The sequence below is a fragment of the Leptosomus discolor genome, chromosome 6, assembly GCF_034619465.1.
Source record: "Leptosomus discolor isolate bLepDis1 chromosome 6, bLepDis1.hap2, whole genome shotgun sequence".
In the NCBI taxonomy this organism is placed as follows: domain Eukaryota; kingdom Metazoa; phylum Chordata; class Aves; order Leptosomiformes; family Leptosomidae; genus Leptosomus; species Leptosomus discolor.
In genome coordinates, this window is record NC_141396.1 from 67,721,497 (window position 1) to 67,864,545 (window position 143,049).

The window sequence follows — 143,049 nt, forward strand, 5'->3', positions numbered from 1 at the left end:
TGCTGATCACAGAGAAGAATGTGCAGTATATATTATAAACATAGGAAGCTTTTGTCCCAGTTGCATTGTTAACGTCAAGAAACAGGTGAAAATAGACTCACCATCTTCTCACCTATGAGGGAGCTGCTACTCTGTCCCTAACTAAAAGATATACTTTTTAAAAAAAGACCAAACAAACAAACAGATGTTGTGAGCTCAGATACTGTGTCTGATTATGGTGTCCATCAGCCTTCTCCAAGACTGGAATATCAATGATGTGACTCTTCCAGGTGGAGGGACGGTGCAGCCTATCTCATCTGGCCGACCTGCACGGGGTGGTTCCCTCTCTCTTCCCTTGGCAGTGCCGAGCAGTTCAGTTGTGCCTGTGCAGTCCCTAGGGTGGCTGCACTTACCTTGGTCACAGCTGACAGGATGCTGAATTTTCTCACTCCGAAGAGGTTCACAGCCAGTTATTGGCCCTTTGGACAGTGCAAGCCAATCACTTGCAGACGGTCTAGGCTGTTCCACAGAGAAGTTTTGGAGTTGCTGTTGGTCAGACCAGATACAATCAGAACAACAGGTGCACATTTCCCCAGCAAGAGCAAGGCATTTTTTGCTCAGCAGATTCCTCCATTCTTAACTGCAGCATGAAGACTTCTTTTCTGAGAAACTTGCTCTCTCCAATTGGGCCTTAAGCATTACCTTGTCACACATCTGTCATGAAGCATGCTTCACAGTACTGCAAAACATGTGCAGGCTGCTATCTTACTCTCCTGCCAGGAGTCCTAGCCTGAACCACTACACAAGGTGCTTTCTTGCAACAGTACCTCAGGGCTTGTCCCTCATGAGTCATGTGCCTCAGCCAAGACAGTCACCCTCTCTTACATTCCTCCTTGCATTTCAGGCTGTCTTTCCTGGATGTACCTAGCACTTGCACTACCTTCTCAACATGCACACTAAACCATTTCTTCCAGGATGCTCAAAGGTGGCAGTTTCTGGATTACAGGTAACATAAAAACTCATTTTCCACTTACAACAGTGTTTTTTCTAGTGCAAATAGCTGTAGCAAAAAGCCTTAAAATGTGACACATAAAAAATGCGGACTAAAAAAGCTGAAGGCACATAAATATATAGCCCCCATCTAAAAATATCCAGTGAGACATAAATCCACGTCATAATCTTTACAATATTTTATTTCAGCTTTTACTTACACCCATTTTGAACACTTTGAGTTGTCAGAATTGCTTGGCTTCTAGTCATCTGAGTCCTTTTAAACTCAGTTGTTTCCTTTCACCCCTTTCTCACAGCTCCTTGGACCATCACTCAAAATTATTCACTTTCAGTGCTCATCCTATACAACCCCCCCTCCTCATCCCTCATTGTTTGCAGTGCTTCTTCAAATTAGGTCAGACTCTGCAGTGCTTTCCAAATTATTCTTTGAAACCGTACTTCATAAATAACTTTCACTGGATATTCACGAAATAGCTTTCATTTCCCGTTACAGTTGGCGCAGTACAGCAGACCCACGGTCCACCAAACCCAGTATCCTCGTCCTCCCAGCAGCTGCTAGCTCTGTAAGAGAAGAGTGTGCAAAAGAGTACGCAAATATAGGACAGCAACTCTTGGTACAGGCCAGTTTTGAGTTTGAAATATCACACATGCTTCAAAGACACCCCCCCCACCCCACCCCACCCCCCCCGTTCACTCCCGATGCACGGTTATTGTTCCCGTCACCACCGAAATTCTCACCGAGTCTCGGCCGATCCCTGTCCCGCAGCGCCCCGCGGCAGCCGGGGCCACCCTCGCTCGGCACCGGCCGAGAGCGCTCGCTGAATAGGCCCTCGAGTTCCGCTGCGAGCCGGGCGGCTCCCGGCGCTGCCCTCCGGCCCCTCCGGCCCGTGCCGACACCGGCCCCGCCGCCAGGTGGGTCCGCGGGGCGGGTGGGCGGGGCAGGCCCTGCCGGCACCGCCGCCGAACGCGCCGGGGCCGCGGGCGGTCGCTACGGCCCAACGGCGGCCTGGGCGTGGGCTCTGTGGCGGAGCCTGACCCGCCTGACGGCCAGGGCCGGACCGCGCGGGGCCGGGGCCGGTCCTGGCCCTGCCGCCTCCGGGCCGGATGGCGACGGGCGGAGGCGCCGTGGTGCGGGCGGGGGCTGTGGCGGCGGGCTGCGGGGGCTGCGACGGTAAAGGGGGCTCTGGCGGCGGGCGCTGTGGCGGCAGGGGGCGGTGGTGAGTGAGGGGCGCTCTGGCAGCGGGAGGGTGCGGTGATGATGAGTGAGGGCCGCTGTGGCGGCGGGGGACTTTGGCGGGTGAGCGGCACTCTGGAGGCGGCGGGCTGTGGCGGCGGCTTGGGGGAGCTGCGATAGCAAGGGACGCTGTGGCGGCGGGGACGGTGGTAAGTGAGGGGCGCTGTGGTAGTGAGGGGGCCGTGGCGGCGAGCGGGGCGCTCTGGCGGGTGACGGAGCTGCGGCGGGTGAAGGGTGCTGTGGCGCCGCGGCTCGGTGGTGGCAGGGGCTGGAGGCTGTGGTGGCGGGAACGGACTGTAGCGGTTACGCTGTGGTGGCGGAGTCGCAGCCTCTCCGCGCCTCTCCCCAGGCTGCCGTGCAAGCAGCCGGCGGGCGAGAGCGAGCTTCCAGGGGCGGCAGTGCCGGGGCCGCCCGAGGGGCTGGAAAGGTGCGGGCGCTGCCCCCGCCCGTCCACGGGAGGAGCTCCGCGCCGCGCCGCCCCCGCAGGGCTGGGAAGCGGGCGGAGGGACCGCGAGTATACCGTCCTCCCGGCGTCGAAGCGGCGCTAAAACGCGGGTGGTGGGAGCGCCGCTGGGCCCGAGGGGCGGCGGCTCTCGCGGCGGGACCCTCTTCCCCCGGCGGCCAGGGCGCTGGGGCATCCCATCCCGGCACCGCGCTGCCGCCCCTGCGCGGGCGGCGAGCAACGCGCACTTTGCAGACGGTCCCTGCGCCGCTCTCCGCAGCGCCGCGCAGGCGCCCCGCGCCGGGCGCTGGGACGGCGGCCCGGGTGCGAGTGGGAGAGCGGCGCGGCGGGGAGGAGCATGGACGGGACGGTGAGCCTTGCCCCGGGTCCCGCCGCCCACCGCCCCACGCTTCCTTCCGGCTCGGCCCCGCGGCCGCACTCGCCGTGGCTCTGCCCGGGGCACCTGCGGGAGCTCTGGCTGCGCGGCGCCTCCGCCTGGGCGCTGCCCCCCCCGCTAGCGGCACCCCCGCGCCGGGCACGGACCCCGGGCACTGGCGCTGCTCCCGCCCCGGCGCTGCCTGCAGGGCACGCCCGACCGGGAGAGTCCAGGCAGCAGACGCAGCGCCGTCGGTGTGCCGCCCGGCGGCTCTCCCTCCGGCGGTGCTCCCTCCCGCGGCGCTCCGCTGCCGCCGCATGGCTCCCCCGTGAAGCCGGGGGCTGGAACACCGTGACGGTGGGGGCGCCGCTCTCTCTGTTCTTCCATCCGCAGTTGGCTTGCGCCAGTGCAGACGCCTACCCGGCCCCCGCCGGCTGTCCCAGTGCGTGCCCCCGCGTCCCCGGCCGAGCTGTGGTAGCTTTGCTGCCTCGCCGGGACCCAGCTGGCTTGGAGAGTCAGGCAGAGAGGGGAAGCCCAATGCTCATTTATCAATCCCAAATGTGGACTGCAAGCCCGCTTGGGAGGTTTTCCCTCAGCAGGGACTGACTTTCCCGGGAGAGACACCAGCACAGTCTGGAATTGCCCAGCCTGCCCTGGCATGGTCCTCTGAAGAGGAGGGCCCTCTTCTTAACACCCTGTCTCTGGAGACACTGCACACCCCAGTGCTCTCCTGCGACTGACAGCTATCTCCAGCGCTCCGGGAACAACCAACCTTTGTGCAGGAGCTAGCACCTTTTGAGAGAGAGTAGTTTCTCTTGTTGCCCCTCAGCTGTTTCCAGAGGGAGATACATAGTCCCAGGTACTTTGTCAGGACAAGCTGATCTGCGTCTGTAGGAGACTGATGCTCTGCATGGCCTTCCAGATTTTGACTTCCCACACAGGCAAACCATCTTATTTTGGTGCCACAAGATTGCTGCTGGAGACTGCTTCTCCCTCCAGCCTGGCCTCTCCTCAGTTTTCTCTATCAGCGTGGCCTGTGGAAGGACCCTGTGTGCAGGTTGCTGAGGTAGAAATTAAATGGGGGACTAAGGAGAAGGCAAGGTCATTCACCAGTTAGCATGATCTAGGGGTGCGTTTGTGCAGTAGCCTTGCCTAGTGTTGTCAGCACTGCCCTTCTTGGAGAGACTGGCTTCGTACCACTGCCCATTCAGGGGAGTTCCACCACTTCTGAAAATAACCAGATCCTTGGTGCTGCCTCAGGAGCAATGAACAACCTGCTGTTTACCATTGGGACACCACCATGAGAAACCAGCCCATCTTCCCTGGCAGAATCCGCTGCCCTCTGTGAGGAAGAAGCTCCCTGCCTGGCCTTGCCCCTAAGGCAGGGTGAGATTCCCAGAGTTGTCAGCCTTTGGTTGCCCCCGTTTCTGCAGTGATGTTCCTTTCTGTGCCTCATGCGCTCTCCTGGCCCAGGCCTTCTCACTCGCACTGCCTCCGTTGTGGTGTTCTGCCTCAGCCACTGCTTTCCTGGACTCAATCCTTCCTTGACTTCAGCTCTATTTTAGCACAATTCACCATGATGAGATTCTGCCCTTTGTTCTTCCCTTGGTTTGATCCTGCTGGACCTAAAGCTTTGTTACTGTCCCTGATGGAGTTGTCTACGCTTGTGCTGACCGGCACTACCTAGGCTGGCACTGTGGTGCTCATATTTCCCTTTCTTGCCTATCCATTCTTTGAGTAGTTGCTTCTAACTGCATGACTAGGTACGAGCTTACACCCATGAATGCTGTGAGTGCTGGTGTTCACATCTGTTCTGCTGTAATGCTTCTTTTCTTCATCAGCTACAGTAGAGAGTTGTCAGAAGAAGCAGTGCTTTTTATACACAGGTGCAGCTGGTTCAGCTCTTCTTCAAGGAACAGCTCCCTTTTCCTTCTTACCCTGGCTCATCTCCTCTGGGACCTATCATGAATATGCAGACACTGAAGCTGCCTGACTATACCCTAAATCTGTGGGATCATTAGTTCTTCCCATCCTGCAACGCTCTCACCATCCTACCAGGGCAGCTAACAATGCCTGGTGAAATGCTAGAGTTTTGTGATATCCTTTAAGGACTTGATTTTTTTTAAGAACGAAAGCAAGCTGACTTGGTTAAAGTTCCTGAACGGCCTGCTTTACCAAGAGATATCTGATGTTACCAGAGATGTCTGATGGCAGAAACATAACTGAGAACATCTACATAAGAAGATACCCTTGCTTCTTGGTTAAGCCAGGCAAATTCCAGGGTTCCCTTCCAATCTTAACCAACCGATGGCTCTTAGTAGAGCATGCCTCAACATGTTGACAGGTTATAAGCAAGTGGTGTACTGTCTCCGTGTTTTTTCCAGTCTCCCCAAATACAAGCTGGCTCCTGTCCATAAGTTGAAGAGCCTGCAAGGATGGCGTAGTTCCTGGGCAAAAGTACTGTCTTGGCAATATGGACATGCCTCTGTGCAGTTGTCTGCAGAGAAGCCCCTAATCACTATGTCAGTTGCATCTTTTCTTTCTTGCTTTTTCCCCTACTTTTTTTTTAATCAGTTTTGCTGCTTAAAGTATCACATGGGTTGGTCCTGTTCTAGGAAATTTTATTTATATTGTATATTACTTGCCTCTCACTCAGTATGTACTTTCTGTTTTCAGAGCTGGATCCAAATGCATCCTTGGCCTGCTGTCTTAGAGCTGTTCCTGCTTCAGGTCAATGAGAATATCTGATGCTAATTCATCATGACGTAATACCTGGTCTCCTGCCCCATCCTGTTGGATTAGTTTCATGCTTCCTCTTGGTCTATACACATGTGACTCCAGGTGTTCATCAGCTACCTAGTCTGGTACAGGTAGGTTTTAGCCCTTTGAAAAATGACCTGTTCTAAGTGGGACAAATGTGTCTGTGCTTTGTATTGGGACTGGAAAATGTTTGCCTTTGGATATACGGGGAATGTTGTTTTGTGACATAAATCCTGAACTGCCTGCTTGTTGCTGTTGACCCAAGCTGGTACTTTTACTAGCCGACTGCTTCTGTGATAGTTTCTGCTAGTGCTGGCAGGAAGGCATGCTGATTAGGCAGAGTAGACTGGCTCAGAGCAAATAACGTTACAGAATGCGATTGCTAAGAGCAGGCCTAATAGAGGAAAGTGTGAAGAGTAGTAGTACTAGCATGCATTCTTTGTGGTAATTCTTTACTTCATTAGCTACAGGTAGATGTGATTAGTTCTCATCTTGATTTCTAGGGTTATCATGCTTCTCACAGCAGGTTTAAATCAGCATGGTTAGATCTTCCCAGCTGGTAGACTTCTCCAGTACCTGCTGTTGTTGGATATGCGTTGGTCATCTCTATGATAAGGTACTCAAATCTGCCACTCAGGTCTTTATTTTCTAGTTTTAGTTCTATTCTTCTTGTTGCCTCCACTGGTGAATATCCACCTGTATCCATGTATCTTTTTTCCCAGTCAGTACATGGTATGCCTGTAAGGGACTTTGTTTTTCCCACAACTGGATAAGTGTCTTCTCACCTTTTACAGCCTGCACGGGTCACTTCACTGGTAGAAAAAATTGTCTGGTTGAAAAATGCATTCTATTTTGCATTGGAGATAAATAGCCTAGATTATAACTCTTTTTTAATTTTAAGACACATCAGGCTTGCTATTGTCATCTGATTTGGCTCTTTAACAACCATATTGCTTAGCCTGCTGCAGCACAGTTACGAACTTTGCCCAGTGCCTGCTACCTCTGGCTTTTTGATTCTGTCTGAGCTAGGGAAAGTCTGTTACAGAGGGATACCAGTACTAGTTTACCATTCATAACTTACATGAATTTAAGACCTGTGTTGCGTTGAGTCAGACCAAAGTAATCAGAAAGTCCCGTCTCTGACTACTAATGGATACGTGCAAAAGGAATAGGAAAATGAGGCAAATGCTGAATAATTTTTTTTCCTTCCACATACCTTTTAAGTTCTTGGAGTCAGCAGTTTGGAGTAAACCATGTTAGAAAATCCCCCAGATTCTTAGGTCTGCTCTTTCAGTGTGAAGTTATCTTCACTGGAAGGAGTTCCAGTTTTCCGTTATTGACTTTTCTGTGATTATGTTTTCCATCACTATTATGTCCATTTCTGTTCAGTTGAATGTCTTCTTGGATACTGAGTCCAGAGAGGACTATAGGACCATTCACTTTGGCATGTTGCAAAGGTAGCAGGTACCTGTATCCAGGTCACGGCTGTTGCTGGGTAAGGGTATATCTTTTAGAAAGGCACTCATCGTTCAGGTTCCAAATGATAGAATGCTAGCAAGAGCTACTTGGAAGAGGGAGAGACCAGACAAAAAGGGGATGACTCCAGATGCTTGGCAAAAGAAATTGGAAGTAAAGACAATGAGAATAATAACCTGCTAAGCAGGAAACACTTTTGTGATTTTTTTTGTTTTGTTTTGGTTTGTTTTTTTTTTTAACTTGTGTTTGCACTTATGGATGATGTTGGGTTCAAGATGACCACTGAATGCCAGGCAGCAAATGTGGCAAAAGGCTTTTCCTAGTTGACATCTAGGAAAGTTCCTTTCCTTTTCAGTTCTGACACCCCGCTCTTTATTTCTGTTCCTGTAACTATCACCGTGTTCTTTATGTTAGGAACCCACTGATATTAAAGTTAATGCAGAATATACCTGGAAAGAGTCCACAACCCTTGCTGGAATCAGAAGAGCTTATGTATTAAAACTCCTTTAGCTTTTTGATGAAACATAAACTTTAACCTTCAGTATTCTTAATAATTTGTAACTCACTCATCTTCCAGTGTGGTATTGTCTCAGTGGTTTCCAAACAGAGTGCTTGGCTAACGCCTGGAATTTGCTGGTCTCCCTTTAAATGGAATAGCATTCCAGGAACTTAGATTTTCTGGAAAGGTACAGTTGGAGGTATTTAATGGTTCTTAATTTAAAATGTAAAGGATTAAGAATTCTGGTAGTATACCACAGGAGTTATCCAGGTTTTTAATTTATACAGAAGTGTCCCAAGTGCATAGAAACTTGCATGCTTTTTCTTCTAGCTCACAGAGTTATTGCTGTGTTCTCCATAATGCTTTCGTACTGTAGACAGTGACTAGTAGGTCTTGTTCAGGAAATGTTACTCAGAGGTCATCAAGTGAGGTATGTCTGATTTTTGTGAATTGACAGCCTGAGATGCCCTTGTCAAATGTTTCTGATATTCACCGAGTAAACACAAAAGTAACAGTGATACAGCCATTCTCGTGCCTGGATGTATTGATAGCACTGGCACCTCAATACTGGACAAGGGTCCCATGAATTTTATGGAAAGCCGTTTTGGTCTTCCCGCCATTTTTTTTTTAAAAACTCTCTTCATTGGTTCCAGTGTTTGAGAGACAAACTTCCTGTACTTTCCTTTATGGCCACTGATAGTCCAATAGCCTTTGCTATTCTGTACTCTTATCATAACAATGATGTCTGTGTTTGTCCATGGTGGTTGTCCAAAACTAGGGATAGAAGCATTTCTGTTTAACTATTTCTGTCAACATGGCTTAAATAAAGCTCGTAGCTAGACTGAAGCATTTGCCTGCTCCAAGATTGTCAGTTTCAGAGTTAATCAACATTGTATCTATTACTTTATACCGTGAAATTTGGCACGCATATTCTCTGCCTGTAAATGAATTTTAAAAATAATTTGTTTAAAGGCAGTTTATCACCTTTCAAGATCCTAAACTGCAGAGAAGAAAATACGATTTACCAATCATATCTTTTTAAATTTATAGGCATGGCTATTGCATTAAAGTGGGAAAAACTTAACTTTTGATAAGCATGTAGCCTTTGATTTGCAAATGTGCTTTTGATGATGTGAAAGAAATTGCACTTCATTTGTTGAAATTGCAAGGCCTAACATGCAAAATTTATAAATTTGTGATTTTTAAAGATTTAAACCAGTCGTTTTCCTCAGCAAAATAGAAATTATTTGTGGCAACTGCAGAATTTGCAGATAAAGATGGTGTCTAGACGGGGAGCAAGAGATGTGTTTGCAGCTGTTAGGTCAGTGAGGAATGATTTTTAAATGTTACTTGTAGGTACTTTTTTAAAGCTTTCCATTTCCATGGTAAAGAACATACTGCAAGGTTACTTAAGTTGTTGTTTTGGGGTTTTTTTTTTTATGCTTGTTTTTTCTTCTTTGAGATCTTAGGGATAACCGTGTAGTAACTGAGCTGTCTGGTATGCTGATGAGACTCTCTGGGCAGTGGTTAATATGAGTAGTTGCAGGAGAGAAAGTACAAAGCTCCTTCAGAGTGTGGTTCATAGAAGTCTAGTTCCTTCAGGCCCCTATAGGTTATTGCCAAATTTTCCCAACTTTCCAGGCACGAATAGAATGGATGGCGATTCTCCAGAAAAATTGGCAGCAGCTACTTGGTTGTGCTGACATAACTAGGCCTTGAGCAGCACACTTGAGGGACCATGCCTGGACTGTACTTGCATCTCTCACTTCTTTCTCCTGCTCAGCCAAACATCCTTAGTGGCTCCTTGTTTGAATGCTGAGCCTGCGTGGACAACACTCGTGTGGACGTGTCTTCCCTGAGTAGCTGTTGCTGCTCCACGGTTTCTCTATTGCATTCTGCCATTCAGCAGGGGAATAGCTCCTAGGAGGCTCTTGCATGGGACATGACAGAGGCCATATGAGGGTCTGACTGTATACCCTCTCACTCCATCACATAGCGTTGGTACGATCTGATGCAACTTACCTCTTAAGTCTCTGTCCTGCAACTGTTTTTTCTTCTCCTTAGTCACTGACAGTGCTGTCATAATTTATTTTTTTTTGTCTTGGCAGATCTGTGCTCCATCTTACCTTCCTTCTTGTCCAAATAACTTCCTTGCACCTTCTTTGTGGGCCTCCTACATCACTTTCTAGTAAATGCTTTCTATGCATCTTTAAATCCTTCCTTGATCCCTTTTCCTTATCTGGTCTTACTGAGCTTTTCTCCCTATCTTCGTGTTTTGAACTGACTCTATTTTTTCTAAAGTTTCTCCCTTCCTACTATTTTACCCATTGCACCCGTGTTTTGGCTTTGTTCTTCATGGCTGCTTCAGGGTACCAGATGACCTTGCTGCTGCAGTAGTATGCGTCAGCTACTTGTACCAGGTTGTCCCTGTCTCATGCACCTACTTTAGCTCTTGCTTTGCATGGACAGTTTATGTGCATTGTTTCTTCCATGTTTCTGAAGACCTTTTTAGGTTTTTTGCTTCCTAAGAATGTACATCCCATGCAACAAGTGGTCTGCCTGCTCCTTCAGGCTCTCTGAATGCGCATTTATTTATATGTAGGTTTTTTTGTCCCCAGTGCGCCAAATGACTTGAATAACAGTATGAATGACTTGTCCCGTCTCCTTGTGACTTATGCAAGCTTAATTAATATTAATTTCATATTTTATCCTGAATCACTGGCAAATACATTACATGACATTAAGCAGACAACAGGTCCTATCTGATGATGATGCTTCATTTAGCTGTTGTTTAGGATTTGCTGTCTTTTGACACAGATGAAGTATGTGCTGTATTGATTTTCGTGGAGGGTTGAGTATTTTATTCAAAATGTTTCAGGGTAGAGCATTTATGTCAACAGCGTACACCTGAGTCAGAATCTAGGTTTTCTCTTAACTTGACGAGGATTTAAACTGTTGAAATCCTGAGACTCTCCCCTGGGCTTTCTTGATCTCTTTTACTCCAAAACCCACTCTTCCTGAAGGGCCAGCACTGAGCACATGTGGCAATCTTGCTTTTATTCTTTTTCTGATTTCTGATTATACCATGTTAATCCAAATTAGTTTGTTTCAAATGCCTACAAACACAGCCGTTTACAGGTGAATTTTCTTCACCTTTCCTGCTTCCCATTTGTAAAAATGTTTCAAATCACTCTGCTGCTTTCTTATCTTTGAAAACATTTAAGTAATGATTTGATATAAACAGAACTTATCAGTAAAGCTGAGTTTAAGAAGTTCCCGCTCTGCCCTGGCTGCTTATTCCTGCTTCTTGTGGTGGCATCTTTCTCCCCTGCGCTGTTTTGCTGTAGCACTCTGTGGGTTGACACTGGTTCTCAACCTGAACAGTATGCCCCTGTCACTTCTCACTTGTGAAGAAATTCCTGAAACACGAGGAGGACAAGGACTGTGGCCCAGCTAAATTGGCAATGAGACAGTGTTCTTCAGCTGCTGCTGCTCTGGGCATAATCATTGTTCCTGGTGTTTGCTTAGCAGTGTTTTTAATCACAGCAACTAATTGAAGAGTAGCAGTTTACAGACACCAGTCACTTTGCAACTGTACATCTCAGTACTTGTGAAATAGTTATGTTATTCAAAATACTTTTGCTATACTATTCTGATTTCTTGGTTTAAATTCTGGCACCCTGCATTACAAGTGCATAAAAAAGATGTGGTTTATTTGATTAACTGTAGATGTCTACAACTGAACTAGTTGTCACAGGTTCCTTTTAGAGTGAGCAGGGGGTTTTGGCTCGCCACACTGTCATATAAAGACCTAAATAGATCATACTGTAATCTCCTGAAATGTCCCTAGAAGTGGCTGTTTCTCTCCGTTGACTGTCAAGGGTGGTCAGCTGATAAATGTTGCACACACCTGCACTGGGTTGAGATGAAGTCTACCAAATGTCTGTTGTTACCAACTGGCTGGGTTAGAGCCTCAGGTCTAACCTCAGTTAAACAAACATACCGAACATACTGACATGGTCAATGGTGTGTGAAAGGCTGTATGAACAAATTGGCAATTTTTTATAAATAGCCTTATGAAAATATACCAGCTTAGTTTGACAAGATATGTTTTCCATAAAATCATTTTGATTAGTGTTAACTATAAAACATTCTTTAGTGCTACTAGTATTTCCCGAGTGCTGTGGCAGCAATGCTGTTAGTCAGACTGTCAGACTTCCTGGTCTATAATCAGTCATTCTTAATTGTCTGATACAGCATTAACTTTCTTCCATTTTTCTTTAGTGTTTCAGGATTTCTTAAGTCAAGGATAATGGTCTAATGAATGTACAAGTTATTGTTTGTGAAGCTGTTGAATGGCAGTATCCAGCTAATAATATTAAATCATTTGGCACCCTTGTGTAGGAATGGTCGTAGTAATAAGCATTCTGTTATTTTGTTGCCAATATAAACTGTGAGCATCTCTGGCTCTTTCTAAATACTTAACAGAATGCTTATTGTAAGAATTTTGTAAATTCTCTTGGTAGTGCATCAAACACTAATTATTTCTAGGAGGACATTTTTGTTACTGAAATACTACTTAAAAAATTTTTGTATTGTTTTTGACCTTGTATCATCATGGATTTTGAGTCAATTAAATCAGGTTCTCTAATTGTATGTTATAGAAGGGACCACAGTGCAAAAGTTGTCAGTATCACTTGTACTATTTAGTTTATTGCCTCTTTTTTTAATTCTGTTGCTACTCTCCCGTCTAAAGGAGAATCTTTTTAACTATGTTGTTGTTTGGGATTATGGGGTTTTTTGAGTTTCCAATAATGTGCTCTTAAAAGAAGAGCTCCTCCATATTGCTCCTGTTTTCTTAAACATGAGTAACTGAAATTCAGAGTTCTAAATACTTGCTATTCGGTATTTTCTGTCTGGAGTAATTTGCTTTTTAAGAAAGTACTGCACATATTTTTGTGATGATTGTTCATATTTTTAAGATATATGTGTTCTTGAAAGGTTTGTTACTGCATGTCAGTGACAGAGCCTATGCACAAGTTGTACAATCTACATTCATATTAATTCTGTGGATAAGAAGGCTACTTGTTCCCTTTTGGTTAGGCCCTATTTCTGCAAAAACAAAGCAGTGCTTCTTAGCAGACAGCCCGTGGGTCAGGCTTATTCTTGTTCCTGCCACGATGCAATGCAAGGGTGTGTCCTGCTGTTGGGTGCATTCTTTTCTTTAAGGCTTTTCCCTGCCATCATCTCCTGACATCTGCTGGCCCAGAAAAAGTTCCTTCACTTTGAACTTCATAGGAAGGGCAGATAAATAATTAGACAGCTGTGCACGGTCTAGCTCACATGACACAGACTGTGTGTGAGCGAAGACACACACAGGGCCATGGATTCATTTTGATGAGCACAGTTCCATTGGCCAGGAGCAGAAGTTTATCCCTTCACCTTCCCTTTTCCTCTTTGCAGTGAAGGTAAATAATATTATCTTCAGTTTGAGAGCAGAGGCATTTGGGTGCCCAGGAATGCAGTGATAGTTAATGATTTTATGTTCCATGATTTTTAGCAGTAGAAACATTATTTAGAGGCAACCCAGGTCTGGCATTAGCTTTTGTCTTCCTAGTAAATTATTTGGATTTTTTTCAGGTAGAAATCAGATGAAATAGAGATAGTTAGGCCCAACATTTCATTACAGTGTTACATGTAAGTACCACCTAGTGACAGCACCTTTCACAGATTTACACTTCGTGTAGCTTTTACTACCCACTTCGGCATTATATATCTTTCTGTATAAAACCAGTGGCAATGGTAAGATTTCTTGGGTATCACAGACTCAGGTGCTTCTGGGCCTCAAAGTTCTCTTTGAGGAAAGCTGCTGTTTATGTAGAGTCGCCAAAGACCTCAAGAGGCCATGTAATGCAGAGGTGAACGGTATGTATTTCTTGACCAGTTCAGGTTCTTGTGACAGGTTACATTGCTTGGTCAACAGTGGAGCTGTGCTGTCACTGAGTTTTCAGAGCAATCTGAATCCTTGAATGCAGGAGGAAATATATGGAAGGAGATATCAGATGACAGAATTATTGCAGTGATGAATAATGGGGAAGGTCATATAATTTGAACTGTTTATGTAGTTGATTTATATGTTAGGTTCCTTTTAACACCCACAATTTTTTGGTGGACTAATATACAAGGATCATATATTGAGAAAGAAGCATAGATGAGTTTGTATAGAAAGAGTAGTAGAAAAAATAGGGTCCTAGAATGATGCCATTCTAGGGAATTACTGCATATTACTGTAATGCAGGTTCTATTTCAAGTATCTATACATCAAGAAGGCTGATGGAATATGAAAAGCTGTTCAGAAGAAATGTATAAAGATATTAAAGATGTAGTTGATACTGTTTTATAGTGAGAAACCACAAGGACTCATTGTATTTTGGTCACTCAGGAGAGGCTGACAGAGGGACAGATGTCAGGACACAGTAGATCCTAGATCATTTGGATTCTTTAAATCAGGATTACATGACTTTCCAGCATCTTTATAGCTTTTAGGTTAGAGTAAATTCTGTGAAGAATCTGTTGAGTTGAGGGATTGTTGGTCGGTGCTGGGAGGAGGAGCTGTCTTGGATCATGTCATGGGTGTAACACAATAGTTTTATACTGGCTGAAAATAACTTTAAGGAGTATGAAAACAGGGAAGGAATATGATGGTACTTGTCCCTGAATACTGTCCTAGAGTGAGCCGGAGGTATAGCATAGAAACGGTGCCATTGTATACAAGGTAAGGTCCAACTGCTGTAATAGGCCCTGTAGCCTTAGAGTCTATGTAAGCATTTCCTTCAGTTAATCAGCATCTCTGGGAATTACTGAAGTACACAAATTTAAATGTATGCTTGGAATAATTTATTTGACTTCATGTTTCCCACGCTGTGTATGTTTGTGTGCAGGCTCTTAAAGCGAGTCCCTTTTGATCCGTTTTATCCTTCCCAAGGGTGTTCTCGCTCCTGTTGCTCTGCACCATGTACTTCTCCTCCAGTCTCCATTCCCTTACTTACTTTCAAGCTGTTATCACCTCCCCTAACAACCTAGGTTGTTATTCTTCCTTACTAGGTTGGCAAGGCTGTGGCCAAAGATGCTCCTAGACCATGTTGTCAAATGAATCCTGTTTTACACTAGCAGTTCTCATTCCTCAAAGAGGGAACCGTGGTTACACAAGCCAAAGCCCTGTCTGTGACGTAGTCACACAGCTAGTTGTTAACTTGCAGGATGAACCTGCTCCTACCTGAGGCTTCCCCTGCACCTATAAATTCAGGAAGATTACCTGGGGTGCCATATCCTTCACCTTTGCCCCCGTTGCTCTGTCATCCCTCTTGATTTGCTCCAGGACTCCCCAGGCAGTGTTGTTATTCACCATGTGAATGAGCAGCAAGGAGTGATGGTTGAGGGCAATCAAGAGAGACTTCAGGGCCTTGGGGTGACTGGTTAAGGGATCAGGAGCACAAGTAGTCTTCTCCTCTATCCTTTCACAGTTGCAGGGAATGATGAGGGAAGAAAACAGGAAGAGCCAGCAGATCAATACCTGGCTCTGAGCCTGGTGTTACCGGCAGAATTTTGGGAGTTTTGATCATGGGTCAGTCTATATGACACCAGGCCTGCTGGTGACATGGGGTACAGCTGTCTCGAAGGGGGAAAAGGATCTTTGCACAGTAGTTAGCAGGGCTCGTTGAAAGGCTAGCGAGGTCCTTCAGTCTGCTGTCTCGGTGGAGGGATGGAGATCCATGCAGCAGCAAAGACACAAAGGTTGTTGGTGTGTAAGAAACCAGAACAGTCACATAGGAATTAGGGCTTCTCCCCCCCAAAAAAGTGGCAGCATCGATAGCCCAACTCAAGTGCATCTACACCAATGCATGCAGCATGGGCAACAAACAGGATCCAGACAAGGGGACTGAGTGCACCCTCAGTAAGTTTGCAGATGACACCAAGCTGGGTGGGAGGCTGATCTGCTTGAGGGTAGAAAGGGTCTTCAGAGGGATCTGGACAGACTGGATTGATGGGCCGAGGCCAACTGTCTGAGGTTCAACGAGGCCAAGTGCTGGGTCCTGCACTTGGGTCACAACAGCCCCACGCAGTACTGCAGACTTGGGGAAGAGTGGCTGGAAGGGTGCGCAGCAGAAAAGGACCTGGGGATGCTGGTTGACAGGTGACTGAATATGAGCTGTCAGTGTGCCCAGGTGGCCAAGAAGGCCAAGAGCATCCTGGCCTGTATCAGAAATACAAGCTGGCCGTGTGGCCAGCAGGACTAGGGAAGGGATCATCCCCCTGTACTTGGCACTAGTGAGGCTGCGCCTTGAATACTGTGTTCAGTTTTGGGTCCCTCACTGCAGGAAGGACATTTTGGTGCTGGAGCCTGTCCAGAGAAGGGCAATGAAGCTGGTGAAGGATCTGGAGCACAAGTCTTATGAGGAGCGGCTGAGGGAACTGGGGCTGTTCAGCCTGGAGGAGGCTGAGGGGAGACCTTATTGCTTTCTATAACTACCTGAAAGGAGGTTGTGGCCAGGTGGGGGTTGGTCTCTTCTCCCAAGGAACAAGCGATAGGACGAGAGGAAACGGCCTTGAGTTGCGCCAGGGGAGGTTTAGATTGACTATTAGGAAAAATGTCTTCACCAGAAGGGTTGTCAAGCCCTGGAACAAGCTGCCCAGGGAAGGGGCTGAGTCACCACCCCTGGAGGTGTTTAACAGACACGTAGAGGTGGGGCTGAGGGACAGGGTTCAGCGGTGGCCTTGGCAGTGCTGGGTTAGTGGTTGGACTCGATGGTCTTAAAGGTCTTTGCCAACCTCAATGATTCTGACTGGACGCTGGTTCTGTAAATTCAGGTGTAAGTGTGGAGAAGGGGCCCTTCTGCTGCCAGAAATGCCAAGCTCCCAGACTCCCCTGTGATGGGAGACTCCATCCGTTGCTCCTTTGAGCATAGTCTCTAGCTGTCCCTCCTTCCTCACATCAGACATGCGGCAGGAGTGGGCCCCTGTTTCAGTTGATACCCCTTCCCCAAATTGCAAATCTCAACTACTGGCGTGTGTTTTTCAGAAAGGAGGGGGAAGAGGCGGTGTGAGGGAGGAGAGGCTGCGAGCAGAGAACTGGGGGCACCAGCAGCCGGGCTGCGGCGCAGGCACCACCTCTGCTCCTCCTCAGCAGCCTCAGGAACGTTTCGCTGCGCTTGCGGGGCTGCTCCTGCGTGGGTGCGGTGAGCGCAGGGGCCCTGCGGCCCGGCCGGCTCCGCGACGCCGCGCCGTCACTTGGCGGCAGAGCTCGGAGGGGCGGGCGGCGCCGCCCAGCGCTGCGGCCGCCCGCGGGGCTCGGGTGGGCGGAGCCCCTTGGTGTCACGGGCGTGTCGGCTGCTGCAAGGTGGCGGAAGTGGCGGCAGACGGAGGCGGTGACGCTGCTGTGCCAAACGGCCCTTCTGCGAGGGCGGGTCAGCGCCGCGGGGAGGCCGCGGAGGGGCAGGGGTTGCTTTGCGGGGAGTTGGGGCAGTGAGCGCGGGCGGGAAGGTTTACAGATCAATGGCGGAAGAGGCTTCCAGGCACACGGGGGTGCTGAGGTTGACAATGTCGTTTTCAGTGTTGATATCAAACCCAGATATTAGCATATTTGAGATGACGTACTATATCAAAACGCTTAAAACGGGTTCTGAAAAAGAGGAGTGGGGAGAATGATTGACACATTTGACTGGAGGGGGGTGCGATTATGCCTGTTGAAAGCTCCTGGTGATCTTAAAGATGCTGAAATGCTTTGGGCACGACATTCACCAGTCTCCAAAAGCAGTGACTGTCTCCTTGGCAACAAGAAAGGCATGTGTCTGTTCCCATGGAAACGTGCTGGGAAGGCTTCACAGGGAAGAGGAGCTCAGCAGCGCAGGCTCCAGGCTCTTTGTTGCTTCTACCTGAAGCAGAGGCTGTCGGCACATTCGGACGCTCTGATCATAAAACAGATTAATTGTGCACTGTTGTTCTCATCCAAGGAGTTCCTTTCTCAATCGCTAATTGCCAGCATTGAAGACTTTGCAGCTCTTCATAAGGAAAGCGGTATTCTTGCTAGCCAGAGAGGCGTCAGAGAGTTCCTGATGCTAATTCTTTCAAAGGAGTGGACAGACAAATCTGAAAAACGGGAAGCAAAGTGTATGCAGTGAGTCTGCATCTCAGTAGTCCTTTCTGATGTCCGAAAGGTCAAAAGGGAACCTATGTAGAAACACTGATAGGTCTACCTGCACTAGAGCCACCAAATAAGAAACTGCTAATACAGTAAAAAAATTATATGTAATATGCACCACTTCTAAGCCCATTGTGATGCTCTTCTAAGGGAGCAAACTTGTATTTAGCAGGGATCAGAAGTAGGTTCCAAGCATGGTTTGATCTTTTTGGGTTTTTAATATGAAGCGTGGGATGCAGAAACACTAGCGGAACAGTGATCATTTCAAAGTGATGGACTGGGAAAATTATTTTAAAACCAGCGTTTTGTATGCATCTGTGTGTATTATGTGTATGTATTACTAAGCAGTGTGCTGCTTCTTCTGTTCCCCCTGATACCTATCTTCTAAGGTAAAAAACACTAGCATTTTCAATCCCTACTCCTGAACTGGCCTCTCTAGTCCCTGATTGTTCTCCCCATCTCTGCACTCTATAATTTTGCCGTGCTTGCAAAGAGACAGCAGCTAGGTCTGCATATATGTTTCCAGCTAAGGGCATTCCAGTGTTTTGCCTTTGCCTTGTTTCTGCTGTCAGTCTCCATTCCATGGTTCCTCATGTGAATCTACTGCATGTTAATTGGGCATGTATTTCAGTTACTTGTAATGCTTAAGTCTTTCTTGAGTAGAATTGTAAATCATAGAATGGCTGAGGTTGAAAGGGACCTCTGGAGGTCATGTGGTCCAACCTCCCTCCTTGAAGTTCGGTCAGCTAGAGCAACTTGCTGAGTACCACGTTCAGTGAAGTTTTGAGTATCTTCAGGGAAGGAATTAAGTTGTTCTCTAGACAACCTGCTCTAAGTAAAAAAAAAAAAAAAATGTTCACAGTAAAAAAGCTTTTCTTGTGTGTAAATGAAATTTCCTGTATTTCATTTTGTGCCATTTGCCTCTGGTCCTGTCACTGGGTGCCATTGGGAATAGTCTGGCTCTGTCTTCTTTACACCCTGCCATCAGGTATTTAGGCACATTGCTAAGATACCCCCTGAGCCTTCTCATATCCCTGCTAAAAAAAATCCCAGCTCTTTCAGCCTTGCCTCATTATGATAGATGCTCCAATCCCTTAACCATCATTGTGAGCACTTGCTCCAGTATGTCTATGTATTTCTTGTACTGGGAAGCCCAGAACTTGACACAGCGCTCCAGATGTGGTCTCACCGGTGGCAAGTAGAGGAGAAGGATCACTTGCCTTGACCTGCTGGTAATGTTCTTCCTAATGCAGCTCAGGATGTTGTTGGCCTTCTTTGCTGCAAGGGAACATTGCTGGCTGTTCTCCAATTTGTTGCTAACCAGGACCCCCTGGCCTTTTTCTGCAAAGCTGATTTCCAGCCAGTCATCCCTTGGCCTGTCCTGGTACATGAGTACAATTTCTTCTCCAGAAATTCATGCTGACTACTCTCAGTCACCTTCTTGTGCTTCATGTGTTGGAAATGGTTTCCAGGAGGATATGCTTAATTACTCTCCCTATGACTGATGTGAGCCTGAATGATCTGGGTTTTTTCCCAGTTTCTTCTTCCTTGTCTTGAAGATAGAAGTGACATTTGCTTTCCTCTAGTCCTCAAGAACTCTCCCAATATCCATGAGTTTTCAAAGGTATTTGAGAGATGTCTCACAATGACATTGGCTAGCTCCCATAGCATTTGTGGGTACATCCTGTCAGGTCGCATGGACTACAGCATGTCCAGTTTGTTTAAATGTTCCCTAACCTTGTCTTCCTCCACCGAGGGTAAGTCTTCCTTGCTCCAGACTTTCTTACTGGTCTCAGGAGTCTGGGATTCCTGACAGCCAATCTTTCCAGTAAAGATAGGAGTCAAAGGTGGCATTCAGTACTTCAGTCTTTTCTGTGTTCTTTCTCAGGAAGTCCCCTTCCCCAGTCATCAGTAAGCCCCAAATTTCCCATGTCTGTCTTTTGCTGCTGATGTACTTGTAAAAGCCTTTCTGTCTGCCCTTCGTGTTCCTTGACAGATTCAACTCCAGGTGGGCTTCTGTTACCCTAATCACATCCCTGCATGCTTGGACAGCATCTCTGTATTCCTCCTGGGTCACCTGCCCCACTTCCACCTCTTGTATGCTTCCTTGTAACGTTTGAACTCAGTCCAGGAGCAATTTGTTCATGCATGCAGGCCTCCTGCTGCTTTTGCTTGATTTCCTGCCTGTTGAGATGAACTAGTCTTGAATTTGGAGGAGGTGATCTTTGAAAATCAACCAGCTCCCCTGGAACCCTTTTCTTTCCAAGGCAATAACTCGTAGGATTCTTCCAAGTAGATCCCTGAACAGGCCAAAGTATGCTCTTCTGAAATCTAGGGTTGTGATCCTGTTTTCTGCCCTGCTCCATCAATTCATATTCCTGAAATCCTCCATCTCATGGTTCAGCCAAGGCTGCCCTGACCTTCACAATCCTGACTAGTTTTATAAGAATCAGGTCCAGCAGAGCACCTCTCCTTGTCTGCTCCTCAGTTGCCTCTGTTAGGAATTAATCTTCAGTGTGCCCCAGAAGCTTCCTGGATTTCTTGTGCCCTGCTCTATTATCCCTTGAGCAGATACTGGGGTGGTTAAAGTCTCCCGTGAGGACCTGAGCTTGTGAATGTGAGGACTTTGCCTGCTGTCTTGAGGTCTCATCTACTTCTTCTTCAGCAGGTGGTCTATAGCAGACATGCACCACAATGCTACCCGTGTTGGTCTTCCTGCTAATTCTGACACGTAAGCTCTCAGCAGATTCACCGTTCAGTCCAGTGTGGAGCTCCATGCACTCCAGCTGCATTATCATCTAAAGGGCAACTCCCCCTCCTTGCCTTCCCAGCCTGCCCTTCCTAAAGAGCCTGTATCCATCCATGGCAGCACTCCAGTCCTGCGAGTTGTCAGCTACCTTAGAATTCAGTGCATATTTAGGATGGGAAAGGAAACAGAGAGAGCGGCACTAACTGTGTAGATGATTGTGCAGCTTTCTGTGAGGAGAGAGAGGTGGCCTATCAGTCTAGGACCAGGTACTGCACCATTGGTATAGGAATCAAGAGAATATGTCCCATCTTTGTAAGTCTTACGAGAGCGTCTTCTGTCCCCTCGCCAAAAGCAGATGACTGAGATGGATGCTGCAGGACGGATCCTAACCATTTTTATTTTGGGAGACTGCAACAGGATCAGAAGCTGAAAGACTCTTGACTATTTTAGCTATATGTGGTCCATTCTTCACCAGCTGCCAGACAGAACAGTCCTTTTCTGAAGATATTCTTCAGGGCTTTGGCTTGTTTGAGATTTCAGAGACCTGTGTCCCATAAGCATGCAAGAGGGTTCACAGAATTGGTCCTTTGATAGATAAATGGAGTTAAGATACAAATATACAAAAGGGGTAAATAGGGAAGAACAATGTTGAGCCTTAAAATAAGGCCATAACAGGGAGAGGGGTGTAGCCCTGCAACTGATTCTTGATTAAATTATTGTTCATGAGGAGCTGTGATTGTTGACTTCTTGCAGCACTGTGTAAGAGGCAGGGCATCCTGGAGTTAAATGGCATGATAAATGCATGGCAAAGCTGCCGTTGGATGGAGTAAAATCCAACAAATGGGTAAGACAGAAGGATGCAGAAGAAGGGGGCACTTTCTTACTCCTGTATTTGGCATTTTAGACAGTTTCAGAGAAAATTTTTCCCAGCAGCATCCCAAGTAGATTTAATCAGAGTAAAAAAAGTATTTGCCAAGTTCAGAAAAGACAGAGTTGCAGTGGTGAGATATGCAATGGCAGGAGTTTGACTGGGGAGAGGAAGGATTGACTTGAATAGCAGAAGGAGGTAGAGAAACTGGGAGGGGGGAAGTGTAACTGTTAAGACAAAATCGGCTAAGTGGAAGAGTTGTTGTAGATCAGATGCAGTAGGAAAGGAATCGGTTATGATATAGACGAAAGAAGCCTTTCTCAAGAGCAGAAATATGACAAGCTTATTTTTATGGGTTCGCCCCCCCCAGTATTCTGTTCCCTGTATTTCTTCTGGTTGGAATATTAGTGATTGACCTTCCATTACATAAACTTTTCACTGATTTTTTTTTAAGTTTGTTTTACGCTTGTTTAGACTAGGTGATATCCTACTTCAAATTAATATCAAAGATTTTAACTAAAGAAATTTAAAGAAACAATTTTCCAGTTCTCTTGGTATCTCGGTCTTATAACTAACAATTTAGAAAGCCTTTCTCTCTATAACCTTTATGAGAGATTTATGTCTTGTTATTTGGCATCGTATTTATAATTAACATTCAGTGTTGTTGTATCATATATACATGTACTAGCTTGGTTGTAGCATCTGAGCACTAGGGAATCTCTTTGAAGAATGAAGCATACTTATTTCCCAAGAGAGAACAGGGTAGTCAAAATCACCCACAAGTACATTGTTCCTGTGGTCTCAAGTTGCAGGCAAGGTATAAATTGATCAGAAAACAGGTGCCAGGGATGAGGTGCACAGAGTAGGAATTTGGTGGCTATTCAAAATAAGCGTAGCTAGACAGCTGGTGTGCCAAGTCCACTGCCTGTCAGGACGACTAGTGCTCTTTCTGTTCCATTGTGCTCTTTCTATTTCCATCTGTTAACTTAATTTGAAAACTGTAAAGGCCAGAGACTATATAGTTTTTCTCTGTACCTCCCAGTACTCTCAGGCCCTAGAAACAACTGAGTACCAAGAATGGGAAGAATTGTGAAATGTGACAGATAGTATGACATAAGGTACAATATGTAACTCTTCTCCCTCTCACAGTTCACATCCACACATAAACACACCCCTCAGCTATTTGAGTTTTACCGCTGTAAATTCTGTTTATTTTGCAAAGTGCTGAATGCCACAATGATTCAACTTACGTTTCTTCTGCCTATGTTCCTTCTACATATGTTTTGAAGCCTATTTAACAAGTAACTCGTGCCACCATTTACATGCCTTGCCGTTTAGACATGCTTTTTTTCTGGGAGCCTATGCAGTGTGTTACTGTGCACTTTACGACTTCGTAACCCCATTGCCAAGTGCAGTTTGTTGCTCTAAGCTGTAATGTGCCAGCCTGCTGTGCCTATGCTCTGGTGAGAGAGATGAGAGACAAACCACTGTATTGTGCTGGAGCCAGACGTTTTCCACTTTTGCAACCCTCGGTTGCTCTAAAAGAGCCTCAGTTGAAAGCCTATTGTCCAGCTGAAAGCCTGAGTACTGTAATCATGTCGCTGTGCCGGGCAGTTCCGTATGCCTGTGATTCCATATATGTATTTATGTACTAGGTGAATGGAATTCTAATCTGAAAAGATTAGAAAACAGTTTTACCTGTTGGTACAGACATATCACAGGTCTTTCACCTCACGCTTTATCTGCCACCACCTGCTTGATTTTTTCCAGCCTAAATCTGTCTAATGTTTTTGGACCTTTTTTTTTTTTTTTTTTTAAAATATTCTGTCCTGACTGGCTGTGAAACTTCTCCAAAATCTTCTCATTTGAGGATTTAATCTACACATCTTTTACTTGCCTCTTTTAGATCTTTGAAGATGGTAAAACTATCTGGATATAACAACCAGCCTTGGAGTCCTTAGTAGCCGCTTCCCTTCTGCTTGTTTTTATCATTTGTTTGTAACTTTTCAGTAATTTTTATTTTTGCTGGCATTTACATAGAAATTATGCACGTTAAGAATTTCAGGCATATAATGATGTTTTACTGCATTGCATTTAAGTTACATTTGCCGTTTCCCACTGTCTGCCATTTTCCAAAGTCATTGATGTTTGCTGCAATTATGTACCATTTGAGATTAACTTTGACTTTTTTGGGGGGTAATCTGTTTGTAATTGTTGTAATTATTCTGACAAATAAAATAATTTGAAAAGACACTTGGGCTTGTCTGGCAATACAGTTTTTTATGATCACCAATATTACTTGTTGCTCTCCGTTGTGCTCTTAAGTCTGATGTGGTTGTATTCACCTATTAATTGTTCTACTAGTTTAGTTCAAATGGGACGTGGATTTATTAGACGGCCTATGCCAAGATTGCTGTTTTCCTTCTTTGGTTATATGCTTTCTCCAGTCTCCTAGTGCTTTCTAAGCCTGTTTCTCAGTTCTTATGTAGCCTTGCATATTAATACATCCTTCAGTCAGTATTTACTTATTATTGATTTGCTTAAACTGTAGATACTTTTAAAATTATTTTAAGTGAGAACAGGATATAATTCCTAGCATTATTAATATTAATCAAAATGGGCTTTAAAAAATATTTTTTTCCTGATAAATAAACAGGAAATCCTCTTGGTTTTTCTGTAATGCAGAAGGGCAACAATACTCTAGGCAGTTGCATTAGTCTGATCCTAAGTCCATGCAAGGCTCAAGAATGATTTTTGAAAGAGAAAATAACTGAGCAAGAGGAGGACATAAATGGTAGATGGGATGAAAAAGCAGTGTAAGTTTACTAACCTACTCTTTCTCAGATAGCTAATTTTCTGCGCAAAGGAAACAGTGTATGTCTTATTTATCTAGACTTCAGTGAAGCCTTTGATACAGTGCTATCTGAAAATTTATTTGGTACTCGGAAGACAGGTAACAGAATAATTGCAAGGTAGGTAAGTAGCTCAGTAAAGAAGACACAAAAGACATTGCAGTGTCTTCAGGATTTGCCTTGGGATTGATGTCATTTAATATTATCAGTAATGCCTATGGCATAAAAATAAGCAGCGTAGTAATCAAAGTTGTTGATGATGCAAAATAGACAGGTATTGTTGAAGCAGAAGAGAACAAGTTATATGGAAGGAACTGGATGATTCTGAAGACTACACAAACAGAAATCAGATGGTATCTGATGACAATATAGTGCATAGTCATGCACTTTGGGACTTGTAACAGGAATCAGCACTGTAAGCTGGAGGCTTATCTAATGGCAGTGATTAAGGAGAAACGGTCCAGTACATTAGTCCACTTGCAGCAGAATGTGGGGTTATCGCTGTCATAATATTGTGGAAGGCACTTGTGAACCTAGCAAAGTTTGGTAGAGATTTGTGCTGGTGAGAGTAGTATTAATGCCACATGAGTACATGGCCTTCTGGAGACTATAGGTACAGTTCTGTTTGCCCTTGTTCTAGACAGGTTAACTGGGACTGACATGGAAAAGGCTGATGGAATGATGAGAAATGGGCACTCAGCTTTAAGAGAAAGCGAGTAACAGTTTCACTTGTTTAGTCTGACAAAAGGATGAGTGAGTGCAGGTATGACTGCTATGTATAAATGCTTCAAAGCATAAACGTTAAGACACAAAGAAGAACCATTAAGGGCAATGTTGGTAAAAGAATAAATGGGAATAGCCCGATATACTAAAAGAACATACTCAGTCATTCAAAGGACTCATTTTTTTAGCAGCTGTCCCATAGAAATACCAAGGTTTCAAGTGCTGTGCAACAAATTTATGTCTGAAAGGGTTACATACAACATGGTGGCTATTGACTATACAATAGTGGACTTGCTGACCCAGTGGTTTCCCCATCTGCGATCTGTCAGTTGGTGATAGCAGGTGAATCCTTTGTGATGCTCTTACCAAACACACCCCAAAGCCATCGTTATAATCACCAAGTATCACTTTTTGGACTAGGGGGCAGTAGGTTTGTTGTTGGTAGGTCTTTTTCTCTGTTCCCCCAGCATTTCCCACCAAGAATTTCTCTATTTCTTTCACTTTTGAAAAACAGAAATCCATACTCCCAACACAATCTCCTGTCTTGTCTATTCTCCTTCCAGGACCAAAGTCTTCCTACTAGCTCCTTGTGCTTCACAGCTCTACTTTGGCCTTTGGCTAGGAAATGAGCGTTGTGGACTGCTGCCTGTAGCACTCTGCTGCTTTGCTAAGATGTGAGAAGCCATGCACAGATGTCACTGCACAAGCTGTGGAAACTAGGTTTGGTGAGGATGGAAAAGTGGAGGCAGAGGCATAGTAGGGCTAGACAGCTTACTATGAGGTCACACAGAATTGTGCAGAGTTGGGCAAAATACGAGTATGGTCAATGCCATGATAATACTGATGGTTTGTTATTTTGCATCCTATAGTATTACGTATCTTCTTCTCCATCTTTTGGCATCCCTGCTGTTGCCTTTTGATTACTTTTAAAATAATCAGGAGGTAGGTTTGCAATTATCTCTCTACCTCTGCAGAATAACGTTCGGAACCTCTGGAGACAAGATACAAATGCTTTTCTTTGCCTTCATTTATTCTTTTTTACCTTTATTTCAAGTTGTCTGTCTTTATGCATGCTACAAATTGCTTATGGTACTTCTTCATTGCCAGTAGAGTTTAAAAAGAGTTAGTGGAAAGGCCTAATACAAAAAGATAGGTCTATGAGAGTGATGCAAGATGGTAGTTGAAGATATGTGAGTCAAGGAGAGAGCAAAAAGCCACAGTATAAAAGCTTTACGAATCTTGGGAAGTCTCAAAGGATAACGCAGCATTCTGCATATGCAGATTTGTTATTCTTACATTGTTGTAGCAATCAGATGCGTATTTTTTCCAAAATAAAAAATGTAAGGGACCCTTTTTGATCGGCTTAAACTTGTCTGCATCAGATCTGTGGAATCTGTTAGGGGAGACCCCTCTGGATAGAAAAAACGCCTTATCTTTGTCCTATGAAATTCCATACAGTTTCCCTAGGGAAATAAGGCTAAAGGAACCTCTGGGAATCAGCTAGCCCCTTGTCCTGCCCCAAGTCAGAACCTACACAGCCTACATCACTCTGGACAGATGCTTTTCTAACCTGTTCTTCAAAGACCTTGGGTGCTGGAGATTCTCATCCTGGCTGGACAAACTCCCAGAATGTCTCTACTTTTACTGCTGTACTCTTCCTTAGCATCTAATGTAAATCTTCCTGAGATAAATTTCAATCCATTATTTCTTGTACTGAGTGTATAGGGAGCAGCTCTTCCCTGTATTTGCAGCAGCCTTTTGGATATCTGGACTGTTATTTTCTCTTTCTGGGCTTTGAAGTTCTTGTCCCACTTACTGTTCTTCCTTGAACCATCTTGATTTCTCCCACGTGTATTTTCTCTGATGTAGAGAGCCACAAACTGCAAAGGACGTCTGGTTGAGACATTAACAATTCATACCACAACAGAAGGATTACTTTGGAAGGGTTCCTCAGCAATACTGGCGAAATTTAATTTTGCAGCCTCAGGAAATGTTGAGCTGGGACTGCCTGTGCCCTGGAGGGGACAAGGGAGGGGAAGAAGCAGAGACAAAATGTGGAGGAGAAAAAGAAGAACCTAGAGTATTGTTGTCACTGCTTATGCTGCCACCAAGGGGATGAGAGAAGTGGGGCAGCATTCAGTTACTGCTCTTCTGGGGTTTTGTGTCAGTGTAGTACTGTTAACTCACATACAGTTTATGATCTATTATATCTCCAAAAGTTTTTTTTCTGGAAAAAAAAAAAAACAACCAACAAACCCAAACAAACTCTTCAGCCAGTTGCCATCTTCTATTTACATATTTGTTAGTTTCTATCTCGATGTGGAACCTTGCACTATTCTGATTGAATTATGTCCTGTTTTTTCAAACCACATCTCTAGCTTCTCAGGAGTTTAATTTTAATCATCTCTCGTAACCCCTCCAAACCATATGTTGTTGCTAGGAAATGCTAGAAGCATAATCTCTAGTTCGTTATCCATATTGTTAATGAGAACATTGAATAATTTTCAACTCAGGAACAAGTGGTCATTTCTTTAGAATAAACACCTCAGTCTTGGGGTGTTTTCTGTCTGGTTTTCAGTATGTTTTCTGTACCATATTGCATCAATTCCAAAACTGTTGAGAGTATTTTAAGTTTCAGTGAACAGCACTGCTGACTTCAGTGAAAATTGGATGAGAGAAACCACGGCTCTTTAAGGCAACCAGCACTTTCATGTACTTCAATTACTAGCAGATCAAAAAAACTGAAAGCAGCTGCAAATGTATCTCCCCAAAACAACTTGGCTCTTATTTTTCCTATCCTGGCCACCTTAGTTTAATGATCTTAAAAGCCTGAATAATAGCACAGAAGTAAAAACAAAACACATAAACTTGTGGGAGAAAAGGTGGCCTCTCAGAGTCCCAGGAGCTAAGGAGGAAGAATGTCAGCCTTTCCTTTAAATGGGCTAGGAATATAGCATAAAGTGAGCTTGAAGTGAGCAGTGGAGGCATGAAAGCAGGTCCCAGAACGTGCTCAGTCTCTAAGAACTTGTAAAGGAACACAAGCATTATAGTGTCCCAAGCCACTGACACCGAGACCAGAAATGCCTGGGAGCTGCCAGGATACTGGTAGCAGTTGGTGAAGACTTGGGCTGAACCAAGAACTTTTTTAAGAACAGAGACATTTATTTTCTAGACTTTTATGAAAAAAAAAAAAACCAAACACAAAACAACAGGGAAATAGAAACACTTAAAACATGATTTTTCTCTTAATTTGGGAGAAGTCGTTCTTGCACTGTGACCTTTACCCTTTTGTGCAAATGCATTGCGCAGTAGTTTTCCTTGACAGTATTTGTGGTGATTGGAAGAATCACAGGAAACAGGTTTTGTTCTCAAGTAGGTGATGTTGGGCAAGTCACTTCCATCCCTTTGTGCCTTATTTTCCATTTGCAAAACAAAAGAGCTGCTTCTACTCCTTTCTTTTCTAAAGTACTTCAGAGAACTACAATTTTACTAAGTAAGAGCTGAGTTGTATTATTACATGATTTTTCCTTTTTTGGACTTTCACTCACTCAGTCTGTGGCTACAGTGAGTCTGCCATTCCTTAATTTCCAAGTGGCTGACCTTGTAATTTGATGTTCTTTTCAGGAAATCTCGATAATGCCTGTTAAGAACATCCATAGAATACAATACAGATTGTATGCTATTAAAGTGAAATTCGGTAACGCTTCATAATATCCTCCTGCTCCAGAACGCAATAAAGAAGCCAGCTGTTGATGGCAGCAACTGTACCTTATTAACTTATAATGATTAGAAGACGAAAAAACCCTAAAACCTGCGACCGTAATACACGCTGACGGTACCGTGCTGGCCACGCCGACAAAGGGGCGGCCGCGCTCCCGCCGCTGCATGCGCGGGCTGCGGCCAGCGCAGGGCTCGGCGCCGCTCCGCCGGCTGCCGCCCGGAAGGGAACTCGCTGTCGCGGGAACCGCAGCGCGCCTGCTAGGGGCCCGGTCCCGCTTTGTCTTCCACCGCCAGCCCAGGACGCCCAGCGGCAGCGGCGCCTCGCCAGAACGTCTCCCGGCGGGGCGGCGGCGAGCCCCGCGGCCCGGCCCGGCCCGGCGCTGCCCGCGGCACCCAGCTGCGTCGCCGGCGGGGGCGCGGACAGGCAGAGCCGCTCCCCGGCCCGAGCAGCGCGGCCGCCTGCCCCCACCGCGACAGGGGCTCGCGCCCGGAGCCGCACCGCTCCCTGCACACCGGCCTCCGCCGGGCGGCTTCAGTCGAGGCCTCCGGGGCGGCGGCTCGGCCCCGGCCCGGGCGGGCTCGGCGCGGAAGGGGTTAAGGCCGCTCCCTCCCGCGCGTCCGGCCGTCACCGCCCGCGCGTCCCCCGCTAGGCCACGGCTGACCTTCACGGGAGCCGCGTCGGGCATGCGCGCCGCGGCGCTCGGGGCCCGCGGGGAGCTCCGGGCAACCCGCTCCGGTTTGGCGCAGCCGGGCCCGGCCCGGCCTGGGGCGTGTGGCACGGCCCTCCGCCCGCCCGCCAGCGGCGCGCCCGGGACCGCGGCTGGCGCACGCCCTGCCCGTGCCGGGCGCGCCGTTGCCATTCGGTGCCGATGGTGCTGGCGGCGGAGCGCAGGGGTACGCGAGGGGGGACCGCGCGCCGCGCCGCAGCCTAGAGCCGCGCCCTGCCGCCGCCACCCCCTTCCCGCGCCGCCTGCGCAGGAGGGCGGGCACCCCTCCCGTGCGCTGGCGCGCTAGGCTCGAGCCGGGGGGAGCTCCGCGGGCCGGGGCCGTAGCGGCCGCTCGCCTGGAGGCCTCTCCAGTTGCGCCATTGTACGCAGTGAGGGTGGCTGCAGGTTCCTCTTAAGGAGTGGGAACAGCAACACCTGCACAGGCCGGTGGCAGTGACCCCACTGCAGGGAAAGCTGGTGCTCCTCTGGCAAGTCGGGGAGCCCACAGTCAGTGCGATCTCTAAAGAAAACGCATATTTCTTGCTGGGAGCCGGGAAAGGGCTCACAAGATGGGAGCAAACATTTCTGTGTGCTTCTGGGATCTAGAAAAAATTGCAGATGCAGGCCCAATGCCACCTTGCCAGGCGTGCTGACGCATAGAATAGGTTGGAAAAGACACTTAAGATCAAGTCCAGTGGTTAACCTAACACTGTCAAGTCCACCAGACATGTAGCAGTTTGGTTCTGGATAACATGTGCCTTTAGTTCATGTCAGCTAGAACCTCAGGAATCATTTAGGCACTTGATTAAGGCCACACTGCATATTCCTTCTGCAGGACTGGGAGGGGGAGGGGAAACTGGTAACAATGCCCACCCTCCTGAAGTTTCTGTGATTCCTATGGCTATTGCCACACAGTAGTGCTTGGATTGGGGTCACCCTAAAACTCAGTGGAGTTGTTGCCTTCATCCCCGTATGCAAAAGGCCGTATGATCATAGCTTGTTCTTCACTGCTGGCTAATGCAGTATCTCCTCTGTGCTTGTTTTTATTACTGGTTGAGGGCAGAAATGTATTTATTTGTTTCAGATCTGATCCTCTTCTGTTTGCAGTCTGGCCAGAAAATTCACAGCCCCTAGACGAGAATTTCAAGCAGAGGAATAGAATAAACCCCTCTTGGAAACTGGCAACATCTCGGCTATTGCTGTGTTAGGCAGACTGGGAAACAGCCCCGTGCAAGCCGCAGACACAGAAGGAGCTGTCGGTAAGCGGATCAGTGCCCCAGGCCACTGCTGCCTGCTCTGCCATTACAGAGGAGCCAGCGCTGCTGCTCGCAGAATGGCCGCCGCGCTGCCAGCGCCTGGCCGTGCGCTGGCCGATGGCCGCCCGGGGCCGCGGCAGCAGCCAGCGCTGCGGAGGGGGCGGTCTGCCGCTTTCTGCCCCTTCCCCTGGGTGGCAGGTGGGCTCCGTCCCCAGCAGTGTCCTGTGATGACATGCGTTGTCGCACAGGGCTTTGTGTGGCGGACAGTGAGCTGCTGATGTCTCACGGCAGCTGCGGAGTTAATAATTTGCCTGCGTCCGTCAGTCACCTCGGCTCTATAATGGATCCGTCACAGCGGTACCAAAGCATCCCGAGGGCGGTCACCCCGCGAGAGAGGCTGCAGGCAGCTGGGAGCGGGGAAGCAAGTCAGGCGTTGTGCCGTCGCCATGCTGCCCCCCGCCCCCTCCTCCCGCTGTTCTCACACTCTTTCTTTCCCCTTGCTCTCACACGCTGTCCCTCCCTGTTCCCAGCTTTCTGCCTCCCGCTGTTTCTCTCCCATGTCCAAAGGGGTTAGTTCTCGGCCTCACATGCTGGAAATGCTGCCAGTGAATGTTTTCTGTGTGCTGCCTGCCAGGTCCCTGGGGAAAAGGCCTGGAAATGCAGTGCAGGAGGAGCAGCGGGAGCAAGGGAAAACCATTGTTTCTCACTGCTCGCCTGCTGCATTTTCTAATGGGAAAACACACTCTGTGAGGTACTGAGTTCTATGTCACTGCTGAAGTTGCCCCCTCCCCCTTCCCCCTTGCCCCAGAATTTACCATCCACTGGTGCAGAGGAGGAGAGGTTGCAGCACTGCTAGGAAAAAGCGGAGACGTGTTTTCAGTTTGCCTCCTGCTTATCTCTGCTGTTTGGACAGAGAGGTTTTAAAAGCTGGATTTTCTGTCCCTGCAGAGTAAACACAGAGAACCCGGCAGCACAAACTATTTCTGGCTTATCAGTGGAGGAATGCAGCAGCTGAGGCTTAGTGCGAGTGGGCCGTCAGGAAGGCCCTGAAGGGGCCCCCTCCCCACTCCGTGCTATTAGAAGTGTGAGAGCCCAGCAGGACTCAGAGGGGAGAGTTGGAGAAAAAGGCAGAAAAGGGAAAGAAAGAGGAAGAGAGAGAGTGAGAGAGGCTGAGCAGACCCTGATGGCTACAGACGAAGTTACAGGAGGGGCTCGCAAAGCTACGAAAAGCAAACTTTTTGAGTTTCTGGTCCATGGGGTGGTGAGTCGGGAAAGTTAGTGAGCTGGCTGGCTCTGAATAGAGGGATGAGTGGAAACTGGAGGCTCTGTGCTGGGCTGGATCGGCTCCTGCAGTGTGCTCCTGGGGCGCTGGTAACTGCCTCGCCAGGAGAGCACCGGGCTCTGTACAGCCCCCAGAATATGCACTGATTCATTGATAATATAGGCTTGTGTCTGGGGGGAATGTGTGCTGTGATTTTTGCTTTGATTCTCCATGAATGGTGAGTAGCGTGCTTTTGAGCTTGATCATGGTGCAGAATCTGCACTGGATCTGACCCAAATGGGCTTGTAGGACACTTTGTTCTGTAATCAAACTTGTGTTTTGAAAAACAATTCTGATGAAAGCCTGATGAAGCCTTGTAGTACTGCCTCTGGTTCTTGTCTCCAGTCTTGGCTCTTATGTATCCTGTGGCTACTTAACAGGTGACTTTCAGGGGCTTGAAGAGATTAGCTCTGCAGATCTGTAACAGTCTATGGGAACTCACCCATGAGAGAATTTCAGGGTGCCATGCTTAATTAAAGCAATCCTTCAGGTCTTAAAAAATTTTCCAGCTTTTGTTTAAGAATCAAGTCTTCAATCCCCATTTAAGGGGAAATGCTAACCCTGTTTTGGTGCCATTGGAAATTATATTCTTTAAAAGACTTGCTAGCGATTGAGAGCAGTCACTGTTTATAACATTAGGATTTCTCGTATTGATACACATTTAACAAAAATAAGACTGTTAAAGAGCCCCAAGGAATGCAGATATTGTTTGGATACTAATAGTCCTGAGTGTGTTCTCTCTTGAGGATTCGGGCACCTCCTGTGACACCTTTTTGAAGACTTCAGGTCGGGGCTCTTGTGCAAAGATCATAGACATCTGTGGAGCTCACAGCAGGCTCCTAAGTTGTCTCTGTAATTTAGGCTTACTCCAGATGTGTAGGGTCTAGCATGTGTCCTGCAGATCCTGGATATGGTGGGACTTGCAAGGCTGAGGACTTTGAGGTGGCATTCTGTATTTGTAAGAACGGTGAGCAGGTGATGTGGTGCCAGCATACAGGAGCAGTCTGTTGTGAGATTGGCGGTTGTACAGGGATGACTGAGGGGCAGGTGTGCAGGTCTGTAGCCGTGGTTTTGTTGTGGACATGTGGGTTCATGAAGGTAGTTTGGCTCAGGATGGCTATAGCTGGGCAGGATCATAGGGAAGTTGGGAGGGGTGAGCATATGTGATGCTTTTGCCTTTTCCAAGGTTTCTGTTGGCATTTGCACACCCGTGGTCTTCCTTTAGTATCAAGAAGAGTGGCAAAAATAAATAGTTATGTGAATTTGCTTCTTCCACATCTAGATAGACTTCATGTGAAAGCAGCATGCTATCCTCTTAAGCATGGGAATTTTTGATTTATACCAAAGTGAATGTAGCAGAACTCATTTCCATTACTTATTTGAATGCTAGAAAAATCTGCCTTTTCTGCCCTATGAGTTTTGTCACTAGTGACATCTTACTTGAATATCTGCGTTTGCCTGGAATATCTGCATTTGTTTTCATCTTCCTGCTACTTGTTAGTGAGGCTGGGGGTTCTTGCCTGTTATTTTGTTACCTGAACACTTCATGCATGACACTCTCCTTTCCTCCACTATGATTTCCTTTAGTTCTGCTTTTCCTTCCTTGTTTGTTCTTTCCTTGAGTTTCTTTCTTATCTCAGATTCATTTTGATCAAAACACAGGTTGGGGGAGTCTGTCTTCCATTTCTTAAAAAAAGAAGAAAAAAAAAGATTTAAAAAGTTATAACTTCATTTTATGTCTTCAGGCCTTGTATCCTACCAAATAAGGGAATGTGCCGTCACAGCCATTACCTTGAGTTTACATATCGCTGGCTATTGAGTTTTATGACCATCCACAGTGTATCAGCATCTGAATTAATTCCTTGAAAAATCAAGTTACAGAGCAAACTTTACTGGACTTCCTTGGAGTCAGATTCTGCTCTAATTTCAGGGGAAAATCTCCTCTTCAAATTACTTACTTTTTATTTTATTTGTGATAACATTATTTGATGTCGTTATTGCAGGCTGCTTTTTTTTTTTTTTCACCCCCCACCCCCCACCCAAAAATGAGGAGAGGTAAATAGAAGTAGAATGCTATGAGAAAATGTTTTGCTGTATGAACGCTTAAATGAACAGGATAATTTTACAGTATTTCCTAAGGGCAGTTAGCTTTTGGATTCACTTGAGCTTTCTGGAAACGTGTTCCTTTGCTAAGGTCACTTCGCCCTTTGCTCTTGTGCACCTGATCCTGCCTTTGTTCTTTTCCATATTGCCAGCTTAGAAGATGTCTTCTTCCTTGTTTGTTCCAGTCAAATAGGATACCTCTGAAAGGTGGAATCTCTTAACGGTTAAAAATCTCAAGTGCAATACTTCATTCTCATCCTGCTTGAGTTCTTGGTAGTTTGTTACAGCTCTGGTTAGCAGTTCTTCTTTTAAAAAGGTTACATTTCTGTCACTTATTTATTTTTACTACTCTTTTGCTCCTGTTCTGTTTCATCAGGGTCTTGTACATTGTTTATGTGGGAAGAGAGAATTCCCCCCCGCCAAAGGCTTCGTCCGTTGCTTTGTTGCTTTGTCCTTTTTTTTTTTTTTTTTTGGTTGGTTGGGTTTTTTTTTGTGTTGTTCCTCTCTGCTCTATTTCTAGCACTTCTATGGATAAATGTGGCTTTAATCACTGCATTTATGTTGACTTATGTCTTTATCAATGCATTTTCTACTGTCCAGTAGTACATTTCAGGCTATCTTTATGACATCTTCCTCTGGATGTCCAGCTGTTGTCTTAAATTTTGTTGACCCAGACCAAGTTATTAATATTCCTGCAGGCCATTCCTTGTCTCAGTTTCTTCTGTCCTCTAGACCCTATCATAGGCCTCCCTGCTGGCTGGATCCCTTCAGTAGGTGTTACCTTTGTCTCCTTTTTTTTTTTTCTTTTTCTCAAAACTCTTCCCATATAGCCTTGAGAAGGTCCATGGTGCAGATCTTGTGTAAAGCTTTTATCGAGACATCTGTCCTTTTGTGACACAATTGCAGCCATCTTCTCTTTGGTGGCTTGTACCGTTGACCTTGCCTGTGTCATCTTTACACAAGAAGCTGCTGAGAGGTTCGTTTTCTTGTCCTCTTGTTCTGACCTTTTTTTAATCTGCTTCTGTGTCCTTTTTCTGTTCTCACTTTATCTTCCTTCCAAAACCAATCTTCTTGCCTTTTATACACAAGTTACACCTATAAAGGTCTATGTCCCTTTCTTGACTATTAAGTCATGTCTGTATTTGCAATATACTTGCTGTCACTTCAGATCACCTTTGTTTTCCCATAATGCTCTTGTTCTTTGTCCTTTGTGCCGTGCTTAGGAAGCTCCTCCTGTTAATGTAAGTCCTTATCCATATTTATTTTCTGCTAATATGTGTTTTTTCATAGTTCCTGCTAATCTTTACAGTTTAATGTTACACATCAAGAATGCGAATTTATACAAACCTATGTATCGCTTATCCAACTCCTTTGCTTATTCTCAGTCTTCTTTTTGTCTGGTTATCTACCTCTAAAATGTGGTCATAGATTTTTATGGTAAGTACAGAAACTGTTATATGAAACAACATCTAGTACAGTGTAAGAAGGATCTCAAAGCATGCCATCATGTAAACAAATATTTAATATAGTGATAAATAACTCGTTGCCAATGTTAAAACAGAAAAAAAAAAAAAAGACAGTTCTGGTGCCCTGGAGATGTGTATGGAGTGTCTAATAGATTGATCAGTCATTTGGAAAAGGGGATGAGCAATGAATTTTATAAACAAGTTTTGCATTTCCTCATACATTGCTGGGTTTTAAATGAACTGCAACCATTTAGGAGGAAGGCTTGAATGTCACTGTGAGCTGCCTAGTGTGTAGCAGCAGCCACTGCTACTAAGAAAGCAAGTAAACTGTTAGTCTGGTTAAGAAATGGGGCAGAGAATGATACAAAGGCAGTTGTAAATCTGTGGGATATACTTACAAGAGTATTTTTCTGATTTTGGTCATCTACATGACTAACAAGTAAAAAGAGGCGTAACTCAGAGAGCAGTAGTAGTGAGAGGCCTGTGAAGACTTCATAAATAAGAGAATGGTGGGTTTTTTTTGTTTTGTGTTTTTTTTTAATAATATGTAAAGATGGAGACTGATTAGGAAAGTTGTAAAATCTCTGTCACTGGAGGCTTTTAGGCACTGGTTAAAGAAGTAAATATCAGAGATGATGGAGATACTGGTGGTACTTCTTTGAGATGAGGAAGGATTAGATGACCTCAAGGATTCGTATTTCAGTATATTATAAAAATTATATTTGTTTTATTAGAATGGGAAGAACTAAAGATACTCTTTCCAAATTGAATGATAATCTGTTTTAAGTGGATAAAAGTGACTGTTCCTTCCAGCCAGTCATCAGTCTGTAGAGATCGTTCCTAGAAGTAGCAAGGTGAGGAGAATATTAGGTTTGAAAAATATCCCACTAATTTTTGTATTATCATGGATATAAATACTATCTTGTCAGAACATAAATCAGCTAACACTAGCTAGAAAAGAGCCTCATGAATTGTCATTTTTGGACAGTTTGTTCCATTTCCCTAACACAGGGCTCTCTGCGTGGTTCTCTGTGCCAGGACATTGTCAGGGAATAGGTCCTGGAATGGAGTTGCTGGTTTGCTGTGTATGTATTCCCTGTTCCGTTAAACAAGGAGGTGTTTGGGGTGAGTGTAGGGCAGCCTGGAGAAGGTACTTGCAGAAAACTGGTAGCATGAAAACTTTGTACAGCATTCAGCTGTGTTAAGTAAGCGACCAGTAGAAACTGAAGGTTTGTTCTTTCCTAGCCCTGGACTACTTGCAGGCTAACAGATACAGAAAAGTTCACGCATAATTAAGAAAATAATATTAATTCTAGCTAAGCCTTTAATAGAGAGCAATGTGATTTTATACCATATGGGCTTGTGAAACAAATTTGAGTTGCTCATTGAGAAAACTTGGATTTGCTGATGAATATAAGTGTACAGATGTAATTGATCTGAGAAGTACGTGAATAGCTCTTCCGTTTTTTAATAAAGAGATACTGTAGGAATATGAAAACAGTCACACTGGGTCATTTAGCCCAGTGTCCTCTGTTGCAGGGAGTAGCAGAAGACTGCATGGAAGTACAGGAACAAGGCAAAAACCTCGTGATGCTTCATCCAGATACTCTGCACTTTGTAGTTCTGCAGCTTTTTGGCCCAAAGCTGCCCTCTATGTGTAGTAGCTCTATATGGATTTTATTTATGTAGGTTAGTCTGCTGGTGTCTTACTGAACCCATATAAACTTTTAGCATTTGCATTGTTTTGTGTCAGGAGGTTTTGCAGCTTATCTTGCATAAAGAAGGACCTGATCCTGCCAACTGCTAGCTGTTGTCTGATTCTTGTAGGGGAAGAGACAGAGAGCTCTTGATCAGCCTCTTCTCTCTCCATGCTAGTCATGATGTTGCAGAGCTCTGTTGTTACCTCTCCCATCCCAAAGCCACCCTTTTTACAGAGTCAAGAGGCACATTCTGGTAGTTCTTCACACAAAATCCATTCCGTACATTATATCACAGTAGGGGATGTGATCAGATCTATTAAAATGAACAAGGCTGTGGAATTCAAAGATGGTATATAGAGTTTGTTATTTTCAGTTCCAAAGTTGGTTGTGGGTTTTTTTTATTATTTTCTTGGTTGCATCCAGGTGCTTTGTTTGAGGTTTGGTGTCTGATTATCCTGAGCTGTGAATGGACATGCATGAAATAGAAAGGTGATCACTGAATTTTGTTTCAAGTTACAATTCACAGTTCTGTAGATGTGATGCTTTCGAAGTTAAAGAGTCTTGTATTGTTGTGAACATTATTTAAAAACGGGTGGAACCTGGAACGCTTGAACATTTGTTCTAGGAGAGGTTTTGAAGGAAGGTGAATATTGACCTAGGCAGGCTGGGGAGTTGGGCGGGGAGAAATTTAGTGAAATGCGAGGGCAAGTGTAGTGTCTTGCATCTGGGAAAGAACAGCCCCATGTACCAATATAGGTTGGGGACTGAGCTGTTAGAGAGTAGCGTAGGGGAAAGGTCCTGGTGGACAGCAGGATGACCATGAGCCAGCAATGTGACCTCATGGACAAGAAGGCTGATGACATCCTGGGGCATATTGGAAGGGCTGTGGTCAGTAGGTTGAGAGAGGTTCTCCTTCTCCTCTACTCTGCCCTGGTGAGACCCCATCTGGAATAGCGTGTCCAGTTCTGGGCCCCTCAGTTCAAGAAGGACAGGGAACTGCTTCAAAGAGTCCAGTGCAAAGCCGCAAAGGTGATGAAGGACACATCTCCCACGTTCCACATGAGTGGAACATCTCCCTCATGATGAAAGGCTGAGGGAGCTGGGGCTCTTTAGCTTGGAGAAGAGGAGACTGAGGGGTGAACTCATCAATGTTTATAAATACATAAAGGGTGAGTGTCATGGCCAGTGACAGGACAAGGGGCAGTGGGTGCAAGCTGGAGCACAGGAGGTTCCACATGAACATAAGGAAAAACTTTTTCACTGTGAGGGTGACAGAGCACTGGAACAGGCTGCCCAGAGAGGTTGTGGAGTCTCCTTCTCTGGAGACATTCAAAACCCGCCTGGACGCATTTCTCTGTGACCTGCTCCAGGTGGTCCTGCTCTGGCAGGGGGGGTTGGACTAGGTGATCTTTCGAGGTCCCTTCCGACCCCTGACATTCTGTGATTATGTAATATGGCAGACAGGCAAGAAGATTGCAATATTGATGTTTCGGCTTACTAAATCTCTAAAAGATTCATAGGCATTCAGAAAAAAGGAACTCTTATGAGGTAACATCTGTAGTTGTAGGAGAGGAGAAAAGGCGTCTACAACTTTTTTTTTCTTGTACTTCTAAGAGTCCGTTTTGAAATGGCACATTCAGTTGGGAAACCATTTGTGCAGTCAGAAACCTATTGCCATCAGACAGTATCAGTCTAGTCTAAATGTCTTAACTGTTCCAGATACTGCTAGTGACCCATTCTTACCTCCAGACAGCATCTGGCATCTCCTCTTGCTTATGTTTATGCCTTGACATGATATGTTGTCTAGCCAAGGTAGCTTCTGTTTTTATTTTTAAAAATACCATGTTTGTATACTTGGTAATTGTTGTTGTTGTTCTTAAAATCTGTCAGCTTCTCTGTTAACAAGAAGCCCATGGCTGTTCGCTGCATGCCATCAGAGTCCTGCTGTATGGTGCCGAGATGGATAGGGTCTCTGTCTTTCAGAACAGGAAATGGCTGTAGGTGGCAGCTCAATGATATAGTGCATTGCAGTGATTTCCCTCTCCCTGTTCAGACCCTTCCTAAGGCTCATGTAGGTGTGTTTGCTTTTCTTTTCTTGACGCTTTCTTTTACTTTTACCTATCAGTTCTCCAGGTTGTTTTCCTCTATCTGGTATGTCCAGACAGGAAGCTTCCTTTTTTCTGCTTCAGCATTTTGGCTGCTATGATGTTGATGTCCCTTGAGAAAAGACTCTGCAGTAGGAATACATAGAAAAGCAGCACTAATTTCTGCCATCAGACAGGAGGAGTTCACTTGAAGAATGACAAAGAGGAGGAGGAAAGAGGCAGTGCTCTGATTTGACTGGAGGTTCAGGCAGGGAAGAAAGCAGAAAAACCGCTTGGGAAACTGGGCAGTGGAAGGTAGTGATAGGGACTTGGCAGCAGTTGTTGGGAAGGTGATAAGCTGGGGAGTGCTTGCTGCACTGACTGTGTGCTCAGCTTTGGAAGGGTGTAGCCAGGGCAGCGATGGACTGTGTAGAGGAATGCAGGCAATTGGCAGAATTCTTAGGGACCAGTATGCATGCATGAAGTATTGGTTGTGTGCCTTGCTCTATGTGCCATACTGTTTGGCCTTGCCTAGCCGCTCTGCAGGCAACTCTGCTCTGCTCTTTGCGTCATCTCAGAGCTGTGAGAGTGGACCCTTCAGCTGGGGACATGCTGTAGTCTTCCTCATTTCCTATGGCCCACAGTGGTTTTGCCCTCTGTCAGTAAAGTGTTTGAAGTAGTGCAGAGCAATACATGGAAAAAAGGGGATAGATCTGTGGGTAAGAACAGACTTGGGTTGGGTAGAGGGGTCTAGGGTAGATGATTTCCCAGGAGGGAGGATGTGTCAGTGCTCTTCTGAACTGCGGCCTTCACCACGGGTGATACTTGTTCAGGACAGATTCCGTCCCTCTGAGGAAGAGGGAAGAGACAGATCCTAACCCGTAGACAGGTGCACCTCCAAGGTCTCTTTCAAAAGATGTAATAGTATTGTGATACTCTTTAGTATCAAGACTTTATGTCAGTATTGTGAAAAATTCCATCTGTTGTCTGGCACTGTCTTGTCTTGCATATGTGTTTTAGAGCAAAATAAGCTTTTAGATAAGGTAAGGTACTGCTTGTGTCTTCTCCTTTTGTAAAAGTTTGGATAGAGAAAGCATTTCTGTGTCTTGGGAGTCTGGTGGGCTTGCAGCAGGGAGATGGCAGTGGTGTAGTGAGTAATATTTTATCTACGGGTGATATTGGAGATACGAACATGAGAAGTGAGGGGAAGAAGTGAGGCAGGGCAAGGGGTGAGACTGAATATGCTTTTTGCTAGAGCTTTTTTTCAGTTTTATCCTTTCTCTATGTTTCTCGTGAGACTGAATATCCTTTTACTGAAGCTGTCTCCTTTTTCTAAGTTTTGTCCTTTCTCTATGTTTCTCTATTTTGATGCTTAACAAAGGGAACTGAAGGAAGTTCAAAGATCTCGGACTTAGATCGAGGGTGGATTTGTCTTGCTGACCTTGTTCTCCAGGCCTCAAGGTGTCCTTTATAGAAACAGAAAAGTGGGCCTGCATTCTCCAGGAGGGGTGAACGTGAGATGGCTGTGCTAAGGATCTTGTCTGTTCTGAACGACTATCAAATGTCCCCGGCTGATTGACAGGCAACAGCAGGCCCAATGGTCAGCTCTTTGCTGGAAGAAGGCCGCAATGTGTAGATTGACAGACAACAGAGATCTTAAATACAAGCTCAAGTGAGAAGCATTTGCTGGGCCATTTGTTTCTGCTGATTCTGCCTGGGTCAGAGGGTGGGGGTGAGTACGTGGGAATGGAGAGAGCCCTCTGTTCTAGCAGTTTTCACGCTCCCTGTTTATGGGAGAAGATGTTTCCAGCTCTGCACAAAGCCTCAGTTTTGCCTGTTTCTGCCTCCTGCTGCTGCTCTGCTCAGTGGCCATACCCATGATCGATTTCCTACGAATACTTGCTGAATTTACCTGCTTGGCTTCCTATGCCGGTCTCTCTCCTCCTTCTCTGTGTGTACCAATTATAGCTATTGGTTCTTTGCTGATCATTCATTCCCCTTCTTTCTTTCTTCAGTTTCCTTCATGCATACAAGCGCAAGGAATGTCTAAGACTTGTAATGATCAGGGAGGGCACTGAGCTGGGGCTTTGGGGACTACAGTGGATTTGGGTAGTGCAGGTCCAAATTGTATTTAGAATGATATATTGTTATAATACATATATAAAATATATATATATTTAGAAATTATAAAAGGATGAGGTAAAGATGGAATAAACCATTTAAAAAATGTTAATTTTATTTATTAATGGTTCAACCCCCATTTTCTTCCCACCTCACAATGGACTGTCTTGCGTACCCTCTGGGGTGCACACACCTCACTTTGGAGACCACTAGTGTACTTCTCCCAAGTACTTACTCGGTCTTTAACTGTTGATAACTCAAGAGAAGTTCCTGAGCCAAGTATGTTTTCCATGTCGTTAGCACCCCTTTGGAAAGGGGTTCCACAGGCTGACTACCCATTGTGTGAAAACTACGCCCTTTTGGTTGTCTGTGAGACTGACTCCTCCCTAGTCTCCTCTGACGGCCGTAGTTCGTTATTCTGGAAAGGGCGGTGAACAGCCAGATCCCAGCTGCCCTCTCCAGGCCACTCATGATGTTGCAGAGCTCTAGCAAACGCCCCCTTAAATTATCTTGGATCACCTCTTTCCAGATGGACATTTACTTGTACTGATGTGGATGCAGTTCCATATCTTAATAATTTCTGTGCCATTCTTTGTTATTTTTTCACATCTACTCTACCATTACTGAACTGCAGGAACCAGAACTGCACATAGCATTCAACATGTGGGCAAACCATGGACAGTGGCGTAGTGATCTCTGTTCCCTTCCTTGTCATTTCTTTTGTTTAATGGCTTCTTTTTGACCTCTAGTAAGCAGTAAACTGATTTTTTTTTTTTTTTTTTTTTTTTTTTTCTGGAAGTGTCTGTTTAAACTCTGAGATCTTGCTTCTGTTGGGCAACAGTCAGCCCAGAGCCCGTTGTTCCATATGTGATGATCGGACTGTTTTTTCTCATGTAATTAATTCACTTCAATATGTATTGAAATCCATTTTCGTCTTCCTTTTAAGTGTTCTTTCTGCCTCATAAAGTCCTTCTGCAGTTCTTTGAAGCTGGCCTTCATCCTTGCCGGCTTGAATAAGTTAGTGTTACCAGCGAAGTTTTTCACTTCCTTACTTTTTCTCTCTTTTTCTTTTTCTTTTTTTTTTTTTTTTTTTCTTTTCAGGTTGCTTATGAATATGCTGAAAAGCGTGAGTCCTAGAAAAACTCTGCATGTACCTTCCTTTTATTTTCAGAACCAATTACTTTGTCTCTTTTCTATCCTTTAAACAATTATTTATCGTGATGGATGTGATTGCCTCTTGGTTTCCTTAAAAGACTTTGTAGAGGGACTTGGCCTTCAAAAGACTTTTGTATACAATTATTCTTATTCACATACTAGTTCAAATGCCTGTAGAGTATGTATTTTTACATATATGTAGAAATATAACATCTTGATGATTCTTAGAATGAACCTAAGCTCTTCTTTCTAAAAGTGCATTTTACAGGTGGTAATTATTTTACTGGTGTTTTTCCTTGACGACTATAAACTTTTATGATTTAGAATCGACTTTACTGTGTGTCTAGTATAGCATTAAGCTTGCGATTTGACCCAAAGTGTCTCTCCAGAGCATGCTGAAGTCAACATAAATGCCAGGACTTTGTCAGCAGTCCCTGTAGGCATTTTAAACTACTACATTCTTTTAAAAAAAAAAAAAAAAAAAAATATTATTTATTTTAGAGGCCTGATCAGAGACATGGCATTTTCTTAAAGGATTCTTGTCACTTTTTGAACTTACACTATTCTCCAGTGTAGGTGAAGGGAGGGCTCTTTAACGGAAAATGTTTTATCATAGTGTTTTCACGGTTCATCTTTGCTTGTTACAGTCTCCCTACTGATCAAAGCAGACTGCTAGTCAGTGCAAAATCTGGAGCACTGTACATGTAAACTTGCTTGTACCTTGGATTAGCATGTGAGCTGCGCCAATTTGGACTGTGTGTAGCTGCCATGGAGCTTTTTCTTTGGTCTAAAGGTAGAGCTTTCTGCTGTAAGCTGGCCTGGATATGTTACTGACCATTGAGTGTTTTCCCGAGCCTAGTATTTTTCATCCCTGTTTCCTGTCTACTTTATCACTGAATGCCTCTTTAGGATGTCCAGGAAATACCAGTCCAGAGCTCATGTGCTCTGTGTTGCTGCTTAGTGCTTATCAGGATGATCAAAATGGGGAACTTGCTGGAGTTAGTGTCTGATTATGTACCAATGTCTTTGCAGCTGAAGAAACGGGGACCAAACTGGCTCTTCTTTCTGTTTTGCTTCTCTAGCGACCTGGGATGCCATCAGGAGCTCGAATGCCCCATCAGGGGGCTCCCATGGGTCCCCCAGGCCCCCCATACGTTGGAAGCCCCTCAGTGCGACCTGGGATACCCCAGACCGTGATGGAAACAACAAGAAAACGCACTGCACCACAGCAGGTCCAGCAACAGCAGGCGCAGCAGCAAGTGCAACAGCAGCAGCAAGCCGCTCAGAACCGAACTAGGAGGTGAGTTTTTGGAAAGAAAACATGAGAGGACAATTTGAGGAAGAAAAAAATATATCTTTTTAGCAATAAGTAAGACCTTTAAGATCAAATGATCAAAAGATTTATATATTGTCACTTTCTTAAAGCAGGAAAAACATTAGTAAATTTTAGTCTTTACTTTGTGAATTATTCTTGGAACAAACTGATGTTTGCTAATGTCTGTTTTTGCAGTTATCATGCTTCTACCTTGCAGATTTATTGGGCTATAAATCTGGCCATCATATTTAGCCTTTAAAGTTAATTAACAGTTCTCTTCTAATATAGTACAGTTATTTTATTAGTTGTTATCTGTTCTGTATAATTTCTCTGATTTCTGACTGGCTAACAAAATGGTTTGTAAACAAAACAGGTGGAAAAACTTTTTGGTCATGTGAATACTTGTGCTATGGTCACTCAGGAGGGTGGTCATAAAACTTGCAGTTGTCACAGACATTCCTACATGTAAAGTAGAGAGATATGCATAGGAAATAATTTCACAGAATTGGAGGGATTTTTTTTAAAGGAAATTTCTTTTTAAATTATGCCCACTTCGTACAGTGCTGAATGCATTCTCTCTTAAATAACAGCTTGATAATTTTTTTTTTCTGCAACTTACTAGACCTCAGCAGTCTGGAATTCCAAGTGTGAGCCACTTCCTGATGAATATGTAGGGTGTGGTCATCTAGGTGGTCTGCCTTTTGCAAAACCATTATAGATGTATATATAGATTCAGATGGTGTTCTGGTAGTGTCGTCATATCTAGTTGTAGGTAGAACGTGACTCTCTAAGCTCAGTGCTTCAGGAGCCCTGCTCTGTCCAGGTTATATGCCTTGGATCAGCAAGCCAGACTTGGGCATGCTTGTATCTGGGATGCATCTGGAAAGGAAACCAATCCCAAAAGTATTAATACATTATGACTGAATAAGACTAAATACAGAAGGAATGTGTGTGAGTGCAGCACGCAAGCACAGGAGATGCATGTGCGTCTTGGAGGCCTCGCTCAGCACTAGCCAAAATGCACATTCCGCAGGAGGTACTCCAGGCAACTGCACAAAATAATGCCTAGCCTTCAAATATACAGGGTAGATATAACCTGAAAACTTGCCACTGCTGGATAATTAAGGTAAACTTTAGTCACTAGCTAGTTTCCAGGGATCATTAAAGAGTATTTTCTAAAAGTTGATGGCCTAATTCACAGAAGGAAGCAGTTCCCCCCTCCCCAGTTCTTAATTTCAATGCTTCTAGTTTGGCACCCAGCAGTAATCTCTACTGTAGTGAGTCCAGCTCACACCAGCACTTGCTAGGTACTCAGGAAAGTTTCTTCTGCCATGTCTTCCCTCCAGATAATGTGCTGAATGTTTTCCCCTTGTTCATTTCCACCTCCCTGTCCTTTCCCATTGATTTTTTTTTTTTCTGTTTTTCCAGGCAAACCTTTCGGGCATCTTGGGTCCAGTTCTGGGAGTAATTGACTCCTATGTTTTATGGGACAAACAGGCCAAGAGGGTTTAGTTGTCCTTTCTTGGCAGGTTTGGTAGAGACAAAAATCTCATTTCTGTAATAGACTCTTAGAGAACTGGTTGAGACACAAGTTGTTGGGCATTTTTGGTTTGTTTGTTACTTGCTTTCTAATTGGAAGCCTTTGGGGTTGTTGCAGGTGGATGAATATCCCATTTCCCTTTGGGAGGGTAGAACTTGCTTAGGCATTACTTCCAGATTCTGTCAAGTGTTTCAGTGCAGATGTGATTTTGTGAGCTGTGGAAGGTGTTGGAGGTTCACACCATGTAACATTCCAGTCCCATTATTCCTATGCTTTTAAAAAGGGATATTGTTCACCTATGAAGTTGGATGTGACTGTGTGGATGAATTTTCTGGCCCTGAGGAGGGATGTAGTTTGCACCTCCAGGCATGAAGAGTTCCTCAGGCTTGGCTTATATGGGATGGGGAAGAATCTAAGAATCTGGTATTTCATGCCAGGCTTCTTATTAGCAAACGTAGGGAGGGAGTATGCCACATCTGTGCGTGTGGAAACAGCTTTTACATGGACGTGGCTGATGACAGACTTCCTGTATGAAAACAGTAAGGAGGGGCATCCTTGTGACACAGCAGAGCGGCAGCAGTCAGTTTGCTTTCTCCCATTTGTCTGTCACAGATAGTGATTCATCTCCTGCTTAAGATAAAGGCCTCACAAATTATAGATTTAGGCCTGAATTCCCTCTTGGCCCTGTTAGTGAAAGCTAGGTGACAGGTTTGGTGGGCACAAACGGTTCCTAGAGTCTGAAGAATTCAAAAGACAATGTATTTGGCAATCTTCCTGACAGTACCATTTCTTAGGCACATATACATTTGTGTGTATGTACACGAACACAAGTATGTTTTTAAAAGCATAGATATATAAATATGCTTATGTATGGGTACAGGCACATTACATGCACTGCAGGCACACATATATTTTCCCACATGTGCGTTCATAAAGATGAACAAATATGGAAATGTAAGCCCACTTACCTTTGTATATCACTCATGCAAATACGTTACAATAAAATAAGTACATATATGTAGGGAAGGGTGTGTATAGCTGTATGTTTTCATACATCATATGAAATACACAAATATATGTGTATTTTCATTAGCGCTCAATTTTGGGCATGAATGAACGAATGCATGTCATCTGTTTGAACAAGTTCACGTTCTGTTTATAGGCACTTAGCCACTTACATCTGCCTGTGCACAGGTATATCTATGCACACTTCCACACGTGCGCACTGTCCTCCTACATGCTTTTTCTGTATCTATAGACAGCATGTGCACATGCACTTGCATACATTGCCTCCCTGCACCATAGAAGATGCTGTGATCAAAGAACTTGCACACTTCTTTCCAAGATGCATAACAGACGGCCCCGATTTGTTCTTAGCTAACTGCCTCCCCAGGCTGCTGAGAGAAGGGGTCCTAGGTCCTGGGCATGGGTGAGACCCTTTTGCTGATGCATGCACAGCTGTGCACCAGCATGTGGAGATGTCAGGATAATTTAGCAGGTGGCCTCGTTACTCCTAGATCTGTCACCATGGTAACGTGTTTTTTTCTTTAAAAAATGTACAGTGCCAAGAGGAGGAAGATGGCTGACAAAATTCTCCCTCAGAGGGTGAGTCGCTTTCATTTCCTATTCCCTTCACAATCAGTTCAGCGTCTCAGTGTAATTAGAGGGATTTTAGAAAATACTTTCACTTTTTGTTTAAAAATCTAATTAAAAAGTAAGTAGGCAGTGGGTGAAAGTCTAGAGAGCAAGGCTGGGGCTGGGGGCTGGGAGCGTGGAGCGTAGCCCGGCCTGTGCCGTCCTGTGCGCTGGGTTAGCCAAGCCAGCACTGCCACTTGCTGGATGGACAGTGGTGCTGGGCTGCGCAGTACGCGACTTGACGCTGAGGCCTTCTGGGTCTTAAGGATGTGTTTGATCAATTTTTGAGGCTGCCCAAAAGCTGGTTCAGAGCGCAGCAGTGCCTGTAGGAGATGGGCTCGTTCTCAGTTCTCCCTGGCCCAGTAGAGCTGCCAGGTTCTAATTTTTGTGGTTATGTCCTAGTAGGACTGAAGTGAACCCGTGTAAACAGTGGAATTGAAGGGCCCTGCATTGTCCAGAGAGTTCTTAATTCTCCTATCCCTGGGCATATTTCTAGCTTTTAGATGTGCCTATGCTTGATCCTCAATGCTTAAATCTTCTACTTCCTTTTTAAACACTGTAATTTCTCTGTGCTCCCCTTCTCTTTCATTATACCCAGACCTTTCCTTTCCTGTGCCTTTCTCCGTACAGTTACCCCAAAACCTGCTGGGTTGCGGAAGGCAAGCTTCCTTCGTCTTCAAAACTCTCACCTTTGTCACATCCTAGTCCCAGTTTCTTTGGCTTCTGGTGCTTTTTTCTGGGCTCAGAATGCCTTTGACAGATGTGTAGATCTCCATGTCCTTTTCCAGTCTACCTCTCCACTGCTAGTGTAAACCCAAACTTGCTGTCAGCCTTCAGATTCTCTTCTGTGACATTCCACAAGTACCTAGTGCCAGCAACCTGAGGAGTTGAGCCCACTACTCCTGATGTCATATTATAACTTATTTTCTTGTAGTTCCTGCTGCCCTCTGAAAGCACAGCCGCTCATAGGTTAGCCATTAGTTCTCTCATGCTGCTGTCTTGAAAGGACTAAGCTACCATTAAATCCAGACCTTTAAACTACTTGCAGCCTCCATGGTGTTTGTGTTAAAACCTCATTGCTGTTCTGCTTGGAGTCTGTACTTGCTTAGAATGAAAGCTACGTTTCTTGTGCTGTCAGTTCTATCTGTCCCACACAAATTCTTTTCACAGACAATTATGCATCTTGTATGGTGAGACTATTGCTTTAAATATATGACCATTTCAAGGTGCTTTTTTTCTTTGTCTGCTGCCTTTATAAGATAAAAAAGACTCAGAACAGAGGTAACCAGACTTTTTTTGGCAACAGAAGACTTGTGCCTCTGATTATGAAGTGCATGCTAATTCCTAATAGGTAGGGCCTTGTTCAAGTATGTCAAAAACCTATACAGATGCTATCACCTTTCAGAACCATGCTGTCACCAAGTCTTCTTGCCCTTCAGTATCTTTGTTGCTGTCAGCCAATAATTTTAACTGATGGAGCGATAAGGCAACACAAATTGTCTGCAATGGAGTTTTTATCAGTGCAGCTGGAGTGCTGGTATCGATGATATGATGTTGTGTCTGGATTAAGGTTCTCCATTAGGCTGCAGTCAGTACTTACGCTCACCATTCATGGGATGGGAAAATGCTGTGTGCATCGATGTCCTGTTAAGGGGAAGGTTTGCACTGGTGGCTGTGGAATGCACGTGAAGCACAGGGTAGAATTTCCAGATTTCTGGAGCTACTTCTGGAGTATTTTCCAGCCTATCAGCATCTGTTACCCACAGACTTTTTGCAAACTTTTGCTTGTGTTTTCTGGGAACTGTGAAGGGGAGAGGGGAAGATATTAAATACATTTTATTCTCAAAAACATTCTTATGTAGTAGTGGAAAAGGGGGTGGGTTCTCAGTGTTACTTGTGATGATAGCGAGTCAGGCAGTTGGCACAGATAACCTGCTGTTGGACTTCTAGGCTCTCTGATCAAGCCTGTGGTATACTGCTGGAGTATATTGGGTAGAGTCACTCAGCTGCTACAGTTCAGCTATGTGAGAAGGATTTAATTTGGCATGGATATAATCATACGAGAAAGTTCAACGTAGCAAACTATTACAGGCAGGAAGATAGGATTATGGAACTGCATGGGACCTCCTGGCACATCCAGTCTGGCTCCCTCTGTCATGGAAGCCATGACACAATTGCTGCCTCAAGACTAGTTAGGTTTCTTACTTCTGAGACACTTTAGATTTGACAGCTTTTTTTTTTCTTTTTCTTTTTTGCTAGGCTCAGCAAGGCAAGTGCTTTTAGTTTGCCAAGTAAGAGGGGCTCCCCACAATTCTAATCCTCACAGTCCTTCGTTATATCTATTCCAAGTTAAATTCACCTCTCTCAAACCTCTTTAAATCTACCTCTCAGGAGACCAGAACTATACATAGTATTACGGATTACCAGTATCACCAGTGCTTGAATGCCACTAATGCATTTTTATCTCTACTGGAAATAGCTAGTGATGCAGATCGGGATCAAATTTTTTTTTTTTTATGGGCTTACCACATCGATATGGTGTATGATCATTCTGTGACTGACTAATACTCACAAGTACTTCTGCTTTCTGTTGTTTCCAGCTGATGAATTCTTGTATTAGAGCAGGAATTACGGGTATAGACTCTGAGGAACGTGATCCTGTACTTGGTAATGCTGTATTTCATCCTGTTTCTATTATAGTTCTCAGCTTCTTTACATTCTCTGTACTATCCTCTGCCTTTTATTGACAGTGCCACCCAAATTTGTCATTATTAAGTTTTGTTAACATACTTCTTTTTGTGCTGGAGCTGTTAACGAAAATATCTAAATAAAATAATTTTCAAAAATAGTCCATGAGGTACTTCCTGCTTAATATGTTTTTTTTTTTCTATGCCAGTTCTTTACCATATATTGTTCTAATCCCCATTTTTCAGTCTTAAGTAGTGGTTCCCTTTATGACTGTATGTCAAATGCTTTACTTAAATGCAAGTCGATTGGATCTACTGCATATCTTTTGCCTAAAATGCAATTTTTGTGAAAAGAAAGACTTGGTTAAGCCCGGGCTGACCTACTGTAATGTAACAAGGCTTAACATTTTTTTGTAGAGAATTCCACATTAACTCCAGTTCTGTGCAGCAGGCTATATGTACCCCACCCCATTTTCCTTACCCCTGTATGCTTTCCTTGGTCTTGGGTCACTGAAACCCTCATTCAATTTTGGAAAAGCTCATAGGCATCTTCATTCATAGCTGGGGACCTAGGTCTCTGGAGATGATGTGGCCTTTGTGACCCAAGTCTAGCAGTCTCAATTTTGACCTCAGGCCACAAACTGCCTGTGGAGAAACATGACTATATTTTGCACCTCTTCTTTCTCCAGGCCTTGTCTCCTCATTCCTTCTGGTCACTGTCTTTATTTTCTCTTGGTTCTGAGTCATACATTTTTTTTCCTAGGCACCAACTGTGATTCACTGTTCTGTTTCTTCAGCTTCCTTGCCTACCCATTCTGATGCAAGAATCTCAGCTGAAAATCATTCTGACTCCATAGCTGTGTGTGTCTCTGCTTTTCTTCACTTGACTTGCTGGGTGGAGTGCAACTTTGAAACAGCAAACTGCTGCTTCTTCAGTGACATGCTTGTCTCTTGGTATTGGCTACTGTTCTTCTCACTGGGCCCCAAATTCCCCTGAGGACTTTTTGTCTAGCTGTGCTGATAAGTTTTTGTACAGCTGTCCTCTCCTTTTCATCCTCTCTACTTCATTCTCCTTTACACAAATGTTCAGTCAACTCCTGCTGCTGTTCACTGACCACCATATGGGATTCTCTGCACAGATCCCATACCATAATAGCTGTCCTGTTGTTGTTTGATCACTGTATGGCTGTTAGACACCTCTTTCTCCATCTGAGCCAACCAGAGGCGAGGAACACCTGGATCTGCTGTTCACTCATAAGAAAGAAATGGTTACGACTGTGATAATCGGTGGCAACCTTGGATGTAGCAACTGTGAAATAATAAAGTTCAAGATCTTGAAGGGAATGAGGAAGGAGAATTGTGAAGTACAGACCCTGGACTTCAGACAAGCAGAGTGTGGCTTATTCAGGTGTGATCCCATGGGAAGCAGCTGTGAAGGGCAAAGTGGCTCAGGGAAGCTGGCAGGTCTTTAAGGACCCTCCAAGCACAAGAGCAGTCTGTCCCGATATGCAGGAAAATAAGCAGAGCTTAGTTAAGTGGAGGACCCAACATCAAAAGGCAGCGTACAAGAGCAAGCAGGGACAGGCTACAAAGGAGGAATTTAGAAATGTTGCCTGGGCACACAGGGAATGGCATCAGGAAAGTCAAAGCCCAGCTTGAGTTGAGATTTCCAAGGGATGTCAAGGGCAACAAGAAAAGCTTCTGCTGTTATTAAATGAGTGATAAAAGGCCAACGAACGAAAATGTGCGCCTGATGCTGAGTGGGCCGGGTGATTATAGTGGTGACAGACAGATGAGTCTGAAGTACTCAAAACCGTCTTCGTCTCAGTCTGCACTAGCGATGTCTCCCATACCTCTGTGATCAGTGAACATATTCAAAAGGAACAGCCAGCAATGAGCAGGGCTTGAGCGAGGGATTACTTGAGAAAACTTGACCCATACAACTCCATGGTACCAAACAGACTGCATCTGAGGGTGCTGAGGGAACTGGCCAATGTCCTTGCAAGGCCACTCTCTGTCACCTTTGAAATGTAGAAATTGGGGCTGCAAAAGGCCAAAAGAGCAATCCAGGGTACTGTAGCCAATCAACCTCACTTTGGACCCTGGGAAAATCGCAGAGCAAGTGCTCTTTGAAACACATTTCTGGACACGTGAAGAAGGTAATAGGGAACAGCGAGCATGGATTTACCAAGGGTAAATCATGCCTGATTGCCTTCTCTGCTAAAATGGCTGCATCAGTGAGCAAGAGATAGCAGTGGATATAATTTATCTTGGCTTTAGCAAAATTTTCGACACTGTCTCCCATAATAGTCTTGTATCCAAGTTCAGACGTTTTGGTCTAGATGAGTGGACAACCATCTGGTTGGATGATTGCACTTAGAGAGTAGTGGCTAATAGATTGCACTCTACTGGGAAGACAGTGACAAGAAGAGTACTGCAGGAATCTATCCTGGCACCTGTCCAGTTTAGCATCTTTATCAGTGACCTGGAGGAGGCAGTGGGGTGCCTGCCTATAAAATTTGCAGATAACACCAAATCACAGGACAGGCTGAGGGGGAACCAGTCGATATGCTTGTGGATAGGCTGCCATTTAGGGCAAGATGGACAGACTGGAAGAATGAGGCAATAGAAGCTTTAGGAAATTAAAGAAGGTCAAATGCAGAGTACTTCCTTGAGAAAGTGGGGGGCAGTAAGCTCTTGCTGGGGCTGCCTTGCTGGGGAACAGCACTGCTGGAAAGGCCCTGGTGGACAGTGAGCTGAGCATGAGCAAGAAGCTTGCCCTGGCAGCAAAGATGACTAACGGCATCCTGGGCTGTATGAACAGGAGCACAGACAAAAGATCGAGTGACTTGATTACCCCTCTTTGGTCAATACTTATTAGCTCACAGCTAGAGCTCTGTGTCCTGTTCTGGGACCCTCAGTTCAAGAAAAACATTGGCAAACTGGACTGAGTTCAGCAGAGGGTTGTCAGGTTGGTCAGAGGGCTGGGTCAGCACATGAGGAGAGACTGAGAGAACTGGCTTTGTTTAGCCTGGAGGAAGGATGTCTCTGAGGGGACCTAACAGCAGCTTGCCAGCTCCTAAGAGAAGATGGTCAAGAACATGGAGCCAGGCTTTCCAGGGGAGCATGAGAAGCCAGCAAGCGTGAGCTGAAACAGGAGAGGAGCTGGCTATGTGTAAGGAGAAGGTTTTTCACAACAGGACAGTCAAGAATTGGAACCCAGAGAGGTTGTGGGATCTCCACCCTTGGAAGTTTTCAAACCCCAACATAATCTCGTTGTTGACCCTGCTTTGAGCAGGAATTTGGATTAGAGACCTCCTAACATCCCTTCAAGCTGGTACCTGTGATCCAGCTGCTGTTCCATAGAGCATGTCTAGCAGAAGTCTCCAGGAGTGTTGCTTTCATATGCTATCTGACTCCCTGCTCTAGAGTTGGAGGCATTTCCATGATGATTGACTTTGTGGTCACCTTTCCAGTTGTTTCTTTGGACTGTATGCCTCAGAGGTTTGGCTGGGTCATAGATGCTGCCCAGTTGCAGAACGTAAAGAAGCTACTGAATTGCTTTTACTAGAACTCTGAGAGTAGCTCATAAGGACTCCTCATAATCCTAATTCATAGGTGTGACTTATAGCCACCTTTTATGTAATTAAACATTCGAATATAAACAGTGTAGACCTTAGGTGCTTATATATATTGCTTCTCTCTGCCCGCGTTTGTCTGTGCTCATAACTGATTGCCATGAGTGGCCGGTGAAAGACTTGCTTAACTGTTGCTTGTGTTGTTGTAAGATCTTTGTATTTTTGAACGGTATCTGCATGTGGCCATGAAATTCAGAATGTCACAGTCTTTAATTGCTTTTGCCATGTTACTGGACTGGCTCTGTGGTAGCCAGTCAGAAATCTTCCTTATCTCTTAGGGATCAAGACTTGCAAGGTGTCACAGAGTTACAATTTCTGAGGAATGTCAGTCCTTAGCTATCTTTTTTTGACCACCATAGAAGCCTCAATGGTAGTGACGCTTCTGTCAATAAGCTTTACGCTAAAGTTTCTTAGCAGGGAGAGTGTCCAGTAGCTGATAAGTCAGACTTCAGTCATTGTCTCTTGTAATGTAGAAATACTGGCTTCTCAACACTAATTTTCAAGTGTCTAAGTTGTGTGTCTCTGCTGTAGGTAGTAAAAAAATTGGCTCAGGATCTAACTCAGCTTGTCAGACTTAGGGGAGCAAGAGGTCTTGGCTTTTGTTGCCTCTCTCAAAGATGGAAATTATAGGCTAGCCTAATTCTAAGGAAGTTGCCAAATCTCTAGTTATTAGTGCCTGATCTTTTTTTTTTTTTTTTTTTAATGGTGTTTTTTTTGGTTGGTTGGTTGGTTTTGGGTTTGGTTTTTTTTTTTAAAAAAAAACGCCGAAATTGTTTTGTTCGTCCTGCTCAGGTAGTGAAGAATGCAGCTCCAGTTGTTATTTCCTACCTGAAATGGATCAAATTTTTTTTTTTTTTTTCCTGGGACCTTTAATGATAGGCAACTTTCACCTGGAAAGAAACATCAATCTGAAGGGCACGCTCTTCTGTGTGTGGGGTTTTTTTGTTGTTTTTTTTCACTAACTTTAGTTTAAACTAAAATTAAGTTATGCAGGTGACAGCATGGTGGCTGTCTGCTACAGACAATCTGCCTGATCAAGAAGGAGACAAAGCCTTTCTTAGACATCTGGAAGAAGCCCCATGATGGCATGCCCTCATACTCATGGGGGAACTTTAACGACCCTGGCATCCACTTTGTGGGCAGGAGCACTGGGCACAAGCACTACAGGAAGTTCCTGGATTGGATTGATGACAGTTTCTTGCTACAGGTGATCAACAAGGGGAGGTGCTCTGCTGGACCTGCTACTCACAAAGAAGGAAGAACTGGTTAGGGTTGTGAAGGTTAAGGGTAGCCCTGGCTTCAGCAACCGTGAGATGGCAGAGTTTGCAATCCTGAGAGAAGCAAGCAAGACCTGGACTTCAGGAGAGCAGGCTTTGGCTTGTTCCAGGATCTGCCCAGAAGGATCCTATGGGACAGTAGGGATCCCTAGAGGACAAAGGGGCTCAGGGAAGCTGGCTAAACTTCAAGGATAACCTCTTCAAAGCAAAGGGGAGTGATCAGACCAATGTGCATAAAGTCGAGCAGGCCTGGCAGGAGGCCAGCAGGGTTAAGCAGGGAATTCCTGATAGGCTTCAAATGCAAAGAGGGAGTGCACGGAGGTGTAAGCAGGGGTGGTCTACCCAGCAGGAAGAGCACAAGGGTGCCTGAGTATGCAAGCATGAAATTAGGAAAGTCAAAACTCAACTGGAATTGAACCTAGCAATGGGTATGATGGGCAACAAGAAAGCCTTCTGCAAGTGAATGAGCAGCAGTAGGAAGACTAAGGAAAACCCGGGTCTGGGTCTGGTTCTGGTTCTGCCACTCATGTCAAAAGCCACGGAGAAGGCCGAGGCACTCGGTGTTGTCTTTGACTCCATTTCTCCAGGCAAGTCCTCAGGCCTCCCAGGTCCCTGAGCCTGCATCAGAGTCAGCGGAGCGTGGCTGCCCAGAGGGACCTTGACAGGCTGCAGAAACATGACGGCAGTTCAACATTGTAAAGTTCAACAAAAGCAAATAGAAAGTTCTGCTCCTGGGACAGAACGACGCCATGCAGTGGTACAGGTGGGCATCAACTGGGTAGAAAGCAGTTCTGCAGGAGGGGACCTGGGCATCCTCACGGACAACAAGCAGAGAGAATGAGTCTGTGAGGTAAGCCAGCCACGACAAAGGTCAACTTTGCATTGGCATATGTGTTGCCATCAAGCCAAGGAAAGAGGCTATTCCTTGCTATGAAACACCTGTGCAACTGCATCTGGACTTCTGGGCACAGGACCACAAAGACGTGACATTCTGGAGTGAGGCCCGCAGAGGACCACCAGGATGTCTGGGGGCTGGAGCACATGCCTGCCAAGAGAAGCTGCAAGAGCCGGGTTTGTCCAGCCTTGAGAAGAGAAGGAGAAAAGGAGGTACTATATGTGAGTACAACTGCTGTATGGGGTGGTGAAGAAGAGACAGAGCCAGCCTCCTCCTCTTGGAGGTGCACAACAATAGATGAGAGGCAACAGAAAGTCACTGCGACATAGGCAATTGACTCGGCATAAGGAACTTTTTTTTTTTTTTTTTTTTTTCCCCCAAAAAAAACGTGGTGGTACCAAAACATTGGAACAGGCTGCCAAAAGATGCTGTGGGATGTCCATCCTTGGTTGGAGGTATTCAGTACCTGACTGGGCAAGGTTCTGAGCAGCCTGATGTAATTTGAACCTGTTTTGTGCAACAGACTATATGACTTTCCAAGGTCCTTCTGATCTAAATTATTTTGTAATTACTGAGGCTTAAACAGTTGTCTACCCAAATCATGGTTTTGCCCAATATTCAGCAAGTCCTATGTGTGTTTGACAACTGTTCATCAGCATAACCTCAGAAGTTCAAACGGATTGTTCCCAGGATGTGGGTGACTTTCGTGTTTGTCTTCTTTTGGAAGGAACTGTGGTAGGTGCTTCTGATAGACCTTGACTAGCGAAAAAGTACTGACCACTTCAATGCTGAAGGCTTGTGGAGATCAAGGAAGGCTGAGCTGCAAATAGACTTTGTTGTAGCCAGCAGTACTCCTATCAGGGCCCCACTTGAGACTCAAATTCTTTGAGAATTCAATATCCTGCAATGTTAAGTTTATGGCAAAATGGGTTATACTTTGTCAGCAGGAAAGATTTTATACATACCGTCATGCTGGGGGTCTATGAGGCTGACAGAGATATATTTCTTAGGTTTGGTGGTGTCCACGCTTCACCTACAGATGTTAATGAAAACTCAAACAATCCCCTTTAGAAAACTGTCTATGCCAAAACTGCACTTCCCAGATCCTATGTTTTCTGATGGCAGAAGTCGCAGAAATTACTATTTTTTTTTTCCCCCCAAAATGGAGCAATCAAGAGCTAACCTGTTTGAAATAGGAGAATATTGGAGACCTATATTTTGTAGTCTGTTTGTGTCGTGATAAGAGCGTGGGAGATAGCTTTGTTCTTTGCAGAAATGGGAATTCTCACATCTATTTCTCATGTCTCTGATCTCAGATATGTCACTGGCAATGAGTGCAACTCAAGGAAAACTCTTATCTCCAGCTTAAGCTCAGGTTTTCCATCACTGACGTTGATTTTTTTGTGTAATTTCCTGTCAGTATTCTGTCTGTTGTTTATGGTCTGCATACTTGTATATCAACTGCTAGTAGCTGTATTAAGAGGTGGCAAGCCTTCTTATGGAAGACTTTGAAAAGAAAGAGCACATATTTGATATTCTGGGAGAAGAAAAAAAAGTAATTTATTTTTAGTGTCATACAATTAGACAGTCTGAAGTCTGACCCTATCATGAGAACCTAGTGCTACTTTGCTTTGTTTTTGTTTAACTTCTACAAGACAGGCCTGAGGATTTACTTGCAAGTACTAGCATATGTGTTTAAAATCACTAGTGATGAAATATTCCCTGCAGTCATTGTTGATTTTCTTCAGTGCTTGCCTACACTCACTCCTAAGAATTTTCACCTTAATCTGAACTTAAAACAATTTCAAATTCATTGTGTTGACACTTTGATAGGCAGAGAAACTTTTTTTCTTTTTGTGTAGATAGATACATACTCATAAGCAAAGCTAGATTAATTGGCTTCATGGAACCCTGTATTATAGAGGATGTTTTCATGTCTGCTAATCATCTCAATAGCTTTTCTCAGAATTTTCTTGAGTTCATCAGTAGATTTCTTCATTTGTGACTCTGGTGTTCTTTTAGTGATTATGATATTGCCAAGCATGGCAGTAATTGTAAAATCCTTGGTCTTGCTCCATGTCTTCCTGCTCACATATTTAAGAACTGCATTGACCTATTAGGCTACAGTGGTGTTCTGGGCTATTGCTTCCTCCACTACCATTTTCTAAATCCTTTTAAGGTTTCCCTGGGAAGCAGTGAGAGTCCCTGTGCTGTGGCTAAGTCCTACATTCTTTGCTTCTAGGTTTTTTGATAGTACAAATACCTTTAATAATTAGTGTTGTTTTCTTTCTCCCAGTTCACCATGGTATGGAACCATAACCCTGTCCTTTATTTCCGATTTCCCCATCCTGTGTCACTTTAGGTTCTGTTCCTCATGTTCAGGTTAAATTATAGAAGCCCCAGAACTGTTCCTCCTCTTTATACCTTCATCTTTGTCTGTTGCTCCTTATGCGGATGACTTAATTAACTTATCCACAGTGAGTTTCAGGCACTTTCATTGGTAGCCATGGTCTCATTAGTACCTAGCAGTACAGATAAATTGCTTTCTTTATTGTGCCTTCCGTTGTGTTTGTTCAGTATTGCAACTCATCTGCCACCATGCAGCTCAGCCAGCAAACTCAGAAAAAGCCTTTTCTGAAGCATCTTACAGTCTTTTCTCATAATGATTAACTAAAAATTGTACAGCTTTTAATCAATTTATGTCTCTCATGTCCTCTTCTGGATCATTTTAATAAAAATGCCAAGTCAAGGGTGTTGAAAGATGTAAAGTTTCATATATCACTTGGCCGTGATGAAAACTGAATCCTTGTCTTGCTGCTTTTTTTTCAGCTTTCTTGGGCAATACATGGCCAGTATTTCACATATACTTTTTAGCTGTGTGTCACTGAATTCCTCAAAAAGTTCTTGTGAAGGATTGCATCCCTAAGGACCACGCGAAAGTCTAAAATACCTGTTTTCCTTTATTATTTCCATTATTTCTGACATCTTTAAGGAATGCATGGCACATGCATTTTCTTGCAGAAGTGATACAGCTAGGTCTCTTGATGTTTAGAAGACTTAATTTGGAATTCACATGATGCTTTTTCGTACTCTTCCAGCCACAGCAGTAATTAGCTTGGAAGGGACACATTAGATCAGTTTTGACATAATGTGTATTTTCTCTATAGCCTTGGAGACCGAAGCAGAGTGTCTTGGTGTACTTGTGAGAGTTTAGTCTAGGTTTAAATGTCCATGACTCTGTTTTATAACTGGGAAATGTTCATGACATCCTGCTTAAAACATTGTAGGGAAATCAGAGTAAATCTCTCTAAATCTTGCTTGTATCTTTTAGCTTATCTGTCTAGTTCCACGTTTCTTCTCTGCTTTAAATCAAAATACAACTTGACTCTTTGGCTTTCTTCCTATAAGTCTGTGACTATAAACAGATAAATATTTTCTCTCATGAAACTCTTTTTCCTTATTAATATTTATTTGATAATGAGATAGCCAGAATAAAAATAATATTGTAAATAAATTTACAAATGTACCATTCCCCAACACAATTGCATTGTTAAGGTGATGATGGGTATCATGGAGTTGGGGCTGAGTGAGGGATAGGACTGGGAGTTAATGGGATGTCAAAGTAAAAAGAGGGGGAAAAAGTTTTGAATTACAACACCATTTTTGGGGGGTTGGGAAGTGAAGACAGGGGATTCCATCTCTTGTGCTAAGGATTGCTGGATTAGATTACTCTCTGCAGCAGATGCAGAGAAGGAGGGGAGAATGCACTTCTGTTGTTTAAACAATATTTTTCTTATGTTCTCCTCTCTGCTTGACAGCCACCAAGTTCGGTTAGGATTCACTCACAGCCCTTCGTTTTCTTGGTGACAGGCAAACAGCAAAATATATTCGGAGCTAGGAGATCTCTCTTCTCCTTTGGAAGGTTTTCCTGCTCTTTAGATGAGGATCTTTCTGTTCCCTGCCTGGGCTTCTCTTGATCTCTCTGTTAAGTTTTACAGTTTTTGAGGAGATTCTTGTGCCTTTACCTGAGTGAAGACATCTGAGCACTTTGATGCTTTGTAGAGCCACGTGCAGCTTTGTAAGAATTAAATCTTGTTCAACAAGCCTGCCTTTTTCTGAGGAGATCACAGGATTCTATGATAACAGAGATTGTATGGATACTATTGGATTTCTTCGAGTCATTTGATCTGTTATCAATGACATCTCATCAAAAATCTTACAGTATAAGCAAGCTTACTGGTTACCTTAAATTAAAAAGTCCCTCACTGTAGATTTGGAGACATATCAGTGAGTGGGTCATTTCTAGTGGGGCCAGAAAGGTCAGTTCTTGGCCCAGTGCAGTGTAGCGTGCTTTCTGCCTCCCCCCCCCCCCCCCCATCCAGTGTCATGCATATGTGAAATGTGATGGTAAAATTTATGGGTGAGACTAATTGAACAGTAAATAAACACAGGGAGAAGGACAGTTATTGCTACGAAGTATTATCTGAGTTGCCCAATAAAGTGGTCATGACACAGCAAAATTAGGTTTTCTGCAAATAAGTGAAGTACATATCTAACCCAGGAATCTGGCACCATGAGAGCCTGTCTTGGAAAGCAGCAATCCAGACATGCTTGAAGCAGATGAAGTTGACAGAGCACAAGCAACAGTTTGTTCTTGGTTCTGCCTCTCTCACACTTTCTTATATAATAGTTGTTAAGAGCAGGAGGAGCTGGTGTGTGTGCTGTATGCTATAGGCCAGACAACTTCAGCCTGTTACTTTTGTATTGAATTCAGCAGAGGCACAGGCGTTACAGTAGTCCTGTTTCCATCTCCTACTAGCAGTGTTCCTCAAGGTTTCCTGTTTCATCAGAACAACCAGTCACCTCTTTCCTTAGCAATATTACTTCTGCTTCATAGACAGTGACTATCCGTTTCTCAAATCACCTAGTAGATAACCAAATTATCATACACTCAGAGCAGTTGTTTCCTGTATGTACTTGTTCTGAAGACTGGCACTTCTATTTCAGACCGTTGTTTAATGATAAGATAAACGTTGCTTTCAGCTGCAAATACAGAAGCAGAAATGTAATGGGCATGTATCTGATCTAGCATTAACTCCCTGTGACAATTCAAATATGTTACCAAGTTTTACTAGTTTGTACCAGTGGGCCTTACAAGTGGCTTAAAGTCCAAGTGGCTTAAAGTCGGCGTACATTCTACACCAGGTTCTCTAGCCATTTTGACAGACACCCGCAGCTGTGCATAATTTAATAAAAATCTATTCTTACTAATTTTAAAAATTTTGAAACATTTGAATTTTCACAACTGGAAAAAAAGAACCCCAGCCTCTAGAAAGACACTATCTTACTAATGTTAATAATAATCTATTCCAGTTATCCATATAATTCTAAAATAAGTTTTAATATACATATTTCAGAACCTCAGATGATGAGATGCTGCTGCTAGGTGCTTTTTGTAGTTCCTTGAAATAGATAAAGGCCAGAATGGAGAATTCAGCTCTTGGAATACTCTTTACACATTTATAGTTAGAACTTTTGTAGAAGAAGAGAGGAGACTTGCATGCAGCTATGAACTTTTCAGTTAGGACAAACCATGCAGGAAGAAGGAATTAGGCAGGTTGCACAGATCCTTATCACATAAACACCAAGATAACCGAGGCTCGGTTACCTATGAAGAAAACTGAACAAATAATTATGTACTACTGGCTGGAGTGTAGGAGTACCTTGAAGCGTAAGAGTACCTTTATGTTTTTGAGCAAAGATGTACCAGAAACAAAGAAAATTCTTCATTGTGATGTGATACTGCTGGGACTCCCCTTTAATTTTCCTCTCACTCTTGAGGAGAAATTGGGAAAGAGTATGAAATCAGAACATTATCATGCCTCCAAAAGATTATTCAGATAGTAGGGTGAGAAAGCAAAAGACTGTAAAAGCAGTCAAAACTGGTCTGAGTGGACCTTTGATCTAGCCCAGTACAATTCTTCTCCCAAATACTCTCCCAACCTGCAACCATTTGCAGTTCAAGGCATTATATGAAGTATTATCTTTGTTGGCTGACTTTAAAGTGTTTATGATTTCTTAACATCCTATAATGTATAACGTCCATTTTGGCTGTAAGAATGGAATAGGAAATACCCTTTCACTTTCATGTGGTAAGAGATGTAAAAATGTAGAATAGAAATATTTATTGAAAATTACTGCTGTTTCTACAAACAGTAGAAATTTCGTTAGATCCTGTGTCCAGTACCCTGTGAACCATCTGGAAAGGTTGTATCACAGCTGTAGTATATGCTTTATCTTGAGGGCTGTGTAGGCCAGCTCCATGCTTCATCATGTGCCTCAGAGTTCATGAGCTGACTGTGCTGGAATTTGGAGTTAAAAGACTAAAACTGTGTTCTGGGTCCAGAATTTTTAATTGACTGCGGTACAGCATGATTAATTTCCTCTGTGTAAGGAACTGAGGAATCTTTTCTTCTGCGTGGGACAGGATAAAAGCATTGGGGTATTTTGTTGGGTCCAAAGACTTGTATTCAGTGTGGGGAGGAAGTATTGCTGAGCTGTCTATTCTGCAAGCTGTCTGGCAACTCCTTGATGTTTCCAGGGCAGTGCTTGCTTTTCGTGCTTTGCTCTTAAAAATGTTCATGTTCTTCTATTATTCTGCTGATACTAAGACTTTGTGAAAGAATAAAAATACAGTGGTTCAGCTAAAGCGGAACGTTTTTTGGCTCCATGATTTCTGCTTCTCCACAGTGTCAGTCCTGCTGTAAATAGAGCAGGTGTTCTAGCATCTCAAAACAAAACACCAAATAAATAAGGTTGAAAGAGACATTTATTTGATAGTCTTGATCTGTCTAAATACAGAAGGGAGGAATTGTTCCTCTTCAGGCTGGAAAAGAAAAATACTAAGAAAGAGGTGACAAAAATCTGTAAAATGTATGAGCAGTATGGAGAAGGTGCATAGGGAATGCCTGCCCCCTGCTGCTTCAGCTATGCAATATGGCATCAAATGAAGCTAACAGGTGGCAGGTTCAAAATGAGCGAAAGGAGGTACTTCTTCACACACTGCCTTGATGAGATTCTGGAACGCCATGCCTCAGGCTGTTGTAGGTTCCAAAGGGCAACAACTTTCAAATGCTGTCAGTCACAATACTAGGATTGTGTGTGTGACAACTGTCAGGATGACCTCGTGCACTTATGTCCTTGCAGAACATAGTGAAGAGGTGTATGCCTGGTGTCTCTCACGTAGGTGTTTGTGTCTTACGGGAAATTAAAATTGTAGATTTCTGATTCTAAAGCAAAGCAGTAAAGCTTTTCATTCCTATACAACAGAAGTATTCTAACAGTTAAGTATTTTAGTTATGTAGATGAAAGCTAGAATTAATATTGTAGAAATAGACAAGGCAGTCCAGTAGATTTATTATAATTACTTACAGTTCCTTGCTTTTATTGTGTGCCTGCATGAGTTACTCCCAAATAGGAACTGACTTTTTCATATAAGGGTATACTTGCCCATTTCTAAGCTCGGATCGTTAAGTCTTCCTCCTAAGCTACTTCTTATCCCCTCCTCTGCTAACTTCCCTGGAAAAGGGAAAATAAAAAGGGGATTTGTTAATAGAACTAATGTAGTTTAGCTAACGTATTAAAATCCCAATAAAAGTTGTAAGTTGTTCATGTTGAAACTTTGATGTGAAGGTCAGTTTCACTTCAGCCAAGAAGATGTTTTGACAAGGGTTGACTTCATAAATGTCAGTTTTTACTTACTATGGGTAACACTTGTTTTTAAAAAATCAGCATGAACATGTGCCCTTTATTTTTAGTCTAGAGAGAGACAATGCTTTTTTAGATTAAACAGGACAGATTTACCGTATTTTGCATTGCTGAGAGCAGTGGCTCCTAGGCTGCTTGTAGCTAAGCCTCAGTTGAAAAAAAAGCAGCCATGATTTAGGCCTTGTGGGTGCAGCTGGGGTCTTCCAGAGTTCATTAGCTTTAGTTCTGTGCTCCAGCTTTTCAGTCATAAGCTCGTACCATGCCATTGAGACCTGCCCCAATAACTGGGAACTACTATCTTCGGGATAACTGCTTCTGAGCACATCTGTCTAAGGGCTGGGAAGGTGTCAGTATTACTGCCCTGGAACATAGTAGCTTCTTGCTTCCAGTGCTTGGATATTCCTTGCTTCCTTCTCAGATCCGGGAGCTGGTTCCTGAGTCCCAGGCCTACATGGATCTGTTGGCCTTTGAACGCAAACTAGACCAGACCATTATGCGGAAGCGTGTGGATATTCAGGAGGCGCTGAAGAGGCCAATGAAGGTATGTAATGAACAATTTGTAGATTGAGTTGGGGGGAGGGGGGCGGGGAATAATCCTTGTATTAAATGGTGGAATGATCTTTCCAGTAAAAGTCCTGTTAACAGAGATATTTTGAAACAGGTCAGACAAAGCTCTTAAGATAAGCAGCTGAAGAGCAGCATGCATGGAAAAGTGGTGGAGAAAATTCTGTGGATATTACCAGCTCTAGCTTCTGAAAGCCTTTAATAAGGGGAATGATAGCTTCTGCATAAACAGACACTGGTTTTGGAACTTTGTATTAGAATGGTTAAAAAGAAGGAAATAAGACATTAGAGGGGTGTGCTGAAGAGATGTATTAAATTTCATATTAGAAGTCGGTCAAAAGCTGAACTTGTAGAATAACAGAACATATAATGGGAAGAATTACTTACAGAAAAATTGTTAAAGATCCTGCGAAAGTGTACACATTTACATAGTCTGTAAAAGGATGATTCATGTTAGAAAAGAATGGATGACATTTTCTGCAATTTCTATTAGGTCGAGTCCAGCACTTCACTGTTCATAACATCCTACTGCAATGGTCTTTTCTTAAGTTTTCTGAGTCTATTCATGGAAGGGTTTAGGTTAGGTTTAGGTTAAGTTCTTGTGACTGTGTTGAATGCTTGTACTCATTCATATAGTAAAGCCTGTAGTCTGAAGTATTTTGTAGCTGTGAGTCTACTGTGAAGTAAAGCTGTCATTCTCATCTGTGCCACAGTAATGGGTATCAGCCCAACTATGATTAAGATTCTATTCTGTTTATCACTGCACAGGTATCTGATAAGATGTTGAAGGCTTTTTACCTGTGATGGTTTTCCAGTTGATATATATGAAATAGAAAAAAAAATGCAAAAAATTAAGTTCCGTTAACATACCTATGTTATAGATAGGAAACCAAAGTGTGGATGGTTTAAATCACAAGTTTGTATCAAAAAGTGTTTTATATAGTACATTGGACTCTCAGAAGGAATAATTTGTCTTAGCTTTTTAATGTGGGTAGAACACCATTATTTTAAACCAGATAGGAACTTGGCCGTGTTTAAAAGTAATTGAAGACTTAGACTCCCATTCATAAATCTGCAGGAAGATGTTTATTCTGTGGCAAACTCTTTAACTAGGGAACTGACCAGTACCTGAGGTTCCAGCTCTAAGCTGTACTATGGAGATATTCAGGGCCCGTAATAGGGAAGAGTATAGGAGGCACAACACTGTAGACAGAAAATTCTCTTTCTGTCTGGGGCTCAGCAAACACACTTTAAATGTCAATTACTTAGCTAGTTAACATTTAAAGAATGATCAAACAGATGTTTTTTAAGTTCATGTCCAGACTTAGCATGTAGCAGCTGTGAAATTCAAGACCTGTCGAAATAGAGCTAAGCCTAGATAAATTTGGGTTGTTCTGATATTAAGTATTTTCATTTTATTATAGCCGGAGCATTGGTAACAACAATAAAAGTTATCTCTGCCTTTCCATCTCCTATCAAAGCTGCTGTAATTTTGAAATATTTGCCTTAAAATAGTCGTTCCCAAACTGGGATTGTAATCCTGGGAAAAATTTGTCTGAGGTATGTGATAATATGTAGAGAATATGCAGGACTGCTCAGAATTATCAGTTGTAATTGCAGTTATCATACTGGTCACAGTGACTGAATTGTAGCTAGAAACACAGGTTTGTGGTCTAGTGTTGCTCAGGCTGTTTTCTGTCTGAAGAATAGTTATTCTGGAGAAATTTTAGAGGGAAATGTTTCAAACAGTTTTGATTGAGGACAGTGCATAAAATATGCTGGGCCTATTGATCCTACTTGGATCTTCTGTCAACAGTTGCACTGTTGAAACGGATGACAGCTGTGGGATTGCTCAGAAAGCAAGGAGACCTTGGGGTTGTGAGATTGGTTGAAGGGGGAGTAAATGGCCCTCACCACCTGCCAGCTCACTTTACCACTGTCAGCAACCCCCCTCAGCTGCCAGCTTTTCCAGTGTAGATCCTGCCTTGTCTTTTTTCTGCCTGTTGGGTACTAGCGTGTTCTCTCCTCTTCTTCTGTCAGTCTTATGTTCTTGGACTGCATCTATCACAAGAGTCTCAGAATTCCTCGTCCGCAGAGCAGCATTTGCTGCATGCCATTTCTCGCAAGAATAATTGCACTGACTTTGTGGAAGACTCACCCTCTCACATGCCCAGCATTCCAGAAAGGACTTTTTAGGAGGGAGTCAGGCAGACAGGGCTGTTTGACTGCAGTGTGGCTAGAGGTGTAGATGTAGCAAGCTCCATGGCCTGAAGGGAACAGAAACCGTATAGCTCAACTCCAGACAAGTAGATGTTACTAAAGAAGAATGCGTTACTGAAAATCTGGACAGCTAGGGCCATGGTAGACTTTGGGAGTGGGATTTATTTGATTAAGTATGGACATCTACATTGTATTTATTTAAATGCAAGCTAGTCACTCCGGGCTTCCTTTATATTTGAGAGATTTGGTCAGTGTAGGCAGTGGAGTTCAGTGCACAGTTCTCATACAGATGTAGATATTTAAAATTTTGCTTATAGATAAATCGTGCCCTAAAATGCGCCTATTTCTTTCCATTGTCTAAGCCTGAGATAACTAGTCAGTTGTGGACGTAAACATAATTCTAAGACTGAGGAGATTTTCATCCCAAGGCTTGAATCAGGGGTCACCTGGATGAAAGAAGGGCATCTAGTGACGCATCGCACAAGCAAGAGTCCTACTCCAAGCCCTGGTGCCACAGACGGTAGTTTAGTCTCACCCAAACCAGTTATCCAGGGACTGTCACTCTTCCACAGTGAACTGGTGTGGGATATTGAGTTTACCAGACCTATGTGTAGTTGCAGTTCCTGAAACTAAACAATCTACTCCCAGGCTCTCCATTTTTAGGTTAAAAAAGAGTATAGCATCTGAGTACAGTCGCAATGTCTTTCTCCCTGGTTTTGTAAATTGAGATTCTTTTGCCACTTTCAGGTTTTCAGATGACTGAGGAATTGCTATCGGATTGTTGGCAGAAGGGAATTTGCATTTTTTCTGAAACACTAGGGTTTCTGCCTCGTCCTCTGCCCTCTCAGGCGAGACTGGGTTTTTTTTTGCTCAGCATGCGTTGTGTCCGCAGCACCTCATACCTGAGGTCTGCAGTTCTGTCATTCTAAGAGAGTCTCATCTTTTCTGTGCATTGAGTTCTAAACCTCGAGCATCTGAGGGAAGTTCTTAGGGGCAGAAGAGCAAGTAATTTGTGGAGATTTTTTTGTCATAGTCTGAACCCTATGTCATTGAGCTTCTGGAATCAAACCTGCACTTGCTTTAATCAACAAATACAGTAGGTTTCATTTACCTCAACTTGAGCGAAGAATTTTATTCATTCTTTATGGGATTTTATGGAGAAAGAGGTGGTGATTACGAAAGAAAATTTAAGGTAACCGAGAGCAGTGCAGCTCTATCACTTTTTAGCTGTTGTAGATTCTCCTCTGCACTTTGACATCTGCAGCACATGGGCAGCATACTTCCTTTTCTGTAGTTGTCATGTTGGTCTTGGTGCTGGCTGGGATTAATTGGAGGAATTTCTGCTATAAAATATATGCCATTTGATTTGAAACATAATTAAAGGTGAGGTTTGTTATTTTGATAATAACAATCTTATACTTAATAAGATGTGACTGAGAGAAAAAAATCTTAGGATAGGTCAGTAACTAGAATTCCCTGTAGCAACAGAAAAGTTCTAGTGTTGCTGCAGAACACCCTAGTGACATCTTATCTGATTGTTCAATCTGGAATACAGTATCATCAATGCTCAAAATGAACAGTTCAAACTGAATGATCATGGGAAAAAAGAGCTTCTGGAACAACCTAGGGAAAGGAATATTGACCTTATGAATGTCACTTGGCTTTTGTATGTGAACACAAAAAAAATTTGGAGCGACTGGGAGTGTCTGCCTTTTTGGTAGAGGGGAAGAGAAGTATCGACATTTGGGCTGAAGGACAATGCTGGCACAAGAACAAATGGGGAAAAGGTGAATAAATGTTAGGCTTGAAATTAGAAAGAAGTTGTAATTGTCAGTGAAGCAAAATTCCTCCAACTCAAGGAGGGAAAAAAAAGATTTCATTTTTGAAATTGCACCTTCATGGGTTCTGAAAAGCATTACGTGATACAGACCTGTGACCTGGACTTACTGTTGCTGCCAGCTCAGTGACCCTGGGACCCACTAATGTACGCCATCAAGCACTACGGTGGTTTTGATAAGGTATTTTAAAGGTCTTCAGGGGAAATGTCTGCACGAGCCATTTAAAGTAGAAATATGTTGAAGGCAAAACAGAATGTATGGCAATTTCAATTTAAACAAAAACAATTTATTGAGGGATTTTTTAATTAGGAATTTTCTCATCTTTAATAATCAACCATAGAATTTATAAAATAATAAAAAAAAAAGCCAAATAGCAGCTTACACTTTCCCTAGTGAGAGGAGATCAGTCCAGCAGCAGATACATTCTCCGATTAGTGTGTGGTTATACATTGGGAGAGTTGGGTCATGGCTTGTGATTGTCTTACCATCCTTAGTCTTAACATGTATATTGATCTGCAGTCACCCACCCTTTGAGAGTCACCTCAGAGTCAGTGGGCTTTAGACAAGGCAATCTCCTTTTGCACACCCCTGGCCTTGGCCCTAGGAAGTCCCAGGTTGTCTTCTGGGGGTTCTTACGCGTATTGTTATTGAGAAGACTGAGTTGCCAGTGGGACCACACCAACATGTTACTGCATTACGGGTTGGCTCATTGCCTGGATAGTTACTCACTGTCAGAGACTGTGCCCGCAGCCTTACCATACTGCACTGCTTTTAACTAGTTAGGACTGAACCAAGCCACTGGGCAAAAGCTTCCTCAGCCTTTACCCAACAACCAAAGTGTATGTGCATTCTTAACCCATCACAAACTAGCTTAAGTATTTGATGAGAACATGATTAAATCTTGCATAATCACCTTCCCTCTCCCACATGCAGCAGCAACAGGAATTATGAGGCTGGTGTGGATCAGTGTCCATACTAATAGTGACCAGTAACAGGATCACAGATTGGTTGAGGTTGGAAGGGACTTCTGGAGGTCATCTTGTCCAACCTCCCTGCTTGAGCAGGGCCACCTAGAGCTGGTTGCCCATGACCATGTCCAGATGGTGTTTGAACATCCCCAAGGTAGGAGACTCCACAACCTCTCTGGGTAATGTGTTGCAGTGCTAAATACTTTATAGTAAGGTGCCAGAAACTCTTCCAACTGCAGGTGACAGTTCCACCTAAATTCCAGTAATCAAAGATCAGTTTATATGAAGACACAGAAAGGTCTGACATCTTTTAAAATTCTCATATATTGATATGACGGGATATTCCTGGGATACGTACGTAATATAGCCAATCCAGCCCCTTCCCTGTTTTATGTTTGTTTGTTTTAAACAGCTTTTGGCTTTGGTCCGACAGCTGGTAGTTCAGAAATAGACCAATGGAGACTAATTAATGTTCATGTTTATGACCACTAGAGCAAGATATCAGAGATATAATAGATTTTTCATTATTTCAAGTCTTTAAGTCAACACTGGATGTCCTGTAAAAAGAGCTGCTTTGTTTCATGAATGATTAGAGCCTGTATTGCACAGGAAATTGAACTGGACAATGCAGTCTCTTGTGGCCTAAAACCGTGGAAGTTCTACATCTGTGTTCCATGACAATGAATTCTACAGGTTAACTGGTTCATTATGCTTTGTATAGCATACATGACAAACTTCCATTGATCAGGTTTGAATTTATGATCTTGTGGCATCATTTTATGTGTTCTGCTTTTTGCATTGTGAGATATGGAAGACGCAAACACCTAATCTCCTTCTTTAGATCAGCCCATATTTTAAATATGTCGTTCAGGTTTGTTAATGTTCTCAGTCCTCCCAATCACTGTAGAGAGAATTTTTCAGTGCACCTGGCTATTCTTACCGCCTGTCAGTGTACACATACTATACACTCTTCCTGAGAGAGTATAGTATACAACTGCCAAATAAGCTGCTATAACTGATTTTATAGGCTATTGTGCATAGTAGTCTCCATTTTATTCCTCTATAACATTTGTTTGACTTTTTTTGACATTTGCTGTTGTTTTTGTTATTGAAGTCTTCATAGAACTGCCTACAAGTGTATTTCATGTGTTGGTGCATTTTTGAACTCAGTAAATATTGGGTAATTCCTTTTAGTATTCATCATACTTGCATAATCTACCAAGTCACTGATTTTCGTGCTTTAGATTGGCCATTTTTAAGTTCTTGTCTATCTTTTGTTGTCGTGAGTTGCCTAACTAATTTTGTTTCTTCTACAAATTTTGACATTTCTATTTGCTGCTACTCTGGGTGAGCGATACCTCTGTATTCAAATTCTGATATGGACACTCTCTTTCATTTGATTCTTCTATAATGGTCAGACTTGAACACTTGTTAACAGTGGTCATTGTTCTTTTTGTCTCCTGATTTCTACTTTCCATGCTGCTTTATCTTCCACTGTTCCTTTTGCTTCCTAAAAAGTTTTTGTGAGACCGTGAAATAGTTACTATATATGAAAAGACAGAAACACCGATTTTAATCTTTCCTGTGCTTTATGCATGAGGTTTTTATGCTGTGTGGAGGTACATAGAAATCCATCCTTAAGATTTACATAAAGAGCTCTTAACACGATAGTATTTATAGGATCAGCAGCCAGATTTACTTGATTCAGTCAGCAATAGGCAATCTGCTGATAACTTAGTTAATTTGTTCGAAAACCCAAACACAACTTCCCTGGACGTGTCCTGGAGGTATTGTGTCCTGTCTGAGAGTTCACTGAAGGAAACTTTTAACTTCAGCAGCTGATAGAGATTTGTCTTGGGGATGTTGCACAGACCATGACATCTTCAGATGCTTAGTTTCTGATTTGACTTTTTAGTGATTTAGTGCTAATAGAAACAAACAAAAAAAATGTTGCACTATAAATCAGAGGTAGTTTTCTGAAGGATTTGATGAATTTCCAGCATTTCACCCATTTACTTCAACTTAAAGCTGTATTGATTTGTGTGAAGATGACATTGAAGAACTGAGAGAAAAAGCTGTAGTTCTGCTGTTCCAGCATACCTGTCAGACTCCTGTTTAGATCCATTTCATTCCACATGAGCTCTCCCACCATTTGTGCTGCTGTCGTAGCTGAGACCTTTGCAGTAGTTCATCGCTGATGTGACTAGTCTTCTGTAACATATGCTTTTTCCCTTTTCTTAAGGAGAAGTTGTGAGTGAAATAGAGTGATTTTTGGGGAACGCTTTTCTTTTTAATGTGACTGCTATTTCAGGTTCATTTTGCTTGAAGACAAGTCAAAGATGCATGTTAAAGATGTGTATCTTACACTTAGAGAATAAGCAGATTAAGCGTTTATTGATTTTTGGACAAGAGATTATTTGATTTACAGCGCTGATCAAGTCTCCGTGAAGTTCCCCTCATTAAGCTTTGTCTTTGTGGGTGATAAAGTTTCAGTGTGTCTGAAGGGATGAAATGTGGTGCTTTCTTCTTGCCCTAGAGCTGTAAGTTTTCTCTTTAGTTTTTGCTCCAATCTACTGAGAATCCTACCACTAAAAAAGGCCACAGATTCTGGTTGGTTGCTTTTCTGTTCTCTGAGAAGCCACCATACAGAGAGAGAATAGATTTTAGATCTGTGCTATAATGAGCATTGCTAAGAAATATGCATAATTTGTTGAAGGGCAATGGCTTCTTGCTCAAGTACATTGCACTGCTGTATTTAAGCTGGACATCCTTGTGATAGCAGTATGGCTGTGAGTGTTGAAGTTGTTACTCACTGGGTGGATCCCTTTGGGAGGGATTCAGACAATACTCTTGGATCTCTGTCAGGATCTTGCTTCATCAGATGAGATGGTAGTGTCGCATAGCCAACAGGAGAAAAGTCGTGGTAGAGGAGGAGCCTGCTGGTCTGAAGAAAATATTCATTTGTAAGGCTATGGTTCTGATGTTTTGCCAGAGATTCCTGAGTGTATTTTTGTTAAATGCCACTGCTCCGAGTATGTATTACCACTGTTGGTGATAAGTATATGTAGGGCAAGTTCAAGCGCCATTGTCTAGTTCCTGGAACTGAAAGATAAGATAGTCAGCCTCCCAGAATGTCCTGAGCAGAGCTTTTCCCAGGTAGCTTTTATGAGGAGCCAGTGGTGCTGGCAACACTAGGCATGTGTGAGGAAGAGGTGGTAGTGGGAGTTCTGGGAAGGACAGAAAGAAGGAAAAAATGGACCAGCAACTCGTAAGTGAACAAACAGGAGGTGAACATGTTGATAGCAGCTTCAGAAAGGTAGTTGTGGAGGCTTGAATTTTCTGATTTAGTACAGTGCTGTACAGAGGAGGATATGTTTGGCTGTTCAAGGAGTGCTCATGGCCAAATGCCTTTTTCACAGTTTTTTTAGACTGCTTCCCAGAACATCTTTGGCAGATCTGGCTGCACTCTGTAGGTCAGATCTAGGGTTACTGGTTATGACAATCGTGATGGCTGACACCTGTTTGCAGTTGACCGTGTAGGTTCCTTTTAAAGAGTGGTGGCTCAGCTGTAGAAAGGAAGGCTAGTGTTTGACATGTCCTAAGGTGCACTTGGCCTGGTAGAGCCCTCAGAAGGAAGGGGAGATAGTGCCAGCTGGAGTGCAGGGTAGGGCCGTCAGTAAGGCAAGTAGGATGAGGGACTGCCTCATTGAGTAAGAAGCCAGAAGAAAAAGCAAGAATTTGGACTTCCTGAGAGAAGGCAATAGTACAAACACAGTTGGATCTTAAGGAATAAAAAGAGAGGATTCTCTGTGTCTCCCCAGAAATGACCCTACAGAGTTTTCTGCAACCCTGGAAATCACAGAATTGCTGGAATAAGAGCAAGCCTGAAGAAATGAACCATTTTCAAGGACATGTGAGCAGAGAAAATTTGGTTTACAAAACTTTTTTTTTTTAAATTATTTATTTCATTTTACTTGGCAAATGTGAGTTTTCCTTCTTTATGTTCCCTTATCCTGCTTTGTGTTCTAATGAAGATTTTTATTAGATTTGAAACCCATTTGATGTTGGGGTCCTCTTGTAGCTGTGCAGTTATGCTATTTGACTGATTTCCTGATGAGTCAGAAGCAAGGATCTTTCTGTGGTTGCATTTGGGAGATAATCACTGCCTTATTAGTGTTGCAAATTTGCAGTACCTTTTGGTGCAAAATCTGAAGACAACCCACAGGGTGCAGGTTGCACACTTTACTTGTTGGATAGAAGGTCTTTGCTTAGCAGAGAATAAAGGCTCAACATTCCACAGTACTTACAAGTTATCAGTAGTATCTGTAATATGTTGGAGTTGAAGGCTAAATGCATTTCGGTCTAAAATCAAGATAGATAGAAATAGGACAAAAGATAACTTTAGAGATAGCCATTGCTTAGGATTTTTGTTCATAATTATTCTAAGTTCCTTTCTGATGACAGTATGGAAGAAGAGGGCTAATTTAGAGGGGTTACAGTGAGGAAACGATTAAATTTGAGAAATCGAATTAATTGTGGAGAAGAAAATACTAAATTGAAAAGAGAGATGTGGGAGAAACAAATGATATGCAGACTCTGATTTTGGCAGAGGAGGGAGAGTATAGGGAACCCATCAGGAGACCGGTTCTGAAATATAAGCTGCATCTGGCTTGTGCATGACTTGAAAGAAAAGTGATAAGAGGTTAGCAAAGGGAAACACTGGGAATTATGAAAGAGACGTATTTTGTATTTCACAGTGGAGTTAGGCATTGTTACTAACTTGGTTCTAGGTGTACTGTACAAGGCAGCTAGAGCCTGGAAGCTAGAAGACAGGAAGACGTCTAAAATACCTAGATTTGAATAAGGCTGTTATTGCAGAGGATGATCTTAGTGATGAAATGTCAGACTTCAGAGGAAACAGACACAGTTCCTATCTGGATATGGGGAGATATGGGAGAGAAGGAGTTTCCAGGGTAAAAGGGAGAACAGAGATAATGTCCTTGGAAATCAAAAGAAGAGGAAATGGAATCGGTGATATAAACCTGAAATATCAGTGGAGTATCTAGGAGGAACTATTAAGAAAAAACCTGCTTATGTATATAGATAACAGTTTTGCAAATAATCCAGGTGGGGATAAGATTTAGAAACAGTGCATAAAATGTGCAAGTTAATTTGAGGAGTTGTGATTTAGAAATGTGAAGTCCTTCACAAGTCCTCCACACCAAATAAAGATTCTGGGGCATTAAAGAAAAAAATTATATAATGAAGGAGCGCTGTAGCACTTTCCTGTAGGAAAGGATGGAGAAAGAATATGGATTTCCAGGAATGTTTTTCTACCTATCTGCCTGTTCTTATGTGTGTCACCCTGTCATTTTGTGGCTTCTTGGCACTTTTGGAAATCCTGTTCCTGATAGAGCATACCATTGGCACTCCATTTCCATCAAACCATTCTGCCACTGTCTTCTCTAGATTTGGCAAAATGTAGTCATTGTCTTGTTCCTCAACAGCCATACACTTCTGCCTCCCACATTTCTCAATGCCATTTAGATTTTTGATTTCCTGACCTGATGTATGTAACTTCCTTCTCTCCTATATATGTGTGTGAGTGTGAAAGCTTTACAAGACTACTCCTTTCTTAAGTTGTATGAAGGTTGTTTTGACTTCATTGACCTGACAACCATAGCCTTTTTGTCATTATATTATAAAGAGATATTTGAGATTAGAGTCCCAAAGAAATTTTTTGTGATACATTTTCTGGAATCCATGCATCAGACTTAATGGCCAGGTTTTCCACACGGTGCACGGGAGAGATCACTGAGAAATAATATAGCCATAAGCCAGTACAGTGATTGGGAAACCTTACATAGCTTGTAAAAATGACAACAGGTAGGCATGACTGTATCTCTCACAGGCTTGAGCACCTGGATTAGGGATGAAGCACGGTGCTTTCATCCGCTCACATCTCATATCAAGTTGGAGCTGCAACATGTTTGATTAGGGTGAAAGGCAGTTAAGGAGGAAGGTTAGGCAGCAGGGATGTGTAGGTGTGTGTATATGTGTGTGTGTCTGTATGAAGACATGTATTACCAGGCTCTGCATGATGGTAGAATGAAGATGGGCAGAGATGTGCCTGGCATGTAATTTGCAGCATTGGCTGTATTTGTGACTGCCATTTACAAATCTGCAGTGATGGAACTATGGAAGACATTTATGTAGCAAGAGGTTTGCAGCTGAGTCTTAGCAATCTAGCTAGGATCTAAACAGGAAGGGCATCATATCATGCTTTTGTTCCTATGATTTCTCAAATGTCTAATCCAGAAGTACAGGATGTATAGCCTCATGGGCTTGGCCCTGCAACCTCCTGGCTTTCTCCACTCACAGTGAATCTTAGCATGTTTGTATAGCAAATAGTTTTTGAAGTTTCAGATTCAGCTCTTCAGTGTGTTTTCTTAGAACAGAATAATTTCATAGAATCATTTTGGTTGGAAAAGACCTTTAAGGTCATCAGGTCCAACCGTTATCCTAAGAATACCAAGTCCACTAAACCATGTCCCTAAGCACCACATCTATACGTCTTTTGAACACCTCCAGGGATGGTGACTCCACCACCTCCCTGGGCAGCCTGTTCCAATGTCTAACCACTCTTTCAGTAAAGAAATTTTTCCTAATATCCAATCTAAATCTCCCCTGGCTCAACTTGAGGCCATTACCTCTTGTCCTGTCATTAGTTACTTGGGAGAAGAGACCAACACCAGCCTGACTACATCTTCCTTTTAGGTAGTTGTAGTGAGCAATAAGGTCTCCTCTCAGCCTCCTCTTCACTAGGCTAAACGATCCCAGTTCCCTCAGGCGATCCTCAGAAGACATATACGTTACCAGATCTTAAATTCTAGTATAACCTGATACAACTGTACTAAACGTGCAGATTCTGTACTAAATGTATAACTATCACCTTTCCTGTGGCTTCCTCAGGTCTTGGACTTAAACTGGATGTGTACTTTTCTTTTCTCTATTCATATAACAGCAAAAGCGGAAACTGAGACTTTACATCTCCAACACATTTAATCCTGCAAAATCTGACGCTGATGACTCTGATGGCAGCATTGCTTCATGGGAGCTGCGAGTGGAGGGGAAGCTCCTGGATGACGTATGACTTACCTGTGCTTCACTGGGGCTGGCAAGGATCTAGAGATTGTCCTGTGGGGTGGTGGACTTTACTGGGGACATCAGCTCAGACAAGACATCTCTGAATGGCAGCATTGGCTTGTGGCTGCTGGGGAGGTGCCACGTCCAGCGGGCCTGAGGGATAAGGCCGTAATGGGAATTTTTTGGGAGGGGTGGGGATGGCAGCAGGAAATGGGGCAGACTTAAGGACAGGACAGGTGTAGGAGGAGGTGGAGAGAGCAGGGCTGAGATGATTCCCTTAAAAGATATGTCAGGGTTCAGGTCACGAGAGGTGTAGGCATTGCATCTTGTGAAGAGTAGGAGAACAAGGAAAAGCAAGGTTATATTCCTAGGGAGGACAAAAGGATGTATGGATGGTCAGAGCAAGGGTGGATGGAATGTTTTGTCATTCTGAAGCCCTCAGAAACCTCAATGATGGGTTTAGATTTCCTCAGGGAAGGCTGGACTTTTCTAATACAACTGGCACCTATTTGAATAGACTTCACAAGCTAAGTATTTGATAGGGTAGACAGATGGAGAACATGCATGTATGGAGAGAGCAAGGCTTTCAAGACACATCTATCTGTCTGGAGATAACTGTACATGAATCAGAATCATTATCTTGCTGGAAATTGAAGTTAGACAAATTCAGTTTTTAACAAAGAAAGATTCTTTATTGGAACAAAATAGCTTCTCAATTACTGGCAAATTCTAAATCAAAGGAGGATGTATTTCTAAAAGATAATCTGCATTAAATAAGAAGAAATTCATTGAAATACTATGGACTGTATTCTGTGGAAGGTCAGATTATGTGATTATAGACCTCTCAGTTTTTAATTTAGACAGTATGAACTGTGTAGTAAACAGCAAATAGTGATAATTAAGTGGAAAGGCAAAATGTAAAAGAAAATACTTTTACTTAGTGCATGATTAAGCTGTAGAATTTACTGTCATTTGATAAATCAGACCAATAAATTAGCATTCCTTAGAAAAACCAAGCTGTTAAAATAAAAGGTGTACAGTGGCCTTAGAATAGTTTGGATCGGAAGGGACCTTCAAGGATCATCCAGTCCAACCCCCCTGCCATGGGCAGGGACACCTTCCACTAGAGCAGGTTGCTCAAAGCCCCATCCAAGCTGGCCTTGAACGCTTCCAGGGATGGGGCATCCACAATGTCTCTGGACAACCTGTTCCAGTGCCTCACCACCCTCATTGTAAAAAAAGTCTTCCTTATATCTAATCTAAACCTACCCTCTTTCAGTTTAAAAGCATTGCCCCTTGTCCTGTCACTGCAGGCACTGGTAAAAAGTCTCTCTCCATCTTTCTTATAAGACTCCTTTAAGTACCAAAAGGCTGCTGGAGGGTCTCCCTGGAGCCATGCCTTCTCCAGGCAGAGCAACCCCAACTCTCTCAGCCTGTCCTCACAGTAGAGGTGTTCCAGCCCTCGGATCAATTTCATGGCTTCCTCTGGACCCTTTCTCGCAGGGGCTATGTTCACGTTACAAGCCAGTCCTTTCTAATTGCATTAAGACAGACAGGAAAATCTTCCCTGAAGTGTGCACTGTTCCACCGCTGTTGAGATTTTTTTGCATCTTACCCTGCATTGTCAGAGGGAAAACTCAATTAGATTGATCACGCTTGTGGTCTATATGGGAATTAAAGTTCAAGAGAAAGAGAAAGCCTGAGAAGGAAGCACAGTACACAATATGCAGCCTTAAACATTTCTGTTTCTCCTGAATGTACAGCTCAGCAAACAGAAACGGAAGTTTTCGTCTTTTTTTAAGAGTTTGGTTATTGAACTGGACAAAGATCTTTATGGACCTGACAACCATCTTGTGGAGGTAGGAAAGCTGTGCGCCCTTTGCGTACAAACCTGATACTAGCACGGATAAACAGCTATGTGCCCATTATCTACTTTGTTTGTTACCTCATTGAGGTATTTTTAAAGTTTTCAAAATTACATTCTTTTTAAGAATGTTTGCCAACAGAATCTATGTAGTCTACAGACATAGATGTGGTACTGATAAAGAGCACATCTTAGAACAGAATGTATGAAATGATGAAAGAAATTGCATGCATTTTTCCTAACAAGTTAAGCATGCTAACAGCAGAACAGATTGTGCACTAAAGCTGAATTGTAAGGGCAGAGCAAGAAATTGTTTGGGTGGGGTTGTTGTGTTTGTTGGTTTGGGTTTTTTTAAAAAAATTTTGAAATTGCAAGATCTTCAGAAGGCTTGCACTTGTCTTATTCTTGCATAGCATACTGTGCAAGGTGCACCTCCATGGACATCAGTGAAAAAAAGACCGACCATCTTACTTGTTTTTTCCTTTGGCAGTGGCACAGAACTCCCACAACCCAGGAAACAGATGGCTTCCAGGTGAAAAGACCTGGTGATGTCAGTGTGCGGTGCACATTACTCCTCATGTTGGACTACCAGGTCAGTGCACTGCTTTTGGCATGGAAAATGCAACGTTTGGACATTGGGACATAGTGCATCAGAGCAAATTCATCCTGTCATATACATCAAAAAACAATGTGCTTGGACTCAGAGTGTCACATAGTCTATAGAATGATACCAAACTGACAGGTCATTTAAAACTTCAAGGGGACACGTGAAGTAAGTTTCTGCTATAGTCTAGCAAAATACTCTTCTTGGCACTACAATAATTAGTATTTTTATTGCCCACCTGGAGAAAGAATATTCATTTCATCCTTAGGCTTCTTAGAGAATAATCAGATAAGTTGCACGTGAGTTATGTGTGTGGTACAGAAACAAGGGAGCGGTTTTGCTAGTGGTAGCTGAACTAGCTGTGGCAGCCTTTTTTTCAGAGCAGACTACACTGCTTTCCTGGTTTGTTAAGTTTTGGTTACATTGTCACTGTAACCTGGCATAAGACAACATTGCCCTGCAAGGGTTAGACTTGCCATTACTCTTAGGCCTTGTTAGGCATTCCTGCTTCCTTTCTTTTGTCAGTGTTTATTCTATTGTAGTAGTATTTGTGGGCCGAGCACAAAGAAGTCAGGGAACTGATCCATTTGAAAGCTAAAACTTACTTCCAAATCGGTTCCCTGATCTCAGTCACAGGAAACAAAAAAAAAATTAGGCAAAATTAGGTTATTCTGCCATGGGATAAAATATAAAAGGTTTCTGGGCATGGTTTCTAACTGTTTTAAGGCTAAGCTTTTTTAAGGCTAAGCTGTTCCAAAAAACCACTTTCATTTCAGTTGTTGGTGTGGACTGCTGCAGTCCCCATTCTCTCGTCACAAATGGTGGAGTTTATGGAGTTGAGGAGCCCACTGACTGAAACTGTCCCTGAAAGAAATGTTGCTGCCTTAAGGAAATTCATAGTAATACACTGCTGAGAGGAGAACCGATGTCCCTTTTCAATGGCAGTTCAGTCTCAGATCCATTTTGATTGTATAACTTTAAGAACTCATTCTGTGCCATTCTCTTTCCCCTCCATGCAAATAGCATCTATCCAAGATAAAGACACTCCATTTTATGTTTTTCTCCAGAGAGAAAAAATTGTTAATTTTAGGGAGTATATGAGCTAACTGAAATGCTGATATAGCAGTGAGAATCTTTATTGTTAAGACAATATAATGATGCTTCTTATGCTCACCATTATTATAAATTTATGCTTGAAAATAGGTTTTCTCTTATCCTTGAGTCTCTTGATTTTTTTATAAAGCTAGCTTTGGGTGACCTGGCGCCCAACAGAGTAATCTTTGCCTAATATCGTGGCAAATACTAAACTTGAGTACGGGTACGCACTTCAAGAGGCACCAAATTCCAAAGCATCCAGGGAACGTATATTGCTATTGATGCAGAACAAGGTAGTTGAAGAGTGTGGTGGTTTCGTGTCTGGCGGGGTTTTGGTAGCGGGGGGCGGGGCTACAGAGGCAGCTCCTGTAAAGAGGCTTCATGCTCCCCCGGCTCCAATTTCTGACCCGCCTCTGGCCAAGGCCAGGCCAATTGGCGCCTCTGCGAATAACTATTTAAGAGTGAAAGAACCTGTTCGGTGAGTTCTTTGTTCGTGGTTCTTTGTTGGTGAGTGGGGGAGAGGAGGGGGATGTGAGAGAAACAGCCCTGCGGACAGCCGGGTCAGTGAGGAAGGAGAGGGGAGCTGTGTCGGAGCAAAGATCCCCCTGTGGCCTGCGGTGGGGTGGTGGGCTGAGCCCCTGCGGCCCGTGGAGTCCAGCGGCGGCCCAGAGGTTGGCCTGCAGCCCGCGGAGGGCCCCTGGCTGGAGCAGGGACCGGGCCCGAAGCAGCCGTGGCTCCGAGGCAGCCCGCACTGGTGCAGCCCGTCGCTGGGAGGGCGGCAGCCCTGGGAGGGACCCGCGCTGGGGCGGTTCATGAGGAGCTGATGGAGGACTGTCTGCCGTGAGAGGGACCGCGCGGTGGGGCAGGGGAGGGCTGCGAGGGCTCCGTTCCCGGAGGAGGAAGGAGCAGCAGAGACACCTTGTGCCGGTCGGGCTGTGACCCCCATTTCCTGCCCCTGCGCTGCTGGGGGAAAGAGGGAGCAGAGCTGAGCGCGGGAAGACCGGAGGGGTGGGCGGGGGAAGGTGTGATGTATTTAAGATCCGGTTGTATTTCTCATTATCCTTGATGGTTGTTGTTGGTTGTTCATTAAATGTATGTTGTTCTGCCCAAGTTGAGTCTGTCATCTGCCCGTGACCATAACTGGTGAGTGAGCCTTCCCTGTGTCTTTTGTCTCGACCCTCGGGCCTTCTGGTTGTATTTTTATTTTCTCCTTCCCATCCCTCAGGAGACGGGTAGGCGTGAGCGAGCGGCTGCGGGGGTGGGGCTTTGTTGCCGGCTGGGTGGGCACAAATAATGACAAAGGGTTGTATCACAGAGGTCAGGAGAAGAAATATGTTCTGTTGACTAGTTGTGGTTTGGTGAATGTCCTGGTATGCAGCAGAATGGTGTGAACATGCCTGAAAAAACAGAGTTCCAAGGTACTTTGTTGATGTGAGGCAGCTGAGCAAGTTATTAGCAACAGTAGAAGCATCATCCTGACTTCCTTCTCTCTATCTGTGGCTAACCTTAGTAGTTCAGAGGAAAGACCATTCTTTTCCTTCTCCCACTCCCTGAAGTCAAATTACACATCAATATTGAAAAGGAAAATTCTTTCCTGAGTCTGCGTGCGAGTTCTTATTATCTGGAGCATGTTGGCATAGCACATGTAGTTTCCCTCTTTCTTTTCAAACCCTGGACATCGTTCTTCCAGAGCACTGACAGTGGTGCACATCTGAGCAACTTGTATTTTTGTAACCTCTGCCATTGAATGGGGTGCTTCTCTTGAGGAATGGAGTCCCCTGAGAATTAAATCTGAAACTTCATACCTGTGTATGTGACTGCTTTTCTCTCTATTGCCACCTCCATCTCTTTCTGTTACAGCCTCCACAGTTTAAACTGGACCCGCGATTAGCTCGTTTGCTGGGGATACACACACAGACCCGATCAGCCATCATCCAGGCTCTCTGGCAGTACATCAAAACAAATAAGCTGCAAGACTCCCATGATAAGGAATACATTAACTGCGACAAGTACTTTCAGCAGGTAACTCCTTTTTTGGACAGAGTAGCTCTTTAGGGGCAAACTACAATTTCCCTCCACAAATTTTGGATGGATGAAAATTACTAATTTTTATCTTCCCTTAATGATACGCAGTACCTTCAATACTGAATGGCTTTCAGCAGTCACTCAACTAATATAATAAGCACCCTCCGCCCATGCCAGTGTTGTAAAAAAGAAACATCTGGTGGTTCAACACTCCCACATAAGTTGTGGCCTTTCCAGGAAGGAGGACGTTCTGTAGTTGTTCCACTGTATTGATTTACTGGTGTTTTTTTTCCCCAATATTGTACATATTCTTTGAAATAATCTGCTGATTCTGATTGCCAAATCATATGTAGGCCTGTTTTCTTTCCTCCTTTCCCTTCTCTTCTCTTGTTTAAGAAGGGCAGAAGACATGGAAGATATGATTAGAAAATCTATTTTTTCCTAGGACTCCTTCAGATCGTAAAATACCCTCAATGATCTGCATGATGTTTTGAAAGTAGCACATTAAGACTTTTTGCCTTTCACAATGACCTCTAGAATAAACCAAGATGGCCACTTAAAAGCATCTTCACCTTTTCTGTAAATATGCTTATATTTATTTTGTAAAGGTAATGTTATCTGAGCTATCGGTATTTTAATTGGCTTTGTTTTTCTGTGGCTTCAGGCTTACCAAATTTATTTTGAAAGTAACTGAAGGGCAGGGTTTATGACATACTACTGTTTAGGGAAAGTACTGGCAGTTACAAGAAATGAATAATGTTTTAGTGAGCATTAAAAGTAAACGTTGCAATGAAAGTTGTGTCCTAGTTTTCTTTTTAAGCTTTTATTTTCTGTTATTAATTTTCCCTTCAATGGTTTAAAGTGACCAATGCTTGAAATAAACTTAAAGGCAGCACTGGGTTTTTCCACATTTGAAAATACAAAATGTAACAAAAGTAATCATGAGATTCATGGGTATTTTTAGGAATACAGAACCAAAGTGATCTGGATTATATAGTCACTCTCTTGTTGAATTTTTGGTTGGTTTGGTTTTCTTAATTGCAGCATGCAGTGTTTTTCATATATAGTGAATATTCCATCTTAAAACCATGTAAGAATTTTTGGCAAAAATTACAAAGCTGTTCGCTCTGTTGCTTAGATGATTTGATTTCCATTCTCTATTTATCTGTAGCCAGTTTAGACTCAATTTTGTTTGTGCCAGCCCAAAGAGGAAATGGAAAAGGGGAGGTGAAAAACATTTGAAAAATCATGAGCAGAATGGAAATGATGAACAGAGATTAATTATTGTTTATTTTGATAAATAATTAGAGGCCAACAACTGAAACTGGCAGGTAGCAAATTAAAAACAAACAAAAATAATTGAGCATAGTTAAACTTCAGAACTCCTTGTGATAGGACATTACAAATGCTAAAAGGGTATATCGGTTCCAAAAGCGGCAAACCAATGGGAAAAAAAAAATCTTGGACTGTTACAAATGCAAGGTAATTGCAAAGCTGTGGAGGCTGGGAGCGTTTTTTTGGGTGGGGTGGGGATGGACCAGTATATGTTTCTCCTGTTCTTACATTTTTCCTTCAGTATCCACTTTTGGCCACTGTCAAGGTCAGGATAGTGTGGTAGATGTGTAGTAGTCTGATCCAGTACAGCAGTTCATACCTTACTTATGGTAAGCAGGAGGGCCTTCTGACTTTTATTTATTTTAATTTTAATCTTAAGAACTTTGCTAAAATAAGAACTTGCTGGAGCCATCTTCTCTTCATGTATCTCATCAGAGCCTTATTAGCTCATAGGTCTCTTTTGTGCTAGAACTCTTCAGGAATACCATCAGACCCGATAATTGTCTTCCCATCCTCAGAAGATTAGTCAGATGAGAGATTTGAGAAGTAGCAAGTTCCTTTCCTAGAAGACTGAACCTCACTTCCTGCAAGAGCTGGCTAATCTGGAATTGTTTCGTAAGAATGCAGTACTTGCATAGATTTAAATTGTAAATGGGATTGATTTGAGTGTTGCTGTTTTCCTTAGGTCTCTGGCAAACTTGTCCTAAGTAGCTAATCTTGCTTTCAAAACTGATGTTAGTACTTGGGAAAATGAATCCCACTAGATCAAATGAAACATTTCATGGTGAGTTTTTTTGATTTTCACTGTAATACTTTAAGATTGAGATATGGAGGGTAAAGGAATTGGGTTAGGAATGCCTTCCAGTATGATCATATTTCTGTAGCCTATGTAGTTTTAGGCATGTAAGTCCTGGAAAAAAATCATGGTCATAGCTGGAAGTGCGCAGATCACTTAAGGGAGCAGTACATAACACATCAGTGTCTCTAGCGTTCCTGTTTAGATATCAGTCTTCTCATTTGGTATGCCAGCTTTTCTGAATTCTATGCCAGTGTGCTTGTGGTTATATCTAATGACATAATGCAGTACAGACTGAAAAATTATCACTGAATGAGTTGCCTCACACACCAGAATTACTATAGCCACATAGGCTTTCAGAGCCAGTGGTATAAGTTTAGACCATTAACTCCAGTTAAGTAGGAATGTGGGAAGCTTTAGGAAAATTCCATCTAGCCTTAGTTTCCAGTCTTCCACCCCTTCCCTCACTGTTGTGTGTCCTTGCTCCCTGTTTCCTTCTTAAGGCTCTTGTCTCTTGGGCATCTGCGTTAGGAGTTTTGACATGAGTGTTGAGCCAGTGGTGACAGCAGTTTGGATGGAGCTTGGTATGCAAAGGTTTTGAGTGGGAATTCTGCAGTCGTCTTTATCAAGTGTCAGAATTCAGAACTGAAATAAAGAGTGAGTTGCAGACTCAGTAGATTTGGTTACTTCCTTGCTCTTTAGAAACTAGCTGGCTGCATTCCTGGATGCAGCTAAGTCCAGCAAATTAGACAGATTTTGATGAAGAAGGATCCGCTTCTGTTTAGAAACACTGTTTACGTTAGCTGGGAGATTTGAAATACACCGTGTTACAAGGAAAAGCAAGAAAAAATGTCCAAGGGTATTTCAAAAGCCAGAGGTGGCTTCTAGGTATTTCTGCTACCAAATTCCATCACTCCAGAAAGTTGTGGATTTCAGAAGATACTCTATTTGAGGAACCGCAGCATCCTAGTTGAACAGTCTGACTTTGTATGTCCATTCTACAACCTGATAGTCCATTCTTTTCAACTCTGCCTGCATCCTTTGTCTCTAGAGTTGCAAAGCGTGTTTCTGTTTATAGGTACACTACTACTAGTATCTCTCTTCTGTCAGGTGGAAGTAGTTTCCCTAAGAGGCATTTGCACAGGCCTCAATGTTTTTACAAATACCCTCCACGTAATGGCATGTTTTAAGGCAAATGTTAATATATAGATAGTTGGGGGGAAGAGTTTAAGTCAGTTTAAATGGAATCTCTTTAGAGAAAAGCCTATTTATTCAGAGCATTAAAAATCCCAGTAGGAAAATAAGGCTGTAATAGTTATATTTCTGAAAACTGCAGGAGTAAGGAGTGGTTCTAGATTCATGGCAACATGCTGCAATTACACGCAGAAAGTTTCCAAAAACTACAGATTTTGATTCTTTTCAAAAGATATTTTTTTTTACTGAATTCACTAGCATATATAGCTTTTGGACTATAGTAAAGAGAAGGTAGCCATGCAATGTTGATTGGAAAGGAGTGGATACCTTCCAAGAGGCTGTTTAGGTTTTGGTTAAAGGCAAATAAAACCACGTTGACCTTTTTTTCCCTTAATCGTAAAAAAAAAAAGGTTGTAAAATCCAAAAATGTTTTTGTGTGTTTATTTTTAACACAAAATATTGCAGGAAACATACTTTGGAAACAAAAGCAAACTGTTTTTATATTTCCTCTGGTAAAAAAAAAACCCAAACATTTACGATATGCTGCTGCAAACACTTTGCGAGAGAAGTGTTCGCTTCTCTCCCATTATTGATACAGTTGATCCCTATGTCCCATTAAAGTGGCCTGTGCCTTTCAGCAGCTTAACCAAAAGTAGGAGACATGAAATTGTCATCATCTGATGCAGGTAGCCCAGATTGTAAGTATGGCAGCAATTCACAGGGACAGGTGACCAAAAATTTATTCTGTGCAAGGAGCCAGAATTACAGCTTTCAAAATCACCTTGCTTTTGAAGTATTGATTTCTCACTTTCTCATTTAATTGCAAGTTAGGTTTTGGACAAGGATAACATGCTTTATTTTATTGCAGATCTTTGACTGTCCACGGCTAAAGTTTTCTGAAATTCCTCAGAGACTCACTAACCTGCTGCTGCCACCAGACCCTATAGTGATAAACCATATCATCAGGTAAGCTGCCAGTCAGCTCAGTACTGTCATGTGCAAAACACTCGCTATATAAAATACAGAAACAGCTAAGTAGCAGGGCCTGGAATCCGGTTTTTGTAACTTCCAGGCAAGTACCTTGGACTTCGTTGTGTGTTCATTCTCTGTGTCATTCTGGTCTATATAATTCTGGATTATTTTCAATGGAATGGCACCAATTCTCCAGGAGTATGCAAACCAGCTTTGTATTTTTATCTCTACTAGCAAACCATTAGAGTTGGTCAGGTTTCTTTCCTAAGGGGAAACAAATGAGAGTTTGAATCCACTTAGAGGGGATAAAAAGGAATTGCAGTAAGGTGTTGTACATCATGGACAATCGTTCTAATTGCTGAGTTATTATGTAAAATGTACAACAGTATTACAGTTTCAAATACAGTGGCCAGTCTATGCGTGCTTTGTTGGGATTGAGTCAGCTGTTTGGGTGTTAGTCTTATTCTAAGAATGCCAACTAGTCAGGGATCTCAAGAGGTTTACAATAATGAATGCCTAGGTTCAGAGAAGGTCATTGTGACCGAGATACTGAGCTTCTGGCATCCTTGTCAAAACAGGTGTATTGCTGGCATAGTAGATGAAATACAGCTTTCAGCTATCTGGGGCGCTTCCAGCACATTACGTGTTTAAGTGGCAACTTGGGTGAGTGTGGGTGTGGGTGTGTGGGGAGGCGGGGGCTGTGTGTGGATGAAGACCCTTTTGGGGATTGCAACCTTGCTGTTAAGATATTTCAGTCTTTCCCAAGTTCCTTTGTGGTCTTGGTCAAAACTCTGATTCTGGGTGTTTAAACATTATTGTTAGTTGAGCGTAGTGATTTGATTTCCTACAGAATATTGACAACAAATGCTTCTGAATGTGCTTAAAATTGGGTTCTTTATTTTAAATTTGTAATATATGTGATAAGAAGTTTAAATATTACATAGGCTATCAAAACAAAATTTGCTTTTTGATTTATTTGAATATATAAAACGAGTAATCAAAAAGCAGCTTGACTACCATGCAGATTGATGGCTCTGTATATACTGTCATTGAAGATAACTCGGTGACCTGTTTGATGGACAAAAAAAAGGTGAGCTCCTCAGAGATACATAGTCATTGCCTTGGAGAAGAATGAAGAGGAACTGATGATTATGTTTCCAGGGGCAGAGGGGTGGCAAAGAGTTTCTGGAGGCAGTATGTTTTCTGTGGGATACAAGCTGAAGAGCAGGACCCTGTGTGTCGTAGCACTCTGATAGACTATGTGCACCACACAGCACCTGACAGCACTACACTGCACTGACGTAATGCCATGGAAAGGGGAAGTATTAATTTCCTGAGTACAGGGAATACTTTTGCAATAGAGTCTTTCCAGACTCGAGCTAAGCTAAAATACATCTAGAAGTCTGGCACTGAATTTAAAGGAAGTAAGTAATTTTTAGACTCATAGAATCACAGGATAATAATGTACAGCAGAAGGGATTGTTAGTGGTCATGTAGAGCTCCCCCCTCCCAACTTGAAGCAGGATCAAATGATATCAGGATGCTTAGGAGCCTAGTCCAGTTGAACTTTAAACAGACTCTCACAGACCTTCTGCCCTGCCCCCCCGTGTTCAGTTTTTACGAGTGAATGTGGTCAACCACTGAAATAATTTGACAGCTGCCTGTCGGTGGTCTAACCCCAGCTGGCAACTGAGCCCCACGCAGATGTTCGCTCACTCCCCCCAGTGGGATGGGGAAGAGAATTGGAAGGGTAAAAGTGAGAAAACTCATGGGTTGAGATAAAGACAGATTAATAATTGAAATAAAATAATAATAATAGTAATAATATTGCAATGAAAAGGAAAGTAACAGAGAGAAATAAAATCCAAAAAAGACAAGTGATGCAAATGAAAACAATTGCTTATCACCAACTGAATGATGCCCAGCCAGTCCCCGAGCAGTATGCCCCCCCCATCTCCCCCGCACCCCCCAATTTACTGTTGAGCATGACATCATATCGCTTTGGTCAGTTGGGATGGTGTCTCCTCTGTCAGTTGGCTATGTCTCCTCCCAGCTTCTTGTGCACCCCAGCCTACTCGCTGGCAGGGTGCTGTGAGGACCAGAAAAGGGACATCTGTGTAAGCACTGCTCAGCAATAAGGAAAACATCCCTGTATTATGAACACTGTTTCCAGCACAAAACCAAAACATAGCTCCATACTAGCTACTATGAAGAAAATTACAGGGAATTTTTCATCACTGGTGATTTTAAATACATGTGCTCTTAAGTCAGATAAATTCTGAGGCCAGTCTTTTACTACAAGGTCAACTAGGTCACACTTATTCGCTCTAGTTTTAGGGTATGTGCACAGACACCAAAATGTGAAGTATTCTAAACTCATTCTTGAAATAATAGCATTTTAGAACCACTCTTCAGACACCAACAACCCCCCCTTTTTGAAAAAGAAAACAAAAAATGCAACAGGGTTGAAGTGGAAATGAAATAGAAATGAACAGAAAGCTTCTAAACTTGGTAAATATTTTAAATATTAGATAGACTCAAAGAAAATGCAGAATGGAATTAAAAAATACAGAGTGTATAATGGTTTCTGATCTCTATGATACCAAATGCATCAACTTTAAAATGGTAGAAGTCAAATCGTCTTACCTGAGCTCGAGCTGGAGCTTTTCTTGAGTTGTGCTCCTTATTGCAGCTAATGTACCTGAAATCAGAGGTATAAAGAGAAATGTTGTGGGATTTCCCATTTCTGCAAAGAAGCAAGCCACCTTCTACACTATTAACATTACACAAGTCAACTACAAAGCATAGCTCTCCAGTGTTGTCCTATTGCAAGTAGGTTAGCTCTTGATTTCCCCCTTTTGACTACCATCATGGGTTTTTTTTTAAAAAAAAAAAAAAAATGTTCCTTATGCCGAGTCAATTGCCTATGTCGCAGTGACTTTCTGTTGCCTCTCATCTATTGTTGTGCACCTCCAAGAGGAGGAGGCTGGCTCTGTCTCTTCTTCACCACCCCATACAGCAGTTGTACTCACATATAGTACCTCCTTTTCTCCTTCTCTTCTCAAGGCTGGACAAACCCGGCTCTTGCAGCTTCTCTTGGCAGGCATGTGCTCCAGCCCCCAGACATCCTGGTGGTCCTCTGCGGGCCTCACTCCAGAATGTCACGTCTTTGTGGTCCTGTGCCCAGAAGTCCAGATGCAGTTGCACAGGTGTTTCATAGCAAGGAATAGCCTCTTTCCTTGGCTTGATGGCAACATGTATGCCAATACAAAGTTGACCTTTGTCGTGGCTGGCTTACCTCACAGACTCATTCTCTCTGCTTGTTGTCCGTGAGGATGCCCAGGTCCCCTCCTGCAGAACTGCTTTCTACCCAGTTGATGCCCACCTGTACCACTGCATGGCGTCGTTCTGTCCCAGGAGTAGAACTTTGTATTTGCTTTTGTTGAACTTTACAACGTTGAACTGCCGTCATGTTTCTGCAGCCTGTCAAGGTCCCTCTGGGCAGCCATGCTCCCCTGACTTATGTAGGCTCAGGGACCTGGGAGGCCTGAGGACTTGCCTGGAGAAATGGAGTCAAAGACAACACCGAGTGCCTCGGCCTTCTCCGTGGCTTTTGACATGAGTGGCAGAACCAGAACCAGACCCAGACCCGGGTTTTCCTTAGTCTTCCTACTGCTGCTCATTCACTTGCGGAAGGCCATAGCATTACAGAATCTCAGAACGTTTGAGGTTGGAAGAGACCTTGAAATCATCTGGTCAAACACCCTCCCCTGCTTAAGCAGAGTCACCTGTAGCTGGTTGGCCAGGACCATGTCCAGACGGCTTTTGAGTATCTCTCCTGTGGGAGACTCCACAATCTCTCTGAGAAACTTGTGCCCGTGCTTGGTTACCCTTAGAGTAAAAAAACTGTTTCCTGGTGTTCAGACAGAGCCTCCTGTCTTTCAGTTTGCACCCGTTGTCTCTTCTCCTGCTACTGGATACCACTGAAAAGATCCTGGCTCCATCTTCTTTAAATCCTCTTTTCGAGTATTGATAAGTTCCCTCCCCTGCAAGCCTTCTGTTCTTGAGGCTGAACAGATCTCTCAGCTGTTCTCATGTATGAGGTGCTCCAATGCCTTATGATATTCATTGACCTTGGTGCAACTCTCTCCGGTAGCTCCATATCACTCTTGTTCTGGGAAGCCCAGCACTGAACACAGTACTCCAGGTGTGGCCTCACCAGAGCTGAGTATAGAGAAGGATCACCTCCATCCACCTTCTTGCAACACTCCTAATGCAAATCTGTCCATGGAAATTCTTCTGCTCACCCAAGTCTAACAAGCTCAGTTAGATCCCAAGCCGCTTTTTTCACTACATACAGCAGATGCGCACAACCTAGACATTTCAAAAAGCGTGTTGAGAAGCCAGCATGTTTATAGTAAAAGTGACAATGACAGAAGTCTTATTTACTGGGCTGAAAACCTGTTTTCTTGCTAAGAAACTTTTGTCTAAAGAGAAAGTAAATGTTAAGTCTAAACCCCGACAAATTAAATATAAGTTTAGGATAGGACAAGCCAAATAATGTTACTGATATTTAGCTTGTTAAAGATGAAAAAGAAAATAGTGAGATTGATTGAAATATATTGGAAGTAGGACGTCTACTGTTGAAACGGAGAAATTAATAAGGTTTAGAAGAACTGTTATTGGAAGTCAATCGGCTGCTTAAAGTCAGATAAAAAAATAAAAATTCATTCTTTTAATCAATGTTGACTTTAGAGATTAGGGAAGGTCCCATACCTGTGCAGTATGGATTTTGGAGGGCAGGTGGAAAGAGTCTGAAAAACTTTTTCACACCAAGGTATCAAATAGAAATAAATTTAATGCATACTAAATGATGAATTATAAATAGTTTTTCATGCAGGACTCTCATGAAGTTGCTTAACTACCAACTACTGTCCCTTTGTACTCGGCACTGGTGAGGCTGCACCTTGAATACTGTGTTCAGTTTTGGGCCCCTCACTCCAAGAAGGACGTTGAGGTGCTGGAGTGTGTCCAGAGAAGGGCAATGAAGCTGGTGAAAGGTCGGGAGCACAAGTCTTACGGGGAGCGGCTGAGGGAGCTGGGGCTGTTCATCCTGGAGGAGACTGAGGGGAGACCTTATCACTTTCTATAACTACCTGAAAGGAGGTTGTGGCCAGGTGGGGGTTGGTCTCTTCTCCCAAGTAACAAGCGATAGGATGAGAGAGAAGGGCCTTGAGTTGCGCCAGGGGAGGTTTAGATTGGATATTAGGAAAAATGTCTTCACCAGAAGGGTTGTCAAGCCCTGGAACAGGCTGCCCAGGGAAGGGGCTGAGTCACCACCCCTGGAGGTATTTAAAAGACGTAGAGATGCGGCGCTTAGGGCTGTGGTTTAGTGGTGGACTTGGCAGTGCTGGGTTAACAGTTGGACTCGATGATCTTAAAGGTCTTTTCCAACTTAAATGATTCTGTGATTCTGTACAACGTGTTACCTATTACTGAAATCTCCTTCAGTGCCAGAGGGGTGGTAAATAGTTAACATGATGCCAAAAACATACTAGGACCAATTGTGGATATTGGAAGGCAATTCGTAGTAACTGTAGTAGAGAATGGAGTTAATGGACATGTGATATATTGGGGAAGAGCCAATGTAACTTCTGTAACAGGAAGGCATGACTGGCTATATTCTTTAGGAATTAAGCAGGCAGCTTTAGAAACAAAGTGGTGATCCCTAAATTCGCTGCTACTTAAGAAGTAGCTGGGAATCATTACGATGTTGCATAGCTGCCACAGCAATTATAATGCTAGGAATTATTAGAGAAGGAACCAAGAACCAAATAAGTTGTCACTATGTGTTCACATCCAGAATGGTAGCATACAGTTCTACTTACCCTATGTCAAAAAAGATACAGTCGAGCAGAGGCCATACCAGTATGGTATTTACCACTGGGCATTGATTTGGAGGCCAGAGTTATAATAGGTTTCAGAAAGATGTTAGACAATTTAAGGAAGACAATGTCCATTAGAATTTATTAAAGTTGATGGTCTGGACAAAAGCTCCAGCTCAATAGTCTCTGATTTCTGACCGATGAAAAATAGGAGGATATACGAGGATATACAAATAGGTAAAGATACTCTGTTCTTAAACGCTTCTCACAGCATCTGCAACAGGCTTTATCAAAGAGTGTATTCTGGGCTGGTTGGATATTTATTCTGATTCATTATGGCAGTTCTCATGATCTTCCATTATACTCTCCATAGTGTTGACCCCACCGATCAGAAGAAGACAGCCTGTTATGACATAGATGTAGAAGTTGAAGACCCATTAAAGGGACAGATGAGTAGTTTTCTTCTCTCAACAGCTAACCAACAGGAGATTACAGCACTGGACAACAAGGTACTAGCCCAGGAGTGAAGTATCACATGGCATGTATCTCATTGTGGAGCTTCATGTGGGTTTGGTGTCACACATCAAAAGAAGTTACGTTGTGAGACAGGGACTTCTCAATTGAGTGTGCTTTCAAGGGATGAATCAGCCACATGCAATGGGAATACCTAGGGGCAAGTGACATACCCATTTAGGATTTGATCCAGGGCCTGACACTGTTGCTGAGGTGATAGAAGCAGAGTTTCACGCATAGTATAATGAGTCCCCTGGTGTTCAAGAATCATCTGAACTGTTTGGCTGTAACTTTTTTTTGAGGGCTCATGGTATCTTGCTAAATTGCTATAAGGCAAAGCTAAGAGAGTCTCATACTCCAGATGTGCATGCACAGTTGTAGAACAGCTCTCTGCAGTAGGTGCAAATATGGAAAATACATGGCAGAAAAATCACTTGGAGCAACTTGGCACACTTGTTTTCGGTGTTATTGAAGGTGGATTTTGCACACTTCAAATAGTAATAGTGGTGAGGTCTGCAGGCTGTATTAGGGGTTCATGTCCTGGGGACTGTTAGCCAGCTTTTGGCACATGTGTAAATGGCTGATTTGGCTTGGTAAGGGATAAACGAAAATGGCTTCTTAGAGCAAGGGAAGAAGAAGAGGTGTGACGTCATGGGCCAGAGATGATTTGTGTGACGTCCAGTCAAGCCCAGTTTCTTGGTTTTTTTACCTGTGATACAATCAATTACATTAAACTCTGACGTTCATGCAGTTTTAAAGGGGGTTTAGACAGTAGCAATCCTATGGATTCTAGTAGCTTAAGATCGCAGCATCTTTTGTTTTATGGCTCTTGAGAAAGGTCCCTTTCAGCAGGGCAGCTGCTCAGCCAGTTGGTTCCCAGCCTATGTACGCTTGCACGCAGCATGCATAGGATTATTCTGTTTCCAGTCCAGCTCACCTTTTCCCATGTCTGTATCACCTCTTTTTGGAGCATTTGCTACAGCAGAGGGCAAGCTGTGATTAGCGAAGTTACTGAAGTCACTTCTGGGCAAACAGGCCTTGACTGCTGCATTGTTATCATCTGTACCATTTATTGCTATGCTGCCACAGAGTCCTGTAGTGGAAACTCTGTCCCTGCCAACAGATTTCTTTCCAGCTTGGCTACATCATTTTCCCGAAGAAGGAATGATTTTAAGTTGACAGCAGCTCCCTTCTGTTTTCATACCATGTAGTTATGCCTACACTGGTGGCCTTGATGGCGTAGCCAGATCAGGAAAGGATTATTGTCTCCCATGTGCCTGACCACATTATGTGTTTTGGCAAAACAGATGTATGTATGAAATTAAACAAGATAGGTTTACAGTCTCAAACTAGAATTTTAGAGGAACAGAGTAGCAAAAGTTTGCTTTTCTGTGTGTGTATGTGCAAATGATTCATTAACTGTCCTCCCATTGATCATACTTGATTTTGTTACCCAGGATGATTGTAAGACCTTGACTTGTCTTTGGAGTCTCCGTTCTTCCCTGCTAGTTAATGCTCACTTCTTTCATAACATTTCTGAAGATATGACTCATTTTCTATAAACCTTTTATACTCCTGATTTCTCATGGTTCACGTTCCTCTTCTTTTTGCAGCCATTGTGACTTTACTAGGCTTTCTCATAAGGAGAAAGTCTAGAAGTCATGGCTGTTACGCGAGTTTGTTTAACATGGAGTTGATCAGGCAATCACTAGAAATTTTAAGGATCACAGCAGAGTATTGAAGATCTGATGATGATTAGCCAGGAAAGTAACAGCTTTCTTGCATTGGGCACTGTTTAAAGACATATTTATGTAGCATGTTTCCTGAAAAATCCCAGACTTGGCAGAAAGACTGATTATACACAGGAAATTATTACATTGTACAATGACATGACTTAGCTCTTAAATATTATAGTTTGGCATCCAACAGTTCAACACAGGAAGTGAAGAAGCATCCCGTACATACTTGTATTGCAGAAGTATAAGTGAATCCACAATGTAATTGCAGGATTGTGGTTAACTTCCTCTTTGAAGGGAGAAAGGCATGGCAGCCCGCACAAGGCTGTGGTGTAGAATTGTCACCTTTGTACATTACGAGAAGTAAAAAGATGCTAATGGGGCTGACCTCAGGGTTGCTGGAGCATGGGAGGAATTAAGTAACATCTGCTTTGTTTTTTTTCTGTCAGATTCATGAGACAATCGAATCCATAAATCAGTTAAAAATACAACGTGACTTCATGCTGAGTTTCTCCAAAGATCCCAAAGGATACATCCAAGACCTTCTCAGGTCCCAAAGTAGGGATCTTAAGGTGAGCTACAGTTCAAAGAAGAATGAATAGCGGACCCAGAATGTAAGAATTTTTTCTAAATGTATATAGCATGTATAGCTAAAACATCCAGGATGGAAAATTGGTGGCAGACAGACAATAAGTGGAATACTGCAATCCCAGAGCAGACAGTGTGCAGGAAAGACAGTTTAGGCTGTATTCCAGTTTCTGTGGAACAGAGATGCTTAGTGGAGGTGGTAGATGAATTTGTGGTCGGACAGTTAAGATCTAAGTGCAGGGCTGTGCTGGTGTACTCCGTAAAATTAAAGCTATATAAAACTCAACAGGAGCATCCTGTAGTACAATAACACATTTTGGGCATTTTGTTAGTTCATAATTTAGTCTTACTTAAGAAATAGGCAGATTAAAGATCAGCTGCCTTTGAGCAGCAAAAATGAATCATTTCTTCATCATGAAGTTTCACACTTTGTCTCTAACCTCAAAATCAGTTGTATTAATGAATCCATGAAATTATTTTAGTAAAGTCATTGCATCGTTCAAATGTAAATGTCTAGTTTGTTAGTCAATAATCTTCTAATAATCTACTGTTAAGATTATTATTATTTAAATTGAATTCAAAAGGGGACAGGCATCTGAAAGAATGTTTAAATAAAGCCGCCTTTAGCTTGGAAGAGCTTACAAACTAAGGTGTTGTGGAGTCTAGCTGCATACATAGAACAGTTGCTCAGTGTTCTCCCTGACTGACAACCAGTCCCATAAGGTCCTTTTCTATAATGTTCTGCTCTGCTGGCATCAGAATTGTGATTGCCCACTACTACTCCACAAAAGATGTTAATAATTTTATATTTACCCTTGATTCTGTGATGCTGGAAACTTAGTAATTCAGAATTTTGGGGGTTTTATAGTCATAGAATGGTTTGGGTTGGAAGGGAACGTGAAAGATCGTTTTAGTCCAACCCCCCTGCCATGGGCAGGGACACCTTCCCCTAGAGCAGGTTGCTTGAAGCCCCATCCAGCCTGGCCTTGAACACTGCCAGGGATGAGGCATCAACAGCTTCTCTGGGCAACCTGTGCCAGTGTTTCACCACCCTCATTGTAAAGAAAGTCTTCCTTATATCTAACCTAAACCAATCCTCTTTCATGTTTAAAGCTGTTGCTACTTATCCTGTCACTACAGACCTTGGTAAAAAGTCTCTCTCCATCTTTCTTATAAGCCTCCTTTAAGTACTGAAAGGCCGCAATAGGGTCTCCCCAGAGCCTTCTCTTCCGCAGGCTGAACAACCCCAACTCATCTTTTCTTCACAGGAGAGGTGTTCCAGCCCTCTGACCATTTGTGTAGCCTCCTCTGGACCCACTCCAACAGGTCCATGTCTGTCTTGTACTGTGGATCCCAAAGCTGGATGCAATGCTCCAGGTGGGGTCTCAGAAGAGCAGACTAGAGAGGAAGAATCTGCTCCCTCAACCCACTGGCCACGCTGCTTTTGATGCAGCCTGGGAAACGATGGGCTTTCTGGGCTGCAAGCACACATACTGACTCGTATCTCATTTTTTGTTCACCATTATTTCCCAAATCCTTCTCTGCAGGGCTACTTTCAATCCATTCATCCTTCTGTCTTTATTGAAACTCAGGATTGCCCTGACCCAGGTGATGACATCAGTTGCTCTTCTGTTATCCCCAATGCAGTCACTCCATCGTAGAAGACCACTAAATTAGTCACGCACAATTTGCCTTCAGTGAAGCTATGTTGGCTGTCTCTAATTGCCTCCCTGCTTTCCATATGCTCTGACATGTCTTCCAGAAGGATCTGTTTTATAGTCTTACCGGACACAGAGATGAGGCTGACTGGTCAGTAGTTCCCAGGGTCCTCTTTTTTACCCTTTCTAAAAATGAGTGTGATGTTTCCCTTTTTCCAGTCACTGGGGGCTTTGCCGGACTGCCATGAGTTTTCAAATATTTTGGAGGGTGACTTAGTGACTACATCAGCCAGTTTCCTCAGGACCCTGGCATGCATTTTTTCAGGTCTCATGGACTTGTGTGTGTTCAGGTTCCTCAGATGGTCTCAAATATATTTTCCTATGAAGGGAGGGACTTCTTTCTATGTTGAGTTTCAGGGGCTTGAGAGATGTGGGAAGAGAGTTTACTGTTGAAAACTGAGGCAAAAAAAATTGTTGATTAACTTAGCCTTCTCCATATTGGTTGTCACCAGTTCTCCTGTCTCATTTACCAGGGAGGGGTACGTTTTCTTTAATCTTTCTTTTCTGGCCAACATTCCTGTAAAAGCCCTTCTTCTTATTCATCGTATCCCTTGCCAAATTCGGCTCCAGCTGGGCCTTAGCGTTCCTGAGCCCATCCCTACACATCTGGGCAGCATCCCTATATTCTTCCCAAGGTACATGTCCTTGGTTCGGCTGCCTGTGCGTTTCCTGCTTACACTTTAGTTTGACCAGGACGTCCTTACTGAGACATGCTAGTCTCCTGCCTTCCTTTCCACATTCTTACGCATGGGAATTTAGAGCTCTTTCACTCTAAGAAAAATGTCCTTAAAGAGCTCGCAGCTCTGTTCAGCTCCTTCATCTCTAAGGGCAGTTTTCCAGGTGGTCCCATCCGCTAATTCCATAAACAACTTTGCGGTTTTTCAGATCTCGCTTTCTTGGCAGTTGCATAGAGGCTGAAAAATCAGCTCAGGACTTTGGCCATTTTGGAATTACTAGGGTTTTTTGTTCCTTGCATTTCAATAGAGCTATTTTTCCTTTATGCTTTCCCCGTCAGAACTTTCCTTCCTTGAAATCAAGGTAAGATAAGCTTTGAGATAAGTAAGGGCAACACTGATACAGAGTCGGGCTTCAGTCTGATGTGAATACCTTAACAATTTCAAGCTGTTACCCTGTGTATGGGTAACTAGTGAGGTTCTTTGTATATGTAGTCTAGTAAAATATACAGTGCCGGGAAACTTTTCCTGGGTGCTGGAACTAAACTGTCTGTGCTGCTAAATTGTTAGAGATTGTAGCACTTAGCCTGGGCAACTACTCATGTCTAGAATTTTTCCGTGGCACAGTTGAGGAGCAGAGCTTAGGAGCTGTTTATAGTTGACAGTTTGTATGCAACCATCTTGTTTTGGTAGTAAGCACACATGCCATTCATTGTCCCTTTGCCTCAGGCTTAGAGAACAGTCCTGAACATTTTAAATGTAATGTAGATAAATTTTGACTCTAGGCAAATCTGAATGTTTCTCTACATGGTAGAAGAGCTATAGTGAAAAAATGTTTTTATTTTTGTCACAGGTGATGACTGATGTAGTTGGAAACCCAGAGGAAGAACGCAGAGCTGAATTTTATCACGAGCCATGGTCTCAAGAGGCTGTGAGCAGATATTTCTACTGCAAGGTATGAAAGTATCCACACTGCTGGCTTATAAATGGGTCTTCCTGCCACTGAACAACTGAATCTGCTGAACTGTACAGTTTCTCTTTTTCTTTCAGATCCAGCAGCGCCGGCAGGAACTGGAACAATCTCTGGGAGTGCGCAACACATAATTACTACTCACAAGGTCCCGTTGGCATCATGACCACCAAACCAGTGGACTTCTCAGTGTTACTTAGCTCACTGTTACACATGGACCTGCTTCCTCACTGGATGAGACTGTACCATCAACACACCAGTCAGAACACCAGCTTTAGAGTGACCCTTGAAAATCTTGCCCATGGGGGGGGGTGTCTCAAACCGTTCCAGTCCAGAGACAGCACCATACAAGTGTCAGTGTTAAAGAAGATTAAAGGTTCATTCATCAACGTGCATCATTAAGTTTTCGAGGAAAGTTCGGACGCTACACAGCAAATCCTAATGGGCTATGCATATAATCATGGGTGGCACTGATGGGAGGTTGAGATGGATGTTATAGGAGACTACACATTTAGAGAAATAAATGCAGTTCTCATCCTATGTTACCTAAGAGTCTCAAATAGTAACTTCTCTGGAATTAGACAGGATAGTCTTTCTTATAGCTGTGGAATGCTTTATATTCCTGAATAGAGTTTTTATTCCAGCTGGAGCAGTGCAAGAAGTCATCTCACCATGTGAGAAAGAACAAACTAGGAGGATTTTCATTCCTGCAATGAAGAGCCCCTCTAGAAGACAGAAGTATAGTCAGGATATCTCTTCTGCAAGCTCTAATACTTCCTCTTTTCCTTGCCCCTGCAGTGAAAGGTAGACTGAATTACATATTACTAGATGGGTATGATCAATGTGCTGTACTGAGAGGAAGAGAATTATCTCTGGGATGAGAGCTTCTTAGGCATCCTTAATGCCAGTGGTGTTAGCAAAGCTGAGGTTGAAGCAAGGAACGAGGCATTCTGAGAAAATGAAAATAACGTCATGGTGCTTTGCTGATAACTGCCTCGAACAGAGCAGGTATTAACAATAAGCATATATGTAAAATACAAGATTTCTTAAATGTTACTCTGTATGCCATTTAGGGATGAGCACTGAAAAGAACTTCCCTAACTGTTAAGTTGTTGCAGAATCCAAGAAGCTTAACTTCCTATAACGTGCCAGTTTTCCCTTTACTTCAAGATGTTAACAGAGTCCCTGGATTGGTCTCACATTTTGATCATAGGTGAACTGCCTCTTACTATGAATTATTTAGTTCCCACATACATGATACGTGCCGGTTATACAGAATGCTCTTGAGTTACAAAGCACTATCAGCCTTAAATAGCAGAGAGAACATATCCCTTGGAAACCATCTTCTTTGTAAATGTAAGACAAATTCAGACTATGGGAATTTGTACATATTTACTTGGAAGCAGGGACATCTTCATTAAATTCCCCCCCCCCCCCCATTTTTGTAGTGCATAGATTAGTTTGTAATTAGTGGCCCAATTTTTCTAAGTCAAAAAGCATCCGCCAAAGTCTAACTCTTTGTCCAGATTGTGTGGCACTCAAAATTTTCACTTTCTTTGATAGAGAATCAAATTCACATGGATGGGAGACAGCTCTTCTGAGTAATGCATTTTGCTGTAGTATTGTCCTCTTCTGCTGTCTTTGCTAATTTCTTTCGTAGTTGAACTTAAGTTTCTTCTGTGCAGTCACAGAAGATAGTCTTTTCTTCCACCCCTTTGTTTAATATCTCTGCTTTCACATTAACAGTGCCATAGCTTTTACTCTGTCTGTTGTGTTCAGAGAGGTCTTGAAAATTTACCTTTGATTGCAGTCACATGATGGCAGTACCATCGTTCAAAACCGTTGGTGTGAGAAAAAGCATAGCTGTACCTCTCTGCCTGAGGCCTTTTACTAGGAATGGCTTTGTTTGGAACTTTTTTTGTGTTAAAACCTCATTTTACAGTAAAACGTGAAATCCTGCAGTCTTAAGCTAAGTATAGTGAGGGGCTGTGAGGCTGACAGACAGTAAATGACTTGAAATCTTATTTGCTTTAGGTCCACACTAATTGGACTACAAGCAAGCATTATGAGGGAAAACAGTGGGGGTCATCGGCTACTGTGCTTCCATATTTATTATGCTGCCGTGTCAGTTGTGTGCATGCTGTCCAGTGTATAAAACTTTTCTGTATGTGGTAGACAGAGCAGCTACATTCAGGGGATGCATTCAGGCTCCAGGAATAAGAAGTGCAGAGAAAGATATGCAAGGATGTGAGAAGGGCATGGGACTGGGTTAGATGCCTGCAGGATGTCAGTGAGGGAATTCTGTTTTTTGAGAACTTTCCCATTGAAGTGGCAAATACTTGTACAGAGAAATTTCAGTCATGCGCCACAGCTGGCAACATAATGGAGTCTAGCCTGTTTTTAGAATCTCTATTTAGAATTAATTAGATGAATCTTGTTTCCAAGACTCACGCAGAGCACACTAACAAAACTAATGTGGTGTTGCTGCCCAGCATTCACAACAGCATCACTGGAAGAAGAATCTGCGTTAAGCATCAATGCTATACTGAAGTGTGCGTGTGCATGTGTGCACATGCTTAAGTCAGCCACTGTAGATGGCAGTGAAGATGGCAATCCAAAATCTAAATTCTTGTATCTCACTGCCCATATTCCTCCTGTACATACAAACACTGGTCACCAACAGTGAGTCTTAAGAATAGTTGTCAGGTGCCTTTCCTTTGGTTGAACTGGGGTTTGAGATTTTGGTGCTTTTTTTCATGTGTTCAAAAGCAGTTCAAGCCTTTTACTGAAAAGACAGAGAAAATTTCTCCTCTGTTCCAGGAGTGCAGCCAGGAGCTTGCTTGTTTGCAAAACCAGAAATTATATTTGAAAAGAAATAATGGAGCAATACTGGGAGGAACTGGACCAAATGATGCTTGGCATATGAAATGAAAGGCGGTTGTACTGAACAGGCATGTAATTGTGGCAGATGGTGAATGATAAATTCATTTTAAGTTCAGGATGGTTGTCTTTTTGTGTGCATAAAAGACAAAAAGAAGATGTTTTGGAGTCATCAGTTGCTGCCACAGTACAATACAAATTGTACATAAAGCAGTTAATGTATAGATCATAATATAGATTTTTAGAAAATATAGCATCAAATTAAGAAAGGGTTAAAACAGAGTTCTGAGTACCAACAGAAGGGAAATGCATCTTGGAGCTGAAGTCTTGACATGGCAGGTTTGAAACACTCTTAAAAGAGTCCTTTACGCTGTTGGCCATGAGTCAGGATTCTCAGACCAAGTGTTTCTTAGAAATTAAAGGGAAAATAAATGTTTGATTATGGAATAGAGAGAAGAATACAGCAGTGGAAAAGGAAATAAAATGATGGAGCAAAGCGCCACTGAAGTGCCAGTAAGACTTAGCACAGGATGATGTGCAGAGTACTGTTGGAAATAGCACAGTCCACGTGAGTCAGTGTATTTTGTGTGCATGTGTACATTGTAGAGAGCCTGTGGGAGAGAGCCAGTCTCAACTTGTATGTTGCCTGGGAAATGGGCATGCAGGACAGAAACAGATGTTCTGCAAGTAACTTTGAGACACGTTGTCAAAACAGTTTCTACTGTTATCAACAGGGATTCAGTTGTTCTACTTAGCAGCGTTTGTAGTTGTAGTGCAGGCATTGTTTCAGCTGGCAGTTTTTTACACCATGTTGTTTAGTGCATATATCAGTATCGGTGCATATCCTAGGGCTCCTAATTTTGCCAAAAAGCTAGTCAGGTATTTGGGTTGTTTTTTTGGCCTGGCTTTTTTTTTTTTTTTCTTTTTTCTTTTTTGTGTTGAGAACCCTTTTATGGCAGTGCAAAGAGATGAGGGGAAAAAGAAAGCTTTTTTTTTTTTTTCCTGGAGAGGGGTCTCCTTTTTGTAACTGCTCTGTTGTTTAATAGGATGTATCTGTTCTGCCAGATCCTGTATGATAAACACCTTTTCCAATCTCATTGAAGAAAGGAACTGCATTAAAAAAATAAAACTGTGGGTTTGTGAGAGTGAGCAAATAAGTGTATAAAGGGGGGGTGGGGTGGGGGTTGGTCAGGCCGGGTCGGGGGAGGGGGGGGGAGAGAGAGAGACTCCCTCTACTCTGTAGCCACCGTATCTTCATTGTATGATGCCGAGTGATTCGTAGAAAAGCTTTTAACAATAAATACTTTGTTTCTTTGTATCTCTTGCACTAACCTTATGTGTCTTAACAAAGATAGGTACAGTTGGTTTCTTTCTGCTCCTGATAACGTTCTCAAGTTTTTGGATTTCTCACTTGTATGCAGATGCATGTGCGCACACACAGGGGCATACATATACGGGTTTTAATGGGACTTCACAAAGGTGACAGCTGTTGCTCTTTAGATCTTTCTTACATGGATTTGTTTCTTCACTGGATTCCACCTTCAGCCATTTCCATACTGAGTAAGTGAGAAATCCTCATCATTGGAGAGGTCTGGCTCCTCTCCAGGTCAGTTGCTTGGTCATTTGGAGTACGTTTATCATTATCACTGTCATTAGTTAAGGTCAACAAAAGAAGTTGCAGCTGGGGCTAGAGCTTGGGTGCTGAGAGGTGGTGTTGGAATTACGCAGTCACCACCTAGACCATGGTAGGAATTACACGGGTGCCACCTCAACAGGGCTTGTCCCTAGGTTCCACTTCAATAAAAGAATCAAATGAGTTCCTCCCTCTGCTATGTTTAATATGTCATGGTAGTTCCAACTCAAGCTGGGTGCCTCTGAAGAGGGACTCTACCTGTCGATTGTTACTGGATTTTATAGTTTCTATAGGTTGCTTGATTACCTGATGGCATTTATGCTCATCCAATCCTGTTTGCAGTCTGGTTTGCTCCTGCAGCTTCCAAACACCCTTTTTGTCTGTGTCTTGAGACATTTCTTTATATCTTTTGTTACAGAATATCCTGTAGTTAAAGTTTAACTTATACTTCCTTATCTACCGGTTACATTTCCATGGATAAAAAGAAAGGATAAAGTACAATTCGTGTGGCCTAAGGCTTCATTTACTTTAGTTACCAATTTTTATGTTGTGGAAAAGCACCGAAAACCCACAAAATTGAATATTTTGGAAAAGCAAAAAACCCACATTTTTTTATGTTATGGAAAGCAAACACCACCACCACCCCCCCCCAAGTTGGAGAAAATTTGGGGTAAACATCAGCAGTTAGGGTCATCCTGCCTGGGTTATGCAGCGTGGATTATCTGGCATGGTCAATTACCTGGAGTGGATTATCTGTTGCAAGTGAGTTATCTGCTGTGGCTTGTCCTGGGTTGACCCTCTAGTGCAGGTCATCCTCATACATGCCCCACCCCGCCTCCCCCACATGCATGTTCCTACCCAGACATGTTCACCTGGCCATGTCTGACACCCTCCTGTGTCCACATGAGTGTTTTTTCCATGTGAGTTCCTCCCCCACCATGACAAGCCCCCCCCCATCCCCTGCCCTCATCTCTCATGCCCACATTCCCCCCATATTCTGCATCCCCCATCCTGCCCATTACCACCTACCCAAACATGGCAGATTCCTTTCACTTCTGACTGTCCAGCTAGGCTGGACAGTTCAGTTGTTGCAGAAACCACTCTACCCTGTAACTCCTCCTCAGGTTGTTAGTTTTGGCCTGTGCATAGACTGCCGAGGTCATCGACCGCACAGGGGACAGGCAGCCTGCAGAGCTTTACACCAAGTAATTCCCTTCCCCTTTGGGCAGCAATGGTTCTGCCGCTACTACAGGCAGCCACTTTCTTGGGGGCAAGGGGCTGGGATGGCAAGAGGCTGCTGCACACTCCAGTCAGACCAAGACGCTGTTCTCTGGGAACGCGGTGCCGGGAATGCTGAGGTCTGTTCTGCACTGCCAATGGCTCTTCACAAGGGAGCCGTGCTTTGGTTTTAGTAGAAAAAGGTGTCTGTCACAGGCAGCCGTGTATCACTGTGCCCAGCAATTTGGCAGGTCTCTTGCTTGTTTGAGTGGAGGTGTATTTATTGCCTTGTAGTCTTGATGCCAAAACAATTAGGGATTCAAGTTAAAAAACCCTTTTGCCATCAAAACAAGATGACGGCTGTGTTGCTAGCTCAAAATGGCTTGCAAGCCAGGAGGTATTTAGAGGGGTCTGAATTAAAGAAACCAAGTGTTGAAATGATTGTTTTAAGAGGCGAATTAGGCAGCCAAAGGAAGTGAGACACTCATGCAACGCATTGGCAGAACAGCCCGTCCAGTGTACCGTATGTATTGCGTGTCGCAAGCAGCAAAGTGCAACTGTGACGCTCGCTGGTAGGAGGGGCAAGGAGTGCAGCGCTATGCTCCTGTGCAGAGCTAAGATGGACTCTCCAGTGCTCTACAGTCATCTGCTGAGGACATCTAATGTACCAACACGCCTCTGTGCTTTCCCTGCTTCATGTCTAATTACTTTGCATGCTGCAGGGCAGGGTGGTAAGTAACATTGTGCAGTGTCTCTAATTTGAGTGACAAGCCTTGCACAGGAAACGGTGTGCGCATGCAGGGTTAGGAGAGCAGATTACTGGTGGCACAGAGGTGAGGAAAGGTGCAAACAGCACAACAAAGCCCAAGAATCACCAGCATATCGCTCATTTGCAGATCAGCCACTTGGATCTGGTCTGCTCGGATGCACCGTGTCCTGCTAAATGCAGCTGCCTCTCTTGCACAAAGGAGCTTTCAGCCTCTTCTCTCCTGCTGTCAGGCTGTTGTCTGTGTTGCCTTGTGGTTTTGTACCAACAAGGCAATGAATGTCACAGCCTGGGCTGCGAGTGGGAAAAGGGCGGAGAAATATAAGCCCTGTGCCCGGGGTAAGCTGTTACCCTCTGTCGGCGGCGTAAACCGGGCCGAGGTACGGGCCGTTGCGCATCCTACTAATGCTGCGGATCGGTGAGACGGTGCTGCCGCGCAACGGCCAAAATTCGGTACTACAGCACAAGCGGAACGCATCCGCAGTGGTGCGCGTTGCCTTGCTCGCTGCTGTCGCCCGGCGCCCAAAATTCAGTACTGCAGCTCACGCGCGGAGCATGCGCCTTGGCGCTCCGTTGCTCCACGTCGCCGTCCGCCGGTAACGGCATTACGGTACTGCGGTGCCCGCGGGGCGGTGCCCGGCGCTGGCCGCTGCCTCCCGGTGGGGTCGCGCCGCTGCCGCCCCAAGGGCGCGGGGCCGGTGGGCGCTCGGCGCGCAACGCGCGGAGCTGCAGCGCCAGTGCCGCCCCGGGCACGCGCCGCCGGGCGGGGGCGGGTGCTGCTACTGCTGCCGCGTGGCCGAAGCGAGGTCCTGCAGCCCGGCGGTCACGCGCAGCTCTGGCCTCTCCGGCGCGGCGTCTGTGGCCGGCGCATGCGCGGTGCTCGGCAGCGGCATGGCGGCGCGCTGGGCTCGGGTACGAGCGGCGGCGGGTGAGGTCCGAGGCCACCGGTGAGGCGAGCGAGCTCCTTCGGCGGTTGCGGGGGTCTCTCCTTGGCCGCCCGGGGGTGGCGGGACGGGAATCCTCGAACTTCATGCTGCGGCAAGGTCCCGGTCCGCTGGAGGCGAGCCGGGTCAGGGCAGCCCCAGGGAGTTCCCAGGGAGATAATAGAAGGGAAGAGGGGAAGGAGGCGGACGCCTTTCCCCCCACCAGGCGCAGGCGCCAGGCGCCTTCCCAACTCGCCGGAGTTGCCCCGGCCCCGCTCGCCCCGTGCAGCTGCCCCCAGCTCCAGCACTTCCCCTTGCAGCCTGTCCCATACCTCCAGGTTACCCCCAAGCCCTCTTGTGACCGTGGGAAGCTGGCCGTTGATGCGTCTCCAGAAGCCCCTGCGGAAGGAGGGGATTCGCCCGGAGGCAGTTTACGGTAATAATGGTCGCTGCTTTTTTTCTTTTCCCTTTCCCAAAGGCCGCACTGAGGACACGGTTGAGGACACCTCCCTGGGGGGTGCCGTTGAGTGCACCCGCCTTGGGCTTGAGCGCGTTGTCTCTGCAACTGTTGCAGCTGCATCCTGCTGCAGGCAAGCGAGAGCCGGCCTCTCCAGGCGAGGAAGGATCCCGCTTTGTAGTCAGCAAGAACCCAGGATGCCAGCGTGCACTGCAGGGTCTGTATGCATAACCCAAAGCGCTGTGTGGCCACTGTAGTGCATGAGTGAGCGAGGCTACGTGTCTACAACGCCTCATCTTGTAAGAGCTGTGAGACACCCACGTTTTCTCTCAGGTGCAGGACAGCCAAGCAACTGGAGCTACAGAAGTGGAAGGGAGAAGGAGAAAGAAGCATGTGAACTGGCAAATTCTCCCAGCAGCACCAAGGAAAGCTGCAGTGAGTCCTGGCCCTTGGGGTCCTGTTGCCCCTCTTGTGCATCCTGGTCCCTACCTGTCCATCCCCTGCCCCCTGTCTTTTCCACCCTGATGCAATCTTCTTTTTTTTTTTTGCTCTCCTGTACCCCCTTTCTCCATCTCACTGAGCAGCTCTCTGTCTCCCATCTTTTAGTCCTCCCTCTCTCTGCCCTGCAGTCTGTGGCTATTTTTTCCTTCTCTGTCTCTCTCTATCTGGCTCCCAGACACTGTTTTTGCATTCCTCCTTCTCAGTCCTGTCACCCATCGTTATTTTTGCTGTCTCTGGCTCTGTCTGTCCGGCTCCCTGTCCCTGTTGTTCCAAGGTCTTCCTTCTCAGCTCTAGCACGTGGCAGCTGTTTCTTTCTCCATCTGTCTTTATCCTGGTCCCTGCCCCTCATTTTGAATCTCTGTCCTGTCACCTGTCAGTATTTTTCCCTTTTGCCATCTCACTCAGTCTTGCTCTCTGTCCCTGTTTTTAATTCCTCCTTCTCTGCCCTGTCTACGCTTCACCGTGTTTATTTTCTCTGTCTCTCTTGGTCTAGCTCTAGATCCTGATCTGTTAAATTCTTCTGTCTCTGTAGTCTGTTGCATTTGAAGTTCTCTTTCTCCACCTCTTTCCACCCAGCTCCCGGCCCCTCGCTTGTACTTCCTCCCTCTGTATCCTGTGGTATGTTGCTTTCCCCCTCTTATTTCACAGTCTCTCTTTCTGGCTCTGGTTTTTTTTTCATTCCTCCCTCTCTACCCTGTATGTGTCACTTGTTAAATTTTTGTTTCCCAGCGTCTCTTTGTACGTTGCTCCCAGTCCCATTTTTTAAATCTCTCCCTCTGTCCTGTGGCCTGTTGTGATTCGTTCTTTCTCTGTCTGTCTTTTCCAGCTCTTGGTCCCTATTTTTCAGGTTCTCACTCTAGGCCCTCTAGCCCAATGCTATTAGTTGTCTTTGTTCATCTCTCTCTGTCTGGTTTCCTTCCTCTTTTTTTTTTTTTAATTCTGCCCTCTCTGCCCCATAGCCCATTGCTATTTTTCCATTCTTTGTCCCGCTCCCTGTCCCAAGTCTTTAATCACTTCCTCTCTGCCCTGTAGCCTATCACGGTTTCCACATGCCCCCCCCCTGCCCTGCGAATTTCTCCATTGCTCTGTGTCTGGCTCCATGTCCCTACTCTTTAATTCTTCCCTCGCTGCCCTGTAGCCTGTCGCTATCTTTCTCTGGCTGGCTCCTGCTCCATATTTTTCAATTTCTTCTTTCTCCATCTCTCTCTCTGGCTCTGGATCACAATTTTTTTAATTCCGTCTTCTCTTCCCTGCAGCCTGTCTTTCTTTTTTCCCCCCTGATTCTTTATCTGTCTTCCCCCACCACCCTGGCTCCCTGTCCCTGTGTTTTAAGTCCTCCCTCTCTGCCCTCTGGCTGTTGCTATACTTCCTGTATGTGTTGCTCTGCATCTGGCTCCCTGTCCCTATCTTTTCATTCCTCCCCATAACTGTTGCTATAAATGTCTTTCATCATCTCTCTCTCCAGCTGGCTCTGGATCCCTATTTTTTCATTCCTCCTTCTCTGTCCTGTAGCCTGTCAGTATTTTTTCTTTCTCTGGCTTTCTTTGCCTGGCTCCCTGTCCCTGTTATTCAGTTTCTTCCTTCTCAGCCCTGTAGCACGTTGTAATTCTGTTTTCTTTCTCCACCTCTCCTTTCCCAGCTCCCTGTCACTCACTTTTAATTCCTCCCTCTGTCTTGTTGCCCCTTGGTTTCCCCCCCTTTCTCCATCTCACTCTTTCTTGCTTCCCATCCCTGTTTTTTAATTCCTCTCTCTGCTGTGTAGCCCGTCGCTTTTCCCCCCATCCCTATGTCCATCTCACTGCCCCTATTTTTTAGTTCTTTCTCTCTGCCCTGTACCCCATCACTATTTTTGCCTTTCTCTGTCCCTCTCTGTCCAGGTGCCTGTCCCTATTTATGAATTCCTCCCTCTTCTTTCTGCTCCCACTGCTATTCTCTGCAATCTCCACCCCTCTGTCCAGCTCCCTGTCCTCAGTTTTTAATTCCTCCCTTTGGCCCCTGTAGCCTGTCTGGGTTCTGTCCTCGGTTTCTCTCTGTCTGGCTCCCTCTCTCCGTGTTTTAATTCCACATTCTCTGTCCCATAGCCCCATCCTATTTGTCTTTTCTCCATGTCTCTCTGTCTAGCTCCCAGATCTTGTTCCCTAATTCCTCCCTCTTCCCTGTAGCCCACTGCTATTTTTTTCCATTCTCCATTGTGCTCTGTGTGGTCCCATGTCCCTATTTATCAATTCTTCCCTCTCTGTCCTGTGGCCTATCACTCTTCCTCATTTTATTTCCACCTCTCTCTGTCTGGCTCCCTGTCCCTGGTTTTTGAATTCCTCCATTTATTTTCTCTTCCTGAGAGCATGCATAGTCAGTCTTCTGTTTCTGTGCACTTGCTGAGAAACGATTCTGTGAGAATCGTGCTGTACTGAAAGAGGAAAGAAACTGTGCGTAAGAGTTTGGGCGTTCTGAAAAAACGGACTGTGTTCCAGATAAAAGCTTTCTGCTTTTTCAGTCGTTAAGTTTTTAAAATATCTCATAGGGGTATGTGAAAACCTGACTGAGATACTGACATCTGTACTAAGAGCAATCAAAGACGTGGGCTGGGTGTGGTTTGTGTCGTGTCCCCCCCCAGCCTCTCTCTGGCAAATCTTCCAGTCCTGTTTGGTAGCCTTAGTTATTGCAGCACTGGGGATTTGATTTCCATGCCCTGCCCGCCCCCCCCCCCCCCCCCCCCCCCCCCAGTAAAATAATATGGGGGGATCTCTTATCTTACTAATTTTTTATAAGTTTCATTTCTGATAGGAAAAAAAAAAACACAGTTCATGTTGTGTAATATACAAATGGACTTTCCTTGTTTAAACTGTAACCGCCTGAGAGCTGCAGGGTACGATGGATGAGGGGTGTTTAAGCAGTTTGGTATTTGTTCTGTATGTTTAAAAAGAGAGGCTGCTGAATGTTACGGGTGTTTTTCCCCATCTTTGGAGGGAGCGCTCCGAAGTACTTTATTTCTGTCTGGCTTTCGATGGTGTGTTTCCATAGCTGTTCGTTAGCATCTCTCCTGAGCAGTGCAGCTGCCCAGACGTCCCTCCTCATTGCGTAATGCACAAGAAACCCCTTAGTTGAATGGGAATGGTGTATTTTGGAGACAGGTGATTTAATGGTATCTGCTTGCAGCTAGGCCAGTGCAGTTAATGTAAACATCAGATCAAATACTTTTGTAGTGTAAGCATTTTTGTTGGATGTACATGAACATCCATGTGCCTTTTTGGTATAAAGTGAACTACTGAGATTTGTTTTTTCTTTAAAGAAAGTTTCAAACTTGACTTTATGTTTATTTAAAGTTTCACATTTCACTTTGCAGACTTACTGACCAAGCAAGCGAGCTGTGCAGCAGCAGTGGCAGCACAAGGGCTGTAGCTGTTGTGGTGAGTCCGATGATGGTACGAGGTCGTCCTGTGGTCTCACGTGGGGTGGCAGGGAATCTCCCCACAGGGGTGCAGCGAGGAAGGGATGAGACATTTTCCAGCATCAGCAAGTGTGTTTGCTTTTATGCCGAGGGTGCGTTCAAAATCCTATCTATGAGTCTTAATATTGATTTTTAAGTGTTCAGATGGCTCTGGTTTTGAAAAGACGTGTTGTATTTTGAGCTGACCTCCTTTAGCTCAACTGCTATCCTATCCCTCATTCTCACTGAATTCCTCTGCTTTCTCCTGCATTACTTTTCTGATATGCTGAGACATAATTTGGGATTTTTGTTCTAGAGCTGTCGTGTTGTGTCTGGTGCTGCTCGGCAGCCCCTCTGCGCCCAGGTTTGCCTGCCGGCCGTTCAGCGTGCTTGCCCGGCGGCGCCAGCCCTGCGGCCGCAGGCTCCTGGCTCTGTCTCCAGCGGGGCCCCGTGGGTGCTGCAGCCGGGGCTGTCCGGTGGGGAGAGTCCGAGGCCAAGAGGGTCTCCTCCCCGCTGTCCCCCCCCACGCCCCGGCACATCCCTGCCCCCCCCAAGTGATTCCCACGGAGATGTTGCCCCGTGCGAGGTTTTTGGGGGACGTGCCCTCCGACCTTGTGCCCCCTCCGCCCCGCCATGCTCGGCACCGCCCTCCCGCTGCCCCTCTGCTTCCGGACCTCGGGGGCCGCCTGCACCCCCGACTTGCCCCTCGCCCCCAGCCCAAGCTCAGACCCGCCCCTTCCCCGCTCCCGCCCCTCCCCGCCGGGGGCGTGTCCTCCCGCTGCCGTCGCGGGACGGTACCTCCCGGCGCGGGGCGGTGTCTCCCGGTCGCGTCGCGCAGCTGCCGCCCGAGGGGCGCGGGGCTGCAGCGCCGGGGCCGACCCGGGCACACGCTGCCCGGCGGGCGCTGCTGCCGCGCGGCCGAAGCGCGGTCCTGCAGCGCGTGCTGTCGCGCGCCGGCTGTGGTCCTTTCGGCGCGCCGTCGGCGGCCGGCGCATGCGCGACGCGCAGGAGCAGCATGGCGGCGGGTGAGGGCCGAGGCCGGCGGTGAGGCGAGCGAGCTCCTTCGGCGGGTGCGGGGGTCCCTGCTGGCCGCTGGCCGCCGGGACGGGAAGCCTCAAAGCCCGTGCTGCGGCGGGCTGCCGGTCTGCTCGGGGCGAGCCGGGTCAGGGCAGCCCCGGGGAGCTCCCGGGAGATGGTGAGGGGAAGGAGGCGGACGTCCCTCCAGGTGCAGGCGCCGGGCGCCTCTCCAACTCAACAGAGCTCCCCGGCCCTGCTCGCCCCGCGCAGCTGCCCCCAGCTCCAGCACCTCCCCTGCAGCCTGTCTCACAGCCCCAGGTCACCGTGTTGTGATGGCAGCAAGCTGGCCCTCGAATGCACTTGATTCTGCCTTAACGTGGGTGCCATTAGCTGCAGTGCAGGGAAAAAGCGACATCTCCAGAAGCTGCTGTGGAAGGAGGGGATTTGGCCAGGGATGATCTACGGTCATAATGGTCACTGCTTCTTTCTGTCTCCCAGAGGCTGCACTGAGGGCAGTTGTCCCTTCCTCCCCTGGGGATGCTGTTGTCTGCACCCGCCTCAGGCTTGCCGGGGTTGTCTCTGCCTGGCCTTGCTTTTGTCATGGCAAAAAGGGGTGGGCGGAGTGCTTGCTGGCTGTGGGCAGTGGACAGGAGCTGCTGCAGATGAAGCTGGAGAGGCCACAGAAAGGTAAAGAAGAAATTGAAGGCCATCTGACCGGCAGCTGCCTTCCGCTGCAGGCAAGACCAAGCCTGCCAGTGTGCACCGGAGGGTCCGTGTGTGTAGCCCAAGGCGCGGTATGGCTGTGTGACGCATGAGGGAGTGAGACTACATGTCTAGGAAGCCTTGTCTTGCAAGAGTTGAGACAGCCATGTAATCTTTTAGGTGGAGAACCACCATGTGACCGGAGTACAGAAGAGGAAGGGAGGAGAGGAAGAGAAGGAAGCGTCTGAACGGGCAAATTCTTCCGGCAGCACTGAGGGTGAGAGATGCAGTGAGTCCTGGGCCCTCGGGGCCCCGTTGTCCCACTTGTGTGTCCCAGGCCCTCCCTGTCCCTCCCTTGGCCCCCTGTCTTTCACATGCTGCTGTGATTCCCCCCCACCCCCCCCGTCTTTTTTTTTTTTCCCTTTCTCAGTCTCTCTCTGTCCAGCTCGTGGTCTCTAGTTTTCTATTCCCCCCTCTCTCTCTGGAAGCCTGTTGGGACTTTTCTCTGTCTGGTTCTCTGTCTCTGTTGTTTAATTCCTTCCTCTGTGCCGTCTTAGGCCTCACCATTTTTATTTGCTCAGTCTCTCTCGGTCCAGCACAAGATCCAGATTTTTTAAAATTCCTCCCGCTCTGCCCTGCAGCCTCTCACTTATGAAGTTCATGTCGCAATTTCTTTCCTTTTGCCCTGTCCCCCTGTCCGGCTCCCTGCCAGGATTTTTCAATTCCTCCCTGTCTGTCTCGCAGCCCGTTACTGCTTTTTCATTCTCTGTGTCTCTGTCGGGCTCCCTGTCCCTGTCTTTACCCACTTTTAAAAATGCCTTCCTCTCTGCAACCGGTTCCTCCCCTGAGGATGTTGCTGACTGCATCTGGCTCAGGTTTGTGTCCTTATTCTCATAGTTAAAGTGGTTCTGTTAGTTTAATTCCCTGCCTGGTCACGTTGCTGGTACCGCAGATGCAGTAGAAGAGCAGGTGTTGTCCTTTGTGGTACGGGTCGCTGTCTTTGCTCAGTGCTTTGCACCCCATAACACAGAGGCAGGTGAGGAAACTCCCCGCTGCTCCTCCGGCCGCCCTTGTGTCTGCTGGGGGTCGCCCCAGCCCCTTTCCCGGGGGATTGCAGGAAGGGCGGTGAGCAGGGCCCCGGCTGTACGAGCCCTGGCCTCTGCACAGGGAGCCCGTTCTGGTCCGGGGCTGCTGCGGTGCGGGCGCTCCGCTGGTCTGGTCGCTGGCGGCAGCTCTTGGAGCCAGCTGGGCTGCATGGGCATCGGGGGTTTGGTCACGGCGAGAAGCGGAGGCATCGGTGTGAGGGAAGAGTTTCGAGACCGGCCGAGGTTCGGCTGTAGGCATAGTAGGAAGTACCCTTGTATGCAGTTGTTTTTGTTGTTTCAGGCTGGCGGTTTTCCGCTGAGAGTTTGGGGGTGGCAAAATGGTTTAATAGCTTTCCATTTTTTCTTTTATTTTAGATGCATTGCATTTTTCTGGAATTCCTGACTATGGGAGATGGAACCTTGTTTTTTTTCCCCACCGTTTTTACTGCGTGCTATGTAAGTTGCTGATGTCTTGATCTACGCTGTTTTTTCTCTCTTAATAGGACTGATGGTGAGATTGTCCAGCGGGGGTTAGGGTGAGCATCTTGTACTCGCCTGTATACGGAGCTTGAGCGTTTCTCGAGAAGGCATCTTCCCCAGAACTTCTCAGAGAAGAGGGTCTGTGTTCTTTGCACTGGTAACAGTCTCCAGACGGGGTCTGTCTTCTGTCGTAGGCCCGGGCACGCGAGCCTTCCCGTTACTCCGTTTCTGACTTTTTCGTGACGCGCCCGATGAGACGTGTCGTAGTGCCGGTCACAGCAGTTATGTTTCCGTGTTGTTTTTCACCTGTTGTGTGTTTAGCACTGGTTTCTGTGGTTGTAAGGTGCCTGTGTTAGATCTTTCAGCCGCCGTGGTTTTTCCATCAGCTGACCGCCACTGTGATTCCTTGAGGGGTTTAGTGGTAAGGAGGCGGTCGGTGGTGCTTGTTCCATGTGCGCTATACTGCACATTAATGGGGTCTCCGGCGGTTTATTCTTTTGCGGTAGGCAGGTGCATCGGTAGCCGCACCGAGGGTCTCGTGCTCCTCGACTCACCGGGGTACCGCCGACCGAGCGCTCCCCGTCTCGCGCGAGAAGCTCCACACACAGATCTGTCCAGCACGTCTCGTGTCCGAGAAGGTGACGGGTGGTCCAGGATGCGCTGGGGTATCCGCTGTTGAGCGGTCTGTTCTCACGGAGCCCTCTTCTGGGACGACGACTTCTCCGCGTCCTGTGGATGTTGGGTCTTGGGGCCCGGCTTCTCGTGCGTCCACCGTTGTGGTTGCGGCCGCGGCCGTATCTTTTCGTCAGAGGCCGTGGCGTTTGACTTCCGGGGTGGAAGGTGCTAAGGGTCGTACGCGTAGGGCCAGGTGTTGCTTTGGCTTTGGTTTTCTGTGATGGCTGGCTGGCTGTTGTTGGAGTCTAGAGGGTATTCCTACATGGAAAGGAGATCTCCGGAACCGTTAAGCTGTTGCTCCGCATCCGGGTGGCTCGTTCGATGCCGTTTTCAGATGCAGCGAGACGAGCCGTGCACCAAAGGGTTAGAGGAGGGGCGAGGGAGCAGCCGTAAGAAGGTGGGTCGGCGCGCGGTGTCGGCGGGCAGATGTGGCCGGTGGCTGTGTGAGCAGCTGACAGGTCTTGGTAGGTTTGTTGTATTCCAAAGGCGCGAAGCAGCGAGCAAAGCGGGGTATCGGCACTGCGGGTGGCTGGGGCGAGGTGAGCTGGCGCTGGTGGGCTGCAGCAGCGCAGTTACTTTTCAGGCGTTGTGTTGTTCGTGAAGTTTATAAGCATCCCTTATTGGTTGTGTTTTACAGGTGGTACTTGAGCCTCAATGCGGCAGCTGGCAGAGGTAGGGTGGGTGGGTGGCCGAAGTAGAGGAGGAGGAGAGGGGAATGGGCACGGGCAGGCTGTGGTTTTGGGCGGTATCTCAGCACGTGCCTTTTGTTTTGGCTTTCGCAGGTCACGCACGTAGCCTTGGAGGGGCGAAGCCACGCGCTAACCAGCGGCCTGAGGAGACGAGGCGGTTGTCAGCCGGACGGGCGTCCGAGAGCGGAGCGTCCTGCGGCGGCTCGATCAAGCGTTTCTGTGCGGTTGTGCAGGTGTTACGCAGCTGCCTTTGGAGTTGGGTGAGCTTTTGAGGTGGTGAGCTAAGTAGCAGCAAGGAGGAGTGTGGGGCTGGTGATTTCTCCCAGGCGTGACGGTATTTTTCTGTCTGTTGCTACCTTAGGTGCCGCAAGCGATGACAAGTTCAGCGTCCAACACGGGAATCGGTGTGGAGCAGTTGAGCAGAAGACCACGTTCCTTTTGAGGAGGAGGGTGTTTCGAGGAGGTCTGTGGTGACCCGTGTGACAACTACCGCTGTCAGCGGTGTGTGGATTTTTTTTTTTTTCTGCAGGCGACGAGGAGGAATGTGGCAACTGCAGGAGTAATCGGGTTAGTTGATGTGGTTTCTGTTGAGGATGGACGTGGATCCCCAGCCCTCTGGAAGCGAAGCTGAGGGACCAGGGACCGTTGTCCTGCAGTGCGTAACTTTGATTTCAGTTGGAAAAGAGATTTTCCCGGAATGGAAATCTTTCTCCTTCAAAGAAATTGCGTTGTACGAACTGCCTGTCGGACTCTGTGTGCTTGGCTGTAGAAGTCATGAGCAGTGAGACTTTTTGCCCTCTTTTGAAAAACAAAACAACAGAAAAGTCAATTTGTTTCCGAAGACCGAAGCACAGCAGGTGTTCCAAAAGTGGATGGCGTCGCTGGTCTTTACATTCTCGGTTGCAGCGGTCGAAATACAATTAAAAAATGTTCCTCTGCGTGCTTTGGTACAGCCAGAAGCCTTAGCGCATCTGCCAGTCCTGTTCGGTGGCCTTACCTATTGCAGCCCTGGGGATTTGAATTTCTTTTTTTTTTTTTTCTTTTTAATGAGTAAAACCATGTGGGGGATCTATTATTTCACTGTTCTTTTCCTATCATATATGAAACTCTAGAGAAAGTTAAAATTGTATAATTGGCAGAATGACTAACACGGTTTAAACTCGCTGCTGAATCAGTACAGCGTGTAATATATGAGGTGTACTTAAGTGGTCAGGGGTTTCTCTAACTTCCAAGCCAGAGGCAGCTGCATGTTACTGAGTTTCTTCCCTGTGTTTTGACAGAGCACTCTGAAGTACTTCGTTTCTAATCATGTGACATGATAGAACAAGGCGGGGCAGGAGCAGAGTCAAATAACAACTGTGTATTTTGGAGACAGGTGTAAGCATAGATCTAGATGGGGGTGTACAGCCTTGTCCTGCAGCAGCGCTGTAAGGAAGGGCGTCAAACATGAGCAAGAGCAGTTGCTTTTCTGCTAAGAATGGGTTGGAAATCGTATCTCTTTGTCTTTCTATGGAGTGTTAAGTATTCAAATCACTCTGGTTTGTAGAGGATGCGTCTGTATTTCGGGCTGGTCTCCTTCAGTTCGACTGCTCTCCTGTCCCTCTTTCTATTGAATTCCTCTCCTTTCTTCTGTGTTGTTCTTCTAATGTGCTGAACTATGGCTGGGGCCTTTTGTTTCCCGATGTCTTGCTGTGAGTGTCCGGTGCTGCACAGCAGCTCCCCCCCCCCCCCAGGTTTGCCTGCCGGTTGCTCAGCACTCTCGCCCCGCGGGGCCAGCTCTGTCTCCATCCAAGGGCTGCCCCGCAGGCGCAGCAGCCACGGCTGTCCAGTGGGGAAAGGGGCAGTTGTTGCTCTGGGGAGCCTGTCTGGGTGTGGCCCGGGACGGGGAACGTGGCAGAGCTGAGTGCGAGCAAGAGCTACAGCACCGTCCTTTGGCGGATGCCCCCCACCCCTCTGCTGTGCGGCAGCCGGCGTCAATGATCTGGCATGGGGCAGGCATCGAGCGTGGATTCTGTCTCGTGGGCTGTGGCAGGTGAGTGCTCGTCTGTGGGTTATGCCGGGGAGAGTCGTTGGTGTTGGTCATCCGCCACCCCTCTCCGGGTTCCCCTGTACCCCCAGTGTCAGAGAAAGACGCAGGTGGTGCTGCCCCACTGTGACCGCACGGGGTTGCTGCGTGAAACGGTGCTTTGTGCTGCTTCTGCGTGGGGGGCTGCGGTACTGCAGGCCGGGGTACGCGCATTTGCGCTGGAGGCCCTTTGCGGCGCTCTCTACTACCACGATTTGACTAGGGTTGGGTACTGGGGCGTGGTACACGCGCGTGTGCGGCGACACCGATTTGTGGCGCTTGCTGCTGCCACCCTGTGACCGAAAAGCGGTACGGGAGCCCCAGCGGCGTGGTGCCGCGCTCTCTGCTGCCACCCTATGACCATAGTGCGGTACTGCAGTCGGGAAGCCGTGCATCCGCTATGGCAGCGCGTTGCCGCGCTCTCTGCTGCCATCGTGTGAGCAAAGACCAATACTGCAGGCTAGAAGCCGCGCATGCGCTTTGGCGGCGCGGTGGCGCGCTCTCTGCTGCCACCGTGTGAGCAAACAACGGTACTGCAGCCGGGAAGCCGCGCATGCGCTTTGGCGGCGCGTTGCGGCGCTCTCTGCTGCCACCGTGTGAGCAAAGATCAGTACTGCAGTCTAGAAGCCGCGCATGCGCTTCGACGGCGCGTTGCCGCGCTCTCTGCTGCCACCGTGTGAGCAAAGGCCGGTACTGCAGTCTAGAAGCCGCGCATGCGCTTTGGCGGCGCGTTGCCGCGCTCTCTGCTGCCACCCTATGACCATAGTGCGGTACTGCAGCCTAGAAGCCGCGCGTGCGATTTGACGGCGCGTTGCCGCGCTCCCTGCTGCCATACTGTGACCGAAAAGCTGATTGCAGCCCTGGCGGCGCTGCTGCGCTCTCTGCTGCCACCGTGTGACCGAAAAGCGGTACTGCGACACCGAAGGCACTTTTCGCGCTCTCTGCTGTCACCCTGTGACCAAAAAGCGGTACTGCAGCACCGGCGGCACGCTGCCGCGCTCTCTGCTGCCGCTGCCGCGTTCTCTGCTGCCACCCTGTGACCGAAAAGTGGTACTGCAGCCCCGAAGGAACTTTCCGCGCTCCCTTCTGCTACCCTGTGATCAAAAAGCGGTACTGCAGCCCTGGCGGCGCTGCCGCGCACCCTGCTGCCACCCTGTGATTGAAAAGCGGTACTGCAGCCCCAAGGCGCTGCCGCGCTCTCTGCTGCCACCCTGTGACCGAAAGTCGGTACTGCACGCCCAGCGGAGCTTTCCGCCCTCCCTGCTGCCACCGTGTGACCAAAAAGCGGTTATGCAGCCCCTGCGGCGCTGCTGCGCACCCTGCTGCCACCCTGTGACCAAAAGACGGTACTGCAGCTCCGGGTGCGCGCTGCCGCGCTCTCTCCTGCTACCGCCCACAGTGGGTGGGCTACGCACCCGACGCTGTCAACTTTGTGCCCCGCGGCGGCCCCTTCCCCGGGGGATGTTTGGAAAGGTGGTGGGCGGGGCCTGGGGTAGATGAGTCCCGGGCTCTGCCCAGGGAGCTCCTGTGCGAGGTGAGAGCTGTGGGATTGGGCAAGCTCCAGCAGCACCCACAGGAGAGAGTGCCCTGGGATGCAGCTTGGGCTTTTTTTTTTTGTCAGCAGTTTCATACGGAGTGTTAAGGGGTGACGAGAGGGTTTTAAAACACACAGCTTTTTAAACTGATTTTGTTGTTGCTGTTGTTGTTTTGTTCTAGGTGCACTGGATTCTCTTGAAACTCTGAACTTCCTGCAGGATGGCAACTTGTTTTTTGTGACAAGCGTTTGTGACCCCATTTCCCTTCCTAGGACTGAAGGTGAGATTATCGAGTAGCATGAGGATGTGCACCACGTCTGCACCTGTCTATGCCCCCCCATCCCCCTGTCTCTGCCTTCAGGTGGGGTTTTTCCCATGCCACCCCGATCTTTGAGGTCTTGACTCCCGTGCGTGTGCCTGGCCCTACTTCTCATGTCCCTGCCTCCCATGGGCCTGCCTTGCCTGCTTTTTTTCACGGTAGGGATGGACAACGACAAGAGCATATGTAAGAAAGCACTCTTTATTAAGTTGCAAAAGCCAAGATGGCTGAGATGGTGCAGCAGAAAAAGCATACCCTTTTATAACCTTTCTTATCTGTCCGCCTGTTCATGCACTAAGGCTGCTAAAATGATTCGCTCAATAGCTTTGTCCATCCACCTCCATTCACATAATGATTGGCTGGAGCTCCTACTGTATTTCTCACTGTACCTACTGTTCTCTTGCCAAGCTTCTGCTCTGTGGTATTTACTTGTTCAGTCTCTTCTTGCTCAGTCTCTTATCACTTCCTCAAACTTGTTTACAACATTCTTCATCCACTTCTTCCGTCTTTTCAAGGGTATACTGGAATGCTGTCAAGGTCAACTTCATCTTCCTCAGTCAGGTTATCCCCGACAGATTTTTGTACCCACTTTATGGCTGTGCATAGCTCACACCCTATCCTCCCCCTGTGCACCTGCCTCCCCCCCTCCCCCCCCGCCATGGGTGTGCCTTGCACCTGCCTCCCATGAGCATGTTTTGTGTGTCCCCCCCCCCCCCTTGTCCCTGCTCCATGCACCTGCCTTGCCCCCACCTCTACAAGAACTGCTGCTTCAGATGCAAACCACCAATAAACTGTTTGCATTCCAAACTTTGCTCTGGCACTTCCTTGGGCCCAAAATGCCATCACCAGTAGACGTCAGGGGGAATGAGGGGCACCCAGCAGGGACACCCTGAAGTCTCATGGTTTCCATCAGGCTTTCCCAAGGGCAGGGGTGGGTGGCAGAGTGGAAAAGCAGTATCACTTTTTACATTTTCTTCCTACATCTCCCTCTTCTGAGCTCCTTGTCCCTGGGTGTTTGTTCTTGCCTGTGGCCCCTGTTCCTGATGGGCTCCAGCTGTGGCCAGTGGGGCTAATGAGAGGGCTGGCCCTCCTGTGGGCTATAAAGGGGCTGCCTGAGGGAGCTGATAAAGGGAATTTGGCTGAGGAGGGAGCTGGAGGTGCCTCCAGCATGGAATGGCTGGTCCCTGTGGTGAGGAAGGATCCCCCTGAGCTGTCCATGACGGAGCAGACCACCAGCACACGTTGCTGGGAGCTTGGTGCCTGCATCGGCTGTGTGTGTGAGCTGCTGGCCAGCCTGGCGGTGGAGGGGTGTTGAGAGAAAAGTGTTGGGGTGCTGAAGGCCTGAGCCAGTGCCAGGAGCTGGGGTGAGTCACACGTTCTCCCATGCACATCCCGGTCCATCTCTGCTGTCCTGCCTGCTGCTCCTTCCGCTGCCTGGGAAAGGGCTGCCCAGGGATGGGGAGGGCCGACAATGGCTTTCTGTCCTGGCCCCTTTGCTGTGGAAGCCTGCCAGGCACCCTGCTGCCATTCCGAGGGCACTGGGGCTTCCCCTCAAGCTGCGGGGGGGGGTGGGGTGGGGGGGGTGGGGGGGGTGGGTGGGCAGGCGGGGTGTGGCAGGGCTGGAAGAAAGTGGAGGCTGAGATGGGGTGCGAAGGCAGGGAAACTGTGGAAGTCAAGAGGGGGTGGAAATGGTGTCACTTTTTACATTGTCTTTGTAAGGCTCCCTCTTTCTGTCTTCCTGACCCTATGTGTTAGTTCTTGTCTCTGTTTCTTTTCCCCTATTGCTTTAGAATATTTCCCTGTCCGTCGTCTTGTCCCTGCCTTGTGGTCCTGCTGGTCCCTTTGGCCTCTCTCTCCTGCTCCCCCTCTCTCTTATGTATTCCCCCATCTCTCCCTGGGTTTTTTGCTCAGTGTCCCAGTACTCTTCTCTTTACTCTACTGTCCTGCTCACTGTCCCTCTCCTGTTTGCAGCATCCCGTTTGCTGGCTGCCTGTCCCCCATCTCTTCTCTACCTTCCTCCTGCTTTTCTCTTTCCTGCTGTCCTGCTGCGTTTGGGCACCGAGCCTTGTAGCCAGCTCAATGCCAGGGTTTGTTCTGGGCAGAGGTGAGTAAATTCTGTTCTGTGGAGTCCTCAGTCTAGGAGTTTTATGTTTAAAAAAAAAAAAATTAAAAAAATAAAAAGCTTGTCCTTCCAAAAAAGGGCTAGTCCTTCGTAGGACTGAGGTGTAGACTTGGAGAGTCTCTTAAAGACGTGATCAAAATTAAAGCTGGATTTCACTTAACATTGCTGCTGTTTGTCTTTGCTTTTGCCACTTTCCCCACTGCTCCGTCGTGACTGGATAAATAAAATAATATCTATCCTGGAGCAGGTTAGGCCAATGGAAAATGTACTTCCCTCTGTTTATTTTCTCTTCCTGCAAGCGTGTGTATTCTTCTGTTTCTGTGCGCTTACTAAGAAATGATTCTGTGAGAATTGTATTGTACTCAAAGAGGAAAGAAACTGTGCATAACAGTTCGGGTGTTCTGAAGAAACGGACTGTTTTCACAATAAAAGCTTTATGCTTTTTCAGTCTGTAAGCTTTTAAAGTGTCTTTTAGGGGTATGTGAAAACCTGACCGAGACACTGACATCTGTACTAAGAGTGATCAAGGTTATTTTTTTTTTTCTTTTTTTTTTTTTTTCCCAGCACATCTACCAGTCCTGATTGGTAGCCTTAGGTATTGCAGCGCTGGGGATTTGTTATTAGGGTGAGGAAAAGGCTGAGGTACTTAAGGTCATGGAGTCAAAGGTCAAGGTTAAAAGGGAGAAGGGTGAAAGGGTCACGGGACCAAAGGTCAACAGGTCATGTGTCAAAGGTCACGGTGGTAAATTTCAAGGTCAAAGGGTCACGGGTCAAAGGCAAAAAAAGTTGCAGGGAAAAAAGGTCATGCGGTTAAAAGCCAAGGTCAAAATATAGCAGTGTCAAAGGTCAAAAGGTCATGGGGTCAAACTCAAAAGGTCACAGGGTCAAAGTTCAAAAGATCACAACTCAAGAGTTAAGGTCAAAACGTCGCAGGGTCAAAATATCACGGGGTCTGTCAAAAGATATCGGAGACAAAGGTCAAAAGGCCACAGGTCAGAGATCAAAGGTCAAAATATCACAGAGTCAAGGTGAAAAGGTCACAGGGCTGAAAGGCCAAGAGTGAAAGGTCACAGGGCCAAGGGCCAAAGGTCAAAGGTCATGGGGTCAAGGTCAAAGTAGTCAAAGGTCACAGGGTCAAGGTCAAAGGTCACAGGGTCAAGGTCAAAAGGTCACGATGTCAAGGTCAAAAGGTCAAATAGGTCAGGGTCAAAGTTCAAAAGGTCAAGGTCAAAGGGACAAAAGGTCACGGGGTCAAGGTCAAAAGGTCACGGAGCCAAGATCAAAGGGCCAAAAGACACGGGGGCAGTCAAAGGGTCAAAAGGTCAAGGTCAAACGTCAAAAGGTCACTATGTCAAGGTAAAATGGTCAAAGAGTCAAGGTCAAACGCAAAAGGTCAAGGGGCAAAGGTCAAAAGGTTAAGGTTAAAGGTCAAAAAGTCACGGGATGGAGGTCGAAAGGTCGAAAGGTCAAGCGGTCGTCAAAAGGTCACAGGTCAAGGGACCAAGGTTAAAAGGTCACGGGGTCAAGATCAAAGGGTCAAAAGGTCAAGATGCCAAGGTCAAATGGTTAAAAGGTCAAGGGCCAAGGTCAAAGGGTCAAAAGGTCAAGGGGCCAAGCTCAAAAGGTCACAGTCAAGGGCAAGAGGTCAAAAGGTCACGGGGTCAAGGTCAAAAGGTCACAAGGTCAGAACAAAGGTTAAAAGGTCAAGGTCAAAAGGTCACGGGGTCAAGGTAAAAAGGTCAAAAGGTCAGAACAAAGGTTAAAAGGTCAAGGTCAAAAGGTCACAGGGTCAAGGTCAAAAGGTCAAAGGGAAAAGGTCAAGGTTAAAGGTCAGGAGACATGGGTCTGAGGTAAAAAGGTCAAAAGGTCAAGGGGTCAAGGTCAAAAGGTCAAGGGACCAAGGTTAAAAGGTCACGGGGTCAAGGTCAAAGGGTCAAAAGGTCAAGGGCCAAGCTCAAAAGGTCACAGAGTCAAGGTCAAAAGGTCACGGGGTCATTGTCAAGAGGTCAAAAGGTGACGATCAAAAGGTCACAGGGTCAAGGTAAAAGGTCAAGAGGTCAAAAGGTCAAGGTAAAAAAAGTCATGGGGTCAAGGTCAAAAGGTCAAGGTAATAGTGTCACGGGATCAAGGTCAAAGATTCAAAAGGTCAAAAGGTCAAGGGGTCAAGGTCAAAAAGGTCACGGGGTCAAGATCAAAGGTTCAAAAGTTCAAGATGCCAAGGTCAAAGGGTTAAAAGGTCAAGGGCCAAGGTCAAAGGTTCAAAAGGTCAGGGGCCAAGCTCAAAGGGTCACAGTCAAGTGCAAGAGGTCAAAAGGTCACGGGGTCAAGGTCAAAAGGTCAAAAGGTCAGAACAAAGGTAAAAAGGTCAAGGTCCAAAGGTCACGGGTCAAGGACAAACGGCTAAAAAGGTCACGGGGTCAAGGTCAAAGGATCAAAAGGTCAAGGGGCCAAGCTCAAAAGGTCACAGTCAAGGGCAAGAGGTCAAAAGGTCACGGGGTCAAGGTCAAAAGGTCACGGGTCAAGGGCAAAAGTCTTAAAAGGACACGGGGTTAAGGTCAAAGGGTCAAAAGGTCAAGGTCAAAGATCAAAAGGTCAAAGGGTCAAGGTCAAAGAAAAAGGTCAAGGTTAAAGGTCAAAAGTCATGGGACAGAGGTAAAAGGTTGAAAGGTCAAGGGGTCAAGGTCAAAGGGTCAAAAGGTCAAGGACCAAGCTCAAAAGGTCACAGAGTCAAGGTCAAAAGGTCACGGGGTCAATGTCAAGAGGTCAAAAGGTCACAGGGTCAAGGTAAAAGGTCAAGAGGTCAAAAGGTCAAGGTAAAAAAGTCATGGGGTCAAGGTCAAAAGGTCAAGGTAATAGTGTTACGGGATCAAGGTCAAAGATTCAAAAGGTCAAAAGGTCAAGGGGTCAAGGTCAAAAAGGTCACGGGGTTAAGGTCAAAAGGCCGTGGATCAAAGGTCGCGGGTCATGGTCAAAAGATCAAGGGATCAAAGATCAAAAGGTAGTGGGGGTGAAAGGTCAAGTTCAAAAAGGTCAAAAGTAGGGGGTCAAAGGATAAAAGGTCACAGGGTCAATGGTCAGGAGGTTATGGGGTCAATGGTAAATCCAAATGTCATGGGGTCAAAGGTCAAGGTAAAAATGTCATATGTCAAAGATCAACAGTCATATGGTCAAACGTCAAAAGGTCAGTTGCCAAGAGTTACAGGTCAGCAGTCAAAAGGTCCAGGTCAAAATGCCAGAGGTAAAGGCTTGGGGTCAAAGGGTCAAAGGCCAAGGAAAAAGTCACAAGGTCAAAGTTGAATTTTAAAAGGTCAAGTACCACGATCAAAAGGTCACAGGGTCAAAGGGGCACGGGTCAAGGTCACAAGGCCATGCTGTCAAAGGTCAAAGTCAAAAGGCCAGGGGTCACATGGTCAAAGGTCAAGGGGAAATGGTCACAGGATCAAGGTCAAAAAGTCACAGGTTCAAAGACCACAGGGTCAAGGTCAAAAGTTTATGGCTCAAGGCTTTGGCCTTGGGTGCTCGGCCGGTGCTGCCGGCGGTGTCAGCTCTGGAGCTGGCTGGATGTGCGGGCACTGGGCTTTGGTCATGGAGAGAAGCGGAGGTGCCTGTCCGAGGTAAGCACTGCGGGACAAGGCAAGGTCCAGCAGCACATAGAGTAGGAACTACCTTTGTACGCAGTTTTTGGTTGTTTTTCAGGTTGGTAATTTTCTGCTGAGGGTTTGGGGGTGGCAAGATGGTTTAATAGTGTGCAATTTTTTTCTTTTATTTTAGATTCATTGTGTTTTCCTGGAATTCCTGACTATGAAAGATGGGACCTTGGTTTTTTCCCACCGGTTTTGCTGTAGGCTCTGTAAGTTGCCGATATTTCAATCTATGCTGATTTTCTCTCTTAATAGGACTGATGGTCACGTTTTCCAGCAGGGGTTAGGGTGAGCACCTTGTATGCATCTGTATACAGAGTTTGAGCATTTTTCAAAATAGCAGCAGCAACATAAAGCATAGTGTATTTCAGGGTCTGAGAAGGCCCATTGCCTTTCCCAGTCACCTGCAGAGCACCACATTGTCCCTAAAAACTGCACCTCGTGGCAAGCTCTTCCGAGTTTATTAGCATCAAGACTGTGCTTATTTTGTGGGCCTGTAGCCCACGTGGGTGTACCTGTCACCCCTGACTCATGCAGCCCCGCCTCCCGTGGGCGTGCCTCGTGCCCCTCCCAATTACCCACCCCATGGGCGTGCCTTAGCCCCCCTTCCCACGACCCCACCTCTCATGCGTGTGCCTTGTCTGCTTTTTGTACCCACTTTGTGGGTGCGCACACCTCACCCCCTTGTCCTCGCCCTGTGCACCTGCCTTGCACCTCCCTCAGGTGGGCATGCTTTGTCTCCCCCTTTGTCCCCACCCCATGTGCCTGCCTTGCCCCCACCTCTCCAAGTACTGCTGCTCCAGATGCACACCACCAATAATCTGCATTCCAAACTTTCCTCTGGCATCTCCTTGGGCCCCAAATCCCTGGGATTGCATCAAAATTACCCCCATGGTGTGTCAGCACCACCCCCAAGCCCTTTGCCATCCTGCCCCTTGGGGGCATGTTGGTGCAGCCCCTAACCCTCTTGTGGTACCCACCCTTGTGCATGTGCTGGTCCCACCGCTGACCCGCCTCCCTTGGGTGTGCCTTGCCTGTGCCCCTGCTCCATGGGCATGTCTTGCCCCCACCCCTCCAAGTATTGCTGCTCCAAACACACACCACAAATAAACTGTCTGCACCCTGAACTTTGCTCTGGCAACTCCTCAGGCCCCAAATCCCTGGGCTTACCCCCAAAATGCCATCACCAGTGATGCCAAGGGGAAAGAGGGGGGTACTCAGCAGGGACATCCTCAAACCCCGAGGCCTCCATTGGGCTTTCCCAAGGCCAGGAGGGTGGAAAAGCGGTGTCACTTTTTACATTTTCTTCCTACATCTCCCTCTTCTGAGCTCCTTGTCCTTGGGTGTTTGTTCTTGCCTGTGGCCTCTGTTCCTGATGGGCTCCAGGTGTGGCCAGTGGGGCTAATGAGAGGGCTGGCCCTGCTATAGGCTATGAAGGGGCTGCCTGATGGAGCTGGTAAAGGGGAATTGGCTGAGGAGGGAGTGGAGGTGCCTCCAGCATGGAATGGCTGGTCCCTGCAGCAAAGAAGGATCCCCCTGAGCTGTCTGTGATGGAGCAGACCACCAGCATGTGGTGCCGGGAGCTCAGTTCCTGTGTCAGTCATGCATATGAGCTACTGGCAAGCCCGGCAGTGGAGGGGTGTTGAGAGAAAAGCTTCGAGGAGGTGAAGGTCTGAGCTGGTGCCAGGAGCTGGGGTGAGTTGAAGGTTCTCCCATGTGCATCCTGGTCTATCTCTTCCACCCTGCCTGGGAAAGGGCTGCCCAGGGATGGGGAGGGCCAGCCATGGCTTTCTGTCCTGCTCCCTTTGGTGCTGGAGCCTGCCAGGCACCCTGCCACTTTTCTGAGAGTGCCAGGGCTTCTGCTCAAGTCAAGGAGGGAGTAGCAGGGCTGGAAAAAAGTGGAGCCTGGGATGGGGTGCAAAATCAGGGAAAATGTGGCAGTCAAGACAAGCTGGAAGGGTGGAAAAGTAGTGTCACGTTTTTCTACATTTTCTTTCTAAGTCACCGTCTTTCTATCTTCCTGACCCTATGTGTTAGTTCTTGCTTTTGTTTCTTTTCCCTTACTGCTGTAGAATCTTTCTTTGTCCCTTGTCTTGTTGTCCTGCTGGTCCCTTCCATGCCTCTCTCCTGCTCCCCCTCTCTCTTATGTATTCCTCCATTTCTCCCTGGGTTTTTTGCTAAGTCTTTCATCTCTTCTTGCTCTACACCATTATCCCGCTCCCTGTCCCTCTCCTGTTCGCAGCATCCCTTTTGCTGGCTGCCTGTCCCCCATCTCTTCTCTACCTTCCTCCTGCTTTTCTCTTCCTTTCTCTCCTGCTGTCCTGCTGCGTTTGGCCACCGAGTCCGGTAGCCAGCTCAGTGCCAGGGTTTGTTCTGGGCAGGAGCGAGTAAACTTTTCCTGCCTCCTCTGTGCCCCTGGATGGTATTCAAGCCCCTGGGTGCAGAGCTCGTGGCTGTGGGCAGGTGCCAGGGAGGGGGCCATGTGCTGTGGGGCTCTGGCCAGGCCCCTGTTCCTGATGGGCTCCAGCTGGGGCAGGTGTGGCCAGTGAGGCTAATGATGGGGCTGGCCCTGCTTTGGCCTATGAAGGGGGCTGCCTGGGCATGCCCAAGTGCAGGAGCTGGCTGAGGAGTCAAACCAAGGGGCTTCCACAGGCAGCTGTCTCCAGATGGTCCCTGTGGCAAGGAAGGATCCCTCCCAGCCGTCCCCAACAGAGCACACCACCAGCACATGGCACCAGGACCTTGGCGCCTCTGTTGGCTGCACACATGTGAGCTGCTGAATGTCCAGGAAACCTTGTGGGAGAAGTGTGTTGAGTCACCCACCGCCTACTCCTAAGGTCAGGCAGCCAGTACTGTGGAGGAGAAAGGGGCAGAGACAGAGAGAAAAGCCTCAGGGTGGTGAAGGTCTGCCGTTGGCACCAGGAGCCACATGTCCCCTCGTGCTTGTCCGGGCCCATCCCTGCCCTGGTTCTCCAGATCTCTGTCTGCCTCCTTGCCTGTCCCTGCCTCTGTCTGCCTTTCAGGCTGTCTGGTTCCACAAAGCTTTTCTGTCTTCTGCTAGCATTGCCCTGTAAAGTGTCACCTTCTACCTTTCCTTTCTATGTCTTTTCCTTTCTGGTACCCCACCAGTTCTGATTTCATTCTTCCTCGTTGCTTGTGACAATGGCATTTCTAGGTCTCCCCCTCCCCGTGTCTCTGTTTAACCAGTTCCCTGTGATTGTGGGAAGGGTGGTGGTCGGGGTCTGGGTTATTTGTGTCCTGGGCTCTGCTCAGGGAGCTCATTCTGCTCTGAGGTTGCTGTGGTGTGGGTGTTCTGTTGGTGCTGCCAGCGGTGGCAGCTCGCGAGCTGGCTGGGCTGTGTGGGCATTGGGGTTTAGTCATGGAGAGAAGCGGAATGGAACCTTGTTTTTTTCTCTAGTTTGGCTGACAGCTTTTCCCTTAATATGACTGAAGGTGAGATTATTAGGTATTAGAAGGTGCAACATGTATGCACCTGTATATGCCCCTCCCTATCCACCTGTCCATGCCTCCGTGAGAGGTTTTTGCCCATGTGAGGCTTTTCCCGTGCCTGGTCTTCTGGCCGCTGGCCGGGCAACCTGACCAAGAGGTTCCTGTTCTACAGCCTCTTCCCCGGCGGCGCTTTCCGCGCTCTCTGCTGCCACCCTGTGACCAAAACGCGGTACTTCAGCCCCGAAGACGCTTTCCGCGCTCTCTGCTACCACCCTGTGACCAAAAGCCGGTACAGCAGCCCCGGCTGCACGCTGCCGCCCTCTCCGCGGCCAACGTGTGACCAAAAAGCGGTACTGCAGCCCTGGCGGCACGCTGCCACGCGCTCTGCTGCTACCGCCTACAGTGGGTGTGCTGCGCACTGCTCGCGCTCCCCCCGTGGGCCCTGTGCTCGCCCCTTTGCTTTGGGATGGTGGGAAGGGCGTTGGGCGGGGCCTGGGGTAGATGAGCCCCGGGCTGTGCCCAGGGAGCTCCTTCTGTGCGAGGCGGGAGCTGTGGGACTGGGTAGGGTCCAGCAGCACCCGCAGGAGCGAATGCTCTGGGATGCAGCTTGGGCTTTTTTTTTTTTTTTTATTTTCCATCAGCAGTTTCCTAGGGAGTGTCCAGGGGTGACAAGAGGGTTTTAAAACACACAGCTTTAACTGATTTTTTTTTTGCTGCTGTTTTTGTTTTGTTCTAGGTGCACTGGATTTTCCTGGAATTCTGAACTTCCTGCAGGATGGCAACTTGTTTTTTGTGAAGAGTGTTTCTGACCCTATTTCCCTTCCTAGGACTGAAGGTTAGATTATCGAGCAGCCATGAGGATGTGCACCATGTCTGCATCTGTCTATGCCCGCCCATCCCCTGTCCGTGCCTGCAGGTGGGGTTTTTCCCATGCCACCCCCAACTTGGTGGCCTTGACAAGGGTGGGTGTGCCTGGCCCTACTTCTCGTGTCCCTGCCTCCCATGGGTGTGCCTTGCCTGCTTTGTGTACCCTCTTTATGGGTGTGCATAGCTCACACCCTATCCTCCCCCTATGCACCTGTCTTGCCCCGCCCCCCCCGCCATCGGTGTGCCTTGTACCTGCCTCCCATGGGCATGCTTTGTCCCCCCCTTGTCCCTGCTCCATGCACCTGCCTTGCCCCCACCTCTACAAGAACTGCTGCTCCAGATGTACAGCACCAATAAACTGTTTGCATTTCAAACTTTGCTCTGGCACTTCCTTGGGCCCCAAATCCCGAAGCTTAGGCCCAAAATGCCATCACCAGTAGACGTCAGGGGAAATGGGGGGCACCCAGCAGGGGCACCCCGAAGCCTCATGGTTTCCAACAGGCTTTGCCAAGGGCAGGGGTGGGTGGGAGAGTTGAAAAGCAGCATTACTTTCTACATTTTCTTCCTACATCTCCCTCTTCTGAGCTCCTTGTCCCTGGGTGTTTGTTCTTGCCTGTGGCCCCTGTTCCTGAAGGGCTCCAGGTTTGGCCAATGGGGCTAATGAGAGGGCTGGCCCTGCTGTGGACTATAAAGGGGCTGCCTGAGGGAGCTGGTAAAGGGGAATTGGCTGAGGAGGGAGCTGGAGGTGCCTCCAGCATGGAATGGCTGGTCCCTGTGGTGAGGAAGGATCCCCCTGAGCTGTCCATGACGGAGCAGACCACCAGCACACGTTGCTGGGAGCTTGGTGCCTGCATCGGCTGTGTGTGTGAGCTGCTGGCCAGCCTGGCGGTGGAGGGGTGTTGAGAGAAAAGTGTTGGGGTGCTGAAGGCCTGAGCCAGTGCCAGGAGCTGGGGTGAGTCACACGTTCTCCCATGCACATCCCGGTCCATCTCTGCTGCCCTGCCTGCTGCTCCTTCCGCTGCCTGGGGAAGGGCTGCCCAGGGATGGGAAGGGCCGACAATGGCTTTCTGTCCTGGCCCCTTTGCTGTGGAAGCCTGCCAGGCACCCTGCTGCCATTCTGAGGGCACTGGGGCTTCCCCTCAAGCTGCAGGGGGGGGGGGGGGGTGGGTGGGCAGGCGGGGTGTGGCAGGGCTGGAAGAAAGTGGAGGCTGAGATGGGGTGCGAAGGCAGGGAAACTGTGGAAGTCAAGAAGGGGTGGAAATGGTGTCACTTTTTACATTGTCTTTGTAAGGCTCCCTCTTTCTGTCTTCCTGACCCTTGTCTCTGTTCTTGTCTCTGTTTCTTTTCCCCTATTGCTTTAGAATATTTCCCTGTCCGTCGTCTTGTCCCTGCCTTGTGGTCCTGCTGGTCCCTTTGGCCTCTCTCTCCTGCTCCCCCTCTCTCTTATGTATTCCCCCATCTCTCCCTGGGTTTTTTGCTCAGTGTCCCAGTACTCTTCTCTTTACTCTACTGTCCTGCTCACTGTCCCTCTCCTGTTTGCAGCATCCCGTTTGCTGGCTGCCTGTCCCCCATCTCTTCTCTACCTTCCTCCTGCTTTTCTCTTTCCTGCTGTCCTGCTGCGTTTGGGCACCGAGCCTTGTAGCCAGCTCAATGCCAGGGTTTGTTCTGGGCAGAGGTGAGTAAATTCTGTTCTGTGGAGTCCTCAGTCTAGGAGTTTTATGTTTAAAAAAAAAAAAAAAAGCTTGTCCTTCCAAAAAAGAGCTTGTCCTTCGTAGGACTGAGGTGTAGACTTGGAGAGTCTCTTAAAGACGTGATCAAAATTAAAGCTGGATTTCACTTAACATTGCTGCTGTTTGTCTTCGCTTTTGCCGCTTTCCCCACTGCTCCGTCATGACTGGATAAATAAAATAATATCTATCCTGGAGCACGTTAGGCCTATGAGAAACGTACTTCCCTCTGTTTATTTTCTCTTCCTGCAAGCGTGTGTATTCTTCTGTTTCTGTGCGCTTACTAAGAAATGATTCTGTGAGAATTGTATTGTACTCAAAGAGGAAAGAAACTGTGCATAACAGTTCGGGTGTTCTGAAGAAACGGACTGTTTTCACAATAAAAGCTTTATGCTTTTTCAGTCTGTAAGCTTTTAAAGTATCTTTTAGGGGTATGTGAAAACCTGACTGAGACACTGACATCTGTACTGAGTGATCAAGGTTATTTTTTTCTTTTTTTTTCTTTTTCTTTTTTTTTTTTTCCAGCACATCTGCCAGTCCTGATTGGTAGCCTTAGGTATTGCAGCGCTGGGGATTTGTTATTAGGGTGAGGAAAAGGCTGAGGTACTTAATGCCGCCTTTGCCTCAATCTTTTATAGTCAGACTAGTTACCCTGAAGGTAATCAGCCCCCTGAGCAGGAGGACAGGGATGGAGACCAGGAGAATTCCGTCATAATCCAGGAAGTGGTACTTAATGACCTGCTCTGCCAATTGGAAACTCACAAGTCTATGGGGCCGGATGAAACACACCCGAGAGCGCTGAGGAAGCTGGCGGAGGCACTTGCCAAGCCACTGTCCATCATTTATCAGCAATCCTGGTCAACAGGAGAAGTCCCGGAAGACTGGAGGCTTACCAATGTGACGCTGTCCTAGGTTACAGTGTAAAATGTGCCAAAAGAAAAAAAAAGTATTCTATTACCATGCTAAATAAAAACTGAGATCTCGAACACCCTAGCAGCCTTCTTCCACTGGATTCCCAGAGGAGTTTTTTCCCCCACTGGAGTTCCAGAGGACAAGAGCTACCTACCTACCACTGGACCTTCGGAGGAAGACCAGACCCTTTTCCAAGATCGCTGCTTCAACAGAACTACATCCATCGCTTCAGGAGGACTGCAGCCACCATCTTTTCGGACTGCTACTGCCACCCTAACAGGGTGTCAGGTTGTATTTCTGACTCTGTCAGTGTAAACCAGTTGGTTTTTTTTCCCCTGCCTTGTGTTATTTTTTTATATATATATATATAAGTAAAGAACTGTTATTCCTATTCCCCATATCTTTGCCTGAAGGCCCGTTAACTTCAAAATTATAATAATTTGGAGGGAAGGGGGTTGCATTTTCCATTTCAAGGGAGGCTCCTGCCTTCCTCCGCAGACACCTGTCTTTCAAACCAAGACAGACGCTTGTCTCCAAGAAGGGCTAGAAGGAGGATCCGGGGAACTACAGGCCCGTCAGCCTGACCTAGGTACCGAGCGAGATTATGGAGCGGTTCATCTTGGGTGTGCTCGCAAGGTAAGTGCAGGACATCCAGGGAATCAGGCCCAGCCAGCATGGGTTCATGAAAGGCAGGTCCTGTTTGACCAACCTGATCTCCTTCTATGATCAGGTGACCTGCCTAGTGGATGAGAGAAAAGCTGTGGATGTTGTCTCTCTGGACTCCAGTAAAGCATTTGATGCCGTTTCCCACAACATCCTATTGGACAAGCTGGTGGTTCATGGCTTAGACAGGTGTACTCTTCGCTGGGTTAGAAACTGGATGCATGGCCGAGCTCAGAAAGATTTGGTAAATGGAGTTAAATCCAGTTGGCGACCGGTCACAAGCGATGTTCCCCAGGGCTCAGTATTGGGGCTGGTTTTGTTTAATACATTTATCAACGACCTGGATGAGGGGATCGAGTGCACCCTCAGCAAGTTTGCAGATGACACAAAATTAAGCGGGACTGTTGACCTGTTTGAGGGTAGAGAGGCTCTGCAGAGGGATCTGGACAGGCTGGATCGATGGGCTGAGGACAATTGCATGAAGTTTCACAAGTCCAAGTGCCGGGTCCTGCGCTTCGGTCACAACAACCCCCAGCAGCGCTACAGGCTTTGGAAAGTGTGGCTGGAAAGCTGCCCAGCATAAAAGGACCCAGGGGTGCTAGTTGACAGTCGGCTGAACATGAGCTGTCAGTGTGCCCGGGTGGCCAAGAAGGCCAACAGCATCCTGGCCTGTATCAGCAATGGTGTGGCCAGCAGGAGCAGGGGAGTGATCGTGCCCCTGTACTCAGCACTGGTGAGACCCCACCTTGAGTGCTGTGTGCAATTTTGGGCACCACCGTGTAGGAAAGACATTGAGGTCCTGGAGCAGGCCCAGAGAAGGGGAATGAAGCAGAGGGGTCATGAAAAAATGTCTTATGAGGGGCTCCTGAGGGAATTAGGATTGATTAGCCGAGAGAAGAGGAGGCTGAGAGGAGACCCTATTGCTCTCTACAGCTACCTAAAAGGAACTTGTAGTGAGGCTGGCGTTGGTCTCTTCTCCCAAGTAACTAATGACAGGACAAGAGGTAGTGGCCTCAAGCTGCACCAGGAGAGATTTAGATTGGATATTAGGAAGAATTTCTTTACCGAAAGAGTAATTGGGTCCTAATTGGTCTGCACAGAGATAATTTCTGCCAAAGTTTGGATGGTGGAAGGCAGCAGGGTACTTGGTGGGCTTTTGAAAAGCCCGGCAGGATCCCTGGCACACTCGGAGAAGTGGCATGTCCCCTGCTGGGCCTCGGGAAAGCCGGGAAAAGACACAGCACACTCGGCGATTTAGTAGGGAGCTTGGTGTGCTTTGGGAAAGTCCGGCAGAAGCCATAGTGCACTTGGGAATGGAGCAAGGGTGACGGCGGGGTTAAGGAAAGACCAATGGACGCTGTGGAGCTCTTGGTAAGTCAACAGAGAGCTCATTCTGCTCTGGGGTGGGTGCTCCACTGGTGGTGGCAGCTCCGCAGCTGGCCGGATGTGCGGGCATTGGGCTTTAGTCACAGAGAGAACCGGAGTCATCTTTTCCAGGTAAGAGCTGTGAGAAAGGCCCAGGTTCAGCACCACATAGACTGGACAGGGGGGAAATGGGGGGAAAACAGATAAAAAGGAGAAGGGAGGGGGACCAGGGGCAACGGAGGCAAAGATGGGGAAACGAGGGAGAACTGGGGCAAATGAGGAGAAAGAAATGGAGAGTAGCAGTGATTATACCCTTTGCTGTTTTTTTAAATTATTTCTTAGTTTTCCTTAGTGCTGATGTTATTCATATTTTCTTTCTACTTGTTGGTTTGCTGTCCCTATTTAATAATTTTTTCATTTCCCTAGTAACCATACCTTTTTTATTCTTTTTTTATGCCTACTTTTATTATTTCCTTTCTTTCCTTAGTGCTCTTTCATTTACTTTTTTTAATCCATTTTAGTTCTCCATCATTGTGTTTAAATTTCTTGTCTTAATTCCTTTTAAAATTTTGTCTCCTTAGATCCCATTTACTGTCTTAATTTTGAGACATTTTAAAATTATTTTGTGCATTCCTCTGCGCCCTCACTATTTAGATATTCTTTCTACCTTGGCATTTTCTTTTGCTGTGGCTCTTTGTTCTTTCCTCTCTTGTTATTTTGGCTATTGTTCCATTCTTTCCTGTCTTAGTCTCTTGGCTTTAAAAATTTTGTTTCTGTGCCTGCTTTTATCTAGTTTGCTGGTGGTGTTTTTAAGTTTTTTGTTTGTCCTCTACCTAGTCACTTTTTTTTTTCTCCTTTGACCCAGCTCTCTATCCTTATTTTTAATAGTTTCCAGTTTCTTGAGTACCCGGTCACTTTTTGAATTTACTTTTGACGTGCGTCTCTTTTTCAGCCTTTATTTTTTAGGTTTGCTTGTCTTGCCTCATATGGCTTTTTATGTTTTCTGTGCTTAATTTTATCCCAGCTAACATGTTTGTTTGTTATTTCCTTCCCATGTGTCCTGCAGTCTGTGCTTCTTTTATGATTTTTTTTTTCCACAAGTCTATTCATTTAGATTGTTGTCTCTGTTTTTGAATTCTTTTCCTCTCTCAATCTCTTGGCTTTAAAAAGCGTTTCTACACCTGTACAGGTAATTCAGTTTGCCGTCTCTTATTTTCAGTTCTCTGATGACCATACCTTAGCTTTTTGCATTTTCAGGTTTCCTTCTCTGTCTCGTTTTGGTAAGCTGACTATCCCTGTGTTTTAATCCTTTCTTGTCTGTTGCATACCCAGTCACATTTGACTCTCTTGTCCTTTATTCAGTTTGCGCTCCCTATTTCTTTTTAAATTTTCCTTACTCTGGCTATTTAAATTTTATTTTAATGTCTCCATTTATCTAGTTCGCTTTCCCTTGTTTTAGTTTTTTCCTGTCCTGTACCATATTGCTTTAAAAATTTTATTTCTGTTATCATTTACCGAGTTTCCTGTCCTAGAAACTTTAGCCCATGGCTTTTTATGTTCCGCTTTGAATCTCCCCCTAACAAGTTTTTGAATTTGCTACCTTTTGGGAGCAGTGCCAACGATATGGAAGATTGATTGAGACTAAAATAGAAGTGTGAAGTTAGTGTTCAACATGTAAGAATAAACACGCTAAAAGACCAGGTGTTCCAAACAAGCCCCATGGCAAAATGAATCTTGAGCATACCAAAAAGCCAAGCTGGAAAGCGCCTGGGAGGGTGCGTGAGAGAGGACGTAACTGCAAACAGTCACGAGCGTGGGCGCGCCAGAGAAGAATGTTAAAACATCCCCCTTGGCTTTTTAGTTCAGGAATGAGCGCGCTCTGTATAATTGCTTGAAAGAGAGAAGCAAGAGAGCTTCCTTTGCTATTCCACACATTCGTACCGATTAAAGAATATACCTAGAAAAAGGCTACAAAGTCTGCATCTCCTTCATCACTGCAGATAGGTGCCCCTTGTGAGGGAAAACCTCTGGGCGAGTTTGCTTTTTATAGTTATACTAAGGTTTTTGTGGCTACATTCCTTAAATAGGAACACCTGCACCCATTGAACAGGAAAACTACAGGATCATTGTAATGGGACAGATGGCTTGGCAAGAGCTAAATTACATTAAAAAGCACCGCAACAGGTATTGCGTGCTGCTGGTTACCGTGTAACTAAAACCCATCTAATGTGATCGCTGCTGTTGGTAAAAAAAATTGTAATTGGTTCCCAGTAGATGGCGCACTTGATAGCGCTATGCGGGAGGGTGTAGGGGAATGCTTACAGAAACCTAAAGGGCTAGGTTTTGAGATTCCTGATGCTGTTATTGCGACACGGCAGTTTTTATACTCCATGTTGGCGCAGCTCAAACCTTTAGAGGCTATTGTTAGAAAAAGGGAAAAAAAAGAAAAAAGATAGAAACGGGGGCCAAAGGGCCAAAATATATATGATCGAGCTAAAGATGTCCCAAATAATTCTGAGACTGAAGACCCTTTTGACCCTGGGCCGCTTAGTGCAGAGGGGGAACCAGACTTATACCCTCTATTACCATTACCTGCTCAGCCATTAGAGACACCGCCCCCACCTCCCCCACCCCCCACTGAAATTTTCACTTCCACCGCTGTTACGTTCTATATTGTCTATGGTACCTGCTAATCCCTTTCTGAAGGAGTTATCCAAGATCAAGTCGGTAGCGCAGAAATGTAAAGAAGCATCTATAAAACGGGCTAATTTTACTTTTGCTTTCTGTTATAAAGAAATAAAACCGGTCCCCAAGTAACGATGGCTTGCCTTACCAGGTTTCTAAAGAGCTTAAAAAAAAAACTATTACAGAAAATGAATTACAAAATACGTTCAGAGGCAGTGCGGGTGGCATACATCATGACAGCACGGGATTGGAAAATATTAACGAAAACAACATTATTTTCAGCACGCCGTGAGGTTTGGCAATTAGAATGTTACAACTTAGTAACAGAGCAGGCGATGGATAATTTGAGTGCAGGAATACCAATTCATCCGGGTCTGCGTACAGGCACAGGGCAACATATAAGCACACAGGCACAAATAGCCCTGGATAGATGGGCTTTTGAACAAGCCCGGCTGGGTCAGTGAGGAGGAACAAGGAGAGAAGGGATGGAAAGAGTTAACAGGATTCAGGCATGTCCCGCCCTGAGCCTTGAATAAGAGTAAAGAAAGATAACAGGGAAGTAAACAGGTGCAGACCATCAGGTCCGAGAGGAGCACAAGCCTGCAGGATAGCAGCCAAGGGAGTTAGCAGTAGCGACGCGTGAACCATGCCTGTACACCAATCATAGCTTACGTAGTGGTGCGTGCGCTAATAGAGAAAAGTATATAATGATGGTGGTAAGAAACAATAAAGGTCTTCGGTTCATCCCCAATCGGAGTCCATGCCCTTCATCCGCCACAAGTCGGGACATCGTACGGGATCTTTTCTGACAATAAGACGAGGTTCTCGGGAGCCCTCTGACATTTGAAGACATACTGCAGGGGGCAAAGGCAAGTAGATAATCCTGAAGCCGCCAAAGCTTTGTTATTCCAGTTGGCTTTTGAAAACGCTAACAGTGACTGTCAATCAGCGCTACTACTATTGAAAGGAAAGGCAACGGACGTAGGGGAATGTATTAAAGTACGTCAAAACATCGAAACTGAGACTCACAGAGTATCAGTTCTCGCCGCCACATTATCTCAATTGCAAAGTTATCGGAACACTGTTAAATGTTTTAATTGTGGTAAACAAGGACATACAAGCCAGGAGCGTCCTGAAAAGCGGCAGATGCTCAAGAGTAAAAATTTGACAAAACCCATGAAAAGATATTGCCGGACAGTATTAACACTGAAGCCGAGAAACCTCCATCACAACCAAGTGTTATTAAGCAGGTATTCTTTATTGCGGCGCCAGGCAGCACAGGGGATAGCTCCTTCCGTACGTGTACGCTCAAGCGTTAGGATTCTTGCCTTATATTTACAGCTTTCATGTTTATTCATTACATTTCTAAGAAAAGGTTGAGTTATTCTAATTATTTCCAGGAATTCGTTACCATAAGTTCCTCCCATAGTCCCACCCCAGTCCACCCAATTTACGCCCCCCCGTCAGGGGTCATTGGTGGTCATTGGGGATGAAGGTCCGAGTCTTCCTCACAGTTGAACTTTTGAACTTGTCCTGTGGCGCATGCCCTGTACCATCCTGGGTCTTTTCCAAACCACAGGACCAGCTCTTGCTAGCTGCTCTCCCTATCTCTCCTGCTTAGTCTTCTGTGTTCCTTGAGCCCCACAGTCTGATTGGAGGATTGCACCTGGTGCCCTTCACTTGGCGGATTCTGCTTCGTTCTTATCTTTAAAGTGTTTGTTAGTTAGTCCACAATGGATATACGCATAACGATTAGCACAAATCGGCCTCCCTCCCTATCTCTAAAGGCTGGTCAGCAGCACTTTTCTAAAAGCCAGTTAGCCATTCTTTATTACACCGCAAGGCACAACGAACAGCTCAACCGTCTGTCGGACTGCGGTCGCGACCGCTCCGCAATCGACGAGACAAAATTTCCCGTCCGGTACGATATATCGTTACACCGATGACATTCTTGTCTGTGTAAAAAACCAAAGGATACTTGAAGAACATCCTGCATCATATGCCAGATGAAATAAAGTCTCATGGATTGCAAATCGCTGATTAAAAAGTACGAACTGCCACTGTGGAAATAGCCGGCGTGTATTATATCAGAACAATGTACTAAAACTTACAAGACAAAGTAGACCTTGAATGACTTACAGAAGTTATTAGGAACCACCAATTGGTTACGCCCTCGGCCGGGTATTTCTAATTGGGAAGTGTCATTCATTTGCACCTTTGAAAGGGGATAGCAACTTTACCTCAGGATGCTGCTTATCAGCAGAAACAAAGAAAGAATTGGACCCTGTAGCACAAAAATTATCTGAGCTTCAAGCCGACAGAATTTGACCAGAATTACCCGTGGGTCTTTTCATCCTCAGAACCGAACGTCAACCCATCGGGTCAGTGGGTCAGTTGTCGGTAGACAATAAGCGAGTTTTTTTACCTAGAACAGTTGTGTTTTACCAAATGCGCTTAACAAAATCATAACCCCTTATTTAGAACTGGTCACATGGTTAATTACAAAAGGGCGTCATTGTATTCGGACGCAGACAGGATACGATCCCAAAATCCTTTATCTGCCTTTACGAGCGCAAGAATATTGCTGGCAGAAACACGACCGCCGCAGAAAGGCATTTTTCAATTTCAGAGAAACAATCGCATCGTCCAGAGGTTACATACAGGGGCCCCAGCGCCAGCGACCGACAGAACCGTCCCGCCGAATCGATCACGTGGGGGAGAGGGGTACGCGCACGTTCTTCTTCCGTCAGGACCGCAACGGTTTCCGGCACGATATATCAAGCCTTATCGCAAGCTGCAAAGATGTGACCCGGAATCCAGCGCCTCAGATGGAGAAGTTGAACCCAAATGAAAATAAGAGACCACGGAAATGAAAGAGAACAACAAAAGATGATCCTGTCGCCCGGGGAAAACTGAAGCAACTACAACATAGCACAAGTACAACGACAGCATCTGCGGGTGCATCGCCTACCCCAGCAAACACCTTTTTTGGCGTACTTAGCCGTCATCGCCAGGAACAGTACGGTAAGAACGTATACTTATTCTTTACGCGATACATCATCCTACTCGAGCTTGACATTTGTATCGGGCACGTGTGTCGGACCCCTCACCGCCATTTAAACGAAATACCTGGTGGGATCCGGAAATTCCCATTTCAGATAACGATTCAAAATGGACGGAGGGAACCCAAATTCCCCCTTCAGGGCCTTTAATGGAAGGCAAGGACGGGGTACGAAGTAACGACACCCATCAGTATCATACTGAGTTATCACCCATTTGCACGTCAAACGAGCCAATACCGAATTGCCTTAATACGGGAGAAAAATTTCATCTATCAACATGGGAAAATAGACAAGGAGCAACTAGCCATTTAACATTCAGCTCTGCTCCCGGAATAGCCGACGCGGTCGTCAGTCAAAATGCAACCACGATTCCCCCTGTTAACTTACCTTTATGTAAGATCCCCAGAGATATGACAAAGGATGTAACAAATCTTAATCGGACACCTCATAGCCTACCAAAAACCTGTGCTACAAAACACAACCCATTTAATATTTTGGGACCTGGGTCCCCACAGACACCTCATAACTAATTCCTCGAAGGACGTAAATTTTTTATGCACTAACTAATGAGTCGAAGCGGTCAGAAGGAGGTCTTTCAGGACCCGTGCTACAGGCTCAGTTTAAGGAGAGTTTTAGTTCCTATTTTGCAAAGCTTTGCCGATCGGCCTCGCCGTTTAGACTCAGACACGTAGCACGTGGAGTCTATTCAAAAAATAATAATTAATATTCTTTACAGTTGACCAATTTTCATAATGACTCTTATTATTTGTACCTCGCATCCTTACGCTTTTGTGGCCGCATCTGAGATTGATATTTCCAAACAGAAGTCATACCTTTGAACTCACCTTACAGAACTCATATCATTTCAGTTGCATTACACACACAAAAATCTCTAAATTAAATGTATCTGCCACAATACCAATGAGACGAGAAGCCGAGATACGTCTTCTCGTAAATGCGACTCGACAACGAGTAGGGGATTCTGGCCTAAGTCGGTTAGCAAAGGCACTTAAACAACCTCCACAACGAAGAAAACTCTGTATAGGACGGGTCATCGCTTTTATAATATCCGCAATCAATATCTTAGCTACCGCAGCTATTACCGCTACAGCTTTAGCAGAGTCTGTACACACTGCACGCAAAGTAGCGGGAACATTGAGTAACATAAGCCAAGAATTAACTACGCAAGCAAATATCGATCGGCAAATATTAACGCACTTAGACACATCGGAAGCGGCAGCGATACGGTTAGGCGATAGGCAAAATGCAACGGCTAATCGAATGAAATTACAAATGCGACTGGGAATGTAAAGAAAAAAGTTATGCATTACTCCATTAGTATGGAACGATAGTGTATATACGTGGGATCATATTAAACAGCACATTCAAGATGCTTTTTCAACTAACATAGATGGCACGGTTCAAGATTTGACCCTCGCTTTGCAAGGACAAGTGGCAGCGCTTACAAGTTTTAGCACATAAAAGCATAACGGATGACATCTCTGATAGCATGACGCGGCCAAAGCCCCCCCGAAAAATCGGTTTACCGGATTAAATTTACAAATTTGGGCAATTGTTGGTCTCGGCCACACTTGTGTCCTTTTTATACTTGTAGCACTCAGAATCGTCTGGGGAACCATACAAGATCCCAGAAGAACGGAAGTCGAGGTTCCTTGCCGCTCTTGCCGTGAACCCGACGTTCCAAAACAAAGAGGGGGAGACGTGGGAGCGGTGCCATACGGACGAACGACCAAGACTAAAAGAGAAGCACGAGGCTAATACTCAATACGTAAGAATAAACATAAAAGACCAGGTGTTCTCAATAACTCTCCACACAGGAGAACGAGACTCGAGCGCATGAGAAGGCCAGGCTGGAAACCCCCCCGGGATCGTGCATGAGAAAAGACATGGCTGAAAAGAGTCACGAGCGTGGGTGTGCCAGAGAAGAATATAAAACATCCTGCTTGGCTTTATAGTTCGGGCATGAGAGACCTCTATGTAGTTGCTTGAAAAAGAGAAGCGAGAGAGCTTCCTTTGCTATGCCGCACGCCCGTGCCAATTAAAGAATATACCTAGAAAAAGGCTACGAAGTTGGAGTCTCCTTCATCGCCGCTCTGCCCCAATTCCGCTCCCTTTCTGTTTGTTACTCCAGTCATCTTACATTCTCTAGTTTTGAACTCTTTACCAGATTTGTCGCTTTTCAATTTGTCTATGCCGGTATGCAGCTGTCTTTTTTAAAAAGAATTCTTGCTGCTTTCTTCCTCTTTTATAGTTTTCTCTCCATCTCCCTCTATCCGGTTCCCTATTGTAGTAAAATCCACAATCCCCCCGTCCACTCTCTTCTTCTCCTGGCTGCGGGCACCTCGCTCTCTATCCCTCTCTATCGCACCTCTCCGTCCTCCTCCTTGCCGAGCTCCGTTTCTCTCTCGACACCCTCGTGCAGTTCCCCGTCCTCGTCTCGTTCCCGGTATCCCATTTCCCAGCTCCCCATCCCACACCTCTACCTTTCCTCTGGCCTGCCTCCTGCTTTCCTCATTCCTCTTTTCCTGCTGCCTGCAGACATCGATCCTCGTAGCGAACTCACCGCCGGGACTTCCGAAGGGCACGAAGGCACAAACCGTCACCGCCTTGTTTGCAATCCCGGATGCGTTTCCAGCCGCCGGGCCACAGAGGAGGGGGCGATGTGCCGTGGGCCCAGGGTGTTCTGGTCCCTACGGGCTCTAGCCGGGGTCCATCCCCGCCGCAGTTCTCTAGATCTCTGCCTGCCTCCTTGCCTGTCCTTGCCTTCCTCTCCTTTTCAGGCTGTCTGTTTCCCCAAAGCTTTTTCCTCTTCTGCTAACATTGCCCTGTCAACTGTCACCTTCTACCTTTTCTTTCTATGTCTTTCCTTTTCTATCTGCCCACCGGCTCTTATTTCATTCTTCCTTGTTGATTGTGAAAACAGCATTTCTAGGTCTCTCTCTAAATTTTCTTTTCGTGTCTCTATTTATCCAAGTCCCTGCTGGGTTTTTTTTTGTCTTCCTGCCTATCCTCATCTTCATCACCTTTTACGTTTTGTTTCAATATCTTCATTCATGTGGTTTGATGACCCTATTTCCCTCCTTCCTTTTTAACATTTCCTTCTTATCGACCTATTTTGGTTTCCCTTTGTTACCATTTTGGAATTTTTTAAACTGGTAAAGTAAAAGGACATAATTTTTGATAATAATATTGCTGTTATAATCAACGAGTGACTTCTCTCCATAGCTTAGTAAGGCATCTATGTTTTTCTAACTACACCCCAGAAAAATGAAGTTGAATTCCCTACCTGGTCACGTTGCTGATGTAATGGATATAGCCACAGTAAAAGAGCTGGAAGAGTAACTTCTAGTCCAGGTGGCTTTCTCTATTCAGTGCTTTGTATCCTGTAAACTGAAAGCAGATGAGAAAAGTCCCTGCTGCTCCTCTGGGTGCCTTTATGTGTTATGGTGGTAGACCCTGCCTCTTTCCCAGGGGATTGTGGGAAGGGTGGTGGGCGGGTCCTGGAGTATATGAGCCTGGGGCTCTGTTCAGGGAGCTCATTCTGCTCTGGGGCTTCTTTGGTGTCAGTGTTCTGTCGAGCCTTCAGTTATTAGTAGTTTTTGAACAGCCTAAGCTATTTTTGGCAGATATGCCTTGACGCTTAAAGAAACAGAGGGCTCTCTTTGAGGTAGGAGTTTCTGGAGTGGTTGAAGTTCAGCTGCAGTTATCTTACAAAGTATGCTTATATACAAATTTTCTTTTTTTAGGTCAAAAATTTTGTTCTGGGCTGGTAAAAGTAGCATGCTTTTTCTTTTAATCTATGTCTATTGTGTTTGTTCGGAACTCCTAGCTATTGAAATGGAACTAGTTTTAGTGTATACCGAGTTAATTGTTACTATTTCTCTAAATAGGACCAATGGTGAG

The 143,049-nt window shown here is 45.5% G+C and overlaps 1 protein-coding gene and 1 long non-coding RNA gene across 2 annotated transcripts; both read left to right on the forward strand.

Moving 5' to 3' along the window:
* Positions 1–32,033: 32,033 nt before the first annotated feature.
* SMARCD3 (SWI/SNF related BAF chromatin remodeling complex subunit D3) lies at positions 32,034–98,393 on the forward strand. The gene is made up of 13 exons (XM_086466512.1): positions 32,034–32,111; positions 43,883–44,100; positions 47,218–47,260; positions 63,973–64,095; positions 76,169–76,291; positions 78,054–78,149; positions 78,645–78,746; positions 81,714–81,875; positions 86,072–86,169; positions 92,434–92,569; positions 94,759–94,881; positions 98,143–98,244; positions 98,340–98,393. The coding sequence occupies exons 1-13, from the start codon at positions 32,034–32,036 to the stop codon at positions 98,391–98,393; spliced, it is 1,458 nt and encodes a 485-aa protein (XP_086322638.1).
* Positions 98,394–114,814: 16,421 nt separating this feature from the next.
* Positions 114,815–115,789, forward strand: LOC147415439 (uncharacterized). The gene is made up of 2 exons (XR_015183534.1): positions 114,815–114,972; positions 115,074–115,789. It is a non-coding gene; the product is annotated as an uncharacterized LOC147415439 (long non-coding RNA).
* The last annotated feature ends 27,260 nt before the right edge of the window (positions 115,790–143,049 follow it).

Coding starts and splice junctions, on each gene's coding strand:
- SMARCD3 (XM_086466512.1), top strand. CDS start 32,034: ATGGCTACAGACGAAGTTACAGGAGGGGCTCGCAAAGCTACGAAAAGC. Junction 76,292..78,053: donor AGGGGAAGCTCCTGGATGAC/GTATGACTTACC, acceptor CTGAATGTACAG/CTCAGCAAACAGAAACGGAA. Junction 92,570..94,758: donor TTACAGCACTGGACAACAAG/GTACTAGCCCAG, acceptor TTTTTCTGTCAG/ATTCATGAGACAATCGAATC.